Genomic DNA, 123,521 nt, shown 5'->3' with positions numbered 1-123,521 from the left:
AATAAATCCAAAGTAATCAGTAATTTCTCGAATATAGACAACAGAATTCATGCAAGCAATGTTTATACAGGTATTTCTGCGAAAAAATTACTTAAAATAATGTTCCTCGAAAAATAAAGTCGATTTGAATACTTTGAGGAAGTACCCTCTTTCGGAAAATCGTCGATTTTCCGTCCAAACGCAATAAATCCAAGGTAATAAGTCATTTCTCATATATTACCATGAGAATGAGTGCAAAGCCATGCTATACAGTGATTTCTGTAAATAAATTACTCAAAATAATGTTCTTCAAAGAATAAGAGTCGATTTGAATACTTTAGAAAGTACCTTCATTCAGAAAATCGTCGATTTTCGGTCCAAACGTAATAAATCCAAAATAATCTGTAATTTCTCGAATATAACCATCATAATTCGTGCAAGCCATGTTTATACAGTGATTTCTGTGAAAAAATTACTTAAAATAATGTTCTTTTGAAAATAAAGTCGATTTGAATACTTTAAGGAAGTACCATCACTCGAAAAATCGTCGATTTTTGGTCCAGACCCAATGAATCCAAAATAATTAGTAATTTCTCGAATATAACCATCAGAATTCGTGCAAGCCATGTTTATACAGTGATATCCATGAAGAAATTACTTCAAATAATGTTCCTTGAGAAATAAAGTCGATTTGAATACTTTAAGGAAGTACCCTCTTTCGGAAAAATCGTCGAATTTCGGTGCAGACCAATGAATCCAAAGTAATCAGTAATTTCTCGAATATAGCCATCAAAATTTGTGCAAATTATGTTTATACACTGATTTCTGTGAAAAAATGACTTAAAATAATGTTCTTTCGAAAATAAAGTCGATTTAAATCCTTTACGATGGTTCTCTTACCTGGAAAATCGTCGATTTTTTGGTCCAAACGCAATGAATCCAAAATATTCAGTAATTTCTCGAATATTACCATAGGAATTCGTGCAAGCCATGTTTATACAGTGATTTCCGTGAAGAAATTACTTCAAATAATGTTTCTTGAAAAATAAAGTCGATTTGAATAATTTAAGAAAATACCTTCACTCGAAAAATCGTCGATTTTTGGTCCAGACCCAATGAATCCAAAATAATTAGTAATTTCTCGAATATAACCATTAGAATTCGTGCAAGCCATGTTTATAGAGTGTTTTCTTCTAAAAATTACTAAAAATAATGTTCTTATGAAAATAAAGTCGATTTGAATACTTTAAGGTAGTACCATCTTTCTGCAAATCGTCGATTTTCGGTCCCAAACGCAATAAATCCAAAATAATTATTAATTTCTCGAATATAACCATCGAATTCGTGCAAGCCATGTTTATACTAGAATTTCTGTAAAATTACTTCAATAATGTTCCTTGAAAATATAAAGTCGATTTGAATACTTTAGGAAGTACCCTTTTTCAGGAAATCGTCGATTTTCGGTTCAGACCCAATGAATCCAAAATAATCAGTAATTTCTCGAATAAAACCATTAGAATTTGTGCATGCCATGTTTATACAGAGATTTCTGTGAAAAAATGACTTAAAATAATGTTCTATAAAAAATAAAGTCGATTTGAATACTTTACGATAGTACCCTTACCTGGAAAATCGTCGATTTTCGGTCCAAACGCAATGAATCCGAAAAAATCAGTAGGTTCTTGAATATAACCATCAGAATTTGTGCAAGCCATGTTTATATCGTGATGTCTAAGAAGTAATAATGTAAAATAATGTTCTTTAAAAATAAAGTCGATTTGAATACTTTACGATAGTACCCTTACCTGGAAAATCGTCGATTTTTGGTCCAAACGCAATGAATCCAGAATATTCAGTAATTTCTTAGATATTGGCATTAGAATTCGTGCAAGCAATGTTTATACAGTGATTTCCGTGTAAAAATTACTAAAAATCATGTTCTTTAAAAAATAAAGTCGATTTGAATACTTTAAGGAAGTACCTTCCTTCAGAAAATCGTCGATTTTCCGTCCAAACGCAATAAATCCAAGGTAATCAGTAATTTCTCGAATATTACCATAAGAATTAGTGCAAGACATGTTTATAGAGTGATTTCTGGAAATAAATTACATAAAATAATGTTCTTCAAAAAAAAAAGTCGATTTGAATACTTTAAGGAAGTACCCTCTTTCGGAAAATCATCGATTTTCCGTCCAAAACGCTAATCAAATCCAAGGTAATCAGTAATTCATGAATATAACTACCAGAATTCATGCAAGCCATGTTTATACAGGTATTTCTGTGAAAAATTACTTCAAAAATAATGTTTCCTTGAAAAAATAAAGTCGATTTGAATACTTTAAGGAAAGTACCATCTTTCTCGAAAATCGTCGATTTTCGGTCTAAACGCAATAAATCCAAAATATATTAAGTACTGAATACCTCAACCATCGGGAATTCGTGCAAGCTATGTTTATACAAGAATTTCTGTGAAAAATTACTTCAAATAATGTTCTTTCTTCTAAATAAAGTCTTATTAGAATACTTGAAAGAAGTAACCTTCACTTGGAAAATGCGTCGATTTTCGGTCCCAAACTGTAATAAATCCAAAATAATCTGTAATTTTCTCGAATATAACTTCATCATAATTCGTTGCAAGCCATGTTTAATACAGTGCTTTCTTGTGAAAAAAATTAGCTTAAAATAATGTTCTTTTTAAAAGTAAAGGTCGATTTGAATACTTTAAGGAAGCACTCATCACTCCTAAAAAATCTGCTCAGATTTTGGTCCAGACCCAATGAATCTGGGAAGCCATTAGTAATTTCTCGAATATGCAACCATCAGAATTCGGTGCAAGCCATGTTTATACAGTAATTTCTTGGGAAAAGTTACTCAAAATAATGTTCTTAAAAAAAATAAAGTCGATTTTAATACTTTGCAGATGATTCTCTTACCTGGAAAATCGTCGATTTTTGGTCCCAAACGCAATGAATCCAAAATATTCGGTAATTTCTCGAATATCATGCCATTAGAATTCGTGCAATGCTATGCTTTATACAGTGATAATCACATGAAGAGAATTACTTCCAAATAATGTTCCTTGGAAAAATAAAGTTGAGTTGAACACTTTGATGCTTACGGGAAGCACCCTCTTTCGGAAAATCGTCGAATTTCGGTCCAGACCCAATGAATCAAAGGAATCAGGTAATTTCTCGAATATAACCATCCAGAATTTATTGCAAGTTATGTTTATACACTGATTTCTGTGAAAAAATAACTTTCAAAATAATGTTCTTTCAAAAATAAAGTTCGATTTGAATCACTTTACTGATAGTACCCTTACCTGGAAAATCGTCGATTTTCGGTCCAAACGCAATGAACTGAAAAAAAATCAGTAGGTTCTTGAATATAACCATCAGAATTTGTGCAAGCCATCATGTTTATATCGTGATTTCTTAAGAAGTAATAATGTAAAATAATGTTCTTTAAAAATAAAGTCGATTTGAATACTTTACGCGATAGTACTCCTCACCTGGAAAATCGTCGATTTTCAGGTCCAAACGCAATGAATCCAAAATTATCTGTGTAATTTCTCGAACATAACCATTCAGTATCTGTGCAAACCATGTTTATACAGTGATTTCCGGGCAAACAGTGCCAAAATAATGTTCCTCAAAATGAGGTCGATTTGAGTACTGTCAGGAAAGTACCCTGATCCTGGAGGTATCATGTTGTTTTCGGTCCAATCGCCAACAAATCCTAAATTATCTCATAATTCTTTGTATATAACCATTAAATGCATTGGCTTAATGTTTGCCTTACAGTGGAATTTCTGTGGAAAAGTTACTCAAAAATCAATATATTCTTTAAAAGTAAGTCGATTTGAATACCTTAAGGAAGTACTCTCACCCGAAAAATCGTCGATTTTCGGTCTAAACGCAATGAATCCAAAAATAATCAGTAATTTCTCGAAGACAACCATCAGAATACGTGCTGAAAGCCATAAGTTTATATAGTAATTTCTGTGAAAATTACTCAAAAATAATGTTCTTTTAGAGATAATAAAGATCGATACTTGAATACCCTTAAAGGGAAGAGCTTCTCACTGCAGGAAGAGCTGCGTCGATTTTCGGCACAAGCGCTGATGAATCCAGTGTTATCTATAATTCTACTCGAATATAACCATCAGTAATTTGTGCAAGTTATGTTTATACGACCGATTTCTGTGAAAAATAACTTCTTAAAATAATGTTTCTTCGTAGCAATAAAGTCGATTTGAATCGCACACGTTACCATTAGCACCCTTCACTGGAAAGTCGTCGAATTTTTCAGATGGTCCAAACGCAATGAATCCGAAAAAATCAAGTAGGTTCTTGAACATAAGCCAATCAGAATTTGTGCAAGCCATGTTTGTTTCATCGTGATTTCTGTGTAAATTACTTAAAATATTGTTCTTTGAAAAATAAAGCTCGATTTTAATACTCTTTACGATAGTACCGACACCTGGAAAATCGTCTATTTTGGTCTAAAATCGCAATGAATCCAAAATAATCTGCAATTTCTCGAATTTTACCGCATGAGAATCAGTGTCATGCCATGCTTATACAGTGATTTCAATGAATAAATTGACCAAAAATCATGTTCTTGAAAAATAAAGTCGATTTGAATACTTTAATGAAGTACCCTCTATCAGGAAAATCGTCGATTTTCCATCAAGCGCTTACAATAAATCCAAAGCAAATGCGGCCAACTTCTCCGAATATAGATACCAGAATTCGTGCAAGCTAATGTTTATACAGGTATCTCTGCGAAAAAAGTACTTAAAATAATGTTCCTCGAAAGTACAAAGTCGATTTGAATACTTTGAGGGAAGTACCCTCTCTCGAGGAAAATCGTCAGAATTTCGGTTCATAATCTAATGAACTCAAAGTAATCAGTAATTTATAAGAACTACCAATGCGAGGGAATTAGTGTGCAAGCCACGTGTTTATACGGTGATTTCTGTTAAAATCATTAGAATAATGTTCTTTTAAAAAAGGCAAGTGCGATTTGAATACTGCTTTTTACGATGGTGCCCGCCTGAAAAATCGTTGATTTTCGGTCCCAAACGCAACGAAAACCAAGTTAGCATGTCAATTCTTCAGGCTTATACCACCTAATCAGAATTTGTGCAAGCGATGTTTTTATACAGTGATTTCTGTGGAAGAGTCAACTCAAAATAATGTTCCCTTGAAAAATAAAGTCGATTTGAATAACTTTTAAAGGCGTACCCTCACTCAGGAAAATCTGATCGATTTTCATTGTCCAAACTTACAATGAATTCAGAAGTAATCAGTAGGTTCTTGAATATAACCATCAGGAATCTGTACAGTGCAAGCCATGTTTATAGATGTGTTTTCTCAATGGGAAAATTACTAAAATAATGTTTCTGAAGAAAATAAAGTCGATTTGAATACTTGAAGGGAAGTACCTTCAGTTCTGAAAATCGTCAATTTTCACGGTCCAAAAACGCAATAAATCCTAAAGGATTTATCTGTAATTCTTCGAATATAACCATCAGAATTTGAGGCAAAGCTATATTCATATGGTGATTGTCTGTGAAAAACTACTTCAAGTAAAATGTTCTTTAAAAAAAATAAAGACTTGATTTGAGATACTTATTACGATAGCACTCCTCACTCGGAAAATCGTCGATTTTCGGATCCCAAACGCAATAAATCAAAAAATAATCAGTAGTTTCTTGAATATAACCACGCTTCAGAATTTGTGCATTTTTGAGCCATGTTTGCCTATCGTGACATTTCTAAGAAGTAATCATGTAAAAATAATGTTCTTTACTAAAAGAAATAAAGTCGATTTGAATACTTTCACGATAGTACCCTACCTGGAAAATCGTCGATTTTTATTTGGATCCAAACGCAAGTCGAATGCAGAATATTCAGTAAAGTACTTTCTTTCGATATTACCACATTCGAATGATGCAAAACCATGTTACTACAGTGATTTCCATGTAGACATTATACTACAAAATCATGTTCTTTAAAAAATAAAAGATCTGATTTGAATGCTTTAAGGAAGTACCTTCCTTCAGAGAAAATCTGTCGATTTTCCGTCCAGAACGCTACAATAAATCCAAGGTAATCAGTAATTTCTGCCATATTACCATGAGAATTAGTGTGCAAAGCCATGTTTACTACAGTGATTTCTGTGCAAATAAATTACTTAAAAGTAATGTTCTTCAAAAATAATGTCGATTTGAATACTTTGAGGAAAGTACACTCTTTCAGAAAAATCGTCGATTTTCGGTCCAGGCAATAGGATCCAAAATAATCAGTACAATTTTCTCGAGAATGAGTACAAACAACAATTAAAGTGCATTGGAAATCCATGTTTATGCAAGTGATTTATGTGAAAAAATTACTTCTTAAATAATGTTCACCTAAAAATAAAGTCGATCGGAATACTTTACGATGAAGTGCCCTTACCTGGAAAATCGTCGATTTTCGGCCCAGTACAATGAATCCAAAAATAATCTGTAATTTCTCGAAGATAACCATCGGAAATTCATTGCAAAAGCCATGTTTATATAGTGATTTCTGTGAAAAGAATAACTCAAAAATCAATGTTCCTCGAAAAACAAAAAGTCGATTTGAACTTACTGGCAAAGAAGTACTCACTCGAAAATCGTCGATTTTCAATGGAATCCCAAACGCAATGAATCGAAAGTTATCTATAATTCTTCGAATATAACCATCAGAATTTGTACAAGCTATGTTTATGCAGTGATTTCTGTAAAAAGTACTCAAAATAATGTTCTTACTAGAAAATGAAGTCGTTGAATCACTTTACGATAGTAACCACTTGCATGAAAATCAGTCAATTTTTCGTCCGAACTCAATGAATCCAAAATAATCAAAGTAATTTATCAGAATAAAACCATCGAAATTCGTGCATACGACGATGTTTATAACAGTGATTTCTGTGAGAAAGAACTAACTCAAAATAATAATGTTCGCTTAGAAAAATAAGGTCTGATTTAGAATAACTTTTTACCGTAGTACCTTTACCTGAAAAATCGTTGATTTGCGGTCCAAAAGCAATGAAACCAAAGTTATCTGTAATTCTTCGAGGCCGCATACCATCAGAATTCCGTGCAAAAAACCAATGTTTATACAGTGATTTTCTGGTGAAAAAATTACTCAAAATAATCGTTCTTAAAAAATAAAGTCGATTTGAATACTTTTAAGGAAGTACCCTCTTTCGGGAAAATCCGTCGATTTTCGGTCCAGACCCAATGGATTCCAAAATAATCAGTGAATTTCTCAGAATAGTACAACAACAATTAAGTGCAATCCATGTTTTATCACAGTGATTTATGTGAAAAAATTACTTTAAATAAGCTTCTGTTCTCCTAAAAATAAAAAGTCGATTTGAATACTTTGCATGATAGTACCCTTCGAGCCTGGAGAAAATCGTCGATTTTCACGGTCCAAACACAATGAATCGAAATAATCTGTAATTACTCAGAATATAACCATCAGAATTGGGGCAAAAGCTATATTATATAATAGTGATTCCTGTGAGAAAAATTTCTTAAAATAATGTTCTTTCAAAAATAGGAAGTCGATTTGAATACTTTCAGGAAGTACCCTCATTTGGAACATCGTAGATTTTCGGTGCAAGTCCAACCTTGAATCCAAAATAATTCAGTAATTTTCTGAATATAACCATCAGGAATTCAAATAAGCCATGCTTATAAATTGATTTTCAGAATTAGTAAAAATCACTGACGAAACTCATGTTCTTTGAAAAATAAAGTCGATTTGAATACTTTTACATGGGAGGTACCCTCTTTCCGGAAAATCGTCACTTTTCGATCCAAGACCCAATGAATATCAATATAATCAAATGGTAATTTCTCGAATTATTACCATGAGAATTAGTGCAAGCCCATGTTATATGCAGTGATTTCTGTTAAAAAATTACTTAGAAATGATGTTCTTTGAAGAGATAAAGTCGATTTGAATCCTTTACAGATGGTTCTTTTACCTGAAAATCGTCGATTTTGGTCCAAACGCAATGAATCCAAAAATATTCAGTAATTTCTCGAATATTACCGTTAGAATCCGTGCAAGCCATGTTTATACAGTGATTTCCTTGTAAAAATTACTAGAAATCATGTTCTTGAAAAAATAAAGTCGATTTGAATACTTTAAGAAAGTACCCTCTTTCCGGAAAATCGTCGATTTTCAGTCCAAACGCTAATTAATTCAGGGTAATCAGTAATTTCTTGAATATAACTATTAGAATTCATGCAAGCTACGTTTATACTAGAAGTTCTGTGAGAAAATTGAAAATCAGTCGCTTCTCGAAAATAAAGTCGATTTGAATACTTTATGGAAGTACCCTCACTCGAAAAATCGTTGATTTTCGGTCCAGACCAATGAATCCAAAATAATTAGTAATTTCTCGAATATAACCATCAGAATTCATGCAAGCCATGTTTATACAGTATTTCTGTGGAAAAGTTACTCAAAATAATGTTCTTAAAAAATAAAGTCGATTTGAATACTTTAAGGAAGTACCCTCTTTCGAAAAATCGTCGATTTTCGGTCCAAACGCAATGAATCCAAAATAATCAGTAATTTCTCGAATATAGCCATCACAATTGGTGCAAGCCATGTTTATACAGTGATTTCTTTGAAAATTACTCAAAATAATGTTCTTAAAAAATCAGAGTCGATTTGAATAGTTTAAGGAACCACCCTCACTCAGGAAAATCGTCAATTTCGATCCAAACACAATAAATCCAATGTTATCTGTAATTTTCCGAATATGACCATCAGAATTCGTGCAAGCCATGTTTATACAGCGATTCCTGTGAAAAAATTACTTAAAATGATGTTCTTCAAAAAATAAAGTCGATTTGAATACTTTACGATAGTACCCTTACTTGGAAAATCAATGATTTTCGGTCCACACGCTATGAATCCAAAATAATCAGTAATTTCTTGAATGTAACCATCAGAATTTATGCAAGCCATGTTTATACAAAATTTCTGTGAAAAAATTACTTAAAATAAAGTCGATTTGAATACTTTACCGTAGTACCCTTACCTGAAAAATCGTCGATTTTCGGTCCAAACGCAATGAAACCAAAGTTATTTGTAATTCTTCGAATATAACCATCAGAATTTGTGCAAGCCATGTTTATACAGTGATTTCTGTAAAAGAATAACTCAAAATAATGTTCCTTGAAAAATAAAGTCGATTTGAATACTTTAGGAAGTACCCTCACTCGGAAAATCGTCGATTTTCGGTCCAAACGCAATGAATTCCCGAAGTAATCAGTGGGTTCTCGAATATAACCATCAGAATTCGTGCAAGCCATGTTTATACAGTAATTTCTGTGGAAAAGTTACTCAAAATAATGTTCTTAAGAAAATAAAGTCGATTTGAATACTTGAAGGAAGTACCTTCTTTCTGAAAATCGTCGATTTTCGGTCCAAACGCAATAAATCCAAAGTTATCTGTAATTCTTCGAATATAACCATCAGAATTTGGGCAAGCTATATCTATACAGTAATTTTTGTAGAAAAATTACTTAAAATTATGTTCTTTAAAAAATAAAGTCGATTTGAATACTTTACGATAGCACCCTCACTCGGAAAATCGTCGATTTTCGGTCCAAATGCAATAAATCAAAAATAATCAGTAGTTTCTTGAATATAACCATCGAAATTTGTGCAAGCCATGTTTATATCGTGATTTCTATTATAATCGTCATGTAAAATAATGTTCTTTAAAAATAAAGTCGATTTGAATACTTTACGATAGTACCCTTACCTGGAAAATCGTCGATTTTCCGGCCCAATTGCAATGAATCTGTAATTTCTCGAATGATAACCATCAGAATTTAAACCATGTTTATATAGTGATTTCAGAAAGAATAACTCAAAATAATGTTCCTTGAAAAATAAAGTCGATTTGAATACTGTAGAGAAGTACCCTCACTCGGAGAAAATCGTCGATTTTCTGGATCCAAACGCAATGAATCGAAAGTTATCTATAAATTCTTCGAATATAACCATCAGAATTTGTGCAAGCTTTGTTTATACAGTGATTTCTGTGAAAAATTACTCAAAAATAATGTTCTATAAGAAAATAAAGAAGTCGATTTGAATACTTTACGATAGTACCCTTACCATGAAAAATCGTCGATTTTCACGCCCAATTAATTACAATGAATCCAAAATAATCTGTAATTTCTCGAAGATAACCATTAGAATTCGTACAAGCCATGTTTATATAGTGATTTCTGTGAAAGAATAACTCAAAATAATGTTCCATGAAAAATAAGGTCGATTTGAGGAATACGTTGAGGAAGTACCCTCAGTCGGAAAAATCGTCGATTTTTCGGTCCAAACGCAATGAATCCGAAAAATCAGTAGATTTTTGAAAAATATCCATCAGAATTTATGCAAGCCATATGTTATATCGTGATTTCTAAGAAGTAATCATGTAAAATGATGTTCTTTAAAAATAATGTCGATTTGAATACTTTACGATAGTACCCTTACTGAAAATCGTCGATTTTCGGTGCCAAGCGCAATGATTCCAAAATAATCTGTAATTTCTCGAATAACTCCATCAGAATTGGTGCAAGCCATGTTTATTCAGTGATTTCCGAGGCAAAAATTACTTAAAATAATGTTCCTTAAAAATAAAGTCGATTTGAGTACTTTAGGAAGAAGTACCGTGACCTCGGAATATGGTTGATTTGGTCCAATCGCAATAAATCGAAAATTATCTCAATAATTCTTTGTATATAACCAATTAGGACTGTGCAAGCCATTTTTTATACAGTGATTTCTGTGGAAAAGTTACTCAAAATAATGTTCTTTAAAAAATAATGTCGATTTGGATACATTAAGGAAGTACTTCTCACTCGGGAAAATCGTCGATTTTCGATCTATACGCAATAATGAATCCAAAATAATCAGTAATTTCTCGAGGCATAACCATCAGAATTTGTTGCTAAACCATGTTTTATATAGTGATTTCTGTGGAAAAATTACTCAAAATAATGTTCTTTAAAAATAAAAGTCGATTTGAATACCTTTTAAGGAAGAACTCTCACTCGGAAAATCGTCGATTTTCAAGTTAAACGCAATGAATCCAAAGTTATCTATAATTCTTCGAATACTTAACCATCAGAATTTGTGCAAAGCTATGTTTTATACAGTGATTTCTGTGAAAAAATTATTTAAAATAATGTTCTTTTAAAAATAAAGTCAATTTGAATACTTTACCGTAGTACCCTTACCTGAAAAATCGTCGATTTTCAGTTTAAACGCAATAAATACAAAATAATCAGTAATTCTTCAGAATATAACCATCAGAATTTGTTGCAAAGCCATGTTTATACGATGATTCCTGTAAAAATTACTTACAATAATGTTCTTTAAAAAATAAAGTCGATTTGAATACTTTAAGGAACTACCCTCACTCGGAAAATTGTAGTTTTTCGGTCCAAACGCAATGAATCCAAAATAATCAGTAATTTCTCGAATATAACCATCAGAATTCGTGCAAGCCATGTTTATACTGTGATTTCAAAGAAGAAATCATTTAAAATAGTGTTTTGCAAAAAATAAAGTCGATTTGAACACTTTACGATAGCACCCTCACTCGGAAAATCGTCGATTTTCGGTTTAAACGCAATAAATCCAAAATAATCAGTAGGTTCTCGAATATAACCATTAAAATCGGTACAAGCCATGTTTATACAGTGATTTCTGTGAAAAAATGACTTAAAATAATGTTCTCTGAAAAATAAAGTCGATTTGAATACTTTAAGAAAGTACCCTTACTCAGTAAATCGTCGATTTTCGCTCCAAACGCAATGAATCCAAAATAATCAATAGTTTTTCGAATATTACCATCAGAATTCGTGCAAGCCATATTTATACAGTGATTTCTGTGAAAAAATTAATAAAAATAATGTTCTTTAAAAAATAAAGTCGATTTGAATTTTACGATAGTACCCTTACCTGGAAAATCGTCGATTTTTCGGTGCAAACGCAATGAATCCGAAATAATCTGTAATTACTCGAATATAACCATCAGAATTGAGCAAGCTATGATTTATACAGTGATGTTCTGTGAAAAATTTCTTAAAATAATGTTCTTTAAACAATAAAGTCGATTTGAATACTTTAAGGAAGTACCCTCTTTCGGAAAATCGTCAATTTCTCGGTCCAGACCAATGAATCGAAAATAATCAGTAATTTCTCGAATATTACCAAGAGAAGTAGTGCAAGCCATGTTTATACAGTGATTTCTGTTAAAAATTACTTAGAATAATGTTCTTTGAAAAAATAAAGTCGATTTGAATCCTTTACGATGGTTCTTTTACCTGAAAATCGTCGATTTTTGGTCCAAACGCAATGAATCCAAAATATTCAGTAATTTCTCGAAATATTATCATTAGAATCCGTGCAAGCCATGTTTATACAGTGATTTCCTTGTAAAATTACTAAATCATGTTCTTGAAAAAATAAAGTCGATTTGAATACTTTAAAGTACCCTCTTCTCGGAAAATCGTCGATTTCCTTCCGTCCAAGCTTACCAATGCACTAATTCAGTGTCAGTAAGGTTCTTGAACCCTTATAACCATCAGAATCTGTGCTAAAGCCATGTTTATAGTAGATGTTTTCTGTGGAAGAATTACCAAAAATAATGTTCTTAAGAAAATAAATGTCGATTTGAATACTTGAAGGAAGTACCTTCTTATCTGAAAATCGTCAGATTTTCGAGTCCAACGCACAATAAATCAAGTTATCTGCAATTCTTCGAATATAAACCATCAGAATTTGGGCAAGCTATATCTATACGATTTCTGTGAAAAATTACTCAAAATAATGTTCTTTAAAATAAAGACGATTTGAATACTTTCACGATAGCACCCTCACTCGGAAAATCGTCGATTTTCAAGATCGGTCCAAACGCAATAAATCAAAAATAATCGTGGTTTCTATGGAATATAACCATCAAAATTTGTGCAAGCCATGTTTATATCGTGATTTCTAAGAAGTAATCATAGTAAAATAATGTTCTTTAAAAAGTAAAGTCGATTTGAATACTTTACGATAGTACCCTTACCTGGAAAAATCGTCGATTCGGTCCAATTACGCAATGAATCCAAAATAATCAGTAATTTCTCGAAGATAACCATCAGGATTCATTGCAATAGCCATGTTTTATATAGTAGATTTCTGTGAAAGAATAACTCAAAATAATGTTCCTCGAAAAATAAAGTCGATTTGAATACTGTAAGGAACTACCTTCACTCGGAAAATCGTCGATTTTTCGGTCCAAACGCAATGAATCAGAAATTATCTATAATTCTTCGAATATAACCATCAGAATTTGTGCAAGCTATGTTTATACAGTGATTTCTGTGAAAAAGTACTCAAAATAATGTTCTATAAGAAAAAGTCGATTTGAATACTTTACGATAGCACCCTCACCTTGAAAAATCGTCGATTTTTTCGTCCGAACTCAATAAATCCAAAATAATCAGTAATTTATCGAATATAACCATCAGAATTCGTGCACGCCATGTTTTATACAGTGATTTCAGGAAAGAATTACTCAAAATAATGTTCTTCAAAATACAGTCGATTTGAATACTTTAAGGAAGTAGCCTCACTCGAAAATTCATCGATTTTTGGTCCAAACGCAATAAATCCTAAATAATTAGTAATTTATCGAATATAACCATCAGAGTTCGTGCAAGCCATGTTTATACAGTGATTTCTGTGAAAAAATTACTTAAAATATTGATTCTTGAAAAATAAAGTTGATTTGAATACTCTACCGTAGTACCCTTACCTGAACAATCGTCGATTTTCGGTCCAAACGCAATGAATCAAAAATAATCAGTAATGTCTCGAATATAACCATCAGAATTCGTGCAAGCCATGTTTATATCGTGATTTCTGAGAAGAAATTATTTAAAATAATGTTCTCTAAAAAATAAAGTCGATTTGAATACTTTAAGAAAGTACCCTCTTCGGAAAATCGTCGATTTTCGGTCCAGACCCAGCAATGAATCCAAAATTATCTATAATTTCTTCGAATATTACAACAACAATTAGTGCAATCCATGTTTATACAGTGATTTCTGTGAAAAATTACTTAAAATAATGTTCTTCTAAAAATAAAGTCGATTTGAATACTTTACGATAGGCACCTCACTCGGAAAATCGTCAATTTTCGGTCCAAACGCAATGAATCCGAAATAATCTGTAATTACTCGAATATAACCATCAGAATTGTTGGCAAGCCATGTTTATACAGTGATTTCCTGTGAAAAAGATAACTCAAAAATAATGTTCTATAAAAATAAAGTCGATTTGAATACTTTAGGAAGTACTCTCTTCGGAAAATCATGTCAATTTTCGGTCCAACCCAATAAATCCAAAATAATCAAATAATTCTCGAATATTACCATGAGAAATTAGTGCAAGCCATGTTTATACAGTGATTTCTGTTGAAAAATTACTTAAAATAATGTTCTTTGAAAAATAAAGTCGATTTGAATCCTTTACGATGGTTCTCTTTACCGGAAAATCGTCGATTTTCCGGTCCAAACGCAATGAATCCAAAATATTCAGTAATTTCTCGAATATTACCGTTAGAATCCGTGCAAGCTGCATGTTTATACAGTGATTTCATGTAAAAATTACTAGAAATCATGTTCTTTAAAAAATAAAGTCGATTTGAATACTTTAAGAAAGTACCCTCACTCGGAAAATGTCGATTTTCCGTCCAAACGCAATTAATTCAAAGGTAATCAGTAATTCTGTGAATATAACTATTAGAATTCGTGCAAGCCACGTTTATACAAGAAGTTCTATGAAAAATTACCGCGCTTTTCGAAAAATAAAGTCGATTTGAACACTTTATGAAGTACCCTCACTCGAAAAATCGTTGATTTTCGGTCCAGACCGAATGAATCCAAAATAATTAGTAATTTCTCGAATATAACCATCAGAATTCGTGCAAGTCATGTTTATACAGTGATTTCTATGAAAAAAATACTTAAAATAATGTTCTTTAAAAAATAAAGTCGATTTGAATACATTAAGGAAGTATCCTCACTCGGCAAATCGTCGATTTTCGGTCCAAACGCAATGAATCTAAAATAATCTGTAATTTCTCGAATATAACCATCAGAATTTGTTCAAGCCGTGTTTATATAGTGATTTCTGTGAAAAAATCACTCAAAATAATGTTCTATAAAAAATAAAGTCGATTTAAATACTTTAAGGAAGTACCCCTACCTGGAAAATCGTCGATTTTTTGTCCGAACGCAATGAATTTAAAAAAATCAGTAATTTCTCGAATATAACCATCAGAATCTGTGCAAACCATGTTTATACAGTGATTTCTGTGAAAAAATAACTCAAAATAATGTTCCTTGAAAAATAAAGTCGATTTGAATACTGTAAGGAAGTACCCTCACTCGGAAAATCGTCGATTTTCGGTCCAAACGCAATGAATCGAAAGTTATCTATAATTCTTCGAATATAACCATCAGAATTTGTGCAAGCTATGTTTATACAGTGATTTCTGTGCAAAAATTACTTAAAATCATGTTCCTTGAAAAATAAAGTCGATTTGAATACTTTACCGTAGTACCCTTACCTAAAAAATCGTTGATTTTCGGTCCAAACGCAATAAATCCAAAATAATCAGTAATTCTTCGAATATAACCATCAGAATTCGTGCAAGCCATGTTTATACTGTGATTTCTAAGAAGAAATCATTTAAAATAGTGTTTTGCGAAAAATAAAGTCGATTTGACCACTTTACGATAGCACCCTTACTCGGAAAATCGTCGATTTTCGGTTTAAACGCAATAAATCCAAAATAATCAGTAGGTTCTCGAATATGACCATCAGAATTCGTGCAAGCCATGTTTATACAAGAATTCCTGTGAAAAAATTACTCAAAATAATGTTCTTAAAAAAATAAAGTCGATTTGAATACTTTAAGGAAGTACCCTCTTTCGGAAAATCGTCGATTTTCGGTCCAGACCCAATGAATCCAAAATAATCAGTAATTTCTCGAATATAACCATCAGAATTTGTGCAAGCCATGTTTATACAGTAATTTCTGTGGAAAAGTTACTCAAAATAATGTTCTTAAAAAAATAAAGTCGATTTGAATACTTTAAGGAAGTACCCTCTTTCGGAAAATCGTCGATTTTCGGTCCAGACCCAATGAATCCAAAATAATCAGTAATTTCTCGAATATTACAACAACAATTAGTGCAATCCATGTTTAAACAGTGATTTATGTGAAAAAATTACTTTGAATAATGTTCTTCTAAAAATAAAGTCGATTTGAATACTTTACGATAGTAACATTACCTGGAAAATCGTCGATTTTCGGTCCAAACGCAATGAATCCGAAATAATCTGTAATTACTCGAATATAACCATCAGAATTTGGGCAAGCTATATTTATACAGTGATTCCTGTGAAAAAATTTCTTAAAATAATGTTCTTTAAAAAATAAAGTCGATTTGAATACTTTCAGGAAGTACCCTCATTTGGAACATCGTAGATTTTCGGTCCAAACCCAATGAATCCAAAATAATTCGTAATTTTTCGAATATAACCATCAGAATTCGTGCAAGCCATGTTTATACAGTGATTTTCGTGTAAAAATCACTAGAAATCATGTTCTTGAAAAAATAAAGTCGATTCGAATACTTTAAGGAAGTACCCTCTTTCGGAAAATCGTCAATTTTCGGTCCAGACCCAATGAATCCAAAATAATCAGTAATTTCTCGAATATTACCATGAGAATTAGTGAAAGCCATGTTTATACAGAGATTTCTGTTAAAAAATTACTTAGAATAATGTTCTTTGAAAAATAAAGTCGATTTGAATCCTTTACGATCGTTCTTTTACCTGAAAATCGTCGATTTTTGGTCCAAACGCAATGAATCCAAAATATTCAGTAATTTCTCGAATATTACCGTTAAAATCCGTGCAAGCCATGTTTATACAGTGATTTCCTTGTAAAAATTACAAGAAATCATGTTCTTGAAAAAATAAAGTCGATTTGAATACTTTAAGAAAGTACCCTCTTTCGGAAAATCGTCGATTTTCCGTCCAAACGCAATTAATTCAAGGTAATCAGTAATTTCTTGAATATAACTATTAGAATTCGTGCAAGCTACGTTTATACAAGAAGTTCTGTGAAAAAATTACTTAAAAATATGTTTCTCGAAAAATAAAGTCGATTTGAATACTTTAAGGAAGTACCCTCACTCGAAAAATCGTTGATTTTCGGTCCAGACCCAATGAATCCAAAATAATTAGTAATTTCTCGAATATAACCATCAGAATTCGTGCAAGCCATGTTTATACAGTAATTTCTGTGGAAAAGTTACTCAAAATAATGTTCTTAAAAAAATAAAGTCGATTTGAATACTTTAAGGAAGTACCCTCTTTCGGAAAATCGTCGATTTTCGGTCCAGACCCAATGAATCCAAAATAATCAGTAATTTCTCGAATATTACAACAACAATTAGTGCAATCCATGTTTATACAGTGATTTATGTGAAAAAATTACTTTGAATAATGTTCTTCTAAAAATAAAGTCGATTTGAATACTTTACGATAGTACCCTTACCTGGAAAATCGTCGATTTTCGGTCCAAACGCAATGAATCCGAAATAATCTGTAATTACTCGAATATAACCATCAGAATTTGGGCAAGCTATATTTATACAGTGATTCCTGTGAAAAAATTTCTTAAAATAATGTTCTTTAAAAAATAAAGTCGATTTGAATACTTTCAGGAAGTACCCTCATTTGGAACATCGTAGATTTTCGGTCCAAACCCAATGAATCCAAAATAATTCGTAATTTTTCGAATATAACCATCAGAATTCGTGCAAGCCATGTTTATACAGTGATTTTCGTGTAAAAATCACTAGAAATCATGTTCTTGAAAAAATAAAGTCGATTTGAATACTTTAAGGAAGTACCCTCTTTCGGAAAATCGTCAATTTTCGGTCCAGACCCAATGAATCCAAAATAATCAGTAATTTCTCGAATATTACCATGAGAATTAGTGCAAGCCATGTTTATACAGTGATTTCTGTTAAAAAATTACTTAGAATAATGTTCTTTGAAAAATAAAGTCGATTTGAATCCTTTACGATGGTTCTTTTACCTGAAAATCGTCGATTTTTGGTCCAAACGCAATGAATCCAAAATATTCAGTAATTTCTCGAATATTACCGTTAGAATCCGTGCAAGCCATGTTTATACAGTGATTTCCTTGTAAAAATTACTAGAAATCATGTTCTTGAAAAAATAAAGTCGATTTGAATACTTTAAGAAAGTACCCTCTTTCGGAAAATCGTCGATTTTCGTCCAAACGCAATTAATTCAAGGTAATCAGTAATTTCTTGAATATAACTATTAGAATTCGTGCAAGCTACATTTATACAAGAAGTTCTGAGAAAAAATTACTTAAAATAATGTTTCTCGAAAAATAAAGTCGATTTGAATACTTTAAGGAAGTACCATCACTCGAAAAATCGTCGATTTTTGGTCCAGACCCAATGAATCCAAAATAATTAGTAATTTCTCGAATATAACCATCAGAATTCGTGCAAGCCATGTTTATACAGTAATTTCTGTGGAAAAGTTACTCGAAATAATGTTCTTAAAAAAATAAAGTCGATTTGAATACTTTAAGGAAGTACCCTCTTTCGAAAAATCGTCGATTTTCGGTCCAAACGCAATGAATCTAAAATAATCAGTAATTTCTCGAATATAACCATCACAATTGGTGCAAGCCATGTTTATACAGTGATTTCTTTGAAAAAATTACTCAAAATAATGTTCTTAAAAAAATCAAGTCGATTTCAATAGTTTAAGGAACCACCCTCACTCGGAAAATCGTCAATTTTCGATCCAAACACAATAAATCCAATGTTATCTGTAATTTTTCGAATATGACCATCAGAATTCGTGCAAGCCATGTTTATACAGCGATTCCTGTGAAAAAATTACTTAAAATGATGTTCTTCAAAAAATAAAGTCGATTTGAATACTTTACGATAGTACCCTAACTTGGAAAATCGTCGATTTTCGGTCCACACGCTATGAATCCAAAATAATCAGTATTTTCTTGAATGTAACCATCAGAATTTATGCAAGCCATGTTTATACAAGAATTTCTGTGAAAAAATTACTTAAAATAATGTTCCTTGAAAAATAATGTCGATTTGAATACTTTACCGTAGTACCCTTACCTGAAAAATCGTTGATTTTCGGTCCAACCGCAATGAAACCAAAGTTATCTGTAATTCTTTGAATATAACCATCAGAATTTGTGCAAGCCATGTTTATACAGTGATTTCCGTCAAAAAATTACTCAAAATAATGTTCTTAAAAAAATAAAGTCGATTTGAATACTTTAAGGAAGTACCCTCTTTCGAAAAATCGTCGATTTTCGGTCCAAACGCAATGAATCTAAAATAATCAGTAATTTCTCGAATATAACTATCAGAATTGGTGCAAGCCATGTTTATACAGTGATTTCTTTGAAAAAATTACTCAAAATATTGTTCTTAAAAAAATCAAGTCGATTTGAATAGTTTAAGGAACCACCCTCACTCGGAAAATCGTCAATTTCGATCCAAACGCAATAAATCCAATGTTATCTGTAATTTTCCGAATATGACCATCAGAATTCGTGCAAGCCATGTTTATACAGCGATTCCTGTGAAAAAATTACTTAAAATGATGTTCTTCAAAAAATAAAGTCGATTTGAATACTTTACGATAGTACCCTTACTTGGAAAATTGTCGATTTTCGGTCCACACGCTATGAATCCAAAATAATCAGTAATTTCTTGAATGTAACCATCAGAATTTATGCAAGCCATGTTTATACAAGAATTTCTGTGAAAAAATTACTTAAAATAATGTTCCTTGAAAAGTAAAGTCGATTTGAATACTTTACCGTAGTACCCTTACCTGAAAAATCGTTGATTTTCGGTCCAAACTCAATGAAACCAAAGTTATCTGTAATTCTTCGAATATAATCATCAGAATTTGTGCAAGCCATGTTTATACAGTGATTTCTGTCAAAAAATTACTCAAAATAATGTTCTTAAAAAAATAAAGTCGATTTGAATACTTTAAGGAAGTACCCTCTTTCGGAAAATCGTCGATTTTCGGTCCAGACCCAATGAATCCAAAATAATCAGTAATTTCTCGAATATTACCACAAGAATTAGTGCAATCCATGTTTATACAGTGATTTATGTGAAAAAATTACTTAGAATAATGTTCTTCTCAAAATAAAGTCGATTTGAATACTTTACGATAGTACCCTTACCTGGAAAATCGTTGATTTTCGGTCCAAACGCAATGAATCCGAAATAATCTGTAATTACTCGAATATAACCATCAGAATTGTTGCAAGCCATGTTTTTACAGTGATTTCTGTAAAAAAATTACTTAAAATGACTGAAATCATGTGAAATTATATGAAATTACATGTTTATCTCTTAAACAAATCGATTGAAATTATGTGAAATTACATGAAATTATGTGAAATTATGTGAAGTTTCTGTGAAAAAATTCTTTGCAAATTTTTTTCTCACAAAAAGATTTCTGTGAAAAAATTACTAAAAATAATTTTCTCTGAAAAATAAAGTCGATTTAAATACTTGAAGGAAGTACCCTCTTTCTGAAAATCGTCGATTTTCGGTCCAAACGCAATAAATCCAAAGTTATCTGTAATTCTCCGAATATAACCATCAGAATTTGTGCAAGCCATGTTTATACGGTGATTCCTGTAAAAAAATTACTTACAATAATGTTCTTTTAAAAATAAAGTCGATTTGAATACTTTAAGGAACTACCTTCACTCGGAAAATTGTAGATTTTCGGTCCAAACGCAATGAATCCAAAATAATCAGTAATTTCTCGAATATAACCATCAGAATTCGTGCAAGCCATGTTTATACAGTGATGTCTGTAAAAAAATTACTTAAAATAATGTTCTTTTAACAATAAAGTCGATTTAATACTTTAAGGGAATACCCTCACTAGGAAAATCGTCGATTTTCGGTCCAAACGCAATGAATCCAAAATAATCAGTAATTTCTCGAATATAACCATCAGAATTTGGGCAAGCTATATTTATACAGTGATTCCTGTGAAAAAATTCCTTAAAATAATGTTCTTCAAAAAATAAAGTCGATTTGAATACTTTAAGGAAGTACCCTCATTTGGAACATCGTAGATTTTCGGTCCAAACCCAATAATTCCAAAATAATGAGTAATTTCTCGAATATAACCATCAGAATTCGTGCAAGCCATGTTTATACAGTGATTTCTGTTGAAAAATTACTCAAAATAATGTTCTTTAAATAATAAAGTCGATTCGAATACTTTAAGGAAGTACCCTGACTCGGAAAATCGTCGATTTTCGGTCCAAACGCAATGAATCCAAAATAATCAGTAATTTCTCAAATATAACCATCAGAATTCGTTTAAGCCATGTTTATACAGTGATTTCTGTGAACAAATTACTTAAAGTAATGTTCTTTAAAAAATAAAGTCGATTTGAATACCCTGATAGCCATAGTTTCAGACCAACCAAGTTGGTGTCAGATAGTTGCCACCAACTTAGCGACAACTTGCGGTCAACTTCCGAATTTGTAACTGTTGGCGTCAAGGTGGCTACAAGTTTCTGAGAAAAACAAGACCAATCTACTGCCGCAATTTGTCGCCAGATTTTTTGAGAACCTTGTCGTCAACTTTGTGCGAAAGAGTATCGAAAGCAATTTTTGCCGACAACTTGGTGACAACTTGGTGAACAACCGGGTTCATTTCCAAGACTTGCCGCCAATTTGGTGACAAGTTGCGGCAGTAAATCGACGGAAAGTTGCGACCGACTTGGCTATTAGGGGTTAGTTCATCTAAATTAGAGAGCTCTAAATTACCTGCGACTAGTACTGAGATTATATTCTCTTATAAAAATTATTATAAAATATAATAACTTTGCCGATGATAATTTACATCTCTGGGATTCAATCAGTTTCTTGTGTTTTTGTGTTTTCTTTTTCATTACTGTTTATTATGTTTTTATATTTTTTCAGTTTAGGGGGTCAACAGTCTAACAGTCAACTTTCTTCTGACATTTATTCATTTCTATTATTTTTTTTTTTTTTTTTTTTTAATTATTTCATCTTTTAAAAGTGTATGAGGTTATAATTTATAGACTTTGATCAGTCTATAATAAACGTAATTGTTAGCTAAATATCAATTCAAGTATTTCAACTGTGCTAAATTTTTAATATAGAATCAAAATTAGAATAATGAACCGTTTAATGTCAAAGATTTCCAATAACGTTAATCAAATATTATTAAGAAATTATGGAACAGCTGGAAATTTAATTACTGTAACAAAAAACGATGCAACAGGTGCTTAAATCTTAACAGATTAATTAAAAAATGATAAAATTAAATAATTTAAATGACTTTGTTGTAATTAATTACAGGTACAAGTGTTTTATCACTAGGAAGGGCACCCGTTAATGGTCTAAACCTTGAATTACTAACGGAATTAAATGATTCCTTAAAAAACATAGTTAAAAATGGAAGCAAAGGAGTTATTATTACTTCATCATTGCCGAAAATTTTTTCTGGTGGCCTAGATATTATGGAAATGTATAAACCAGATTTGAAAAGAGCTAAACAATTTTGGGAACAACTACAAGACACTTGGATTACTCTTTATGGATTGAGTGTACCAACTGCTGTTGCGATTAATGTGTGTTTAATCGATCTTTTTACTTTATTTAATATTTGTAGTATGATTAAAAAATGATAATACCTGTGAAATTAAATTTAAAGGGAGCAAGCCCAGCTGGAGGCTGTTTGATGGCGATGACCTGTGAATACCGAGTATTTGTTGATGGAAAACATAGTATTGGATTGAACGAAACAAAATTAGGCATCGTAGCACCTAATTGGTTCAAAGATCTTTATATTTCAACAATTGGATACCGTCGTGCAGAGTTGGCTCTATTACAGTAAGAAATTTAAATAAATTATTGTTATTGTCATATCAATTAATAAAATCATTTATTAAAAAATATTAAGTAAAAAAATTTCTTCAGAGGCACACAGTTTACTCCAAAAGAAGCGTTAGAAATTGGATTGGTCGATGAATTAGCTGCTAATAAAGAAGAAGCCATTCAGAAATGTCAAAAGTTTATTGATACATTTGATCGTATCCCTGGTAAAGAATAAAAAATAAATTATACAATAGTTTGTATGGTATAAGTTATAACTTATCATAATTATTTTATTTTTAGCTGTAGGAAGACATGCCACTAAAATTGATTTGAGAGGTGAATTAATTGAATGGCTGAAGAAAAATCGAAATGCCGATATCCTTCGTTTTACGAATTTTATATCTCAGCCTGAAGTTCAGAAAGCTTTGCATCTATATATTGAAGCTTTAAAGAAAAAAAATTAATCTTTATATTAATCGAGTGTTACAGTTTTAAATAATATGATTTAGTTTTGAAAAGTAAAATTTGTAAAATAACGAAAATTAAAAAAGTGAATTTTAGATATATGACTATTTTTATATATTTTATATAGAACTTTTAAAAAAAATTTTTTTTTTGTTTTATAAATAAATAAATAAATAAATATACTTATATTATAAAATAATTTTTACTAAAATTATCCTTCGAGAGCTGCTGCAACATCAAGTGCAAGTGCGTCATTGATACAAAAATGATTATGCATTCGTTCTCGCTGAAACTGCAAAAAATGAGAAATTTCGAGTATCCGCTGACGATGTCGAAGCCGTTCTTGTCTAAAAAAAAAAAATAATAATAATAATTTAATAATCTAACTAATTGAAAATCTATTCGATTAAACTTACTTGCTAAATTCATGTAGTAACTCTTCAAGCCAAAGGTTTATTCTTTCAATGATACTATCTTCGCGATTATCGACAATCTTTGAAGAAAAAAATATATAAATATTATATTTATTTATTTATTTTTAATTTTTGGATATTATAAAATCTTTTTATTACCTGTATATGAATATCATGTGAAGCAATCAAGGTATTGTTTAAAACATCAACGTCGCCACAAATGTCAACAAAATTTACTGGCATCGTCAAATCTCCAACACTACTTAAATAATTATTAATCACAGTATTTATCGCGTTGCGATATCGGAGGAAAACATCACGTATTTGAGAAAAAATTTCCCGTACAAATTCCACAAATGAATCTTTCAAATCAGTCATATTTATTTTAAAAATCTCAAATATATCTTCTATTTGTTCATGCAAAACAACTTCACTGTACATCAGCTTTGCCCACATATTCGTCAAACTTTCGTTTAATTCATCAGCTAATTCTTGAGTTTTCGCTATTTTTATATCTATTTTTATTTCTTGTTCATTCGATTCTTTATCTGATTTCACTAAATCATCAAATTTATTAAAAATTCCGTTTCTTTCTGTTTTTATTGTTTCAATGATCCTTAAAAAAAAAAAAAAAAATAAAAAAGTTTAAATAAGATTTATTAATTCTTTAAACAGAATTCTTGATAAACTTACTGTCTCGCTTCATCGCGAACATTTTCTCGAGCTTTTCGGACGACTAAATAAAATTCATTAATTTCTTTCGCCCTGACAACGTGTTGATCTACTCCAAATTTGTACAATTCCTGACATACGGTTGTAAACTTTTTTTTATATTTTTCATATACTTTAAGGGTATCGTTATTTAGATTTTTCAATATAATTCCATCTATTTAATGAATGATTCTTTTAATATTAATGAATTATAATGATAGTGATAACAACTAATAATATATAAGTAAAAAATAAAACAAACTTTGGTCATCTTGAAAGACAGTATTAAAAAATTCATCCCCGTCTAATTGATCAACAAAACACTGAGAATCATATTGAGTTTTGCTATTTACTTTCTGTTGTTTATCCATTTTTATTTTAATTTTTGATTCCTCTTCTTCAACTTTAATAATTGCTTGTCTAAAATTAATTTTAAAATGATGTATATAATAAAAAAAAAAAAGTATGAATACTAAAGAATATAATTATAGGAAACATACCTGTTTTTTTTTATGGCGTCATTTCTTTCTTCTTTGGTGATTAAGATATACGAAAAATAAATCACTTGAGGCAGTAAAGCAATAAGATAACTATTATAATTTTCTTGTAGAGTGCAAGGATTTCCTGTCATATTAACGGTTCTCAGATTTTTAAATTTTTTTAAATATAAAACCTAAAAGATAAATTTTATTACACAAAATTTTGTTATTAATTTATTTAGATAAAAAAATAATTACTCACGTGATCCCATTTGTCGATTTTATTGTCAGCGATACTAAAAATTTTAAGATTTTTCAAGTTGTCAATATTCTCAATGTCATAAATTTTGTTGCCAGCAATAAGTAGAACTTGTAATTTAACCAAACAGTTTAAATTTTCCATTTTTTTTATTCGGTTAAAAGAAAGATCAAGATCTTCAAGATTCACCAGGGCGTCGAAGTTTTCAATTTTTTCAATAATATTATGGGATAATATGAGTTTTGTCAGATTAGTCATAATCCAAAAATGGTCTATCTTTAGAATTTCTGTACGAGTTAAAAATTAATTAATATTAAAAAAAAAAGTTAACATATGCATTTACAAAAATATACTTTACTAGAAAATTCAATTCGTATTTCGGTTACTTCATCCAATTTTATTCCATCTTCACGAAATAGTCTACCACGTTCACCCTTGGGAGCTTGTTCAATAATTAAATTTACAAGAGTACTATAATTTATTACATCTGGTACATCATAAATTAATGAAAAAGGCTCATCAATGTTTATATTTTTTTTACTTTTTTTATAACTTTCATAATTTAATTTAGACATTATATTAATTTTTATATTTGTTGACGCATATAACGAGTAGGTGTCAAATCTATTTAAATTGGTATCCTAGCAACTAAATAATATATTGATCATGAGATATATAATTAAGACAATTATCATATATCATTTATAGTAATAATTTCAATTATATTTAACAAAATTCTTCTTATAAAAAACTAGGTATAAACAATTTTTTTTTTTTTTGTACTTTCGATGATTCTTTTGGTTTTTAAATTATCAACATCTCCTCCTCAAGTCTAGTTTTCATAAATCGTAAAACGATAATTGTTGGACAATTGGATATGCGGTTTTATAACTCCTGCGCTACTTACACTATAAGTATATACTTATTACTTAGATTATTCACATATATAGGTGTGTATGTACACATACAGTATAGATTGTTATAGATTGTTACTACTACAGCAGTATGACAGTTGATTTCAGTTGATTTGTGGTAGTGATGTTGACGTGACGTGATATATTACATATCGCAATAGAGATCTAATGCTCGGCTCATAATTAATATAAAAGGTAGATTAGACATTGAGTATAGAGCCGACCAATAATTATCATTATACGAACCGACATAAATCTCAAATTAATATAGTTAAATATCTTATCAATAGGTAGACACTAACCCGATTGTCATTTCAGTTGCATCCATTGTTAATAATTGTGATTCCAATCGTCAATATCAGTTGTCAATTTGGAGATCACAGCAGGAAAAAAAATTAGAGCAGACTGGAAAAATGCGCAAGTAAATCCAAGCCTATAGGATAAATTAAAACAGTATTTACATACCAACAACTCAAGGATTTTCAATTGACAATTGACAATTGACATTTACGGCAACGCATTAAAAACGTCGTCGAGTCATCGAGTCGTCGAGTTGTGGATTGTCGTGGATGTAGACACTCTTAAAAACCACATGAGTCATATGATAACAGTTTATTTATTATAATATAATATCGCCAGTATCATAATACTATTAAAGTATTGTCTGCTAAGTGGATTACTCGCCTCAGATATTTATTTCAATAATTTTCAGTATTTGAGTAATAAATAACTAAAAATATGTCGTTTTTTGGAGTAAACGTCAATCCGTTTTCGACTCCTGTGGGTCAAAAAATAGGTAAGTAAAAAATATTACCGGTTACATATATCTATATTGCGAATTTTGTTGTACTGTTGTTTAGTAAAGTGTTATCTCTATATATATATATATATATATATATATATATATATATATATATATATATATATTATACTTATAATTTGATCCATATATACAATACGCAAGGTGTATATGTGATGAGTAAGGTGGGACACGTTAATTTAATTTTTTTTTTTTTTTCTACATTTTAATGTAAATATATGTATTTTTTTATCATTTATTTTGTAAGATAAGCGCAAATTTAATTCTTTGTTTAAAAACTGATTATGTCATGATATAATTGAATATTTATTATTATTTTTCAGAGCAAGCTACGGACGGTAGTTTACCCAGCGAAAACTGGGCTCTTAATATGGAGATATGCGACATTATTAATGAAACAGAAGACGGCCCGCGAGACGCGATTAAAGCTATTAAAAAACGCCTCGGTCAAGCTGCTGGAAAAAATTATACTGTGGTTTTATACACACTTACTGTTAGCTTACGAATTTTTATTTTGTTTTGTTTTTATTATTAATTTATTTAATAATTTAAATAAATATACTTAATAGGTTTTAGAAACATGCGTTAAAAACTGTGGAAAACGTTTTCACACACTAGCTTGTTCACGTGAGTTTATATTGGAGCTTGTAAAGATGATTGGACCAAAAAATGAACCACCAACAGCTGTTCAGGAAAAAGTATTAAGTTTAATTCAGACATGGGCTGATACTTTTCGTCATCAACCTCATACGCAAGGTGTTGTCCAAGTTTACCAGGAATTGAAGGCTAAAGGAATGCAATTTCCAATGACTGATTTAGATGCCATGGCTCCTATTATTACACCAGAACGGGTAATTAAAAAGAAATTTTTTAATAATAATAATAATAATAATTATTATTATTTTTAGAGTGTACCGGAAGTAACGTCCAGTCCCAGCATTACCCAAGGAAACGAGCGTATAAGTGTTGCTGGATGTGATGCAACTGCTCTACAACATCAAGCGCAAATTCAAGCATTGCAGCCTGTTCAATTGTCAGATCAATTGATAGCAAAATTACGAAGTGAGCTTGAGATTGTCCAGGGCAATATGCGTGTCCTTGCTGAAATGCTTCATCACTTTACAAACCCAGAGCAACAGAAGCCTCTGCAGATCGTTGAAACTCGCCCCGACCCTGCGGATTTGGAGCTAATGCAGCAGCTTTATGCGACTTGTAAAGCAATGCAAGAGCGAGTCGTTGATTTAATCGGTCGTCTTGTCGACGATGAAATGACTGCTGAGTTATTGCGTATAAATGACGAGTTAAATAATCTGTTTTTGAGATACTCGCGTTATACAAAAAATAAAACAGTCCCAGCGGCAAGTGCAATTCTCGCCCAGACATTAGGCCCGCCAAGTCAAGTACCGCATAAGCGGCAAGAACAATCACTTATTGATCTTGACGAGGACTCTGTTAATGCATTAGAGGGTGCTATAGGAGAAATAGGTAATTGTGTATATATTTTATTTTTAAATAGTATTTGTTATTACTAAAATATTTATTTGATAAATAGGTATTTCTGATATGGCTGATGGTCGAGACAAGGGAGTGCCTTCTAAAAATAAACGAGAAGATTTATTAGAAAGTGATGAATTTGATATGTTTGCCCAGTCTCGGAATGCTACTTATGAGTCAACAAAAAATGCGTAAGCTATTATTAAATTTTTTATTGTTATTGATAAATTATTAATTGTGAAATTACTTTACCGATTTACCTCTTTTAAAACATACTAATTGATTATAAATTTCACTTAATAATAAATTAGCGGAAGTAAATACGAAGATAATATCGAAGATTTGAGCGGTAATGGAAGTCTAAGTTCAGCAATTTTAAGTCGTGGGTCTAGTTTAACACAACCAACGGCAATCGGAGTTGCTGGAGCTGGAGCTGGAGCTGGTGCTGGTGCTGGTGCTGGAAGAATTGCCGTACGTAATTAATTTTTATAATTTTATTAAATACAAAGACATTGTTGGGATTTGTTTGTTAATTTAAGTCATCATTGTTGTCGCTTTTTCTTTGCAAAAATTTATTTTATTTTTTTTTTAATTATTTATTTGGTTGAATCATAAGTTTTATGTTGATTGTTTTGTTATTATTTTTATGAATGCTTAGTCAAATCGAGAATCTGATTTCAATGAAATGGCAGCGTGGCTTGACGAGAGCGCGGTAAGTTACAGACAGATTTTCGTTAAAAGCTTTTTTGTTGCTTCATTATTTTTTTGTTCTTTTATCTCTGTTTTATTCACTTAACTTTTTACCTAGGCTTTATTTTTTAAAATAATCTATTCTAATTATATCCTACTATTTCCTCAGACTCCAAAAGAACAGGGCGACCAAGAGTCACTAACATCTTCGGAATTTGAAAGATTTTTAGCCGAACGGGCAGCTGCTGCAGAGGCTTTGCCCAATTTACCTACAGTTACCACCGCGCCCAGCACAACGACATCGGGGACTAACATTCAGCGACAGATAAACAAAGATCAAGACAAATCACTATTTGCACTCTGAATTGATTATTGTTGTTGTTATTATTATTATTATTATTATTCTTTAAGTTATTCGTGATAATGATAACCGAGACAAAAATCAATTTACATCATAATCTCTTAACTTAACACATAATTAAGATATCGAATATCGTTGCTTTGCTTTTACGTACTTACTTTAAATGAATCAACTAAATTCATTCAATGATCTAAAAATTATCACACACCAGTCAATTTTTGGTTTTGTTTAACAAACAAGTTAATACTGAAAAAATATTTTTTAAAAAATTGCACTTGTTTTTTTTTTTTTTTTTTTTTTCTCTTTTCTTTCTATTAATTATAATAATAACTAACCCAAAATTTTTTTTACAATTATTTTTATAGAAATTTTATCTGTTAATTAATTTCTATTATGCTTATTTGAGCTGTAAATGTTTTTGGATAAAAATTTTTCATCTTAGTCGCTCGTACTTTACGTCATATGTATAACCAATTAATCGCACTTATATATATTATAAATAAAGTTATTTAAATTCCAAGTGGTTAAAAAAAATGAATTTTCCAGTCGCTTGGGTCACTACTCCTTTAGAAATATAGCTAATTACTATGCTTTTCTGTATATAAAGAAAAAATTATAAATAATTTTTATGGCCCGACCGAAACTTTTATTATAATCATAATCATATATAATAGTTTCGTATTTAATCTATGAAAATAATGAATTTATTAATTAATATATAATATATAATAAATAATAATAATGATTGTAATATGTCACATAGTATAATGTTATCTATGTTTTAAATATTTTAAACATACAAAAAAAAAATATAGACAATTCTAAAGAATATAATTTTTTAATTTTTGTCCTTGTTAATTTTAAATTTTCCGCTTAAAGCATACATCAGCGCCACATCTATATATATATATATACATTTATAAATATCGTAGTTAGGAAACTACATTTACGAGCTCGGGCACTAGACCAATGAAATTATGACTTGAAATTTACAGTGACTGTTGATTGGATAGGTTTTGTTATAAAAAAAGAAAAGAAAACGTATTTGTGTGTATAATGTATATTTAGTACAATGTATAGTTTAACACCAGTCATGAGACTTGAATAGAGTAACATAGTGTGTGTGTGGGAGAGAGTGTACGTAATACATTGCTCGGTAGTCTGTGTATTGCACATGGGGTTTACTGCCACGACCTGTACGGCTACACGTTCAAAGATCAAACGTTCTAGAATCAAGAGAAAGAATATTATCACTCGGATGGTTAACAATATCATTTAATATTAATAATTATTTATAACTAAACATCGAGTGTCTGTTATTACTGAATAATTTATCAAGAAAATGTACACAGTGTCAAAAGGACCTAGTAAAATAGTTGCGAAAACTCGTAGAGGTATTTATAATCTCCTCGTGTCGAGATAGATTCAAGTTCAAAGTTTTATTTTATTTTATTTTTGTTTTTTTTTTTTTTTTTTTTTAAGTTGAGTTAATGATGTTGTTTTAAATTTTATTTAAGGAATTAGCCAAAATCTCGACAGACTAGATAGCTTGAGGGATCTTACCAGAAAATCGGACACTACTGAAAAAGAATGCGATGATGAAATTGACCGGTATTATTTGTTAATCTTATTATTTAATTTTCAGCTTGTTTATTTATAATTATTATATTTTAATTATTGATTATTTTTTAATATAATAAATATTTTTAAAGTCATGCTCCAAAACCTGTTTTCAACGTTAACGGCAAATCAAAAATTTCCTCACAAAGACATAGGATGCAAGAGGTCATTACTCCTCAACACGAGGAACTAATTAAGTTTGTCTATGAGTGTAAGTCTATCAAATAAGATACCTAAATAAATTTTTAATATACAAATTTGTGAAAAATGTAATAAAAATAATTATTTTAGCTTGGAGTCAAATAGGGTGTACAGCCAATGGCCACGAGGACTCACATAACTCTCAACACCAACAGCAGCAACAAGGAGGAGGTGATTATTGTTTTTTTTTTTTTTTTTTTTTTTTTTTTTTATTAAAAAAATTTTTTTTTTAATTTATTATTTATTACTTTAGATTTAATAACGTCTTTGTATTACAACGATGGTGAACCAAATGACGTTCTTCAAGGTAAAGATAATGTTATTAATAAGCACAAATAGCAGTTATGTAATAAAATGCGATTAATATATATATATATTTGTTTTCAGACTTCAAACCATTCGACCTGGAGTCTTGGTGGGGCAAAAGATTGTTCAACAACATCACAAAGTCTCTTTAAATTCTATAAAAATTCAAACTACAGTTTTAATAAAAAGAGAAAGAACGAATGGTTTTAAAAAAATGTGCATATTAACTTTTTAAATCAAGTATGAAAGAAAAATAATTAGTATAAAATATTAAATAATAATAATAATTAAAAGATATTAAATTTTCGTTAGGTTGAAAACGGTGATTAGATTAATGAACATTTTATGTAATGTATAATCGCGAATATATAATAATGCCCAAAGTGTTTAGATATTAATGTCGCGGATATATACATTTATATTTCAGCTGTTGTTAGTATGGTTATTGATGATGATGATGATGTTAATGTTAATGCAACGATTTATTGAAAGATTATGAGAAAAAGATTGTTAATCATTTAATTGATCAATTTAGTGTACATATTATTATTATCATCATTCGAAAAATTGTTTTGCAGAATGAAAGTGGAGAGTATGATCGAGTGAAAGATAATTAATTAATTTTTTCTATTGAAATTAAAATTAAAATAATAATAATAATAATAATCTACTCTCGCACACACCAATAGAATATTTTACTATTTAGTGTATCTTTGTAGACTGATATTTTTTAAGATTGTTATATGTTCATTTGCAGAGGCTCTGTAATTATATCGATTAATTTATTTTTAATTAATCAGACAAAATAAATCATTTGTTAACAGAGATTTATTTATGTCTTGATTTGTAGTCCACATTTAAGTAGTGCAATAGTTTATATATTAGAGCCAGAGGCCTACTGGACAAATTGTTATATGACTATAAATATATCTTTATATACCACCAAACGTTGTACATAATACATACATTTTTTGTTAATTATTAACATTTTGTATCAATAGTTATAGAGTTTATCATTTAATCATAAGAATATATAGTAGATATATGTAAATTTATCCCGCTCTTTACTATATACATATATAATTATAATGAACACATAAGTAGTATTGGCCAGTTTAGGTCGGTGAAAAAATCAGTACTGACCTACAGAAGCTAACTTTTATCAGTTGTTTATTTTTTTATAATCATATATATATATATGTATATGTATAAAACAATATATGTACTTGTATATACAATAAAATATACGAAAAAGTTACGCAATGACCAGTAGAGTAGCCTGTCGAAACTCACAGTCTCGTGCCTTGTAAATATAATAAATATATATATAAATAAATGTATAGGAAAAAATATTTTAACAGATCACAAGACACAGAAATAAGACAGGTTATGTTCGATAAAATGTATTTTATATAATAAATAAAAATGTGTTTATAAATGTATAAAATAAAAAAAAAAAAAAAAAAAAAAAAAAAAAAAAACTAGTAAATAACGCGGGTAATGATAAAGGTACATAATTTAATATTATTTTATATTTAATAAATAGTAATGTGAACTTTAATGAACTTTTATAGCTGGCTGTTGATGACCTGAGGTAAAATGTTTGAGTATTTTTTAATTAAAAAACAAAAAAGGAATAAATTATACAGGACAACAACAAAATCTTATTTGTTGAATGTGTAAAATGAGTTTTATTGTTTAATGACTTTAATTAAGTAATTATGAACGCAGTGATAGCAATGTGTACGTTTTGCGAGATCCACGGTCCAAGAGTGATCTTTACAACTCAGACATACAAGAGTTTTACAGACGAGAAAGAGTCTATGAAAAAGTTGAAATTTTATGGTCCCAAACAAGTAATGCAACGGAGTTTAAATGTTAGTGATGACTCGAAAAATGAGTGTGATGGTTGTCGTAGCCTGGGAAACGTTAAATACTTGAGTAACGAGCACGAAAGCAGAACATCATTTTTGTCAGCTAGGCAACCACTTACTGAAGATATCCAAGTTTTATTAGGACATGCTTGTATTAGGTAATTTTTTATTTTTTACTTGTAAATAATATATAATATTAATATTAATATAAAGGAGCTAAAGGAGTAATTTGAATTATTATATATTTTTAGGAGTTTGAGCTGCGAATTACATCTTGGTAAAGACGGTATCTGTTACTTTGGTGATGAAAATCGAGGGCATGTTTTGAGCCACGCTTTTACATTAAAAGATGCTCAAGTAATTATTTTATAAATTATTAATATTAATATATATTGTTTAAAATATAATTTTTTTTTTTTTTTTTTTTTTTTTTTAGGCTCGTGGAATAAGACGGTCATGTAGTTTCATAGTATTTATGAAAGACAAACAGTTTCTCCTGAACATGTGGCCATTTTTTATCGACAACCTCAAACAAATAATCCGTGAGCTTCAGGACTTTGCTGAGCGTAAGTACAACTCTGATGAAGCTGAAAATCCTCAACGAGCTGCACGATTATCATCAGCCAGCGATGGATCTACCGGAAACGGTAACTCGAACGGAAAAAAAACAACTCCACGAAGTCTCTGCGAGATAACTAACGAGAAGCATATTTTTATAAGAATCCATATGTGGCTAGTCTGGATTTTGAGTGCTGGGGCTCGACATCTTGTCGAAATTTGTCCAATTTCAAACGATTTGGTTGAATCTCCTCTAACTTACAACTACCTAGCCCGAGATTTACAAGGAATAGTTGGTCGAACCACCGAAGGGTCAACTTCAGCGTTTCTGCTCCGTAATCATGATTTTAAACCCAGTCCAGAGTTTACCGAAATATCGAAAAATAAATTCGCAACTTTGATTCTTCGCAATATAAAATCTTACTTGACTAAAGAACAATTCAGGCAGTTGCTGTACTCTAGTTTAACGGGAATTCAAATTCTAGTTCGTGGACCCGAGGATAAAATTATAGAGGCTCTATACGCACTGAGTTCTTTGGTACCACGAGCTTGTCGCCGGATAAAGCTCCAAGGTACCGAGTACAAAGACATAAACGATTGTAATTTTTTAGGTATAGAATCGTCAGTGGCTGTTCCGGTCTCTTGTACTAATATCTGCAGACTGGACATTGTCTCAGATAAACAGCGACACGAATTGTCCTCAGATACAAAGCCATACGTGGTTAAATGGTCTGGAGTGTTGCCAAATAAACTTCCAACACTTTTAAATAAATTAGAAAAATACTTGGACAATGACAAGCTTGATGAGGTCGTTCTTAATAAGCAATTATTGGTTCTGCAACAAGAATGGGCAAATATTGCTAAAATTGTACACACCATGCGTGGTAATGGGCATCGTAATGATCTTACTGGTCTGATTGTAAGCTTGGGTGCTGGATTACAAGATTACTCCCTTTTAGACTCTTGGTCAATGGGTTTGCCTTCAAATCCTGCTTAATTAATATAATTACGTCTATTAACAATAAATATTTATATTATTATTATTATTATATATTTTCCATTATAAATATATGTCGTTGTTTATTCATTTTTAATAACACAATATTTATTAACTTTAATAAAAGTACTTTATCGATTTATTAATATTTTAATTTTGATTATTACATTATTTATTAAGAATTTATATCCGCAAAAAAAAAAATATATATATATATATTTATGCCACTGGTAAATGAAAATAGTTGACTGGATTTAAAAGTATTAAATAAGTAAATTGGTAATTTTTTTTTTAAATAAACAAAAATATTTTCATTTTCTAACCCGTGATTGACAATTTTTCTAGGTACTCCTACTATTTATCATTCCTTTTTGAAAGAGTCTCGTATTACGTCAGATGTAGCTTTTGCGACTGTAATTTAAATTATTTAATAGATTAATGTTTTTTATTTATTTTTTTTTTTAAGACATAAAATTAATTTAAAAAAATAATAATAATAATAATCATCACCAGTATCACGAGTCTTTGATATGAGATTGTCAACATCCGGCTGATACTTGATGAATTTTGGTCTAATAAAACGGTGATAGAGAACAATGGAGCCATTGTATTCAAGTGGAACCATCAACCAAATGTAAAAAATGCACTGAAAATTAATATTTTTATCAATTATCAACATAATAAAATAATAATAATTTGTGTAAGAAAAATTTTACAATAAATATTTGTATTAAGAAAAAAAAAAAATAATAAAATGTACCTTAAAAAGCCAATACACCGGAAACCAGCACACGATGTACTCGGAAAAAAATTCAATAATGGTAAATACAGCAAAGACAACCCAATAAGTCAACCATTTGGTGTCATCCTCTTTACTTCGAGATTCAAGTGCCTTCATAGAACAATAGGCAGGATAAACAAAGCCAATAATGTTACAAACTAGCTGCTGTCCGACTCCAATTACTAGGTACAGAGCTAAAAATCCTACTAAACCTATAAAATTATTAAATAAATAAATCAACAATATCATTTTTGTTTTTTTTTTCTTAATTATTATAAATATTTGTCAGATATTTAATTTTAGTTATGACTAATGGGGTTTGTTATAAAATATATAATTAAAAAATATAACCTTACTGACCCAGAAATATGTAAAGCCGATCAATGCCAGTTTTGGCTTCTGCAATTGAAAATAATTTAGCCCACGGTTTACTTTCATCCTTCAGAGCCTTTTCGATACTCTCTTTTGCTGCAGCAACTCGTGCCATTTTTTTACTTAATTTACGTTTGGTCAATGAAAAAAATACAATGATTGACTAATTTAATATAACAACTATAGTAAATATAATATTAAACGAGTTTTTGCTGGTTGGTGTTGCTGCGCTTTACCTTGAACACGCAGTTCAAATTCCAAAAATAATAAACTAGCGACACTTTGTTTGGAAACAGGAACTCATATGTAATATACCTTTCACGACATTTATTCAAATTACACACATAAGTGTGGTCAATTAATTTTTGTTAATCAATTATATTTATTAATTAAATATTTTTCAATTGATTATTATTTATTAATAATTATACTTTTATATAATAAATCTTTTTAATAAAACTATTTTTTTTTATTTTAAATTTTTGTGAGCAACAAACGATGATTAAAAGTGGAAAATTCTTTTCGCATGTACTTTTGGTCATATAAATTTCGATATATATTGTAAATTTTGTAAATTTCATCGGAGATGAAGACAGAAATCCTGCGAGAAAAATCATGTTCGCAAGCCATATTTTTTATATGGGACGTAATTCTGATCCAAATATATTTTTTATTCTTTATTATTTATTATAATTAAGTACAATAAATATATTTTATTAATTAAGTTATTGCGGTAAGCATTTTTTCCATTTAATTTACCGGAAAACCATGCAAAGATAAGCATCAGAGATTCTGTTGTAGTAATGCATACAATTTTTTTCATATATATATTTACTGAAAATTCCATTTACAAACAATAATCCATTTCTTCAAGAGAATTTCTGAAAAAAAAAAAAAAAAAAAAAAAAAAAATTTAACTTATATTATAGTGTTAATGTTAAATATTGCATGATAAAAATAATAATTTGAACATACATTCCACCGAAATTTAATTTTTCAGTATTGAGGGCAAGTTTTCTAATATGTCTAATAGTAGTAGCCGCTGCAATTTGAACTTCTGGGTCATCTGATCCAACAAGACGAAGTACATGCTGCAATTTAATATTTTAATATAATATATATGATAAAAAAAATGAAAATTCTGTTAATCATTAAAATTACCTTGATAACTCCACAGGTATGCATAGTAACGCAATTAAGTGGTTCCTTACTAAGATGATAAAAAGCAATACAAACACCTTTAAGGACATGTTTATTCTTACTATTAGCATAATTGACAAGAGGAGCTACGGCATTTAACCGACCAAACTCGTAATTATTACGATCCCACTCACAGCAAAATGCAATCGCCAAGGTAAGATTTGATCTTAAATATTCATCTTCCTAAAAAGGCGAATTACTTAATTATTATTATCATTAATAATTAAAATATATGAAAATAAAATTACCGTATGTACAAGTTTTGCCAATTTTTTGACAACTCCATGATCGGTGAGAATACCAAGATTTTCTGGATCAACAGCAATCGCAGCAATTGTCGCGCAAACAGCAGCCAAAACTTGGGTGTCATCGCTGTCCAATATTGAGACAGTTAGTTCAAGACCACCTACAAAAGCTCGAACCATTTCTGGGGAGTCTTTAGCATTTTTAATACAGGGTACAAGTGCCCTACAGGCGTTACGTTTGATAACATTGCTCGGGTGTTTGAGTAGTGACCAAACAAGTCGAACACCATCGAGCGAATGAGATGGATCGTTTATAACATCCATGCATTGTTCATCTTCAGCGCATTCTTTTATTACCAAAGGTAAATTTTCTAAAAGAGGCTCATATGTTCCACTTAATAATCTAATCTGAAAAAATAAAATATTTTATTAATAATAATGAATTGTTTTTTTTTTTTTTTTTTTTTTTTTATTTTTTTTTTTTTTATAGATATATATTAAAAAAAAAAACGTTTATAGATACCAATTTTGGAAGACCATTATTAATTCTCAAGACATGCCTATTAGCTGGGTCTACACAGCACTCCGCTAAAGCACCTACAACATTCGCAAGAACTTGATCATCTTCATTTTCTTCTAAAAGTGGAACTAGTGAGGCTACTAAGCTGTTTTGGTTGAACCTCGATACATTTTCGGGACTCATTGCGCACTTCCAAATAGCCCCAGTTACTGCTGCGAGGAGATTTTTATTTGATCTAATGTTATCGGATTGAATTAAGCGACAAAGAGGATCCAGCCCTCCTGACTGTCGTACCATATCACGAGTTAGTTTATTAGCAGCACATTTGTAAATAGCTAAAGCACAATTTTCTTCGAGTTTCAGACGATCTTTCTCACCACGACTGGCTTCTTCACTGGCCTTCTTTTCATTCTGAGCATCTAACTCGGGAGACGAGGATGATTCGATGGTATGGCTGCTTTTATGTTGATTTACTAACATTTGCTTGTACTTGATACTAGCTGCCTCGCTGTCAGAAAGGTGACGAACTATTTCGGATATTATTCCTATTTGTTCAAACGCCAAGCGAAATACTTTCTATAAATTAATTATTATTATTATCATAAGATAGAGCGTTAGCAATAAAATATATAATTAAATGTAAAAAATAATAATAATAATATATTTACTAAATCAGCACATTGTTGTATTGCTCCCATTATAGGAATAATAAGCTCGATGTGAGTAGACTGAAGAAAACGGCTCATGAAAAAAACTACACCGTGTTTTCTAAGTTGTTCTTTTATTTTTGGACTGCTGCTTAAAGAATTTAAAACTTTAGCACAAGCTATGGCTACTGCGATATGTTGACGCTCGTTATCATTAAGCTGATCTGGGTTTCGTCGCAAAACATTGTCAGGAACGTCCATAGCATCTAACTAGAATGAGTATAAAAGTTAATAATAATAATAATAATAACATATGGAGGAATAAATAGTTATTACTATTAAAGCGATTCCAGAACGGACACGAATTTGTTTTCTGGCTTTGCGCATCATAGCAATACTGGCCATTGTTTCAGCAGTTAAAATTCTAACATCTCTAGCTGGATGTTTAAGCAGGTCAATAAGAGGTGAAACGATTCCTAAATCAATTAGATACCGACGTGTCTCCGAACAGTATCCCATTTGTGATAAAACACCGAGAGATCCTAGTTGGCATTTAACGTCTTTTGTTTCTAGAAGATTTACCAGAACTTCTAAACCACCCATTTCACGTATTGCTCGTTGAGTTGTCTTAATAAAATTATTATTAATTATTAATAATTATTATTATTATTATTATTATTATTATTTATTACGCACCCGATTGGAAAGATTAAAATTTTTCAAAAGACAGAGAGCAACTGTTGTAGCCGTTTGATTTCCAGCTTTTATGTACTTTATGAGTTTCTGCAGTTGCCAAAACTCTGAAGCATGCTCTGGCGTTTCATCTTTTACAAAAGGTGTTTCTTCATCGCTTCCTGATTCTGGTTCATCATCAGAACTGTCCTCTTCAGCGGTTTCGTCGATTAAACAGTGTCGAGGAGTTGAATTCATTTTTTCATCTAAATTTTGGCTTCTTATTGAGGATCTTTTTTCCGATTGGCTAAGTGTCTTTTGTTCAATCTCAAAAGTTGTAAGCTTTTTCTTTGAACGGCTAATTCCTTTTGTTGCCGACATATTTCATGGATGATGACTTTTTTTTTTCTTCAAATTTTAAATTTTTAATATAAATCAAAATCCGTTTGTACGATAAAAATAATTTTTAAGTTATATACTTTGCTGCACAACTTGACAATGCCGGTCTATTTAAGATAGTCTAGTTAATATTAAGAAATTTACGGTTTTAAATAATAAGAAATTAAGGTATTGATTTCACAAACCCTTGACAATTTTGCTGCGGTATTTACATACCTGTCATGATACAAAGTTTGATCGATTCATTATGACCTGCTGCTGTAAGGATAAAATCAAATATGAGAAAAAACAAAAAATAAAGAAATACTTATAATATAAAACTTTTGTGTTTGATAAAATATCAATAATTATTATTATAATTATAATTGATCAAGTTTAAGAAAGGAAAAATAATTAAGGTAAAAGCCCCAATAGATGATCATATACTGATACGTGATCATCTATTGGGGCTTTTACCTTATATACAATAAAACAAAAAGAAAAAATAATATGATTTAAAATTAATAATACGGATATATATATATATATATATATCTATTTAATATATCTAATGATCTCAGCAAATCGACTCTTGATTGTGATTCCGGTGTATCATCAGATCAATTTATTTTACATATGTAAGGTTTACTGATAAAAATAATAAAAAAAAAAAAAAAAAAAAAAAAAAAAAGTTTTAAGAAACAAATATAAAAAACCTTGAATAACATTATAAAATAAAAATAATAAATAAATTAGATAAATATATATACCAATGGTGGACTAACACACCCAGCGCTGTGTATAATTAAGTGAACAAGGTTAGTACCCATCACAAAGTGAGTATATATATAGTGTATTATTATTGTAAATATTGTATTATAGTATATATTTAATAATAATAATCGATGGCCGCTATTTTATCTCGCACAATTCGTTTGGCATGGACTTTGAACTGTAAAATATTAGCCACTGAGTTTGCAAGTGACAATTTAATAAAAGCCATGGAGTCAACGAGCTGTTTCATCGGCAAAGAGGACAATCATAATGGTATTTTGGTGGATTCTACCAAAGAACCCTGCTCAGCTGATGATGTTGTAAATCGTTTGAGAGGTATATAATCATTACTATTTAATTAATCAATAACAATAGAGTTTTATTTATTTTTATTTAATTTTTTTATTATTTTTTAGCTTCTCTTACTGATTGGAGCAAAAACAAGAAAAAAACAGTTTGGTTTCGGGTGGAGAGAAATGATGCCGACTGGATTCCACTTTTAGTTAAAGAAGGATTTTTATTTCACCATGTTAAAGAACAATTTGTAACATTGTATCGCTGTTTAACGTCAGATAAAAATATTCCTCCTTATGCTCACACAAATTTAGGCGTAGGAGGTTTTGTAATAAATGATAAAACTAATGAGGTATTGGTTATTAAGGAAAACTATTCTAATAAAGCAGCTAATAGGGCTACCAGGTGGAAATTACCTGGAGGTTACGTCGAACCAGGTACAATACAATAAAAAGTTATTAATTAAAAAAACAAAACAAAATTAATTGATTGAATGATTGAAATAAATAAAAATATTTTTAGGTGAAAATATACCTGAAGCTGTTGAAAGAGAAGTATTCGAAGAAACTGGAATTAAAGCCAAATTTAAATCTCTTGTGGGATTTAGACACGCACATAATTATGCCTTTGGATGCAGTGATATCTATTTTGTAGCAAGATTGGTTCCTGAAACATTACAAATAAATAAATGTAACCAAGAAATAGCCGAAGCTGTTTGGATGAAAGTAAAATTTATTTTTTTAAGTTTAATTTTAATTTTTATAAATTATAATAATAATAATTAATTTTTTATTTTATTTCATGTCAAGCTGGAAGACTATGCAAACAGCCCAGATGTTTATAGATTAAATCGGTTTATTGCAAAAAAAATGATTGAATTGTTAAACAGTAATACGGAAATCGGATTGGTTAATGGTGAGCGACCGAATTCGACCGAGCCAATTTGGATTTATGTAATAACTAATAAAGACGATAAAAAAGATTTATCACCTGTTAGAAATTAATTGAGATATTTAAGATTTGCAAGGCACAAAATAGTTATTCATTTTAAAATTTACAGTTATTAAATTAACATTAAGATTGTTTAATTATTATAATAATAATAGAACAAAAATTTGTAATATAGTTTAAAAAATTTTTAGACCAATATGTATATTTTAAATAAAATTATTATTCTTGATAAACTTGTGTTACAATCAATTTAATTATTAAAATTATTCAACGACAACAAAATCTTTTTATATTTTGTTTTTGTGTGCGATATTATTAATAAAATTTTCTGTCAGTAGATGGCGGTTGGTTAGTCTCGATGAGCTGTTAAAGTTGTTAAGGGATACTACACTATAAGTATATTAATAATAATATTTGCAAGATTAATTCGTATTTAATATTATTTATAACATAAATTAGTTAGCGTCTCTTTTTTATAATTAGTCAGGTCACAATCGATAATATAATAATAATAATAATAATAATAATAATAATAATGATGATGATAATGCACAATCACGCCACAGAGCTATGGCATGCAGAAAGGCGGGATTATTTGAGTGTGTGCGGGATTGTTTATTGGAGAGAGTGAGAGGGTTTCCCGCTCCGATGACTGGCGCTTTGGTAGGTTTGATTTGACTTCTGGCCGCTGGAGGCGCGACCGAGGTGGCAGGACCGCCACAGAGCAAGAAAGGTGAAAAAAAAAAAAAATAAAATAAAAAAAAAAATAAATAAATAAATAAATAAAAATAAAAAGTGAATTGCATTTTAAGGTACTTAAATGTATATTATAATATGTATACCGGTCTTACATACAATATAATAAGTGTATATATTTACACACAAAGTGCACAACTAAACAAAGAGAAAAGTTATTGTCTTGTAATAGAATTTTATGGTGATAATTAATATAAAACTAAATAAATAAATCAGAGAGAAGACAATAAATGTAAAGTGACAAGGGAAAAAAAAAAAAAAAAAAAAAAAAAAAAAGCCAGTGGTGGGTAAATGCGGGATAAACGTCACATAAAATTAATACGTCGTAAAGAGATTTACGGTGGGTAGTAAATTGGGCGGTGCTACTGATTGCTGCAGCACATTTTATTATAAATAGTAAACATGAGTAAAATGTATTCAACTGCCAATTTGACGGACAAGGAGCTGAAGGAACAAGGAAATCGATTGTTTAGTCTTCACAAGTACGAGGATGCTGCTAATTGTTACTCAAAAGCTATTGTAAGTAGTATTAGTAGTACCTTTAATAACAATATTTCCATAGATTATTTTAGAAAATTTTTATAATAAGTACTTATTTTTTAGATTAAAAATCCAGCACAAGCGCCATACTTTACAAATCGCGCTCTATGTCATTTAAAACTTAAAAGATGGGAATCTTCATGCCAAGATTGTCGCCGTGCTTTAGACATGGATCCATGTTTGGTCAAGGGTCACTTTTTTTTAGGCCTAGCACTTTTAGAACTTGAGGCGTTTGATGAAGCGATAAAACATCTCCAGCGTGGTAAAATTTTAATTAATTAAAGACAGAGTTTATGTTGATTTTATTTTTAATTTAATAATATGACCTACACTGTATATACATATAAGTATTAATTTAAAAATAAATGAATGACATGTTTAAGCTGTCGATTTAGCCAAAGAACAAAAGCTCAACTACGGCGATGACATGACCAGTGTTTTGAGGCAAGCGCGTAAACGACGTTTTCAATTGAAAGAAGAGCAGCGACTTGCTCAGGATATTGAACTACAGACTTATCTTAATCAGCTGATTCTGGAGGATGCCGAGCGACATATGGCAACTCTCGATGAACAAATCAGATCAATTGGTGAAAAAAATTATCGTCAAGACTCGAGTGACGGAGGAAACAATAAAACTACCGACGCCGAGTCATCAGCAACTGCACAAGCCATGTCTATTAAGAGACAGGAAATAGAGAGTAAAAAAGAGACTGCTATTACTCGTCTTAATGATCTTTTTGCTAAAGTTGATGAAAGACGAAGAGTAAGTTATTTTTAATTAATATTATTATTATTATTATTTTTATTACTAATTTTTTTTTTATAGAAACGAGAAGTTCCAGATTATTTATGTGGAAAAATAAGTTTTGAAATACTTCAAGAACCAGTAATTACACCCAGCGGTATCACTTATGAACGTAAAGATATTGAGGAACATTTACAGCGAGTTGGTCATTTTGATCCTGTTACTCGCGTACGTCTTACCCAAGATCAACTAATCCCGAATCTGGCGATGAAAGAAGTTGTCGATGCTTTCTTACAAGATAATGAATGGGCATTAGACTATTAACAATAAAAATCTATATTAATCAATATTTTTAATAAAAATGGTGATAATTTTTTTAGTTACTAGTTTTGTAAGGATAATTAACTCGATCTCATGTAATTCCGTCCTCGATACGTTGGAACATGAATCGAGTATTCATATTCGTATATATGAATGTAAAATAATAATATTAATTAATATCAAACGTAATATTATAATAAACGTCTGTAATCATACGATACATAACAATAAAATAGTTTATTTTACGGCAAAAAAATTTTTACATTTTACAAATATAATTTATTATTAAAATTTTGGATTTTAGCTTATGGAGACTTTTTATTTTTTTTTTTTAACAAAAAATGGAGTAAGAACGATCCGAGTTATTGAAATCGCTACGATCGGAGGTATCATCCATTGATAGTCGGCAATATTTTTCGATTGTGCAATCCAGAGTAAAATAAAACCGACTATCCTCTGAAACATTGCGATTATTTTTAGCCGAAATTTGTTGTCTTGAGGAATAGGCGGAGAAATTTTTACCAGGCCTAGAGAACCCCACCCAGTCAAAACAATCCAACAGATATACATAGTGGTATCTTCGGTTGTCAATCGAGTTTCATAACTAAAAAAATATAAATATAAACATATACTTACATAAATATTTGTAATTTTTTTAATAATAATTTTACCTAAAGTTTTTAGCCCACACAAAAGTGGTTGGTATCGCAGATATGGATGTGAGATACCATATCATGAACAACAACAAATGATTAATAATATTTGTTGTTGGATTAACGTCATTTCGAGGAGTGCTTTTAGTAATTTTCACCTGTTTATCTAAAGGCTTTTTAATTTTTCTTATAAATCTACGTAGTGTGGCCATGAATAATTCTTCCATATAATCTTCGTACATTCTTGTTAGTTTCAAAAAGTATATTACTACTGAAAGAAGCATCGCTACTGCTGCACAACTGCTAGATATTATTATAAAGAGTATTAAACTTGCAATAAAAGGTAAATGGTCGAACCATTGTCGTATTAACCATCCGTACCACGCGGCAGGAAATCTAGCGAGTGCTCTGGCAAGAAATCTGTTTAGGAAATTAATTTTATTAATTAATAAATAAAATATTTTTTTTTTTTTTTTTCAAATTAAAAAAAATATTACCTAGCCGTGACATTATGAACCATTGACCCTGAGAAAATGATCGCGCAACAGGTAGCAATAGACAGGACCATCAACAAACCTATCGCTATAAATATTTCAAAATAAATCTCTGAATAAACTACCAGTCCAATAGTCAATCCCACCGTGATAAATACTTTATTATTGTCATTATCCATCCTAGTAGCGACTATCAACAACAACAATCCTAATGCTGTTGGATATAACCGAAACCACCGATCTCTAACAAAATTAGCGAGCCTGTCAATCAATCCAGCTTTTTCAATTCTAAGTTTATAGGTAAAATTAGGATCAAAAGTGACAATTATTTTTACAATATGATCCGCCAGGTAATCACTGTCCATTTGCATTCTCAGAACTTGGGACTTTCCAATATCCTTTTCAGTTAACGTGTAAAACTCTGTAATACCCAATTTAGTTGAGTTCCAGGACTCTTTAACCTCAATAACAAGATAAACCGCCATATCTTCACCGTCTACAGACTCCAATAAAAAATTAATAGCGTCAGGTACTTTAACATCCAGGTGCCATCTCAAATTTCCAGACTGAGTGTTTATTACCGTTTTGTAGTCACCAGATAATACTGTTTTTAGGGGTAAAGGTAGCCAGGAGACTCCTGACCCATCAATAAATGTTGATGTTCTTGTTTCCAGTGAGTAAAGATCTGTGTGGACAATCACTAAAGTTTTTTTTTCAGCTTCGATGGTGGGAATTCTGACGACAATATGCGTCACTTTAGATGAAATTTCGTGTAAATTCAAGTCGAGGGTTTTTCGTTGTCGAAAATAAACGTCAGGAGACAGTCTTGTCAGATTGGTAAGATTTATTCCTGACTTGCATATTTTTTCAGAGGTTTTATTATTAATTATAAGCACAGTGCAAGCAAAGAGCCAATCTTGAGTATTCAAATTAATAGCGTCGATACTGAGAAAATTGTAAGAAAATTTGTCCACTGGAACTGGAATCATCAAATAAACTATTGATTGGTTTAGCTTACCCTTTAACTGTTTGTCATTACTGTTGTAAGAAAATTGGGGCCTAATCACTTGGATCCACCTTCCTTCCTCAAAGAAATTAACTCGTGGTTGAAAGTTTATTTTGGTAAAATATTTACCGGCAAATCTATTCTGCAAGTGATAGCTCAGAGCTTTTAATTTTATTTCTCGTTGAGAATATATCTTTGGAATACGTTTATTAGTGTCTACAGAGTCAAAGAGCCCTCTAACAATAGCGATTATCAACTGCTTACACCATAGGATTGACAAATGATCCTGAGCTCGCCAGACATTGGGAATCCCGGTAGAGAGGATATTAAGATCGGCCAACGGATCCAATATTTGAGAACAAGTGACTAGAAGATCTCGTGACCCACCGCCAATAGAGACTATACTGACACTGTTTTGGAGACGCTTTGCTTGACTGTTAATGTATTGATAAAAGTTAGCCGAGGTCTGGTCAAACGCAATGTTAGGAGTGTGAGGACTTGCAAGAGTTATCAGGATACTTGCTGGACTAGATGTTTGGTTTGGCTGGAGCAGGACCGATTTACCGATTATTCCACCCATCGAGTGCCCGATTAAAATAACTTGGTCGAGTTTTTCCTCGTAGAGAGACAAGATTTTTTTTATGCAGTGTTGCGTAAATACTGTTTGTTCTTGTAAAATACCTGTTGATATTTTTAATATTTTTCTCAAGTAATATAAATATTTTTAAAATAATTAATTCAAAATAAATTACCTCCATAGAGAGCTGAAAGACTTTTAGCAAATGATATTGTAAAATAATCAAAATGAAATGGTGTTCTACGTTTTAAACTCATCCTCAAACTTACAGAAGCAAGAGACCTCACTGGAATAATAAAAAATAAAAATAATAATTATTAGGTATATAATATAATATAAAATAAAAGTACCTTGTTCATGTGAGCCGGCATTCCCAGGAATAAATAAAACCGGAATCCCTGTAAATTTCATCCTCCGTAATTTTTCAGTAGCATAACCTTCTCCGTAGGCGTACAGCCCGAATTTATTGAATTTATTTTCAATCTCATTGTCTAATTTTATTCTCTGTTAAATAAAATAACTAAAAATTTTAATATTTCAAATAATAAATTTAATTGTTGATGTTTATAAATTAAACTTACCACATACTGAGGATATTCAAACATGTAAGTCATGTCACAATTATTTTGTTTCAGATCAGTAACATAATTGGCAACTCCAAAAAGATATAATCCAAAAGAAATTAAACAGAGTAATAAAAATGAAATATAAATAATTATTTTTGTCATTTTATATATTTATTTTCTCTTAGCTATAACTTTTTATTTTTCTTAACCCAACAAAACTTTCTACTTTTTAATAATTTCCTTCAAATATTTAGTAATTTATTGTTATTTTTACATTAATTATTTTATTTTAAGAATAAATGATTAATCCTGATTTAAATATCATTTTTTAACATTTCACAAGACTACAGTAGTAGTATATTTAAAAATAAAATAAAGATTCGTATTACGAATAATCAGCTGATGACGTTTGCAACATATCATCTGACGGTTAAAGAAGAAATTTATATTTTTTAAATTATATATATATAATAATAATACACATTTATTAATTGTTATTTTTTATTGGTAAAAAAGAATCTTAATAATTAATTCAGTGAATTACATTATGAGTTTTTCATCGATTAAAAAAAAAAACAAAAAAAAACGTATTAAAAATGATGAATTTTATAAAATGTCATAAAATTAAATTCATTCTTTAGCATCTTCTCTAGTGACTGAAAATGGTTCAGTAACATCTTCGACTCCACAGTCGGCAATTATTATGTCTAGTACAGGCTTGTCGTTGTGTCCAGTGGTGGTTTTTTCGACTTTCCTTACTACTGTCTGTAAAATGATGATTATAAAGTTAGTTGTATTAGCTATTTTTGTTATAATTATTATTATCAGTAATAATGATAAAAAATAATTTTCTTACCATTCCTTCGATAACTTTGCCGAATACGACGTGTCTACCGTCCAGCCAAGGAGTTTTTACAGTTGTGATAAAAAATTGTGACCCGTTAGTATCTTTACCAGCGTTGGCCATCGACAACCATCCGGCTCCGTAATGCTTCAGCTTAAAGTTTTCATCTTGGAAACGATCTCCGTAGATACTTTTTCCTGTAAGTTTAGTTAGACAGTTTTTATACGGTGAGAAATAAATTAAAACTATATAACTGAATAATAATATAAAAAAATTTTTAAATAATACTTTTGTATGGATGAATAAATTGAATTATTAAATCTTAAGTACTTAAACTATGGTAAATTGAATAATTGTCATCATCTTTATTGCTTAAAATTCTATAACTGATGACAGCAGTTGAAAGAATCGTACTATAGTGTACCACTGTTAAATACTAAATAATAATAATAATAATAAAAAGTAAAAGTTGTTTACTACCTCCTGTACCATCTCCTTTAGTAAAGTCACCTCCTTGGATCATAAAGTTTTCAATTACACGGTGGAATTTGCTTCCTTTGTATCCTTGGCCTTTTTCTTTTTTTGCCAACTCAACAAAATTTTTCACTGTCTTAGGGACTGTATTACCAAAAAGACCTATTCTAACCCTACCGAGATCCTCATCGCCTCGTTTTAAATCAAAGTACACCTGAAAATTTTTTTTAATTTTTAAATTAAATAATTTATAGTATTGATATGATAATAATTAACAGAGTTACTTACTACTTGGGTAACTTTAGGTCCTTTCGCGGTTTTGTCATCGGCACTGACGTTTCCCAGTAATCCCGATAATCCAAAAACAAATAATAGTAATAAAAGTTTCATTGTGATCCTATCCTAACTAACTGAGCGGTATGGAGCGGTACGAACAGGTACGAACGCCTGATGACGCTTCGAATGCACTAGCGGTAATGGCAATTGTTACAATCCCAATCCCAGACTTATTTTACAGTTACAGAATACAGATTTGTGATCCTCAGTATCTTGAACCACGTTGCACTGTGCTTTGTAAGTAATCTTTCTTTCTCCCGCAAACCGCTCCTGTATCGTGCTGTCTTTTTTTATAACGTGGAGAGACGTGATAGGTCACTAGTTGCTTCTTTGACTTTTATTTTGTTGTCAAGCCCAATCATTTTTAGATTTGTCAGTTGATTTATTTTTATAAACAATTGAAAAATTGTTTTTTTTTTTTTTTTTTTCCACTGATGTTGTTGAAACTGATAATTTTACTGTATATTGTTTATAACAATAACTATGACTATTTTAAAAGATGATATTTGAGTCATTAACTTCTAAATATATTTCTTTTGTTAACTATATAAATATTTATAATTTTGATTTGTTTTATTGTTGATGGATGGAATTATTTAACTTGATAATAAAATTAATTTTATTATTTCACCTTATCTAAATGATTATCTTTTATTTTTTAAAAACTCAATTTATAAACTAATTAATAAGTAAGTAAAATATTATGGACAGTAAATAAATCTGCAATAAATTTTCATGAATAATTGATATGATTTTCATGTATTTTTAATGTAAATCCATAAAAAACACATCGATATACACATGTCACCAGATGTCAGGATATAGAATTGTTAAACTTTAATTTTACACTTCTACAAAACAAGTAAAATAATTTTTAAACAATATCATAACAAATATTTATAATATAATTTTTTGTTTGCTTTAATTCTTTTTCATTCAAAATTATAATTTTACTCATATGACATTATATTATTATAATTAATATGCATACACATGAAATTTGCTACAGTTTAGAAAAAAAGAAAAAAAAAAGAAGAAAAAAAAAACTTAACTTATTATTTATCAAAAAACTTATATTCGATTGGATATTCAATCAAAACATTTATTAAATGTATATCAATAGAGACACTTTTCATTATTTAATATTAAAAAGAAAAAAAGAAATTTACTTTCTATAAATACCTGCAATAAAAGTCATCAATCGGCATTTAAATGTATTTTTTTAAAGAAATTACTAAAATATTGATGAGTTTACAATTTTACTTATATTTATAGTTACGTCAACTAATTATTTCTACAAAGACTGTATTTGTGCGTAAGCTTTTGACAACTTGCAAGTTTTTATAAAAAGTAAAACATTTAAGAACTTGAGATTTAATGATATAAATATATTCTACACAAGTTTTATTGCAATTAATTATTTATGTACTTATTTGGAAAAATTTATAATGCACAAATAAAAGATATACTTATTTTCCTCATTAACCACTGAGTCACTTAAAAAACCATGTATCCGATATAAATATTTGTGCAATAATTTTTTATTCATTATTATTATTTATTTATTTATTTATTTTTTTTTTTTTTTTTTTCTCTAGTGCTTATCAAATTTTACAGTTTGTTTATTTTAAAAAACAATTTAAAGTTAATCACACAAAATTTAAAATACGGTGTCATACATAAATCCATGTATTTAAAAGAAATGAACCTTATTCTAATTATTTGATATACTCATTCTTTTTTTATTCATCGCATTCATGGTATGTTGCCCTGAAAATTCCAATCACAATAAATAATTGATTACATTACATCAGATTTTATTAGATAAGTTTATTTATTCCATCAAATACTAATGCAATATAGATCCCTTGAAAGCATACTTATATTTATACGAATCATTTAATCATTAATTATTATAAATTTATTAATTTAATGCTGTCTTATTAATATAATAATAATAATAATAATAATATTAATAATAAATATTTATAATTGATTATTTATTGTAATTTATTGAATTTCAGTTTTATAATATTGTTTTATGATTGTGAATTTAATTTTACAGATAGATAATAAAATTTTCGAATTACTGCCAAAAATAAATAATGAACAAAATTATAGTAATTAGATTAAAAAAAAAAAATGAATTAATAAATAAATAAAATTACAATTTTGTTTATAATTAATAATGAAACGTAAAGAGAAATAAAAATATAAAAATTGTGATACAAAATTTTATTTAAATCTTGAACATAAAGATATTGAAAGACGAAGTTTTGTTTGTTTAATAGTAGTAATAATAGTAGTCAGATTATTTATTATTCAAAGCAAAGTGTGTTTTCGTGAAAAACTGACTATTTATCTAACAATATTATCATTTATTATCTTCCTCTTTCATTTATACAGAAATAATTAAACAATAATAAGTAAATTTCCAAAGAATTTTTAAAAATTATAAATATTTGATGAAATCATCGGTTACTTTTGTTTTAAATAAATAGTAAATGTTTACCTTTCTTTGCCCAAATTACGACGAGAAAGGCGTCTTTCTTTATTGTGCATTGTCAAAGTATATCGCTTAGTATGCGAAGGATTGGTACGGAGTTCTCGTAGTTCAGTAGACCGAGCTTTTTCAACTTTTTCCATAAACTTGGTTATCAAATCAGGACAGTTAAGGTTTGCTTCTGGCTCCCATGTGTCATCGGCAGCCGTGAAGCCTTTCCAACGGATTAAAAATTCCCGGGATTTATTTTTTTTAAAGTGAACGTCGAGGACTTTTTCTACTTCAAATTCTTTCTCCTCGTCACCGTTTTCATCCTCATTATCTTAAAAATAAATATTATTATAATTAGGATCAAATATCAATGGTATTTTAAAGATAATTATTTTTCAAGTACCATCGTTTTGTGGCTTAGCAGCTTTCGATTTTCTTCCTCGCTTCGTAGGAGTTTTCTCTTCAGAAGCATCTTCTTCAGTACCACCATCTTCGTCATTTTCGGGTTCTTTATTATCTGAAATTAATAAAAAAAAAATAAATTAAATCTCTAATTGACAAACAAAAAATCAATAACAATAATAATAATAACCTGAGTCACGTTGTCTTTTAGTGGCTTTGGTCTTTTTTGTTTTTTTATTAGACTTTGGTGTTTTCTTTGTCGATTTTTTAGCTTTTTCCTCGGTCTGGTCAATTTTATCGCCATTATTTTCCTCCTCAGCCATATAATCTTCTATCAACTGTTCGCAATTGAGGTCTTTTTCGTTTTCCCAGGTATCTGCACTTTCGTCGTAACCTTTCCAGCGTACCAGAAATTGTCTGCGGCCTTTAATTGTACGCCGTGAAATAATTTTTTCGACCTTAAAAATAAATAAATAAAAAAATTAGATCATAATATATTAAATATTAAAAGTGTTAGTATTGATAAATATGAAACAACGGTGTTTGATTAAAAATTAAATATAAATAATAATAATAATAATAATAATTATTAAAAAAAAAAAAAGCAAATTGGCGGGAATGCCGGCATCTGGTTGCCACGCAACAATATTTTTTCGAGTAAAAAACTAATATAAAGCTGTAAAAATATAAAAAATTACCTCATATTCTTGCTCGCTGTTGTCATTTTCCTCAGAAGTAGTAGGTTTACGGTCCTCTTTTTTTCGGCGTTTGTTATCTCCACCCTTGGCGGGATTTCCATTTTCCTGTGCCGAAATTTCAGATAATTTTTCATCGGCGTCGTTATCATTTTTGTTCAAATCAGAATCATCCGCAGAAGTTTTATCTTTTCCGCGTGACGCCTTGCGTTTTGATTTCGAAGCACTTTCATTATTATCGTCTGATTTATTTGGCTGATCAGCGTCTTCAACTTGATGCGCATTGTCGCCATTTTCTTCTGATTCGGCGTCACTAGGACTTTCAGACTTTCTTCGCTTACCCTTCATTAATCTTCTCATTATATGTTAAATATTAAATAAATACAGCCAGATTACTGGCTTACAACTTATTATTAATATTTTAATTATATAATATTGTAAATAACTATTATTTACTAGTTGATTATTTTGGATGTCGCTCGATGTGATGATCAAAATCCACGCACCAACACAATTACACAGACGACATACAAATTATTATTATTATTATTATATTTATACAGATAGCAGGTTATCAATGAGCGCCTCTACCGGCTGTTAACCGCTTCAAACGCTCCAAGCTCCTCCAAGTGTTCAGTTTTGCTATAAGCTATATGCTATATATAATATATAACTGTCTACTACTGTGCAAAAGGTGCTGACTCCATAATATGTACAACAATATATGTATACATACATACATACTCCATTCTCCACATAGTACTATATATATATATATATTAATATGTAGGCTTGGCTTTTGGCTTTTCCAACACTGGTTTTGCCTTGCCAATTTTCCATTTCCAAGTATCGAGTACGTCTTTCACCCACTATCAACGATAAACTTAAACTTATACTTAATAATTAACCAAAAGTATAAATATCCCAATTGTATCCAACATTTATCGAAAATTTCTTACACCTGGAAATTTTTATTTACACTAAAAATAAACATTTGTATGTGTGGACAAAAAGGCGTATCCAAATTTATTGATACTCGTAACATTTAATTTTTTTTTTTAAAGAAAAAATAATTATATGATGTTTGCGTTCTCTAAGTCATTCCAAATGTTAAATAAAAAATGAAGTCTGTTAAAAATTAATAAATACCAATACAGAAAATTAAAAAAAAAAAAAAAAAAAAAAAAAAAAACCATTCTCTATATCTTATATCTACTTTTTTAAAGTTAATGTTGACTATCTGAAAAAAAACTAAAATTACATATATTCTCAAATGATGTTAATAACAAAAATTTGTGGATTTGATTGTACTATATATACTTAGTACTACAGATTGTAGTTGCTTGTTGCTAAGGAGAATAAATTTTGTTTAATCATTTTTTTTATTTTATCTACACGTATAAGTACGCTGAATGATAAATATTTAAATCTTAAATTTTAAAGAATAATAATATAATATTACAATGGCCAAATCTGTTACTGTATATGAGAAGCCAACGCCTCATCTTGGTAATATTAAAATTTAATTATCCATGAATAATATTATGTAATAATGACTCATTTATTCTGAAGCTTGTCACCATATATTTGGTATATTAATTTCATTAGTATACGCATGATGTTGAGTATTTATTGATTTTTTTTAAAAGTTGTACATACAAATTGTTTTTTTTTTTTTTTTTTTTTTTTCTCTTCTTCCAGGTTTTAGTTTATTTAGTTTTGTATTTCTAGATATATGAGATAATGATTTATTTGATAAATTTATCAGATGGGCGTATTTTGTCGGTAGATTAAATGGAAAATATTGTATGTTAATAATAAATTGTTGTAATTATTTTTTAAAAAAATGATATTAGGTCTACCAGATTGGTATGCAAAGCAATGGGAACTTGAAGAATCTGCAAGTAATCGTATAAATAATTCTTTTGAGCTTCGAAATACTGGGCGTACTTTACGAAATGAAACCAAAATTAAAACAGAGTGGGATACTTTGTTAAACAGCACAAGGTTGGATAATAGGTAGAGTAATATTTTTTTTAAATTTATTATCTAATATATTTTTTTTACTTGAATTAAATTGAAAAAATAATAATAATAATAATAATAATAATAAATAAAAAATTATCAGAGTAAAAGAACTTTCAACATGGGAAGAAATTTTAGCAAAATTATTTAAGGAACTCTCGGTAGAAAAAAAACGACTACGAGATGCAAGAGCTGAGGCTGAAAAAGACCTAGAGAATATTGAACATCCACTTAAAGTTGCAGCTGAGTGTATTTCTATGAGAGATTGTCGCAGAGGTAGCGAGTTGACTTACGATGAACCTGATACTGAGGTTAAAAAAGAGCTTACGGTAATAGAAGCATTTAAAAAAAACTTGACAGAAAAAGTCCAATCAGCTTGGGAAAAATTAAATCGGCTTGAACAAATTGAATTTGAAGTTAGTTTGGATCTAACAGACAAATCCGAGGCCATTACAATTGACAAAGACAATACTAATCTTAATCGAAATTCAGCTACTGTCAGTTACAAGCCAAATGCTTTGAGAATTCCTAAAGAGTAAGAATTATTTAAAAACTAAAATCTTTTAATTAATTAATTAATATATAATTATTTTAAGGGCTAAAACATACGACACTTGGTTAAAACATTGTCGTCATATTAAACTATTGGCTGAAAATGAATTAAAAGATACCCATATCTTTCGCGATATAATGGTTGCTATGCAAAAACGTGCAAAAAATGATATAGAGGCTCAGCAAGATGCTACTGATTATGCATTGAGAAAAAGAATTCACCAAACTCAAAAATCACGCAATCAAATGGAATGGCAAAAGAGAAAAGTTGAAAAAGAAATGGAATCGCTGATTAAAGAAATACTTAGACTCGAAGACGCACTTAGAGATAAAGTAGAGATTGTTAAATGCGCTGAAACAAGATTGGAAAATCGGACTTATCGTCCTGGTTATGAATTATGTAGAGATGAACCTGAATTCGGGCTTAAAGAACAAGTACTTGAGCTTCGCCAGACAAAAGAACAATTGATTGAAAAGATAAATACTTTAAAGTAATAAGTTTTATTTAACAATTAATAATTAATAATAATAATAATTGATAACTAATAATAATTGTTTTAAGGGCTACATTTAATGGATTGGAACAACTGCTTATTAAAATAGACAGAAACTTGGATGATAAACAACACTCGTTGATGACTGACATAAAATGCTTGGACATTAGATCGTCACTCAAGACGGGAAATCGTGCACCATTGATTAATGAAACTGATCGAAACATTGCTCTGACTAATTTAGATGATTAAATCCCTTTTTGAGTGATAGTTTTATTTTTTTATAATTAACTTTTACACTTTATTCAAATTTTACATGCAAAATTTTTATTAATATATTTACGCAATGCTTCAATGCTACAATGATTATCCACTCGGTTTATTCTGTTGTGGTTACGCGGGTTTTAAAATATATAAAAATATCACTTATGCGTATTGGAATTATTAAATTAATTTTTTTTTTTTTTTTTTTTTTTTTTTTTTTTTTAATAATAATCGTCATTGTCCATATGCTCTGAATTGGCTTTCAATAAAGTAAACCTGGATATAAAATTATCTGAATCTACAGTATTCAAAGTTTTTACTGCCCTTTGATAAATGTTTGCAATATTTATAACATCACCATGGTTCATCTCAAAGATAATGTAATTAATCCAAACGTCGACGTTGTTTTTACCAAATTGAATTACCGCCATTTCATAAGGATGTCGGGCATTTTGTCTACTAATTACTGGTTGATTAAGTTCGATGTTGGACATTTCGTTGTCAAGTTCTAAGCAAAATGGAGGCTCAATACTTAATTTCTTGTAGATATGACGAGCTTTTTTAATACCTAATAATTAATTATTTAATAAACAGTTGTTATTATTGTTATTATATTTTTATGACCTTGAATGATTTAAATAGTAAAATTTTACAAACCTTTAGTTGCGGCAACCCATTTAATGTAAGCGGGCTTAAATTTTAAGGATATTTCTGGAGCTTCTTTTAATGCAGTTAGATAAAATTCTTCTAATTGTTCTGGGTGTTTTTCATTAATGTAAAGTAATTTTATCTCCCACAAGGGTAATGCTTTGTTCTTTAATATTTTTTTAGCCTGTAAATTAAATATTTTAACTTTAATTACTTGTATTTATTTGATTAAATAATATTAAAAAATAAAATTTAATAAAACCTTATCGAATTCTGAAAGAGCCAAATCTTCTTGGTTGGAATTAAAAAATAAGTAATTTAATTTTTGTTTCCAAAGTTCAACACTCTCTGGATGAGCTTCTGTCGCACTGCTAAGAATTTTATTAAGTTTTTCCGAATTGTTTTTGTTATTTTCAAATACTTTTATCTGAAAAGAGAAAAAAAAAAAAAAAAAAAAATATCAATATAAATAAATCTATTATTGATAATTATATTAATAATAATTAAGTATAACTATTTACCCAAAGCCAATAGTACTTTTCTTCCAAATTATTTTGATGATGACCTTTCGTTAAAGCATTCTTCAAAAGCTTGCTTTTATAATTTGGCAAAGTACAACTGTCTTTACCAATTTCAAGTAAAAAATTTATGTATAAAGACCACATTGGTTTAGTAGGTATAAGTTTAACCGCAGATTCATATATTTCAATAGCAGAGTTAAGATAATCCCTTAAACTATTTTTTTCGGACTTTTTAACATCATCAACATTGTCTTGAGGAAAAGACTCATAACTTAAACCTTTAAATAGTCTTCTTGCCCGCTTGTCCCACGCTTTAGGCTCGTCCGAGAAATTTTCAACCAAATCATCCATTATTATTTTCTGTAAATTTTTCGTCTTGTTGAATTTGGAAGCAATGTCCAATAACTCGATGGTGAAATTAATATCTTTAATATGCTTCCGTGCTTGTTGATATACTAATTCACCATGTTTTAGTTCAACAGGTGTATCTTGTTCATTTGAACAGGCTTCGTATAATTCTAATCTGAAAAGCCAATGATGAATCATTTTAGATTAATAAATTAATAAATTAATCTAAAATTACAGAATATTATAGTTTTTATTTTCGAATAAATTCATTACTACTTACTCTAAAAGATCTTTATATAATATTTGTGCTTTAGGATGAAAGTGTAGCCCTTTTAGTAATTGTTTTCTAGCTCTTTCAATATCTCTAGTTTCTTTCATGTGCCACTGAGCTGAAATATGCCAACATCTTGGTTTATCTTGATGAACTTTAAGCATTCTATCAGCGATTCCAGGTAAATGATATTGAAAATTCTATTTATAATAAATGAAACGATAAGTCAAGTGTAATGATTAAAAATTAAAAATAAATAAAAATTAAAATTTACCTCTATTTTACTAAGTTTCATAAGATCCACCCAAAAACTCAAGTCACTTTGAAACCTCATCCTTGATCTCTTGTATAATTGTTTAATTTTTTTAATAATAGCATAATCTATACCAGCTTGTTTTTCCTTAATTCCCAGTTTCTGAAATAATTAAAAAATAGCAGTGAAAAAAAGAAAAAAAAAAAAAAAAAAGTAACGGCTTAGTTAATTGACTTATTATGTTAATTACATAAACTAAAATTTACCAGTCTCCGTTGTTTTACAAGATTCAGCACTACCATAAGATAAGAAAAATATGATAAAAAATCATCCTTGCTTTTAATAAGCCTTCCTATTTTGTATTCGTGATCTTTTAAATTTTTTATTATTTTTCTGTCGGATAAAACATATATTATATATAATTATTAAAATTTATATTTATCATAAGGATAACCTATAACTTACCGGATTTCACTATCATCAAAAAGTTTAATCCTTTTCATTTGTTCCAATTCAGGAATCATTTCCTCGCATCCTTTTTCTACGAATTCTGCCATTTTTTATTAATTGCTTTATCTTAAATATTTAAATATTTAAATATAACTATTAACTGTAAGCAGTTAAACACGTGTTTGTACTTATTATACGTATGTTGCAAAGTTGTGATTGTATTTAATTGAAAAATTTTTAAATATATAGTATAGGGGAGAAAAAGTTTGCTTCATTACCAACATTAGATAATAATGACCACTGTGTATACAATAGGAGAGCTGTAGTGTTTGATTTTTGTTTATTTGAAAAAAAAAAAAAAAAAAAAAAAAAAAAAAAAAAAAAAAAAAATAGTAATTTTGCTTTGGATGAGAATTAAATTATAAAATTTTTAGTGTTTATTTATAAATAAGTATGTCCATCATATACCAAAAAATTAAAATTAAAAAGCATTCTCAGGGTAGCAGTAATAAATCAATTACAATGAACTACTATTAAATTATAAATAAATAAATAAATAAATAAATAAGTAAATAATAGTTTGAGATACAGTTGATTTATTTTAATTAGTGTTAGTTTGGATGATATTGAATGCAGAAATAAATGAATCACTGTATGTTGCCTCTAAAGTTTTGACAGCTCTGTGATGTATGTCGCTAACTTTATGCGGCTCGCCGTATTTCATTTCAAATTCAATAAAATTAATCCATACTTCGGTGTTAGTTTTTCCAAATTGACTAGTAGCCATTTCGTGTGGACGTCGGGCATTTTGTTTGCATATGTCTGGTTGAATCAGTTCAATTTCAGCCATTTCCTTGTGAAGTTCCAGACAAAATGGTATTTTTACACTGAGCTCATTGTAAATATGCCGAGCTATTTGAATACCTGGACATTATTATATTAATTAATAGAATTATATAAAATATAATAAAATATCATTTAACAAAAATTTAAATACCTTTCGTTAATACCACCCATTTTATGTAAGCTGGTTTCATTTCTCGAGATATTTCCACAGCTTCTTTCATTCCAGCTAAATAAATTTCTTCAACTTTATTCGAATACTTTGCTTGAGTATAAAGTAATTTTATTTTCCACAATGGTAATGCTTTATTACCCAATATTTTTGTAGCCTTTTAATTAAATTAAGTACTAAGCATTAATTTTTTTTAAATAAAAAAGAGATTATAATGATGAATCTATTATAAAAATATATCTAAGCCAACCTTATTAAACTCTGTAATAAATAGATCATTTTTATTTACACTTATTAAATGTCTTAATTTATCCTTCCAAAAATCAACATTCTGAGGTAATGCATCAGTTGCATAACACAATACTTGGTATAATTTATCTTTAAGGTTTTCGTCTTTTTTATCATTTTCTAAAATTTTTATCTGTAAACAAATAATTAACAATATTATAAAATGTTAATTTAAAAAAAAAAAAAAAAAAAAACGTTGTAATAATTTAAAATTAACTTCATTACCCAATACCAATACTGTTTATCTTGCAACTTTTTTGACTGATGGCCTTGCATCAACGCGTTTTTAAGTATCTTGCGCTTGAAATTAGGCAGCGACGATAAATCTTGATTTATTTCCGTCAAACAGTTAATATAAAGAGTCCACATAATTTCAGTTTTTAGTCTCTTAACTGCTGTTTGATAAACTTTATTGCAAAAATTTATTCGACGTCTCATAACATTTAATTCTGTCTCGTCAACTTCCATCGAGTGATCATCTTCTCCATCAGGGTCATATGTAAATCCAGCCAATTCACGTCGAGCCATTGTATCCCAAACTTGTGGTTTATAAGAATAATCTTTCAGCAAGTCTCCTATAATTAAATCCTGTAACTTTTCTGTATTTTTGTGCTTTGTTGTTATTTCAAGTAGCTTTATTATAAACGTAACGTCTTTTATTTGCTTAAAGGCTTGTTGGTAAACAACTTGGGCGCGTTCTAGCACTACTGCCAATTCGTCAGTTGTTTCAGTTTCATTCAATATTAATCTAAATATTTTTATGTTTTATTAGTTTGTAATTTTAAAATTTATTATTATTCAATCTTATCATTAAAACTCACTGGAAAATTTCCGAGTATAAATGCTGAGAAGTTGGATTTAGCCGTAAACCTTTTAGAAGATCTTGTTTAGCTTTTTGTAAATTTTTATTCTCTTCTATTTGCCAACGAGCAACAATTATCCAACACTCTTGTTTATTTTTATGTATTTCTATCATTTTTTCAATTAATCGACTGATGTTATTTGTCAAACGCTAATAAAAATTAAATAATAATTATTTAAAACAAAATAATCTAGTTTACAAATAGCATATAATATCAATAATTACTAATTGTTTTCGAAATTTCATGTAAGCCATCCAAAATCTGAGATCATCTTGAAATTTAATAGTAGCTTTTTGATATAAACTATTTACTTTTTTAATAATCGGTGATTCAGTATCAGACTGTTGAGTTATTCCCAATTTCTAAAAAAATTTTCAATCAAATAGATATAATTCATCAAGTTAATTAAAATTTTTAAAAAACCTCTTTGCGTTGCTTTACTCGCTTGAGTAAATCCATTTCGTATGTAATATATTTTAAATAGTCCTCTTTACATGTTGTATGACTTTGTATTTTAGTTTCATATTCTTCCAACTGTTTTGCTATGTTTCTAAAATAAAATAAAAATATTTCATTAATTATTTACTATGAAAATAATAAAAATATAAATATAACTTTAACAAATTTATAACCTTACTTAATCTCACTTTTATCAAAAAGTTTCATTTTTTTTATATACTCAAGCTCGTCGATATTTTCGCATTGATTTTCAATTAAATCTGCCATTTTTATTAAATTATTCTATATTAATGCCGGTCTTCTTAATTATTAATATACATAAATAATAAATAAAATAAATCTCATCAAAACATTTCAATGTTTATTTATTTTGGAAAGATTAAATTTTAGTTCCCGAATTGACCACGGGCGCCGTTGTTTCCAACGTACAATATTTTAAAACTTTATACGTCTTTAGATTGGTTCATTAGACTACAGACCATTATCTGTGATGTTTGTCGAGAATAAGAGGATTATTATTTATTTTATAGCGAATCATAATTAAATTATCAATCATGATTGTTAAAAATTAGTAAGTAAACAAACTTATATGTGATAATTTAATTTAACATATATTTATACAGTGGAAGAAATATTATAATTCTGAGACATTAATTTAAACTCATATGAAATAAACTGAATAATCTAATATTTAATTGAATAATCGATTGATGAAATAGAAAAAAAAAAAAAAAAAAAAAAAAAAACAAAAAAAAAAACAAAAAGTTTAATTTTATGGTTTATAAATATATTTTTATTTTTTTTTTATTTTTTATTTTATATTATAATATAAAAGTGGATAATTGTCATTTGCGCATGCGCACCATTTTCTCGTGGTCCATGCATAATTTAAAGTTTTGTCATGTCATGTCTCATGCCAGTCTGAGTGAGTGCAAGTAGTCACGCTCAGTTTTTTCTTGCGAAAAAAAAAAAAAAAAAAAAAAAAAAAAAAAATATAGTTTTAATAAATTATAAAAGTACAATAATAATGGCGGTCAATTTAATATTTTTATAAAAAATACGCGCGCAAGGATAAATTTGAAAGGTAGTTGTAAAAAAGTTGGTTAGATGTCGCCAGAGGGAGTGTTATAACGTAATTGAAGATTTTATTGGATCAATGTACCGGATAAATTTTCATGATGGCTGACAGTTTTTCTGGTTTTTAATCAAGTGTAATGAGTACGTGCCACAGATCGAGTTAAAAAATAATAAAATTGAGACAATAACGTGTTGAAGATCCCAATAGGACAATGGATGACAGCCCAGCGACAATCGTGAGTCATGACATTTTGTTTATATTGTTTTTTAAAGTAATTGTTATTCATCATCCTGATAAAGATAGATCATCACAGTAATTTTAATTATTATTAATTGACATAAAATATTTTATATTTTATAATTTATTTATTTATTATTAGATAGTATAATTAAATTAGTTATTTGGTTTTATTTACAAGCAATATTATTTAAATATAAAAAAATTTATAAAATGATATATGTAGTCTAAGGCATTGCCATCGGTTGTTATATATTACGTAATGCGCAAACGTGAGTAGTTCATTGGCCGCTTGATATGACGTCACTTTTGACGTATCTCATCATCTGTTTTCACTATTTTATACACACAAAATTGTGATTGTGACGTAGCAGTGACGATTTATTCAACATAGCTTCACAGTTATTATTAATTATAAACTAAACTAAACCAGATTTAGCTCTCAATGTCCTAGATCACGAGGAAATAAATTTACCAGGTATTGCTAAATAATTCTTAATATTTTAGTAGCACTCGTCGAGTTACTGCCAATCGCAATTGCTCAACAAATATTAATCACTGATAAATGCGTCGGTTAATGTATTAAATCGACTAATCAGGAAGTTGCAATAGTAACGTAAATGCAACGTGAGTAAATCCACTGATCCACCAGTACTAGCTGTATACTATTTAATTGTTTGTTTATTCGTTATTTTTATTATATTCGCATCATACTATTGAATGAAATATAATAATAATAATAATAATAATAATTATATAATATTCAATCGGTAACGCTAGTTGTATTTCTATAAGTAGATGTCGTATAATGTTTAAAAGTTGGATTCTTCATCAACACATTCTGAGTATACAGTTAAATGCTACTTATATATTAGTTGTATTAGTGATGAAACTCGAAAAAAGGAAATACCAAAACTAAATATCAGGACAGTTGACTAAGTTAAAGAGAATTCTCTCATGTTAAATTGTCTGTATAGTAATAAGTATTATAATAATAGGCTTTCTTTAACTTTATTTTAGTAACAACGTTGTCATCTACACTTCCAACTGATGATTTCACAGGCATAATAATCTTAGATGCTATTTATAGTTTGATGACGCCTGTGGAATGTAAGCTTAATCGAGAGTAACATTTCTTCAGACTTGAGTTGTGTGATGTTTCTCATTCCTTTCCTCACTTTATCCTCGATTTAACTCTTCTCGTTTGACGATTAAGTAACCATTGCATACCATCATCATAACTACGTGGGAGTCGAGTTCTTACTAAAATATAAATATCTATACATATAACAAAGTGACTTGGTTTTTTTAAATGACTTTGGCTTACAAAGTGTTAAGAGCGGTTTAAAGTTGATTTTCAAACGTGTTTTTCTCATGTATGTGATAAAATTAAAAAAAAAAACGCTTCGCTTTAATAATTAAATTATCTATCGAAGAGCGAAGCGTTTTTTTTCGAAATTTTATCACATACATGAGAAAAACACGTTTGAAAATCAACTATAAACCGCTCTTAAATAATAGTATTATTTCATCAGCTAGCTTCTGTAAATATTTTTTAGTCAAGTCGAATTTCATTAACCGATATCTTTTTTTTTTTTTTTTTTTTTTTTTTTCTCTAATTTTTTTATATGATAATTAATGTACAATACAATACTCGATTAACTCATTGTCGATGTTTTACTTTCAATGTTTAATTAGTTTTGCTATTTTTTGTTTTATAAATATAATTGAATGATTAAATTAATGGTTTGTTGTATCCAAATATGGGTCAAAGTTAGTTTTCGATTTTAGTATTTTCAATTTATTAACATCATTAAGAATAACCTGATAGGCGTTATATATATTAATTAATATATATATTACATTCAATAATATGATGAACTATATTTCATACAGCTAGTTTGTCAATACAGTATTATTAACTGGTGATTAATGATTTGTTTATCATTGGAAAAAAACTTGTTTTTCTCACGCATTTGTAAGTAATTATAGGTTTGAATATATATATGATGGTGATGATGATGATGATGATAGAACATAATACAAAGTTCAATAAGCAACCAGTTAAATTGTTGTCAATATGATGTGATGAGTCAACTTTTATTTTCTTTATTTATTTATTTATTCATTTTGTTGTCATTTCATTTTTTAGCTCACGTGTGCTTATTAACTTTAATTGCTAAGAGAATTGAATCATCATTTACGATTTACTTATATTAATATATGACTGTGTCATGCTGTAGAATTTAATCTGTTGAGAATTATTATCTAGAATGCATCATAAAAAATTAGATTGATTATTGTTTAGTTCAACGGTAATATTTTTTTTGTTAATGTTAAAAAAATTTTATTATTGAAAGAAAATTTTGAATATCATTTTTCTAGTTTTAAATATATCAGACCGTTAAGCAGAATAATTATTTTATGCTTAACAGCCGAGACCAGTGATTGCAGTTTCAATCGGCTTAGCGAAACGAATGGAAATTTTGAAAAAACGTTTTTAGAGATAATAGATAATTTAATAAACTATTTCACCACAAAGCGTTTTTTTGAAAAATTTCATTCGTTTCGTGAAACCAATCGAAACTGCAATTGCTCTGCTGTTGGGAGTGCGACAGAGATAGTTCCATTGAACTCCGTGAGAGCAAAGCGAGAAAAAGATGGTCTCGCCTGTTAACTAAAATTAATAAGGATATTTCAAAAAATTTAAACAATTTTTATAGAAGCAAATATTTTATCTACTTTTAGGTGTTTACACAATACGAAGAGAATTAAATAAAAAATTTTAAATAACATAGGTATGGATATATGTACGACAAATAATATATGATCTAAAATATTTTTAGATTTATTAAAACACAATAAATAGAATAAAGTTTATAAAGAGAAATAAATAAATTAAGAAAACGGAGGCTGCTCTGAATAATTGATATTAAATGATTTCGAAGAATGAGTAAAAAAAAATATTTTACTGTAAAATGATAAATTTAATGTATTTTTTTAAATTTGTACATAAGTATTCAAGCGTTTTTCTTTTTACGGTACATCGCATTTCTTTATAAAAATATTCAACACAACGCGTACACGCATATTCCAGAGGATATTTGCATATTTGAAATTATTCTGGGAAAAGAAAACTAACTGAAGCGTTACTCTTGTAGGAGGAAATGTGCTACAATTCATTTTCTTATTTTGTCAGTTTCTTTTTATCACCGTCCATTAAGATTAGTTAATCGTGCATTTCACTTGTGCATTTTACTGAGTTGGATGTATAATATAATAAAGAGGAATTATTCAACGAAAAATAACAAGAGCAAGAAAAAAAAAAGAAAAAGAGAAAAAAAAAACAATACATAAAAACACAATGGTAAATTGTTAAATAACCTTACGGTTGAGTAACAAAAACAAGTTTAATTAAATAAAAACTCCTATATAACAGACATATAATATCTTAATATTAACATTGAAGATTTGGCCAATTTGCTTGTTCAATATTTCTATACTTGGCGCATTCGTCAATGACACCGTGACCAAATGGCATTTGAATAATATTTATATCGTAATCGGTGTTTACAAGTATGGCATTTATAGTCGGTATTATTGAATATTTGGTTGATGTATTGGATGCCTTGTAAGCTCCTGTAATCGGATTCATTGATCCACACCTAGTCTTTGCGAGAATACAGGCCGTTGTATTTACCACCAGCTGGGCAAGTTTAATGTCACTTGCCGTAAAATTATCAAACATATCAAGGGACTCTCTAATGCAGGTCTGAATCTAAAAATTATATCTATAATTTATCAGTCGGTCATTGTTGCTACATTACATTATTATATATATTATTTTAAATTATTTTAAAAATAATATTTAGAAAAATTATTTTACCCGAGAGAGTTACCTGAAAAAATCGCCTGGAGAAATAAATTACACCTGAAATGACAATCTAGATTGTTATTAAACAGACAGCCCTACGTACAAAGTGAAACCCAACTGAGATGCGCGTGGCTGATTTGATTTTTGACGGTACACCAGATCTACTTGCCCTAAATTTCTTGTACCTCAAGCTCATCAGAGCCTCCTGTGTAATATTTACAGTATATACAATATTTACAGTGTATTATTTATTTACGCAGAGTGTCAAGTACAATATCCAACCATTTGATTTATTTTAATACAACTCTAATTTCTACTGCATTTATTAGTTAAGTTATTGAAGCGATCAATCATATATATTATTTGCTGTGAAAAATTATTAAATGCGTGCCGAGGTAATCTATAAATGATGAAAACATTATAAAAAAAATTAAAAATAAAAAACTGTAAGCAAATAGGTAATATCTAATTTGATTAATATTTACCAAAGAGTCCTTGTTGACTTGCCGGACACATTCCAAAAATGTACAATAAATAACAGCAGGACTGGAATTCAATTCCGAGTTGGCTACTGCATTCTTCGAGTATCATTAATGTTTTATGGAACATAAGCAAAATTATTATTTTATTGATTAATTTTTATATTATCAGTAGAGCATTTTATTCGGAAAAAAGTAAACAAAAGTTAACTTACTTTCAAGTATTCTTGGCAGTGTCCATAATTGCTGTCGCCAAGATAAAGCTCAGCGCACGAAGACATTGACAGAAGCATTGGATACCCGGATGGTTTATTGGTTGCTCGAAAAAAACACCCATAGCAAGCATCCCGGGTCAGGATATTTTCGTTCTGGGATTCACTGCACAGTTGATTCAAAAGCTGAGATATTCTGACACTATTTGAACAAAATAATAATAATAATTATTAATTATTATTATTATTATTATTATTATAGAAAATGTCTATAGACATATAGATAGGAAAAAAACTTTTAGTAAGTTGATAGGGTAATAAAAAATTAAAAAAAAAAAAAAAAAGATTCTTATTATTAAGTAAGAGTACTTGTTATAACTTCCCCACAATACTTTGGTGAAACTGTCATGAGTTAGAGCTTGAATAAATACTTTTTGATAAAGTTTACAGATGATAATGGTAATAAGTATAAATATTGTTATTTTCATAATTGAATATTGGAATTAAAACTTTATAAAATTAAATATTTAATAAAAGTGTCATGGATTTGAGGTCTGTTGGTGGTTTTATACCTTCCTGGCTGACAAATTCCCATGCGTGGGAAATCAGAGCCGTGACTGTTCACATTGTTGGTTTATAAAAAAGTAGATTGATGCCGTGTTAATAACAAAAGTATTAATCGGTAAACACTCAAGTGGGAGATAATCGAGCAGATCCATGGCATCCGGTAATCTCGTGAAACGGACATGTATTTATTATATTCGTTATGAATATTATCTGCTGGTATCTTTGCTCTGTAGATTATAAACCACTGGTTTTATGTCCTACAACCAAAATAACTCACCAAGCAAAAATAATAAATAAAATAAATAAGAAATAAAAATATAGTATTTGAAAGCGAAAAGCTAATACAATTGTAACGTTATCTGTGGTAAAGAGTAAGCGTGTTCGAGGTGTATTTACGGGCTTTCTGCACCTGATGTTTACGTACAACCAATGGACGGACATTGGACACGCGACCTGGCGTGCTCACCTACACCAGATGCGCTTTTCCTCTGACAATCTCAGTATCGGAACCTACTTTTTTCACATTATCTTCTTCTATTTTTGTATAGTTGTTGTTGTCGAGTGATAAAAGATATAGATATAATTATTCTAATGGCACTTGTGAGCTGTTTAAACCTCAGGAAACTCGAACAATGTCATTCAAATGTTACACTCTACATAATTGCTTCATATATCTATACTAATGAATAAGAAAATATTTGTTAATAAGAACGTTTTAGCATATAATTAAGATAAATTTAATTTTTACTAAAAAAAATTAAGACTAAAAATCATTATTCTTTTTAGATATATTAACTTTTATAGTTATTTTGATAATCTTGCAAATAAATTAAAAAATTATAAATGCTTACAAAACTCATTAGAAAAATAATTGCAAAGCTAAATTTTTCTGGAATAATATAATTAAATAAAAAAATTTTAAGTTAATTCCGTGATGGGATTAACAGATAGTATACTGGAATAAAATATAAAAGTACGAAAGTCTATTTAATAATTGACTTGAAGAGAAATAGATTGACTTATGCCGACGTACATCATATCAGAGGGAAATTAAACGTAGTTTGCTAAGTCTGAATTTGGAATGATAAAAAGTAAAGAATCAATTATTTAATGGGATGATAGTCCTACAAATCTATTTGGGTACGTGTATATAAACTCGGGTGATTCACTCTAATTTTGGTTTGACAGGAAAGCTCTTGGGCTAGCTAGAATTGTACACTATGTTTCTGCCCTCTTCTAACCCTCGTCGCGACGTATGTCTCGCCGCGGTCGGTCCGTCTGGCGCGGAAATAAATGCAACGTGTCCCATGTCCTACTTTACTCTTTTGGCATTTGTTTTTTGACGTGAATAACATCTATGGTCGAGTGTACTACGATTTAACCCCAACTGCTAACAAAAATAATGTTATAGCGGTTGCTTTCCGAGAAAATCCGTAAACTTAAAGAATTCACTGGACTTGGATTAATTGACGTATTAAACGTATTAATCGTTGACAAATTATTTTATTTCGTAGAAGAGGCTATTAGGCAAGTCCGATAAAAATTATTTTATTGACGGTTTATCATTAATTATGTTTTTGTATCGGGGTTTTTACTTTTTAAAATACCTTTTATTTACGCCAACAAAAAAATTTATTATTCATTCATATTTTATATTCTTAAGTTAAAAAAAAAAAAAAAAAGCTTATTTATTCTTAATTTTCGATCCGTTCTGAAGTTTAATTATCACTTGTATTTTATACTTTTATTTTTCTGCCTTAAGAAAAGAAAAAAAAAAACGATATAAGATCGTTCTAAGAATAGAAATAATTTATAGAAAAGTACATTTTTTGCTCAGTACAACACATAATTTAATTTATATAATAATCACATACATTAAGCAGGATAGAACTATTTTGAAACGATAAATTATTGAGATGTATACAAATGAAAAAAAAAAATAATAACAATAAAAAACAAAGTTAAAGCAGCCGGAAATAAATAACGAGCCAAACGTTACGACTTGTAAATCTTAAAATACTAGGTTACATCAGGAAATTGATAATCACTATCTGTATTATGAACTACTTGGTATAAATGTATGACAATAGCTTCATGTTCAATGAATCCAAGTTGTATACTTAGGCCTATGGGGTTTACTGTTTAATGAAGCTATTGTATGATATATATTATAGGCTGCTCTAAAATTTATAATAAAGATATTTTAGAGTAAACTTGTGTGTATACATCAGAAAACTTAGTTGTTACTGATGAGGATATGAAGACGAATAATAATAATAATAATAATAAGAAGAAGAAGAAGAAGATGAAGAAGACTATCAGTATAAATTTTGAGTCTAGTTTATTGTCTAGATTTGGCCAAAAATATAAAGCTCGCTATTACATGAATGGAATAATAGTAGCAGTTATTGGTTGCGAAGAAGAAGCTATTCAGTGGGAATGAAACGAGGGTTAAAAATAGTCACAGACAATATACTCTGTTCAGAACAAGGTAGATAGTTTTGTTCGTTAACTGTTAAATGAAATCGAGGAAATTAAAATAAAAATGAAAAAAGTAAATTTTATTATTCGATCTCACTCAATCGCATACCCGTTCAGAAAACTGGAATGGCCATTCACCTCGTTTGGGTGGTATTGCTGTTCAAAGATCCGAGAATCCGTAGTAATATAACAATTGAAATAGAATAGGGTGAAAGGGTCAGTGTTGCCAATGTCCGGGTAATTACCCATTTTTCGGGTAATTCGATATCGAATGGGTAAGTCGACGGGTAATTAGATTTGGGTGGGTGAAATCGGGTAATCAGCTTAATCAAGATGGAATATTGTAAAAATATTGTACTGCAAGAGTTAGATAATAAATGGAATCGACACGCGTTGTTGGATTTGACTGATTTTAATATTTATTTAAATTTAGACTCCGAAGATTATTGGAGGGAAATCTTAAGATATAAAATTTAATATAAAAAAAGCTAATTAATTTCACTATTAATGTGAACTATTCTTTAAGAATCTAAAAAAAGTTACATACTTTCTATTACAAGTTTTACCATTTTCAAATGTATCCGTTGAGAGAATTTTCAGTGTCATTAAAAATGTATGATAATTAATTTAGCGGATATTTGATAATTTTAAGAATTTTTGTAACAAATAAATTATGATAATAAATAATTATAAAAAAAATTGACATTTAGAAATTTTAAAAAATTAAAAATGCAATTTTTTAAAAATAATTTTTTTGAAGAAATTTGCTTGTTAAAAAAAACTAAAAAATTTTCAAGTGACAGCTAAATTCAATGTCATTGAAAATGTAAAAACTGATCATAGAAATAACTTATTTCAGTAAAAAACTGATACATTGAAGTCTATTTTAATTACTAAAAACTTTTCATCCTAAGATAGTGTGACTATTAACTTTGAACCAAATGAAGAAATGTTAAATACTAATATTTGGGATAAGAAAGACGTTTAAACATTAGTATATTTATGTATGTTACGTTATGACTTTTGTAAAAATTTTAAACATTAAATTTATAATAATGTTGCTACAAACATTATAAAATTTTTACATAAAATAAAGAATTTTATTTAATAATTAATTATTTTATGCATTTTAGATTGTCAATACTGTAAGGGTATAAAATTATAAATAAATTGTACGCCTCATAGCGCGAAGCGCGTGAGGTTGTGCTTTATACTCGACTCGTCAAGGTCAAGCAATTTTGTGATCTTTAAATGTCTCTATCACAACCATATTACACTTATACAATAATGTAAGTTGATGTACACGGAGAAAACACTCAAATTAAACCATCTTTTACTTTCTAAAATCATTTCATGTAACTATTTTGAAAATAAAACGTTTTGAAAAAAATTTTACGTGGACGTCCGGATGTTACCCCATTTTGGATGTAGCAATGATTACTCCCGAACAAATTGATATTTCAAGACCGGACTTTTTTTATTAGTTTACGAATGCGATGAACTGGGTCCGTATTTCATATCAGTAGCCTAGTTTACGTATTTTTTTTTTTAAATTGAATTTTTATTAAAATTTATTACGATATAAAGACCGTACAAAGACAAACGAATTTTTCTTATTTGTCACGTGAAAACTATGGCGCCACTTGATAAAGCTAGATTTTTTTAGACTGCGTGCGCATATAACAAGAAAAAAGGGCGCTGATATGTAAAAAAAAAAAAAATACTTTGTAAGAAATTACTTAATTATAATTTTCTTTTTTTTTTATCAGTGACACAATTTATTTTTTCTTAAAAAATGAATGAGCGTTATGAGGCGTGTACTTTTGGATTTTCCAAACTTTTTTCATATTTGCCGCTCTCAAAATAGAGTTGGTAACAGTGTTGGGTAAAAACGGGTAATCGAACTTTGAGGAAAGGGTAATCGAAATTCGACCCATCGGCAACACTGGAAAGGGCTCAAGTTAATAAGCCTGTCATTCTTTGATTTATTTTTTTATTTTCCAAAAGTTATTATACTTTTGTTATTTATATATTTATCTACATTAAAACTTTGTTAATTAATTGTTCGTTTAATTGCTAAAAAATAATAACATTAATCGTATTAATTGCGTGTAGATTTCAGAAAGTTAAGGAAACCCCCTTAGATAGATCTTTCTACGCAATCATGATGCCAAATTGAATATAATCATGAAATGTTATTATTTATATTTAATAGATTTCAGCATGAAAGCTCTATTAGTTTCTTCTGTTTTGATTCATTAAAACAAAATAGATGGTAGATATTTCATAAAGCATTTATTTTTTTAAATGTTTAAACGTTGAAACCTTTAGTACCGTTTAATTTTAAACTATCAACTCTGACATAAACGGAATAAAATCGATTGTTTAATAAAATTAATCAATTAAAAACTAGTTTTAAATATTTAATTTTTTTAAACTCTTGGACATTTTAACATGCCTAATTAGAGAAAAATAGCCTCTAAATTTAATTCTTCCTTAGCTATCAGTTAAGACTTAAAGATTGTAGGTGTTTAAAAAAATAATGAGTAAATATTAGCGAGAATCGTAAGATATTGATCAGAACCTTTAAAAAAGTAATAAACAGAAAAATTTTTATTGATGAGTAAAAAACTATATAAATAATAAAAATATCAGTAGTAATCGTAGTACTAGTAGAGTAGGACGAGTAGTATGGATAGTAGCGTTGAAGCTTTTTTTTTTCTCGACAAGTATAAGGCAGAGGACTGGCACATGACTCCAGAAGAAAAAAAGTAGGAGTGAGTTTTCCCGCGTTGGAGCATTCGCGGGTCGTATCGGGGAAAGAGACCAGTACAGGAGAAGGTCTAGCGGCAAAGTACGCGTTCCGGAGGGATGAAACAGGGGAAATATAAAGGCTCGATCAATACTTGTGCACTCAGGACATAGCCGCCACAGGATCGTCGTCGAATTGGGTGTGTTAGAGCCCTGACATTAATGTTTATAATTTTTATTTGTTTCTCCTTTTGTAGTTTAATTTAGTTATTGAAGTTTATTTTAAATATCAATTGTAATCGGATTGTTGTAATTATCACCCAATCGAAGCGCACTGTTTACACTGTTTACACTGTTATATACGATATAATCTAACTTTGTCATTTATAGCCAAGTGTTTAAATTTAAACTTATGACATCATCAAGCTCTATAAAAAACTGATACAACTTGATATAATAGAATTTTTTGATTTTTTCTGTGTTTGGTCAGTTTAAATAAATTGTTTGACATGAATATAAATATAAAAAGAGGACTGAACTAGTCTTTAAGCAGTTGGATACTTGCCTTTGAATATTTTGTTTTTGAATTTATTAAAAGAACCATCAGTTATGACTCCGAGCGGGCTTTGGGGTGACGGAAGGGTTTATCACGCTCCTGAATAAATCATCCTCCCTCACGGCCTTCTTATACGCTGCAGAACGTAAACGTGACGTAGTCTAGTGGGGGCGGATGACGTCAGTGGTCGATAAACTCACTTCTCCTTCTCGAGTACTACGCCACCCCCAGGACGGGTGCGAGTAGGGATTCGTCCGTTCAGCATACCTTGATCGGGCGTCCAAAGTTCCAGAGTTGAGAGAGCTTACTCGTATCCAGCCTGTGTCCTATTTTTTAGCTAACCCGCTTAATCTCGTATCCTCGATAAAAGTCTTACTCATTTATATCCTGTATGACGAGCTGTTCCATATGGATTCTACTTTTGAGCTTTAGTCATAGCTTAAACCTTACTAAAACCTCTCCTTTATCGGGCTGGTTATTAGATTTTAACTTTAATCAGACACAGCAGTTACTTTTTATATTAATCTCCTTTTAGATATTGGTATTTTTTTTTTTTTTTTTTTCAATTGATCGTTTTATATTGATATATAAGGAATAGAGTGTATTTAATTTTATTAAATATTAAATTAAACATTTTATTGTCTATGAAATATAGTTTTTATCTTTGTTTTCCCCTATTGTCTACACAACAATCTTCCCCATTGAATTGTCTTTTACGTGGTCTTATTCCTTAGAATTTTTCTTCACGTAGAAACTCAATTTATTCATCAATTATGAACTTTTATAAATGTCCCTACTTTATTTTACGGTTTATTATTATTTTTATTATTGTTACTTGGGTTTTATTAGTTATTACTGTAAACTTTTGTGTATTAAACAATTTTTCATAAATTTTTTTCGATTTAATCCTTGTTTCTGTCATCCAGACTTTTGATGTTCATTTTTAGTTTTAAACGTTGAAGTAAATATTATTATTATTATTATTATTATTATTATACTTTTTGAGAGTTAATATTTAAATTTAATGGATGTCAAGCCTCTAATGTGAATTGCAAACTCAAGTTAGAGTTCAATGAAATATTTAATATTTATATAACTTTTTAAGCAAAAAACATTAAATAGGAAAAGTTTTATAAAATTAATATTACTTTCCCTTTTAATGACGTTCATAAAAACGCATTAAAAAATTAAAACTGATGAATTTGTCTCAAGTTAATAATTTTTTTTCGTGTAACGATCGAAAGAGATATTACGTTTTAGTGGTCTTTATTATTATAAACAAATTACGGCTTATAGTTTTATAGAATATTTAATTAATGATAGTTGGAAAAGAGCAATAAAAAATTATAGTTCTGGTGAAGAAATATCTGATGAAGAAAATATAAAGTAGAGTAAGAGTAAAGGTGTCCTTAGTCTGGTGAGCATAGTCGCCACCCTGTCTGGGTCATCGCGTGCCAACCCTATACTAATATAATATTCTAGGGTAATAAGACGCGCGATGCTTTAAGGTAGTCCTTTTTATTATTTTTTTTTTTACAAGGTTACCGCTAAACAAGCTGTATTTTCTAAATCATAAATATTGATTGGATAATTCAATTTTGTTTGATCCAACCACTATTTTTAGTATTACCATCATAAAAAAAAAAAAAAAAAAAAAAAAAAATTGAAAATGCTCTGAAAAATATAATATTTTGGTGAAATTAATAATTAATAAATGTGGAAAAATGAAACTGTCATTTACCAAACTATTGAACTTGGTATCAACAATCGTATCGACGATATAAAAATGTCAAGAAGGAAGACGATCGACAAAAGGGCAGAGGTTTTGTAATAGAGTTAACCATATAATTGCCGGTCTTGTACTGTATCAGAAACGGGATCGACACGGTCGATTTTAGATAGAAGTTTCTAGGGACGTCTGGCATTAAACGAGAACGGACACGCGCCCTGTGGGCCGCGATCGATCAGTAACTGAGTAAGAGTACAAGGGAGCGATAGCGACGCATCGACACGCCCGTAAAGGGATCCATGCGCGTCATACTGGGACATTCGACATTTCCGGAGTAAGATATACCGATACATATATAAGTGGAGAGAACTAATACAACTATTATACCTGAGAGTCCATACTTGTAGAATTCTTAAAATTTATTATTATTATTATTATCATTACACCAAAAGTTCACAGGTTACTGGGGCATACTTCCAGAAACAGCAAAGTTCATAGTTCACCACGGTAGTCACGGTAATTGCTGGTACCTTTTTTAAATAAATAGACAGTATACTTGAGAAGGCTTTTAAGCAATCAAAGATAAAACTAAGTGTATTAATGTTGTTAGTAAATTAAGAACGCAGACTTTAAACGAAACATTGTTAATTTTTGATGTAAGAAACTACTATAATATATAGATTATTATTATTATTATTATTATTATTATTATTATTATTACTGTTACAGTAGTAGTATAGAGGAAAAGTCAAAAAAGAGGAAAAATAAAATGAGACGGGAATAAAGGAAGGACGTCGTAAAAGTAACATTCACGAGTCTCGGATTGTCGTAAAGCTGCTTACTGTTTTCGCACAGCGAGCAACTTGCAAGAGGATGGTAAGCAACCAACCGAGTCCACACTCACTCTCTGTTGTCGCATAAAATGCTCGAGTACCGTCACTATATACGACTTTAACGTCCGATGGATTTCCTGGATAGTCTTTACTACTTCTACCGAGCAAAAAATTATATAAAACCATCTTAATCTTAAACCCCTTTTTGCGATATTTAGAGCCGAGGATTAACCGAATAGAATCCCCGTAACTTTATTTCCTTCGCGGATATACTTTTTCATGTTTATGAACAATGTCCGTAAATGAGGAGGACTGAAAAATAATGTAATTATCATAGTTTAAATTAAAATCGGAAAAAATCCCCGTCATATACCCGTTATATTTATAGATGATTGATTATAAGCTGGATATTCTGCAGGTCCCGATCTTTTGTTTAATTAATCGATAAACGCTCATCCAAGTATAGTTGACAAGATAATTTCCGTGAAGGACATGATCAGTTTTACGGAAACGTCACTCTGCGACTTGATTCGATATTGCGTAGGATTCGAAATATATCCAATCGACATTTCCGATTTGACAGAAAAAATTATTCATTATAACGGAGGAATATAGGACTCAAGTATTTATAAAATGAGAGGGATTATTTTTTTATCGTAGGTAGTCTTTTCTTGTACAATGATACCTCCAATAATTTCATTTAGACATATTTTTTTAAATATCTTTAGGATTCTTTAAATATTTTAAACTTTTAAAATTCACAAAATTAGGAAAAAGTATCTTTAAAAAATAAACCCTTTAAATAATTAACTAGGAAGCTCATTATCCGTAAAACATAAATATACTAGCAAGCAACCAGTTTAGTTTTTCTGATGGCTGTTGTAGTTTTTGCATAAAATATAAGTCAAGTCCGGAAAAAGTAATTACAACTTCCCAGCGCAATTAGCAACAATAGAATCGTTAAAAAAAATAAAGAAAAAAAATGATAGAAAAGAAAAGAAAAGAAAAGAAAAAAAAAAGAAAGGAAGCCGTCTGATGTGCTACAAACTAAAATAAACGGATTTAAATAGTATAAAGTCTGGGGTACATTCATGTGTATCGTTTGATTTTCATCAGACCGAGCCTATCCCACTAACATGTGAGGGAGAGTAAAAGGGTGGATCCTGATGGATCAATAGTCCCTGTCTGGCCTCACCCTACAGCTCTAAACCTCAGTGCCCTCATTCGCCACCACCACGACTTGAAACTCCCGCGTTCTCATATCTGGTGCTGCGAATTTATATATATATATATATATATAGATATGTCCGTACTTTACACTTACACCTTTACGGTGACAAACTCCTCGAGGGGTATTTGCTACAGTTCATAACAGAAACTCTGCACAGTAGACTCCACCAGCCCCGTCAATGTGGTTGACCTATTTTTTTTTTTTTTTTTTTTTTTTTTCCATCGTTTCACGTGTTTTGTCTCTCTTTATCTTGAATTTGTTTTTCGTTTTCCTTCTCACAGTTTGTTTATAATAACATGACTCGTGCTTCATTTTCTTCATTTAATCTGAGAAATCATAATTTATTGTATAAGCTCTGAAATAATTTAGTTTTTTTTAAGTCAAACTAAAATTTTATGATATGTTTAAAATTCATCCATTTGATAGTACTACTGCATGAAATAAAATTATAGTCCTGTCAAAATTAAAGAAAAATCTGTTTAATTTACAAACTCCAAATGCGTTTAATCGCTTAACCGTTTAATTATCAATCACATTCAATATTTTTTGTTTATTAATAGAAAAAGCCAATGATAAAAGAATATTTTATAAAATAATAGTTTTACCATGAAAAACTTTTATTTTTAAATTAATTAATAATTCTAAAGCGTGTTTAAATAGCTTTTAACTTTCTATTCATGGAAAAATTAAAATTAATATAACATTATTACTGTTTATTAATATAATGAAAAAAAAAAAGTAATAATAATAATAATAATAATAATATTTGATAAAACTTTTCACTCAATAAAACAGCATGTTGGATTCGCAGTTTATGGGCAGTTTTTATCTGAGCGATAAAGCAAACAATTAATCAGCAATAAAAAATTGGCAAAAAAGATAGTGTTAAAATATTTTGGCATTGAAATTTTCTGCATTTTTTAAAATTTCCAATACGTTAAGCTAATACTCAATTTAAAACAGTAAGTAAAGAAAAAGTTTGGTAATAAATGACTATGTCATGTCGGTGCCAAACAATGTTTATTACCACACCACGTATTCTCAGAGTTTTTCTAGGTTTAATATTTTTTTTTATTTTTTCTTTTTATCTCATGCAGAGCAGAGTATTTTTGTTCTTCACCGCTAAATACCTTGTCTCATTCCATTTAACGTGGCTCATAAAATTTTTTTAAGTGACAGTTAATTCTTGTCCGTAATCCTTCTTTTATGGAAATCAAGTGTAATTTGTATGTTCTATTAAATCATACATATAATTTAAGTTTCATATACGAGAAAATTACAGAAGCGGTTTCCGTTGCATCAACACCCTTTTTGAGTAGTTTTTGTACCATGAATAGTGGTTGGAAATGTATAGTTTTAAAGTCTACTTTTAGCTAATTTTTTATTTTTACATAAAGTTTCCTTGAGTATAAAACGAATGTAGTTGGTTATCTGATATCTTTTTAGGATTTTTTTGCAGTCATGTTTGAGTCAATAAAAATTTTTTTATTGCATAAAAGTTAGTATTAAAAATCTCCTACGAAGGGCGTATTATAGCTGAATCATATAATACCGAATAAACTTTGAAAATGAGAAATAAAACATTTCAGAAAATATTGTACAACAAATTATTGCTGAGAATTTTTGTCGCGAGAAATTTTTGCATGAGAAAAAATAGACGGTCACCCTAATTGGGCTCCGTGTCTTTATTAATCCGTAATAATTTCTCATGCAAAAAATTCTCAATCGAAAATTTCTTAACGTAAAAATTCTCACAGAACAAATAAATATACTTTAAAAATTTCCCATAGATTTTATTATAACAAATGACCAACACATATAAGCATGTTACGTTAAATTTTTCTACAAGGGATAATTTTACCGCTCACACCCTTCAACATTTCAAATATTTAAATAAATTTTTGTATAAGAAAATATTTCTTCAAAAAATGGTTAAGTTTGAGACATTAAGGTGCCAAATAAAAATCATTTTTTGACTATAAAACAAAAATTATTAAGAAAGCAAGTATTTGTAATATTCAAATAGTGTAAATAGCATAAAAACTTCCGTAAACTGAAATAATAAAAGTGAATATATATATATATATATATATATATAAAGTATAGTGAAATGAAAACTGGTATAGGAGAAACTTTCAGAAACTTGACCATCTTTTCTCATTTTCTGTCGCCATAAAAATTGATTTTCAGATAAAACTAAACGTTTATTTTGAAAGTTTAAATAACCTAATCATCAGTCTCTTTAAATTAATACACAAAGTATTCTCGTTTACAATTAAATGAAATGCAACTCTAACTCCATAAACAAATTTAAAATATAAATATCTCTATTTTATGGATAGATATAATTTAATCTGAGCCATTGAATTTTATTTTTTTTTTTCTTATCAGATTTCTTGTGTACTTTATTAAGTTAAATTTAAAGTGAGAGCCAAATGGTTAAATTATATTTACGAGAGTATATAACTACCTTTTTTTTTATTATCATTGGTTTGTTAATTTGTACGTCAAGGTTGGGTCCGGTGATCTTTTCACTCAGAGGAAAAGAATGAGAGAAAACCTTCCAGTACACTCTAGTTTAGGTATCGTGGAAAGAAAAGGCAGAAGCGCCTCTTGACTTTTCGGAATTAAAGGTTGATGGACATAAAAGAAGGAGAATTTTTTGTACTACCGACACTCTCAGTACTAAAATGCTTCTTACCCACTAAAAGTTCATCTAGAATTACTCCAGATGAAACTAAGTAGAAAAATAGAAATTTCATTACTTGTTTGGCTCAGTTTTAATTCTAAATTTTCATTTTCAATTATATTCCTTTTTTATTAAAACATTGCACGCAAAAGGCAAAAGGCAAAAAAAAAAAAAAAACGATTTATCAATTTATTCATTTATTTTCGAAAAACTTTTTAATTTGTTGATTAATTTCTGAAAAATATTTGTAAAAACTTGAATTTTCTTCTTGTAAAGAAGATTAAGTGGTTTATATTTTGAAATGACAAGAGTATTTGGTTATTTATTTGTTGTTTTTAATAATAAAACTCATCGCAATATCCAATACGTCTTCTGATTGACACTCATTGAAAAGTAGGTGATAATATGACAGGTTAAGAAAAATTCCTCGCTTTCCTTGACACCTTGGTAATTTTTCAACAGTCCCTTCAATCTGTTCAGGCTTAAAATTTAATCATTATAAATTTAGTTTTAAATTCAACGATAAATAAAAATAAATACCCAAAACCAATGAATAATCTACAGGCATTTTTCTTTATTAAATTCGTTGACGGAAGTTTAATATGATCAATAGATTGAATTTTCCGTATCAACGTATAATTTTTTTTTAACTCCCACAAAAGATCTATTAAATTTGATTGAGTATTAGTAGTACGACAATTTAGCAAATCTTTCAAGCAATTAATTAATATAATAAAACTTTAGTATATATATATATACATGTTCTATAGGAGAAAAGCACATTTAATTAAGCACAGAGCTTAAAATTATAAAATAAATATTTATAGGTTCATTTATTTAGCTTAGTGAAGTAACTTTTGAGTGCGTGTTACGGTATATGGTTTGGCTCGGTCCACTCAGAAGGCTCAACTCTAAACTCTTGTAGAACCCCTTCCATTTACTGTTGCTTTATCACCCTTGCACAGCCCCTTGACTACTCATTTTATGATACTCGATGTAAAGTTGCATTTGCACATTTATGTGTTATACGAGTTTTAATAAATCGCCCGCATTTACAGGGAAACTTTCCGCGCTAGGCGAGGGCGCTGGCAGGCACGTTCAAATCTATATTACCGGCGCCTTTTCTACCAACCACGCCCTGGATATAATGTATAACAAGCAACCACGTTTTTTTTTTTTCCCCTCTTCAACCTACCGAGTTTTAGTTATAATCATTGTCATAATCATAATCATAATTATATGGGGATGATCGTGACGCGTGTTGTTAATTAGTTGTCGACGCTTTTACAGCTTCAGGTGATTACACTTATTTATTTATTATAACTAAACTGTCCTTAAGAGTTAAAATCCAAGACTCAATACTTACTTTCGTCTCCTTTGATCTGAAGTAGCAGTCCAAAGGTGAGAATATTACCATAACCAGGGCGAGGGGTGATTATACCGCTAAACCCACGAGAGTTTAATGCCAATTCTGTAATAATGGTTATGCTTTTGAATTCAAATCCAATTACGTCAGAATTTGGAGATGAGGAATCCGTCAAAGCGATTAATTTCTGGATTTTATACAGAGATTATTAAAAAAAAATAGAGCCCGGTTTTTCACCTGATCCTGCTACGTGAGATTATTTAACTTGACTTTGGATGGAGAGCAATGCTTAGGCCATGGCCTAACATCAAATGAATCTCAACATATTGCTGGTAGACGGTAAGAGGATAGAGAGGATAGAGAGGATAGAGAGGATGAAGAGAATGAAGAGGATGATAGAGAAGAGGAAAGAGAAAAGAGAGAAAGTGATTATTAAATAAGTCATAGCAAAGCAGACATTCTGTTAGGAATAAAATAAATTCCCTTTGAGCGAACTGCTTGTGCTCCAAGTAAAGAGAAAAAGCAGATAGTCTGGATCAAAACTATAGCTTGCTCGATTCCGAGTGCTATTATGTCCAAACATCTCATATAGTCTATGGTATGCTTCGGTTACCCCGTGGGGTAGAAAGTGTGTGAGGGCGAGAAGGTCCGCGGGGGACGAAAAGTTCCGCTTGCGCCAGGCTTCCAAGGGCGTTCACCCAAGAGGGCTCCAGCTAGCTTCAGACACAACAGACGCGCACCCCTCTTTCTATTTTTTGTTGAACCAAGAATACCCCTCTGAGAATCCACGTTCCCAGTTCAGTCCATTCAGTGGTGATCAATCCAGTAATTCTCCTCTAATAGACACCAATTGTCTAATCCTTCTTTATCTTGTAGGTTGATCTGTCTTCATAGTGACAATACAAGGTCAATTATTTTTAACACGTGAGGATGTAACTTGAAAAATTTGAAAAATTCTAAATTTCTAACAAAATAATAATTTAAAAAATTGTTTGTTTGGCCTGATAACTTTTTGGAGAATGCGAAAATAATTTAATTAGTTATAATAATAATAATAATAATAATCATTAGAAATCTACTCTAGACATGCGAAGATGTAACTTTTAATAAGCATAATTTTATCGATCCTTTTCCTTTACCTTGCAATTTTCACTACGGACATTTTTTTTTTTTATCATGAAAAAATATGTATCTTTTGAGAAATTAATTAATAAATCCTCACGGATCTGTAAGATAATAACTTAAGAGACTCCCGTAGCAATATGGTAACTAGATTAGGTACTTGCGTCTTGACGATGTTTTGTTGATATTTTCTCGGTGGTTGCGATAATCTAACTAAACTATAATCTAGTACATATGTTACTCCTTTGTTTTTATGTCTATACCTGTTTATAAAAAGGAATCGAGGATGGGTTATTGTATATTGTTCTTTGAAAGCAATTTAACCCAAGCACAGCAAACTTGAGACACTAATTTGATCAGTTCTCGGTGTCATAGGTTCACTGAGATGAGACATTGTTCAAAATCTAATGATGCCAGCTAGTCCTGAATAACCCGAAAGACCAACAAAACTCAAAACACCAAGATAAAGATCCTCACGACAAATAGATAAATATTTTTTCTAGGTGAAATTTCTTCAACGTTTACATCAGAAATAATATTATATCATATAAATTTAAAAAATTGGATGAACTCGATATCTATCCTGTTGCTATCAGAGTTCAGACAACATCCACATTCTATTTAACAGGTTAGTCATAAATTAGGTATAAATTGTTATTCTTAGGGTCTCCTGGTATTTTAACCCCTTCATCCCGGAGGGAAACGTACTAATCGAGTTTAGTTCTTAGTTTTCACTCATTGTCGTGTACCTCTGTTAGACCCTCGATCTTAACAACCCATTCGGGTTCTCGAAAAACATAATTTACGTGGAACCACGAACGTAAACACACTCCGGACAATTGTTTATCTATAATGGGACATGTTGAGATGATTTTTATTGGAATAAAAAAAATTTGTGTTGTTTTATTAAAGAATTAAAAGCTGTTGCATCAAAGCAGTTATTTATCAATAAATTATTTAGAGTGATCATTGATGATATGCCGGTTATTATAATTGGGCAGATGTAGATGAATGGAATTTAGACAATCTATACATGAGTGTATGAGTACTAGAAATAATAAATAAATAAACAAAAATGTAAGTAGCTGGACAAAGAATATAGAATAAAAATTTAAGAGATAGCATCGGCCTAATAAATATCGTAAATTCATAAAAAAGCGAAGAGAGATCGAGTGTACATATGAAGGTTCGTAAGCACCTAATGTGATGTATATTCTTGGAATCTGTCGGCGGTCGACGGCGAAACTCGGACACAAAGAATATAATCTGTGGACTAGTGGATTCACCGCGTGTACAACATTCTACGGCGCCTGGCACAAGAATAAAAACCCAAAAGAATGAAAAATAACTAAAAAAAAAAAAAAGGAAGGCATAGTCAGGAAATAGAATAAAAAACTCGAGGATCGAAAAAGATTAAATAGAGGAGGAGAAGGATCACGTGTGCGGGTATTGTGGACAAAGGAAGAACGGTGAGCTCCCGAGAGTTATTTATTGGATCCCGCGACGACTAACATCCAAAATTTTTAGTCCGCTAATTAAAAATAATTTGGTGATCGAAAAGTCGAATAGAACGATAAGCTAATACCAAATTGTATTCATCCGATTTTTGGTGGTATGTTGTCGTTTAGTAGTACAAAATATTCTAATAGTAAAATTATATTTTATCTAGTCTGTATCATTATATCATTATGTTTTATACCGATAAGATTAAACTGGTAAACTGGACCAATAAGGTCCAAGTATCAAGGTCCATTCTTTCGATTAATATCGAGAATTTCGATACTAAATTAACTTGATTTTAGTCATGAATTTTATATTACAGGATAACAGCAATAAGTTAAAGCATATTTAAAAGATGGATGATTCACTTTATGACGAATGGCGTCTCGAGTGTCGGTTTATTAATAGGACCGGCGAAGGCTGAGAATAAAGCTCCGTGATGGAGCATCTATTCCTAGATGTAGAGAAGTGTAGCCTAGTTCTTTATTCTTACCGACGATCTTGCAGTCTCGTACAACCAACAAGTATTTATAAACTCGTAATAGATTCATGAGTAAGCATTATAAATACAAATAGAACGACATGAAAAACGGCATGATTCTCCTCTTGTTGCATCTATAGACAGACGCTCCTGGTTTCTCTTCTATCGCCTCAAATAGATATATAAACAGTAAAAGGTAACGAATAATAACTTGGATAATCACAACTTGGAATCGGTTAACTGAATGAGATACAAAGTTGATACAACTACATTAGAGAGCGTATGAGGAAATTAATCGCCAGATACCAGACTGACGACTCATTCGCTTTTGTATTTTCGGAGGAAAACGTCCATGAACTCTCTCACCTATTTTATTCAATTAATTAAGCCGATATTTGTTAATTTAGTTGTTTTTTTTTTTTTTTTTTTTTTTTTTTTTTTTCTTCCCACTAACCCATAAATATTGACATCGATTTCTTGGAGTATTAAGCTAGTAACCTCTAGTGTATAAATGACGATAAGTTTAACTAGTAGTAGACTGCTAACTGGATATGTAAAAAGTGTGATGGCGGTGTAGATGTATGCTTTATCCTTGTTGCTCTGTGTCTAGGTAAATTCTCGTTATTTGGTCTCTTTCGGTGGCTCACAGAGCAGCTCTTTCTGTTATGTTGACGTTGATTATTTTGGGCGATCGTCCATGAACTGTGGACTCGAGATACTTTGGCTTGCGAGGGGCAATAGCACAGAATAATAATAATAATATTAAAAAAAGCAAAGAAGATACCAGAGGAGACAAAGGTGGTTCATTGGTAACTTCGAGAAAGAGAGCGCTGTTGAGTTTAACAACCCAGACAGACATTCGCGGATCTATTATGGCTCGGTGACTGTATGCTTGTCGTAAGCCGACTACAGCCAGTATCTACTGGTATTGAGGTACCGAAAGAACCCGAGAGCTCCCGAGAGCCAAGTCTCCAATAAAACTCTCGTATATAAAGCACGTGCGGGTAAAAGACAACAAGACAAGACGAGAGATGAGAGACGCGTAAAGAGAGCGAGCCTTTACGCCAAAAAATCTTCCCATGGCAATCGGCGGCAATGGCTCCTTGCTCCTTGGAGCATTCGTTAAGACAAAGACCGAGAGAGGATCAGGTTGGGCTGGGTCGTGCGTTGTGCCTTGGGGTCGTCGTCCTGCCCCGAGGGGAACGAGGAAGGAAGGAAGGAAGGAAAGAAATGAAGAAAGAAAGAAAGAAAGAAAGAAAAAAAGAAAAAAAGGGGTCCCGATGAGAGGATAAAAGATAATTCCAGTATTTTTTTTTTCCATTACCAGCCCCTGACGGTCTTATTGAGGAATCTTTTAACTCAGGAAAGTGTCAGTATATGCAAAAACATTTCTAATACTAATGCTAACACACCAATCAAACCTCTTAGATTAAACTATCGTCTAATTAATATCATTCTTATAATTATTATAATTTGGAATGCCAAACAAAGTGTACTCTATGACTCTGAGTCTTTGACTGTTTTAAACCCACCAGAGCGTCCCAGGTCATTAAATGCCACCAGATAACTTCCTTTCTGTTGACGCGCCAGACTTTGGCATCGCTGTTAAAATTTAATGTTATGCTCAATGAATAAATAGTAAAACAGCCGTATTGTACCGACAGAAAATCGGTCAATCCATGATCGTCAGAAACAACAAAAACAATAATAACAGCAGCAATACCAATAAGAGAGAATAAGACAAACGGGTTGATGGGTTGTTTGGCGAAAGCAAAGTCTGTAGACTTGCATCTAAATTGACCAGTGTCCTTCGGCATCTTTTATGAGATTGGTTCTAAGAAATTTTAGGGTTCGTGTGTAAACCAAATCCCTTTTATCAGTATTTTCGGTTCTGTTGGTATACCTTCAAGGCTGCCCAAACATTGCACGTCTAGCCATTAATGGGTTCAACAATTTAGATTGAAATAATAATACTTTTATAACATATAATACGTATAATATAAGTTTAATAATTTGGGTGAAAGAGGCTGCTCACGCCAAGGTTTAAGTCGAAAAATAAAAGCCAACACACTTTTGAGTGGAGTAGAAACGTGCGAATGTGCAGTTTGGAGCATAGTTTAGTCGTTGCGGTAGGTTTTAGTCAAGGCGCCAGTACCATTCCAGTTTCAAGGACATGTTGAGGGGATTCACATTTAGTTTGTATTGGCTGAGCGTTGATGGCTCTGCTCTAGAGAGAAAAATAAAAATAAAAAGAAAAAGAAAAAATAAAATGAAATGCATTCGACGAAATGGTGAATTGACCTATGAAACCACTGTATATGTATATGTATACTGTATAATTTGTATAATGTAATAATGTAAACATTATCTGGGTTGAAACGGAGACGAGGCCGAGGACGAGGACAACTTTGAAATTAAAAAGAAGGAGAGTGTTAACATTTAATCTTTCACACGATATTTTTAATAACTGCTGCGCAGACGATGAATGTCCCATGACTTGAATCGTTCCAGGTTGGTCAAGACCTACCGCAACATAAACAGCAAAACTATACAGTGTTGACTTGTGGTTGAGCCTCATAATATCAGCTCAACCAGCTCACAGACCCGTGTGACATTTTATGTCGTGTGTTAAGCTAAAGCCAAACTCTGGCTCCTTTGTTTTGTCGATTCGACGCCATGAGAACCACGTGTTTGGCCTCTCACGTTTCCCGCCAATGAAACACGCCCGACGCTACAAATACAGTCTACCGTCTACAATCTGGAGCTCTGTTTATGCATGTCTTTTAATGTACTGGTTCTTGGTTCTTGATTGTTGGTTGATTCCCTCCTTCTTCTTCTTCTTCTTCTTTTTCTTCTCCCCTGCCACTACTCTCCACCTTTCTCCATGTTTACCACACCAGTGTATTGTTAAACGTTCTAGACAGTGTTTTTATATAATTTGTCCAAGGCTATCGACAATGAAAAGGAGCGACATTAACATGCATAACACATCTATATGATCCAAGTCTGTATCAGTGTGTGTGTGTGTGTGTGTGTGTGTGTGTGTGTGTGTGTGTTTGTAAACTCTAGTGGGAGCAATGAAAATTGACGTTTTAAGTTTTAAGTTGGCTTTGATGTGGCTTTCTGCTCTCAGTTCTCAGCTCCCGAGACTCAAGTCTCTGGCATGGTGCTTCTCCGATGTCACTGACGGGAACCAACACAAGCTGAGAGAGTAGAAGGCAGACGGCCTACAGACAGTCAAGCGTGGGGACGGAGAATGGGTTCAAATACCTTGTTGTTGAGCGCGGGAGCCTATCTGCGATTCATGGAGGCGTGGAATTTCCGTCGGAGAGGTAAGCCTGCACCAAGGCACCTGGACAAGTAAACGCTTCGTTGCTCACCTTCGTATGCTCTACATATACATTTCCATTTATATTTCCATCATTTTATTTATTTTCTAGGGAGTGAAATGTTATTATTTCATTATTGATTGATAATCCAATCATCATTATAAATTATTCTATGGAATACTATAAAGTTATTATTATATTCTACCGACTTGACAACTTCAAGTTAAAACGACAGACTACCATTACCACCATTTCCTTTGTATAATTTCTGATAATTTTAATCGGGATTAGATTCTCAACTATTCTCTCTCCGTTCTTGTTCTGCTCAGGAACTTGATAAAAACTTAAAAAAAAAAAGGCATTGCACGAGCTCGATAATGAAATGTCGAACTAAGTGCCTGATCATAGGCGGAACCTCTTTTGCCCGATTTAATCATCCCGTTTAACCTTCTTCAGCACATCATCGTTAGCTCCGGCCTCTTATGTTCTTCATCGATAAGCTATAATAAGTTGAAATTAACCTGGAACTAACACTAAATACTACCTTCGAGAGTCTTTAAATATATTTTTTGTTAGATCGAATCCAATTTCTTAATCTTTTACAAAAAATTCTTTGATCTAAATTTACGTTGATGGTTGCTGGTTTAGATTTAAAATTTTATAGTTTAAAAAGTTATATGCAATTATAAAGTCAATAGAATGAAATTTATTAATTATTTATCTTTTGTGACTAGTCACTTAGAATTTTAATAATCAGTTTTTGATATTTTGATATTAAAAAAAATAAGTTAATTAATAAATTTTTAAAAAATATTAACTCCGTATAATTCCTTAAAACAAAAACTTAGCAGTTGAGTACCACTCGACCGTTGGTTCCCGCCTTGTTGCCTTGTCGCCAACTTGAGGATCGTTTCCCGCCATAATGCGCGCGCAGTTGCGTGCGTTGTTCTTATTTTCTTTGGCCTTCCCTCCTTTGGCTCGAATAGGGCATCAAACTTGGAGTTCACACACTTATACACTCGACAATCAACAACTGTAGGGTCCTTAGACTCATGAAATAAAGCACATGTGTAAATGTATGTGTGAGTAGTGGTATATGTATGTATGTTAAACTCGCGTGTAGACTTTTTCATAGCGTTTATTAACCGGCCGTTTTCCCGTCTCCGGTTATAATGTCCCCTTTAGAGGCATTCACACGACGTTTTCATAACCTTTATGACTCCGACAACACCCGCATGAAAATAAATAAAGTCATCAGTGCCCACTGAATTTATAAAACTTTAATAATTCCCACGGAAAATCAGTCTGCCCGCACAAGTCATAGACAAAGGGTCATGGGGTTCCTGGTGTAGGCTTAAAGCTTTGCTCATCTCCCACACATCTTAATATATAAAAATATAAAGAGCAGTAAATAAGGCTTTATAATCTTTATAATGAGCTCACAATGTTGCCCACGTTAAGAGACATTTATTCCTCCTTTTCCTTACCTGTTTTTTTACAACTCTATCTTTTTTTTTTTTTTTTTTTTTTTATTATTATTATTATTATTATTATTATTATTATTCTATAAGTCCTGCGGTTGTACGAGGTTCCAGCTTTAAAAACTTACTTCCATCCGCTGCGGTTTCGTCACGTTTACTCAGAAAACTTTTTTAAAAATTTTACTTTGGTAACAACCCGTGTAAGTCATCTGTCGTCTCAGATTTTTACTTTCCCAACTTCAAGGACTAAAAATTTTATCATATATTTTATAATGAATGTACCACGAAAACATTTTTATCTTTGATCTATTTGTCATTTTTATTTTTATTTTTTTTCATATTTTGGAAAAATAACATCACTGGAACGACATCTATTGGCATTTTAATTAATAAAAATAATTGAATGAACTTGATTTAAAATGATCACTGCTGTAAAACAGATCAAATTGAGTATCAAACTCAGGTACCTTTTATGTTTTTTTTTTTTTTCCTGTTTTTTAGTAGCAAGTCAATGCATAAATAAAATTGGATAATGAAAGCCATTACATAGATAACACTAACACGGAAAAAAGATGGTAGTTTTTTTTATTTTTTCTTCTTCCTAATGGTTAAGTTTATTTATGTACTAGAAAATATGGTTTAGTATCGGGCTGTGTCAATTGTGAATCGGATGCCAACGAACTTACCCGACCTGAGTCATATTCCAAGAAGAGGAAACATGAGTAGCCACACATATGAGCCCATGTATGTATAAACGATGACAAAGTAATGTAATTGAGTAAGTTGTTCAAGGTAGACAGGAAAATATTTAGTTAGTTGTAGTTGGTCCCTATCGAATGGAAAGAGCATGGGGCATCGAGTCGATAAAAAATTTATACATTATAAATTAGTATGTAAAAGTATGTATAAGAGAAAGGTGAAGCTTAGATAGAGCTGAATAAGAAAAAAAGGGAAAAACCGCTTAAACATTGTTTATGTATGCAAAATATTTCTTTGAGAAATAATTTAAAATATTGAATTTACGAGCAGTCAACTACTTCTCTTGTGCTCCACCCAGTCAATCGCTTCACCCTATTTATATACCTTCGACTCAAACCCTCGACGAAGACAAGAGTGAAATTTACGATGTGTTCTCGCAATAAATTTTCAAAAGGCACGAAATTAGATTGGCAGACATGCACGCTTGCTCAAACGAAAAAGGATTCTCTCTGTCAACGAACCGTGGAATATGCTAAAACTGTCGCATAACCGAATCACTGAAAAATTCGCTAAGATTACATGACTGGAACACAATTGGGCTCTTGATTCTACATTTAAGATTTATTCCAATTTAAATATCCAAAGGTTAAATAATCGGGGTCTTAATTTTTTATTCAATGATTCTTGAGTGGGTCCAACGTTTTTATGTACGATATCATCAGAGGAACTTGAAAAAAAAAAAAAAATAGTTTTGGATACATAGCGTTAAGAATTTCAAACAACTCGAATTTTTTATTTTTAATAAATATACTTATTAGATTAGATGATGATTAAAAATTAAAATGCATTATTTTGTTTACAGGTTGTTCATCGCAGTACATCGGCAGCATCTCCAATAAAGGTAAGAATAACCATTTATTATAAATTATAACCTATAACCAATCAATAGTTTCTTTTATACCTATGAATATCCAAGTATACTATACACGACAGCGTAATTTTCTCAGAGGGTGTCCAACGATACAGCAAAAGTGGGACACCCCTTAAGTTAGCTTGGCTCACACCCTTCAGTTAGCTGATGCACAATCTATACAGTGCAAAATGTAGGGTCTAGCCTATCTATCAGAGAGCAATAGCAATAGAAAAAGTAAGAGCAAAAGCAAGAGCAAGAGCAAGAGCAAGAGCAAGAAATCCTTTTATCAGCAAAAGAAAAAGGAAAGATGTACTCTAACTCTGACGATACAGTGCTTAAATATTACAACTATGTACGTGTGTCTATGTATGTATGTGAGAACTCTCTTTGCAAAGGAAGAGCATCAGCTTTGTGTTATATTATGTTGTGCTCTAGATTGAATGCACCTGGTCGGTTTAACCGCCTTTTTTCCTTCATCACTGTTCTTTTAGTCTCGGTCCTTGGGTCTTCAGTCTTCAGTCTTCAGTCTTCAGTTTTCAGTCTTCAATCTTCAGTCTTGGTGTTTTCTTTAGTTGTAGTTGTATATTGTATATCGTATATATTGTATAAGTAATCGAGGTAGGTCATATAGTTATCCTGCGGAACAACATCCTGTAAATCTGTTGGCAACATTGTTCAATGTAAAATATGACGCCGTGAGCTATTTTCAATTATAGTAGACCGTTGACTGCAGACACGCCACTTTTTAAGCCTGTCACCAAAGTGTTTAACTAATTCATGTCATTTAGCAGACACTTATTAAACGCGGGAATCCAAATAGAACTTGAGATGTATACTCGCTCGGGAATTTATCTTTCTTGATATCTGTTATCAGAATGGAATTTAAAAATATATCAAGGATCGCGGGGTAAAAACTTACCAAAGTTTAACTTTCAAAAGTTTCATTCCTTTAATTTAATTTAATTTAATTTAATTTATTGGTGGTGCAAGAAAGTTATTAAATAGCAAAGGTACACTGATAGAAAAATTTATTAATTTTTAATAAATTTATTATTAATTTAGTGCTTGGTATAAGCTAAATTTTTTAAACTTTTAATAAATAAATGATATTAAAACTATTAAAAAAAATATACCTTAAATCATTTTATTTTGGTAAAGTATATTTTATTGTCTTCCACTGGGTGAATAAATAAATAATTAATTTTATAATTTTAACCGATATTTAATAAAAGTAAAGCGTATATAATAGGTACTGTATACCGTCTACTGATTTGTCACAAACTTTTATGTCACGTACCAGAATATAATGGAGAAAAATCAATGCAAGTATTACTCGGAATTGACGGTATTTGGTGCGTTATATTTTTTGATAAAGCCGAGAGCGAGGGTCCAAGTATATTGAGAGTTATCGAATATCGAATATCGAAGTGATCCTTAGGTTTTTATACTCACAACGGGAATAAAGCATCCGTCATAGTATAGAGTATAGAGTATAAAATATAGAGTAATAGAGTACAGAGTATGGGAATTCGTTAAAACACGTCAGAAAATACAATGTCCAGGGGTAAAGAATTTGATCGAGCGCGGTACATTATTTTTCTTTTACTATTTATTCCGTATTTTTAATATATAATAAATATATTAATTTTAAATATTAACCGCTAGGGTTATATTTCTTTATTTGCCGGTATTGTTATCTATTATAGAATCAAAGTAACCATTAAACTTAATTCCCCGTTTCAGTCTCGGTGAATAGGAATAACTCTGTTTAGTTAGAGATGTATTTATATGTATCTTATACGAGAATAAAAGAGGTGAGGATGTGGTCCATGCGTTACTAAACAAGGGAAACACCTCATGTTCATGCTCGAGTAATTTAAGCTGCGGTGACAACTCTAGAGTAAAATAAGTAAAGTAAGACGCAGAAGGAAGGACCGCGTTATCCGACGCCGGCTCTCCAATCAGTTAACTTCCTGTTTAATGTCTAAAAAGTACAATCTTACGTTACCACACTTATTCCCTGTTTTTCCGTTTATTAACTCAATTTCAAATTTTCTTTCTACTCTTATGTTTTAGTTTATTATAAAATTATAAAGGAGGATAATCAAAATTTATATTAGGATTAGTTAAAATTAAAGATGTAGTACTGTACTGTATATACCGCGAGGGAACAAAGGGGGTTAGATTCTCAGTAGTATTTATTTTAAATTTTTTTTTAATAATAAACCGGTCGAGTATAAATGCTTGATAAAATTTTTATTTATAATATAAAAAGACCGTAATATTGAATAAAAAATATAAAAAAAAAAAAAAAAAATAGCAATGTTATAATTTGAATAAAATTATGTTAAGTGTACTGTGATAATCATTAAGTGACACAGTAATATTATTATATTATTTAATTAAAATGACTTTGGTAGTACGATATAGTTGTTTTATGGAATCGTACGTGACCAATGTATTCATAACTTATAATATGAGAACGTGTAATCAGATAATATTGAGAACACTTGACTTAATAATAATACAAGAATGTTAAGCTAGCTTTGAATAAATATTAATTAATTCAATTCAAAGCATGATCATTGTATTCTATGTCTCTTACTGGGATTTTTATTAAATATAAAGGTAAATTTATACTAATCATAAGATACTATCGAATATTTAATAAATATATGTATGTAACTTAGCTTCACAACTTCTATTAATAATAACACTAATAATTGTAACTTGGAGTTCTCGCTCGGAGGAAATTAATAATTTTTAATGGTACCGCGAGAATTTACATTGGGTGTCGTTTAATAATAGTATTATCACTGTGGTTATATATTCAGATCAGGTGAATATCTAAATAACATATACTTTATTTCTGAGGGTCTCATTATCTAAATGTATAACTGTGAATTAATAAATTTATTTTATTTTAATAATAATTTACTGTTAAATTCATTTTAATTAAATGCGTACCGTATATTTAAAATAATTATGTCTTATATTATACATTTAAAAATACAACATTATTTTTATTTTTTTTATTTTTATTAATTATTAATTTACTCCATCTTATCTGGTATGCGATAGGAAACAGCTATGAAAAACAACTATGGCTAATTAAAACTGACGCCCTTCTCAATTTCCTCATAAAATTTCTCAGAATTATAATGATAGATACCAAAAGTAAAATAATAAAAAACAACTCGAAACTCGAAGCTTATCACCACATTATCCAAAAATAAGTAAAGCTGGCTGGGCTTCCTGTTCCCATGCCTGTCTGCCCTTAATAACTTTATAGACAGATTCTGGATTATTAAAGTTGTTATATCTTCCCATTGAGTTAATTACATCAATAAGATAATGAAAATAAAAAGTTAATACTTTTAAAAGTAATATAAGCTTATATTCACAGTGCGTCACTTGAATATTTGAATAGTTATTGCGATTATAATAATAAGTACCAATTTTGTCAGTATGTTGTTTTTAACAAATCATTAGCCTGTTTTATTAGTTTCGCTTGGTTACTATTGACGTCAAACTGCGGATTGTCGACGTCAACACTGTCAATATAGAAGACTTTGATGATCAGAATGCTTCCTGCTATTCTATTACAATTAATGAGCTTTTGTTTTAAAGAGTTATTAACTAAAGCTTACAGAGCTTACAGTGTGTATCTTTGTCTTAAACCAAAAATAATATCTGGGCTTTATTATCATAGTTTCATCCAAAATCATTTGAAATTTGCACTTAATAATACTTTCTCACACCACCACAAGCATCAATTGTCTCCAAATTTATTAAATTTTTTTAATATAATCATAAATACGATTTGCTTCAACTTTATTATGATCAAATTAAATGATTACACTAAAAACTTATTTTATTTCTTTAAAAGACAATAACAATGACGTCCCTGTCATTACATTGAGCCTCAGGTGAAGCTATTCAAAGAATAAAATCAACTCAAGTGATTAATTAGCTTGTTTTTCGATTGATATGCTTTAATTAGACTTCATGACATCAAAACACTACTAGGAATAGTAGAATAACAAAAATACTTCAAAGACAAAAAGAAAAAAAAAAAATATAGAAATGAAAACATAGAAAATTTATATTACGGATACATATACTTATATTTTTTAACATAAGTTTGTTCTATTTTAACAAAATTCATCAATAATTTATTAAAAATCCATTGAAAAAAAATTTTTTTGTTTTAATACTTATATTCATGTGTCATAAACATATATATCTATACATAAATATTTTTTTTTTTTCCGTGGGAAAAATAGATGTGAGTTGAACTTTTCAAGGAAATTTATAAAAGCATAAAAAAAAAAAAAAAAAAAAAAAAAGAACAAACAACGCAAATTTTATTGACCTTGGCCTACAAAACCAATTTCTATAAATTGGTTAATTTAAAAATGAACGTAGTCTATAATTTTCTCGTAAACAAGATAATGGTTAAAAATAGAAATTAGTCCCTGCTGACGGAATGAATAGAAGTAAACAACTGAATATATTACTGTCATATCATAAGCTATCGATGACAGAAATGAAAAAAAAAAAAAAAAGAAATAAATAAAAAGTTGACTAGTTATAGTTTAAAGTGAAAATAAAGTGGCTGAAATCATCGTACCGTCGTCATCATTATCTATCACTACTGTAGTTGCTGTTATCACGTCTGATCTATAAATATTTATTGGTCTTATAGATTATACCCAAGGTTGACACTTGACTTGTCAATCAAAATTTACACCGTTAGGAAAAATAATAATAATAATAACAACACACCATGATAGTAGAAATGGAATTGTAGTATAAAAAGTAACACATATGTAGGTTGACTCGACTATCAAATAATCGTTTGATAATACAAAAGTTTACGTAATAATGTCACTAGATAAAAATATAAATACAAATTTTATCACCGACGCCAAGTTAATAATAAATTATTTAGTTAATAACAACAACCGGAGACGGTCTGCAGCCAGACTGACAGACGTGTATGTAATTACAATTATCAATTAAGCCAGAGTTAATTATTATTAGAAGGCAAAGAGTGAGCAGGAATGAAGACGTTTAACTAGGAAATGGGTCAAGGCGACAAAATTACTCGTATCTGTCTTCGTCTCTTGCTCAGTGCTTTTTTTATCCTCTGTCTTTTTCCTATTGCTGTCAGTCAGGTGTACTTGTTGTGCGACAACAAATTGTATAACGAGTTACAGCCTTACGACGCATCGCAATAGTCATTATCGGTGACGTGGACGTTGAACGGTCGCCAGGTCGCCAGGTCGCATCTCTGCAAGAAATAAACTAACGTGAGTTCAGAGCCGACAAAATCAACATCATCATATCACACCCATACAATGTACCATCTAAATTTGATAGAATTTTTCTTTTCAACCAAGTTTGAATACTTACTTTTTTTCAATGCAATAAATTTAATTAAATTTTTCAATGTTATGATTGTGATCCTTGAATAATTATTAATTCAGCTGAGGCAAAAGCAATCATGTCGTGATTTGGGCAAGACGAGCTTTAATTGAGATATTATTACCAGATGTTCTTGGGAAAATTACTCAAGGAGGTAAACAGCACAAAGATTGTATTGTATATGCACGACTAGGGGCTTATTCCTACTTTTGTTCTATTCGTACTGTTATGTTACGTTCCGTTATGTTGTGTTATATTATGTGTAAGATGATGTCACCCCAACAGTAATTACCAAAGTTTCTAATGCTATGTAGATAGGACATAATAATATGCAAGTACATTTATGTATGCATTGTTATTAAATATAAAATTTGATCGTAATTACATAAATTACATAATTATTTTATTTTGCGATGATCTGATAAAATTGGTTGTTTATTATCACTATTTAATTTTTATTATTATTATTTATTAATAATAGTTAATTAATATAGTTATTATTTAAGTTGAAGTTTTTCTACAACGATATTAAGTATTGTGTTAGAAAAGTCTTAGTTGTGTCGCATCACCATAAATTATACCAGATTATAATTTACTTGGTGATGCCAAACAACTGATAAAGTCTCGTCTGCTGCAAGAGCATTTTTGGGAAATTTTATTTTATTGTAATTGTATTGAAAGTAATAAAATTCACATTTGCAGCTGACGAGACCCTAATAAAATCTATTCTAATAGGATTAAAAATATGTAAAATTAGTCGATAAGAAGCTTAAGGGTTTTTCCCAAATATTTCCACAAAATATTCTTAATAACATACCTTTTTCTAAAGAGCAATTAAGGGATTAAAAACTATTGTCGCCTGGCCAGCGACCGGACCCAAGACCTCACTAATTGCTCTCTCTACCTATACCTCAAAAAAACTACAAAAAAAAAATTTTTTGAAATGTGGTTTTTTTTCAATAACTTTTAAACGGCTCTATTGATCGATTTCAAAAACTAATCAGCTCTTAACATAAAAAAACCACGTTGATTTCCGCCAGCCCGATAGAAATCGGTTGATTCGTTCGTGAGTTATCATTGTCGAAAGAAAACCGAAAAAAGTGTTTTTTCGGAATCACTCCGAAATTCCTAGTTTGATCTATTCATACTTAAAAATTCTTTATGAGGCTTAAAAAACTGCGTCGAATGCTGCCAACCGCGTGAAAATCGGTTCATTCATTCAAAAGTTATTGTGGTTTGAAAATTCAAAAAATTGTGTTTTATTAAACTGCTATTAGAGTTTTGAGCTCGAAGAGCTGAAAATGACAAAAAAATCATATTTTTGAGCTCGAAGAGCTCAAAAACGTAATGTGTAATTTTGAGCGCTTAACTACAAAATAAGCGGGAAGTTGCAGGGATGGCCTTTAGGGTCAACCGTTGTCCTAATTTTTTTTCTTCCTGTTGCCTCGATTAAATAGAGAAAATTTTATTTTATAATGTTTTTCTGTTCTTAGCTTCTTTGGATTTATTAAACAACACCATTTTCCCGTCCACCAGGCGGTCGTGACCGAGAGAGTTTAAAGAGTTTCCTGTGGGCAACCAGCCAATAATGGAAATCCATCGTGGCTTCTTGTAATCCATACTCTGATATTGTATCCGGAAAAGACCTCTGCCTTTTTATTCTTCTCCTTTGGGGCAAATGTTTATACTTTCGTCATTAAGTCACAATAAACCTCCAGAGTCTCGTTTTATTCCATTACTTCAATAATTTTTAATTTTTTCTAAACTTTCGAAAAATTTTTTTTAGGTCATGACTCGGACACTTGAGCTCTATTTTATTAAAATGCTTTAAGCCAGATTATAATTTTCGATGAAATAATTATCTTTGATGAAAAATTTCAAGGGATTAATATTTTTAATCACTAAAATGTTAGTTAGTTATAGAAACTAAAAAAAAAATTTCCTTCAGAATTTTCCATTACTTATAATAATAAAATGTGTGTTAATAAAAATTTATAAAATTTCGCAACATTACGAAATGTTCGAAATAACCTCTATAAGCATCGACAGTTCTCGAATCCTGTCAAATGGAAGTAAATAACTAAAATAATGAGCAGTTCTATACATTATTATTATTCATGGTTGATGTCTTACGTCAATTAAACTTTGTTTACAGCTAAGTCATTTTTTGCCCAAGTATTCTCCGCGTAATAACTTGTAGGCTTAGATGAGTACAAGTTATAACATACTATGTATACACAACATATAACATATATAATGTATCCACGCGTTGAAATGCCATTAAAAGATCTTATCGAGACATAATACAACATAGACCCATTAGATATTATAAAAAGTCGGAGGAGAATTGAGGGCACCAGAAATAATGGTGCGTAAAATAATAATATATTATAACATCGCCCTTTTCACTGAAAATTAAATTTCAGCCGACTCACGTCCTGGATATACACTACACAATCTATTATATTTTCTATAGTAGGTCTAGGCGTAATCGGTGCTTCCACGCATGTGCACCACTTTGTAAACATAACATAAATATGTAAACAAACATTGCATAATATGACAGACACTTTTATTTTACCTAGCTACGTAACAAATGTAGCCTCGAAAAATAGACCAGGTAGATTACTGATTATACGAGCTACTACCACGCACTATGTTACATATATTTACGGAAAAACTTTTATATCTATTTATTCGTATTATGTTGATGGGTATATAATCAGGAGTATTTACAATGCTAACCTGTGCAAAAAATTTTTTTTATTATTAATCCTCTAAACAAAAATACATCAAAGTCTTGAAGTTAGTCATAGGTCGAAATTCGCAAAAACCGGGCTACAATTCATTATTGGTTAAAATTAAGGCGCACGCGTAGCACGCTATTCTAATTTATAGTCTAACATTAAATTATAATCTTTATTATTATTATTATCAACATCATCCTATAAAATCATTATAATTTTTCAATGAAAATGTAAAAACTTGACCGAATTTTATAAAATTTTTTTTCCAAGAGTACCGTAATTCTACGAGCGTATAACTTGACTTGCTTTTGCTACTACTACTAATAGCATTATTATTATTATTTTTACTATTACTACGACTCCCTGAAAAACGGTAATCCCCAAATCTAACTTGACCCTCTTTTTGCTTAATACAGGCGGGATTTGTAAATCTCATGCTTCAGAATACAAAATCGATATTTTCCGTAATCAATTACTTCAGCACTGAAAAATTTTCTTTTATAAATATTAAAACTGTGAAATATTATTAACAACTACCGGTGAAATTTTTAAATTCAATATGAATGTAAGTTTTTGACATGATAACACAAATTAGGCACGGGTTTGGGTGAAAATATGGCGTGACTAATTTATTTTATTGGGGATATTAAATTAATGATTTTAGGATAGATAAGATACATTGATGCATTTGGAGTAAATCAAAGAATTTTAAGGGAATTAGGCCGAAAACTGAAGAAAAAATGGATATATTATGGAAAATAGAATAAAATAAATCAAAATTCAGATTAAATTCAAGCACTGATAAAAGAATTGATTAATTTATTTTAATGTTACAACTTGTCACGTGGAAGAACTTCCAATAAATTTTATCTACTGGCAATAAAATTTCTAAAATATCAAAAAATTCCTTTTTATCAGTGTAAAAATAATGGAAAGGAAAATAAAGACTAGTACTGGTACTAGTAAAAAAAAAAAAAAAAAAAAAAAAAATTAACATTATTAATTTAGACGAGTAAATAAATAAATGTAACATATCCGGTGGAGTATTGAGGATCTTCTTCATCTCGGACTGATATTTATGAATAGAAAAGTGAGGTTAAACTGTCTATGTCAGAGCAGAGTACTACCAGCGGACGGAGTAATTTCTCGCGGTGATGCAGTGAACCGGAAGTCCGCTGTTATGTAATGCAAATGTCAATTTCCGGGGGGGGGGGAGGGGGGCATTGTACATGTCCGGTAGATATCGGCGGCGTTACTACCAGTATTTGCTTTCTTTATTTTGCTCTTTTCTGATTATCACAATAATTATAAATTTATATTTATTTATTTATCGGTGGAATGGAAAAGTATAGCCAAGTAGTTTAAGTAGCATGTTCTCCATTGTTTAGAGATAGAATATGTACTGTAAGGGGAAGGATTAAACATATATACATTGAGAAAGCCCATGGAAGGATAAAAATTGCTGGTAGGCGTCTTCCAACATATACCTTCCCATTGATACCCACACGGTCATTCATGAATCCAGAGACCGTGAGAGGAAATGACTACGCGGTGCGTTTCACTTACGATATACATATAAATATATATGTGAGAAATGGTGTGTAGGTGCAACCACTCAACTTTGCTCACCATATATGTACACACGAGACACTCAGTGTCTACCTACGCTTACGACCGCATTTTTTATCCGCTCATACATATATTTCTTTCGCACGGTACTTCCGGTGCATCCGTCACTCACGTCTCGAGGAGCTAATTATCTACCTATCTGACTCATTCATTTACTATTGTGTTGGATTGTACAACTTATTTTAATTCACCTTTTTATTTATCTCAATCTCCATTAATGCAATCACATCTTTCTCATTCTCCGTTTTTTCTTTTTACGGTTTATTTATATGTTACAATTAGTGTATTAGACAGTCTTAGGCAAGAAAAATTTTTTTTTATACTTTTATTAGCTATTATTTATTTATTTTATAATATAAATTTCAAAGTTTTTGAGAGAACAAAATCAGGATAATTATTTGTTGTTTTTTGTGCCTGAACCGAGAAACGTTTCTCAATTATTTTATTCCCAGAGCTTGACGTTATTTAGCGTCGGATTCGGTTTCAGGGTATTTTTAACTCAAACCTAACACCAGAATAAATCCGCTGGAATTTGTCGGATAAATTAGGAGCAGTTAAATCTAACGGACGCTACTGGTGTGTCCTCAATTCGTTTGTGTCTTTACACTCATTTATTTTACTGCTCTCATGCTCATAAAACCGCTATTATTGTATCTTGTATATAATATTGTATTGTAGATTTTGTTTTTATGACTGCAATCTATTCATGAGATTATTAAGATGCTTGTAGTCATTAGAGACCTCAACGAATTTAATTTGCTGAAGAATCTCTAAACAGTTTTTTTTTTTTTTTTTTTTTTTTAAGTTATACTTCTTTTGGCGCGTTAGGGAAAAATTATGAGAGTAAATTTTTAAGATGCGCGCGCACACACTGTCACGAAAAACCGACACCCTGAAGTTAGCTAGTCAACATTTTAGTTTTTCAAAAAAAGTTACCAATAAAGTAAAAGTAAGGACATCTACGTATGTTCGCGTGAGAACCGGCAACTGTATTCACGATATTTATTCAAATGTTTCTGAACCTAAACACGTGTTTTGTATTATTCCGAATAAAATATATACATAAATATATATTTCAACTTCCCGCTAAGAAAATTGAAAAGCTTTCAATAATGGGAAGTTATTGATTTCGGTCCGATTTTCAAAAGCCTAGTTTTCATCGGATGTCCACGTTTTGAGGTCCCAGGAAGCCATTCTGACTTGAATTCTACGACACGTCATTTGAAAAGATTTATCAAAACTTAAATCTGAGTAGATTTGAGAGTTAATCCATCGAGCCATTCCGAAAAAATTAAAAATTAAAACATAAAAATTATTTATATTATTATTTATTTATTTACAGCCTTTTTCTTATCCATAAGTGTCTTTTGGCAGGGAGTTAGGTTATAACCGAAGCATACAAATATATATATATATAATTTCCATTTTATAATTCTATATAGTCATATCTTAGTTCCAGAATGGATATAACATTAAGCATGAAAAAATATATGTTTTGTAAATATTTTTTATTATGGACGTCGAAAATCACTCTGATGTCTTGGTTCTGGTTGTTTTGTGTGTTTTTGAAAATAAACTTATCTCTGGCTGCTGTATGTATAGGGCATTCTAGTATGATGTGTCTGAGATCTTCTTTCATACCAGTATTACAGCTTGAGCAGAGTTTGTTGGGGTTGAAGATAAAGATTTTTGATTTATGTTTTATTTTCAGGTATAGATTATTTGCTAGTCTCATATTGATAAGCATTCTCGTCCACTCTTGAAAATCTCAAATATTAACCAAAAAAGACATTTTAAGGTGCTCCAAATGCAGACTTAGCGGAAAGTTCTAACAGGGTTTGCCTGCGCGGTCAACCGATTTCCACATTTTTTTAATTTATGTAGGAATAATTTTTTTATGATATTTAAATAAACTGTATTTAACTATATAATGGGTTATAATAAAACTTTCAATGTATTGAATACCTTTTTTTCTATTATTAGTTGTCGTTTTTTCTACAAACGTAGGATAACGCAAAAGATAAAATTTTTAGAAAGATTTTTATCTTGTTACGCCAAAGAAGTATAACTTGTTACGTGCGTACATAAGTACACACACACTTTTTTATTTTTTTATATTGTATACATGTACTGCTGGGATTTTTTTTTTAAACTATTTTGGTCTGTGGTGGGTTGTAAATTAAATTCATTTTTATGGCCAAATTTTACACCTGGGATAATTTTATTTAAGGGGTTTTAACAGGTTCAAGTATTTTTAAAGTTATTATGGTGATTTATTTTCCAAATTTACATTAAAAAAAGTCTCGAAAAAAATATTTTTTCAAAATATTTTAAATTTCTCATAATAAAAAAAAGAACATGATTGAAGAAAAAGTAAAAAATGAGACAGGAATTAACATTCCGTCCTGAAGAGAAATTTGGACAAATTAATTCCGTCGGTATTAAAAAGATTAAACGAAATCTCTCTAATGCATTTAATTTATATGTTGCCCGCACTGTAAGATCTTTTTTAAAATTAATTAATCAATTAATGAATTTTTTTTTTCGGTGTTTCAATATAAATTAATAAATGCAACTGAAAAGAAATGTTTAATTATAAAAACGTGATTTGAACAGATTTACGAGAAATGATATGCTGGAAGTTTAAATAATGTACTCATAACTAATTTGTGAGTTAAATAGTTAACATAAAACTTTAATTTAGCTGTCACAAAATATCAAGCAAACATATCTTTTCCCAGGATCATCATATGTTACATAAACGCACGATGACAGCGGCTCATATATAAATATAAGCATGAATGAGAATATGACTCATCATCATCACACATAGCTTAACCGTAAAAGTTATATTTTATATCCGTTGTGTTATTCAATACATCTGCATCTATGATTTTAAAAGCAATATTTTTATTTATCAGTCTGTTGTTGGTTATTATATTTTTAACCCTCTATTATTTTAAACCCTCATTATGTACAGTAACACCCTAAAGAACCCCCATTTTAATATTGATTTCTTTATCATTTCATTTTATTTTATTTTGACTTGATTTTCTGTTAAAAACACATCAGAGAGAAAAAGAAACGATAAACTTGATGGTAACCTTTTTTGTATATTAGAATTAAATTTGATAACAAAAAAATCTTCTACATGATTTCTTCCGTAAGATTACTCTAAATAAACGTCAAAAAAAATGAAAAAATGACTATATATAATAGGTTTACAAGTGCAATAAAGACTTGTTGATTTTTATTGTCTGAAATTCTTGAATCGCGGGCTGTGTTTAGAAAGTCCCAAAAGAAAGATGCATTAGAAAGTGTTTTGCTATTGCCAGCATAGCAGTCGACTCGACATCAGTCTGTCTGTCGGCATCTGTCGGCAATTATTCACAAGTTGTTAATTTACGAGGGTGTTGGTTTTTTTTTTTTTAAAGACTTTGAAAAATTTTTCTTTTTAGGTCTTTTTAGATTCTAACTAAAGTTCCAATCATCAATGATAACCATCATTGGAAAATGATGGTACAAAATTCAAAGATCAAGCTGAGTTTAAGAATTAAATATCCATGAATAGGAGTCGAGTTTTCAAGTTGGCTTTCTATTCTTGACGCGCCTACGCTTCTAATTGTTAAGTATTACAAGTAAACAGCGATAATAACAGTGTGTCGGGTAACCCTAATTGCGTTTGTTGTTTTGTCGGCGACCATAATGGCACCCACCGTCGCTTAATTCGGTGCCAGCTGGCCAGAATAATGGATAATTACTGTAGACCGTACCCAAGAGTACTGACTGAGTGTACTCTACAGAAAAGCTATGTCATTTTCCTAAATCCTTCATTATTTTTTATTATTTTCTTTTTTTAAAAATTGATAGTTCAGTAGTTATCATTATTTTTAAGTGACTAGAATGATGATGATAATAGTAACAACAACAACAACAACAACAACAAATATACAAGTTGGTTGTGAGGGTGTAAAATAAAGAAAAAATGTCAAGAAAATAATAAAAGAGAAGAGAAGAAAAAAATGTAAAGAGAAGAGACTTGAAACGCGAATAACATCTGCCGGGCGCAACAATCTCCAACACCTGCTGTCTGGTAGTCGCGTGCTCTTACTGAAGCTACACCCCAAAGCCAGAGCCAGAGCCAGACTTTGACTGGGGTCTGCTCCTTAATCCTTGCTCCACAAGAATCAAGAATAAACTTTAGCCCGACCACCTAAAGATCCAAAGACTATTTGGCTTTTTTGGGTTAGCTTTATTTCTACTTATCGCCTTGATCATTATTTAAATATTGGTTTAGGTCTCAAGCCATTTAGGTCTATTCCACACAGTATGCTAGCTGCTGCGTGGTTAGACCAAAACTTCCAAAACTATAATTTTAAGTTCCTTGGTTTAGGCTCTAGGAAAAAAATAATTGACTGCGTTGATAAATTCTGGCTTTGTTACTTTTTATTTGTTATTATTATTATTTTTTTTTAATTTTCTAACTATTCATTATGAGTTTGGTGAATATTTTTTTGTCAATTTAAGAATGTATGCATCGTTGTTTCTCGTAACGCTTATAACCGCAGTATCTATAAAAACGAACCGAGAGATTTATCACATGAAAGCGCATTTGGAATTTGTGGCAATTATGTAAATAACCCGGGTGTGTATGAGCTGGAGGCTAGACTGTCGTGAGACTGGAGTATAGTTACGTCAAGGAGATTGTTGAATTCTACCAACATTGGAGAAAGTTAAATTGTATCGATTACTCTCACTTAATTAGTCCAAAGCTCGATTTTTATCCAGTTCTAGATATAAATTTTCAAATAATCGATATAAAAAAATTTTTTTTTTTTTTTGTACTAAAAATGATCTGATAATTAAAAAAAATAATTAAATAATTAATTATGAAGCGTCGAAAGGATTATTAAAAGTCCCAGAAAATCGTCTTTATCTTTTGGTTAGTGAAAATAACTAACCAACAATGTTGTCTCAAAACGGGCAGTGTTTTGATGAATGCCCAGAATATGAAATGCACAAAAATAAAGGGAGATCGTTAGAGGGAACAAACATCTGTCGGCAGGTGGCTGCTCCGGATAGTCTTGGTCTTATTCTGGGATTGGTAACCAGAGTACAGCCGGAATAAGGTATATACAGCAACATAAACCAACGTCGAAGAGAAGGAGAACCGTTCAACCAAAACTATCTATCTCTTGAGTTTTCTCCGAACTGGGCTGATGATCATCAACATAACCTGGAAAACATAAACAGAAAGAATAAAGGAATAAAGCATTCACCCATCAGACTTTGTTTCAATTACGAAAAAATCGAGATTTGCGATGTAATGCTCGAGAGGTTACAACATGCCAGGTGAACGTTTCAGTGGTTAAAATAAAATAAAACTTTAATCGGCAGATGCTCGATTCAGTATCCTTATTTTAAGCGAGCAGGTATAGTCTGCTCCAGAGAAATCCAATGCAGGGGTTCGGTGCACTGACTTGCTGACGCTGTTGATGCCGTGCGTTGCACTTTGAGCACCTTGCCGGTTTTAGTTTTCTTTTTTTTTTCTTTTTTTTTCTTTTTTTTTATTCTTGTTGGTCAGTTGTACCTCCAAGTTGTCTTCCTTTTAATTCCTTCCCATCCTCGATAAACATTTTCATCAACGGACCTCTTGTCCAAGGACAAGCTTCAGCTTCTCAGCTCTGAACCTGGCTCTCTCTTTTCCTTTTTACATACTTTGGTCTCGCTTAACTTTTACCAGGCAAAGTTTAAAGCAATCTTTAAAGCGAGCTGAGAAGATCAACCCATGCACTTTAACCAGACGGGGATATAACTGTGTGCGGTCGTACGACCAGTAGATACCACCTGCCTCGGGCACACTTAATTGCGTGCCAATGCACCGGTGTCTTAATTCACCTTCTGCTCACACCACCGATAAGATGAGAATTAAAAATCATAAGTCTCATCAACAGGACCCTTTTTTTGCGAATCAGCAGTCATTATTCAGCCAAAAACTTTCAAAAGAGTGGCCCAAACAACGGGCACAGCTAATTTTAAAATGCGCTTTGTTTAATAACAATTTGTTCTGTATAATATTGTTCATCCGACTAAAAATTATCTGATATCGTTTATGTCATATGATATTTCAGAAAAATATCCATTCAAAAATGTAAATACTCAAAAACTCAACAGCAAAGTAACAAAAATATAATTAAAAAAAAAAAATTAAACATAATAGAAAGCCAAGTACACAGTTATAGAACACTAAAAAAAATTTTTTTATATAAATCACTTGATACCTCAGTTATTGAAAAAAAAAAAAAAAAAAAAAAAAACAAAAAAACCCTTTACCTTTTTCTTATACTCTAGTTACGTAAAACTCTTAGAGAAGCTTTCTTGTATCGTATGATCATTTGAACTGTGAAAAGTTGTTTTTAAAAATGTAATGCTTGAAAGATTCTTTTTGAAGTTTGGTTGCTGGGTTCTTAGTCCAAGATAATACCTAGCAGGAGCAGTATTGAGAGTAAGGATAGCTGAATATCAGCGTATAAAGAAATTATTGAGTGTAAGAATAAGGATAATGTAAAAAAAAAAAAAAAAAAAAAAAAAAAAAGAAATGGTATAAGTATATGGGGAGAATTAAATAGGATTGTAAGACGGGAGACGGGACCTTTTTTCGCGGGTGCAGCTGCGGCTAGTGGTGCTCACCTGCCGACCACGTGCCATTAAATTCGGTGTAGTACCTCCTCTTCTCTCCTCTCTTCTTTACTCAACTCTCTGTCTGCAGCCCCATATTCCTCAACCTCTAGCAGTATCTTGAGAGACTGGAGTGTTACCGAGGGTATTATATTGTAAACGTAAGTATAAGTTGTCAGAAAAAATATAAAAATATTAAGAAAAAAAAAATATAATGCATGGCGTTCAATGTCTTCGCTGTGCAACTGTTGTAGAATAAATATTGCCGAAAAAAAAAAAAAAAAATGCTCCGTCAATCCCAGTGGTCAATTTGATGACAGCTGTTTTTTAACCAATTTATGTTTTCTGTTTATGCACGAAAATATGAGTAGAGAGCAAAAGTGAGCTGCAGCTGACAATGGGTATATGAGTAAGATGATTTATTAAAATATTGAGGGCACATATTTCTATACTTATATATATATATATATATGTGCTAAGAGGACACGAGGGAGATAAAAAAAAAGATAAAAATTCAGTGCATGACACAAGATGAGTCTATATACATCCCCTAAATTCGTTTGCGCATATGCGGAAGCATGTACAAGGGGCTGCATGATTATTCTTGGGGCTAAAGTTGAGACAGCTGTGGAAAACCAAAAGATATCGATCTTTTTACTAATGGACAGCGCCGAGCCTCCGAGTTTGAGCAGACAATTTATTGTGATCCTATTTCTCCTGGTTATTACAATTAATTTGTATGATAATAATTGGATTAATCATCGGGAAGAGCTGAAGCTCAAGATCTCTTGGGATACATTTTATGTTGACTCCGGAATAAGGTTGTTGAAAACCCCGCTAGATGGCAAGGATGATGATTCTTCTCCTATCTAGAAATGTACGGCTCTTAAATTTTTTATGTTTCAAAAATTTATCATCGTGTATATAAAAACAACAATAACAACAACAACAACAACAACAAGAAAAGGATAAAGCTTGTTCAGTAACCGAAGAGAAAAGTACACCTGTACTCGCGCATCAATCATGTTAATAGAATGTTTTACCGAGTGCAACGAACGTATCAGCATTCAATGAAGTTGCCCGGAAGTCGTGCGTATGTAAAAGAACTTACGCAATTACATGCGAACTTGGGCATTAACTCAAATTATAAATTATAAACAATTCTCGTCGATGTTTATAAAATTTTCCTAGATTATTAATTAATAAAACTATCAATTGTTTTATTTTTTTTTTTTTTTTTTTTTTATTATTTGTGCAATGAAATATTTAGGTTATAAAATGTAACCGCGAAAAACAATTATAATTGTGGAATAAAGTTTTAGTGTAGATATAAAAGCAATTACGAGGCGCCAGTCGGTGTAATTACGTTTGGTTCATTTTTTCTTTCCGTTCTCCCTCTTTCTTGATTATTCATTGCAATAATGCCGAAGTAGCCTTGCATAAGTTACTGTTTCCGTGATCCGAAGGCCTTTTCTTTAATTATTTGTTTGTATTATTATTAGTATATTTTTTTTTCTTACTATTTTTTGCGCGTGGCTGTAAATTTGTTTTGAGTTAGTTTTGTAACTCCCGTGACTCATAGATTGTTACGATAAACCGGATAATATATTATCTAAAGAATTTCTCGGCAATGTATGTACATTTAGCAATGTATGGTTAATGTAAGTGCAATTTAGTGCACAGTTCACATTGCTCGCTCGACTCTAGTGAGTTATACGTGACGGTGCGTATACAACGTATACGCAATGGACAGGAGCGAAAGATTGATGTCACGGGCCCGACCGAGTTTTATGTGCTCTTGGCCTCATTCTCACTGCTTTGCTCGGATCGAGAATTAGAGCCACTGGTCATATCACTAAATAACAACATACCCAACTATTTCATTTTTTAATTTTTACTTTAATTATGAATTTAAAATGTAAATATTGATATTTCATCATCTTCTGGCTCAAATATTAAAGATATTAAAAATTATAGGAAAATCATTTTTTATAGTTAGAAAAGTTATAAATTAAACCGATTATTTTATAAAATCCACGTGACGTCTTATTGTACGTGACGCGAAATTAAAAATATTTAATCCTCCGCGTTTCGGCAGTACTTCCGGTTGAATTATTTATTTCAACGAATATTACCACCGGGAAATATATAATAGCCCGAGAATCTTCCAACACACACACACACACACACACACACAATCACATAATTTCTTGACAATTATAAAAGTAATTTAACTCGGTTACTTAAACGATAGTTGTAAATCAAAATCACTTTCAATATACCTACTTACATCCACAATTTATCGTATTGTTTTCTACTTCATAAATTCTATAATTCAAAAATTTCCATTTATTCATTGTATCAACACTCTCAAAAATAAACATCTAATTGTTCTCACACAAATCATTTTCTTTAAAATGATCCAGGGAAAGAACTTTTCGGAAAATTCAATTCAAATTCGTACAATAATTTCTGTTAGAAGTACAAATTATTATAATGGAAATTATGCAGTATCGGTTTCTGTCGATCCGAAAAATAAAAAAAAAACCAAATTTTTGGAAACGCTCGAATATCTTTTTAGTGACTACACTTTAGAAGAATAAGTCTTTGTCTTTTTAATAGTGCTCGGTGTTTAGGAAATAAACTAACAATATAATACAATAACAATAAAATAGAGTGATAAGATTTAGAAAAAGAACCTATAATAAAAACGAGGAAATAAAGACCACCCAAGGTCGAAGGTTTCTCGTTAAGTGAAGAAACGTATTAGAAACTCGTATTCGCTGTGAGTGAAGCCATGGTAGGGGAAATGAAATCGACTGAAGCGTTCGCAGTGGTTACTTTCGGAGTTACGGGAGGCTATTATTCCTAAAATTATAAGCAAGTACACGTGGAAGTATTTATTTTGTTTTAATTTTAATAAATTAAAAAAAAATGAGACACCAGAGTTGTTGTGTCTTAAAAAATACCAGCAGAAATATTTACTGCATTCTTTTTTTTTTTTATCATTATACGTACTTGTTGTTGATTCGTTTAACTAAAAAACAAAACTGCAATTATTACACTGATAAAAGGATTTATTAACTATTAATAATTTAATTTATTTGAAGACAATTATTTAATTTATTAAACTTTAATAAATATTTTTTAACATTCAATAAATATTTATTTGGTAGGAAAGTACATTTATTAATAGTTAATAACTATTTATTAATAGTTAACGAATATTTATTAACAGTTAATAAATATTTTGTTGAGTGAATTTGTTTTGCTTGTAATATCATATGATATGAAGATTTCTTATAAACAAAAATCATTTTTATAAATTATTTGTATTAATTATATTACATTATAATAACGTTTATTGTAAAATACCGAATTCTATCATAGCTCATAATTATCTTTTGTATTTATAAATATTAAAAAGGTTAATTTATTTAGTGAATTGAATTATTATCATGTATTCCAGCTATAGAATTATAAAAAGTGTCAAAAGAAAATGCTATTTTTGCTTTTGATTTTAAATAAATATTTGCAAACAGTTAAAAAATATTCATTAACAAACAAATCCTTCTATCGGTGTATAAAATTGTCACCTATTTTTTATAACTTTTTTTTTTACAATTATTTATAAAATTTATTTATTTTTATGTTTCTTGCTATTGACATACGTATAAAAACATACTCTGACCGCCTCCCGTAGTTCATATTTTGACTGGCGCTGCAGTCACACTCATAGCGAATAGTGTTGGTAAGGTTATATATATATATATATATATAAATGAAAGAAACTGTTATGTTTTGTTTTGTTTTTTTTTTTTTTTTTTTTTTCTTTATTTTATTATTATTTTTCGAAAGCGTTTTATTCATTGAAAAATAAGTTTCAATTCAACTCTTAATTGCCCAACAACCATGACATTTTCTCTTGTTTTTCAATAGAAGGGCGGGTCCAGTGAGTTATTCAATTTTTAAGGATTTATGGCCCTCCTTGAGTTAGGGATAATTTTTCCCAAATCTTCTGATTTATTGGTCTTTGAGTGAGAGATGAATGGAAATTTTGACGAAAACATCCCGACGGGTTTTTGAAAAGGAAAAATGTAAATAAAAATATTAAATAGAAAATGTAAATAACAGAAATTTGTACTAGGGTTTTATTTTTATTTACCTTGCATGTTATTTTCTGTTGAGTAATTTCAAGTGAAATTTATTAGTATATTATAGACGACAAGCACGTGAAAGGTTTCAAAACGATAAACTATCATTATTTTTGTTCTCATTATTTAATCTTTATTGATTAAGCATTTACTGCTTTAGTTAGTGGTTAAATTTTCTACATATTTGAATCAAAAAAATTTATGACTAATTGAGAAATAATAATAATAATAATAATAATGATAATAATAATAATAATAATAATAATAATAATAATAATAATAATAATAATAAAATATTAATGAACAGTTAGAAATTTAATAAGCGTAAAAATCGTAGAGTGACACAATGGCGTGATTTGATGATACACTTTATCTTAGTTTAATAGATAAAAGAGTATCGCTGATAGATCATGTAAACGTGAGTTTACATTTCACAACTTTGCCGTATTGAATTAATCTTGTGTCTAGACGTAATTTCAAGAAACCTACGTCACTTCTGTAGTTTTATGCCTTGCATAATATATACTCAAGTTTATCATTATTTCATTACTATCATTATAATTACTATTTATTACTTATTTAAAATCTTAAAAATATAGTTAGTTTTATATTTATACAAGACATATTATGCACTGACAAAAATTTTAACTTGACTCAAGAGCAAAAATCTTGAACCAAGAACACCAATTGGAAGAAAATGAATTTCTTGAGCCAAGAGGAAAAATTCTTGAGTCAAGATAGATTCTCTTGAATTAAGAAAATATATCTTGACTTAAGAATTTTTCCTCGGCTCAAGAAATTCATTTTCTTCCAATTGGTGTTCTTGGTTCAAGATTTTTTCTCTTGAGTCAAGTTAAAATTTTTATCAGTGTGTATACAATTACATTTACTGAAAGTAAATTATCAAGAGTATTAATCAGGACTTAAAACCTCCGAATAATAAAATTCAAAAGTCATTTTAGCGTTTAAATTTGGGTAGGCCCGTAATACGGGTCATGAATGGTTTTTAGATTTTATTTAGGATTGACAAGACTGCTCGACCAGCGCTTAAATTTCTCTTTTGAAACGCCCTCTTGTACAATCGGCTGTCAAGCCTTATCCTTCCCCGAAAAAGGACCTCCAAATCATCAGTCATTTTGTCGTAAATATCACGATCGCTGGGTTTAAGCCGGAGCTTGGGGAGTATCCAAATTAAAAATTAAAAAAATAAAAAAAAAAAACAATATTTTGTGTTTTTTACTCTTATAAAAGTATATATATAATATACATAATGTATTTTAATATCACTATTTGAAATTTAGTATGAGAAAAATTCTAGTGATACTCACCGACAAATGTTTTCTCGGAAAAATTAACCATGGTTTTCCATAATTCCCCAATAAATAATAATGTGTCCTCTTTGGTGTGTCGAGTGTTGACTTTTTTCATTCTAAATTCATATGGGTCCAGTATTTTTTTCTATTCCTTATTCTTTGGTCTGGTCAGAGTAGAGACACGGGGGTGCTTCTCGCCAACCTTAGACTTACCACTCTGGTAAGCGAAGATCACTCTGATGGTAACCTCAAAGCTTTTATTTTTAAATACGTCATAACTCATAACTGAAGAATAACCATCAAAGTTTGCTTTACGTGATATATTATGTATTGTAATAAAAATTTTGTATTATATATATACATATATCACATATATAACATATATATATATATATATATATATATATATATATATATATATAATATATGTATATATGAGCGTTTGCGTATTGGTAGACATAATATATATCAAGTATGAAGTAGGCAAAATGAGAAGAAGGAAGAAGATAAAAGAGAATTGGAGGCAAAGTAATGTAAGCGTCAGAAGAGCTATTGGGTTTTAAAAGAGAAGCCGACAAACGGAGCAGGTAGTTGGCGCCCCTGAAAGTTTCTCACGAGCAAATGACGATTTGCATGAATGGACGTTTAAGCTAGGCGGCGGGGGAGTTCAGGCGGGAGAGGTTCTGATTCTCGTTCTGGTTCTGGTTTCATTTCGTTTCATTTAGTTCTTTAACGGCGGGAACTTTAGTGGGATTAACAAGCGATCTCGCGCCTAAGGGTCTTGTATCTTCTTTTCTCTTCTCGGAATGAAAACAAAGAGAGATATTCCAAAACCGTTGAACGGTCTCTGATCTCAAGCTGGTAGATACTACTTCGCAGTAGATACAGATACAGGCTTTCGAGTTTCATTTCTAAAGAGATGGCCTGTTAAATAGTAAACAGCCTCTTAAATCATTACTTCCTTATTGTGTCACGTGTACTTTTACTTTTTTTTTTTTTTTTCTTAATCTATTATCGAAAATTTAAGCTAAGCAAGTTTATTCATTGTGAAAGTAGAAAAATAATACGGCGGCATTTATGATGCTGAATTGATGGAAAAAAAAAAAAAAAAAAAAATTTTTTTAAATCAAACGGAGGTCACACTTTTGATAGCGGCAAGAGCCAAAAGTCCCTGGTTAAATACGCAGACGGTCAGAGTTCGATACTCGACGACGGAAGTTTTTTTTTCTTTTTTATCTTTTTAAAAATTGAATAAGTATTGAGAGGTAGAAATATTTCGGATAAAAATCGCACATATGTACAGAAATTATAAATTTAAATAGCCGTGGTATTAATTATTTAAAAAATAAAACATTTGAAATTGTATATCTTAATAAAATATTTGATAAATTTTAAATAGACAAAACCTTTGGTGATAAGATCAATAAAAAAACTAGATATGCTTGAGGGTATGTTTGTGTGTACATACATCTATTGTTGTAAGTTTCTTTAGGCAGATGGGATAAACTAAAATAATAAAAGATAATTCTTTTTACATAGACCAGCTTGTAGTTGACTGCTGATAGCATCACAATAGAAATAAACTTTTACAAATATTTCTTGTTTAAAGTTTTTTTTTTTTTTTTATTTTTTTTTTTTTATGTCTTTAATTCACGGATAGACATTAAAATATTTTAGATTCTAGTATAGGTTATTATTATCTTGCACGCGTCGATTTTTTTTAGGTATTTTATAAATTTATTGTAATAGTATCTAGCGGAATTTTGTGGAAAAATTAATAATTAATAAAAATTTTAGTAAGCTGTTGTATTACTTTTAATAAATTCGTTGAATTACGTATTCTTGTCTAGCGCTAAGCAAAACACTCGAGAGTCTTTAAGTATCATCAAAGGTATTATAAAATTCTTGTTTGTTTCGTAATTCTGATGTTTAATTCGAATTCAAAGAACTAAGCTCGATTTAGTCTTCAGGCTTTATTTTTACTAATGAATTACAGCTCTTTGATAACAATATTTAATAATTGCAAACCTGAAAATTATAAAAAAAAAAAAAAAAAAAAAAAAAATTAATAAATTTCTTAGAGGAAAGTAAGATAATAGAGGAAAAAATTTTATTTAAAAAAAGCAATATTATTATTGAAAATAATAAACATTTTTTGTAATAAAATGAAAATTTTGTTGAATTTTGGGCGCTCGACCGCCATTTAAAATCACGCTGCCATTTTGTTAGAGCCCACGAAACTACCTAAAACTTATATTTTATACATTTTTAAGACTATAAAACTTGAAAAAATTAAAAAAATCAGAAATTATAGCAAAAATAAATGGATATTATTAAAAAAAGAGATTATCAATTATACTGTTGCTTAATAATTGAAGAAGATCAAGATTACGGAAAAAGAAAGGTAGTGATTGACGCTTTGGTGGTACCAAGATGGCGGTATCGTTTCGAGAATGTAAAAGTTGAGCAAGTGAAAGAGCCAGTAGATATATAGAGACAGCAAGCTAAGATTCCTGAGACGGCCACCAACTTCTCGGCATCTTTTGTTTGGTCTATGTTCACAGACGGATAAGAAACGTCAGAGTGCTGCAAGGTAAAAGAAGAAAGAGAGATTAGATAATGTTGTGTCTATGTGTGAGTTAAAGCCAGACAAGGAGAAAAGGACCGAAGGAGAAGATGGCTGGGGAAAAAAAGGAGAAGGGAATTCCTGACGGTCGGTTGGTGGTCCCGGAGCTGAGGAATGTGCCCTGTAGACCGTGTGGAGCGAAAGGAGATCGTCAGTGTCTGAGAGTGGAATGGAAGCCGCGGGGGTCTTGTGAATGAATCTACCTGTAGCCCACTCTCATACTCTCATACTCTAATACTCTTATACTCTTAAACTCATACTCGGAAACGTGAGTATGAGTGTCGGCTCTTTTACTCTCCATCACTTGTGCTAGTACTATCTCTTCTCCAAGCTTTACGATAAAAGTACCGTAAATTTCAGCTTTTCATTCTTCAATGTCTCACCTATTCAATGGGAATTAAATATATATATATATATTATTATTAGTATTTATTAAACTACTAAAACTCATTGTCAATTGCTCTATTTATGTCAAAGATGAAATCATTAAATATTACTATTAATTCTACAATATTAATAAAAAATTATTTGTTATCATGAAATTTTATTTTTAAATAATAATAATAATAATAATCTGGTAACCATCAATGATAGAATAATTTTTAACGAAAGAAGAAAGCTTGCCCTAATTTCCCCTACAATTGGCGTGATCAATCGTAAAAGCTACCAAGATAATAAAAAATAAAAAATAATTAATAAAGATAAAACATTAATAAGTCACTCTCTCAGAAATGGATGTCAAGGATAATGAATTTAGATTTTGCGTTACGGTAAAACTTATCTAGTATCTAATTAATAAAGTGTGTGCACGTTTTCTCTCTCTCTCTCCTCAAGAATTTCTTAAAGACAGTTAGATTAATACGAATACTAGTCCGTAAATCGTATATCGGTTGTCAGTTTACCTGGACTTTGGAACCGCTTCCACCAATTAATGCTAGTTTACTGACGTCAATTGCCGTTTGGCACGGGGAATTACGTCACGTGTCGCTGATATCAAATTCATGTTTCGTTGCATTAGCATACTTAAAAATTTTTCCTACTTTCTTTACACGTCAATATCATCGGCGATGTTAATATTAATAATATTTTTTATATTGAGCTGATTAAATTGAACTATGTTGATTACTTAATCTTGTGTGTGTATGTTTAAGTGAAACTCGGCATAAAATTTACAGTTATGTACGTTTGATTTATTTGGCTATTAATGCAAACTGGTATTAGCATTAATCGTCAATAAACAATGGAGTTTTAGATAAATAATTTTTTTTAAAAGACTTCTATTTATCCGATAGTCGATACACTCCGATGAAGTAGCTTTCACCCTTGAGAATGCATGTCGACAACTTTTACGTTACACATTCAAAGTTATTGCAGGAGAGAGTCATAGAGTATTGTCTAGACTTTATACGGTTAACAAATATACATATAACATTAACTAATGATAATTTTTCAGTGTATACTCAATTTAACTCTCTGATACCGCTTAATAATAATAATAATAATAATAAATCTAAATAAAGTTTTAAGTTTCTCGGGATATTCACGCTAATTTTCTACTTCAGGAACAAATTATTCTTTCGAGTTAACTTTTATTATTATTTAAAAAATTAATACTTATGTATTACTTTAAAATTTTTTAATTACATAATCTATCAGTTTGATTATAACAATTAATTATGTGACTATAATATACTATCAATATTTGTTTATCATTAATACGTTTTTATGTGGATAATAAAATAACGTTTACATGTGGGATTAAGTAATTATAATTAAATATTTTGTAAATAATATATATTGGCGTAGTTTTTAATATTTTTTTTAAGAAACAGAGAAAGATAAAATAATTATAAAAGCACTTGAATGGATTTCAATTCCAATAAAGTGATACCGCGAATTTTCTGAGATAAATCAGTGAAATGATCATTGCGAACACTCTGTTGTATTGTTAAGGTTTTATAACATGCCAATTGTAATTGATAACAAACATAATGTGGATGAAACAATAATTTTGTTCACGTGGATGATACGTGAACGAGATAATCCGTCGAGGAATCCCCAGTTTATTTAATCAACAGTAACATCTATCATCACGTTAACAATAATAATAAAGATAAAATTTAACATTTGTATGGATAGTACGTGGACAGCACATGTTTTTTGTTATTATTAATATTATTACACAGTGCATACTTTCAAAATAATTACCTTTAATTTTACTTTATGTGATAATTGGGGATTGATTTTTACTTATTATAAAACAATCTATTAAAAATTTATTCTTTTTATCGGGATTTCAAAATTTTTAATTCATTTTTTTCAAATATTTGTAATAAAATTTTTTATTTTCATTTTTAAGCATTTTAAAGGTCAATTTTATTACATAGTTGTTTTTAATTGAACCTATACATATTTTTTCTTTTACTAATATTTTATTTAATATATTAAAGTTTCATTATAATTTCAATATAATAACAGAAGCGTGTTTTCCGGCTTCCAAATTCCCATAAAAAAAAAATCCTATATTCCGGAATAATAAATTAAACTATTTATAATACAATCCGCCCAATTCAATACAATATACCTATAAAAATTAAAAAAAAATTTTTTACTACTGAATAGGCGGAGCTTCTTTGTAGTCACCTTATAAAATTTTCTCTCTTGTGAGAATTCTCGTGAGAAAATTCAGGCAGACACTCAAGAATTTGGTGGAAAATTTTTATGCTCCAATGCTTTTGAGCTTCTCCATTATCTTTATCCACATTAAAATGAGAAATTATTCATGCTAGCGTAACAATTTTTTTTTTTTTTTATATGATTAAATTATTCAAAAAAATTTCAAACTAAATTTTATTATTTTTGTATTTCTCAAAAATATTTAAATAAAAAATGAACTGCTGTAAAAATAACAGAAGAAAGAAAGAAAGAAAAGTTATTTATAGCATTTGTCTGTCACATTTGGATAAGTAAATTATAATCTTGCGTTCGAAGGATGGGGTTGCACTGATATAAATACAGAAATACAAAAATATAAAAATAAATAAAAATATGTATGGAGAGTTGGAAATGAATTACAAGTTGGACAGGTTATTGCAAACAGCAGAAACAACAGGCTTGTTCCATTGGTTTTCCTATTCTATTTGGTGCGTGATAAGCCAGTACCGTCGTGGCTCGTATCTCTTTGCTCGCGATTTAAGCTTCAGAAAGTAAACTGTTCTATGTCATTCCACGTGCCCACATATTTGCATACCGCGGCGGATATGGAGTATGGAGTGGGTGCTGATGTATAAATATCGCCATAGTATGTGTACCAAGAATGAAAATGCTAATAAAAGAATTATAAATAGACAGATATATATAATGAATTATTATGGATTATTGTGTAGAGTTTATATGGTATACTGAGGAAAAAAAAACAACGATATAAGCATGTATCAATTTACCTATACTGTCATAATTTAATATCCCTACTATGATTATTATTATTATTAATATTATTTTTTTTTTATGAAATAGAATAAAATTTAAGATATATAATATTATTACAATCGTATTTTATATTTTGTAGATATATGTAAAGCACAGAGTATAATAGACCAGAATAGAAAGAATGGAAAGAAGTAAAGAAATAAATAAAGAAAGATGTTATATATATTTTATTTTATACTGTGACGATGTTTGGGTTCAGACACACAGGTTATTAACCTTTAAAGAGTTGATTTTAGTGTGAGCTACTCAACACTAATATATAGTATATACAGCAGAGCTACTTCAAATAAATATTGAGCGAAATAATATTTTAGACAGTTCTACTTGTAAAGTAGATAACTTTTATGACAACGTTCTATTATATGTCATATCCTCATATCACTTGTTTTCTAAACTTTTAAATCGCTATGTATGTTGAATATACTAATGGATATGTTCCGAAACTTTTTTCACCAATCTCTAAACTCCCGAAATACATTTTTATTATTAAAAATAAACACAGCTATCAATAATTGTAATTAATCGTTTAAATTAAATAAACATCCATTAGTAATGAGGATAAAAATTTAATTTTTGCAAAAAATGCTGCTATAGATAATAATTTATTCTTATCTAAAGTTTGTTTACTTTCCTGGTATTTAAAATAATAATAAGTAATACTACTTGTAGTATTTCGTAATTTATAAGCGTTTAAAACAAAAACAAAACACTTAATTACTTGTATAAATTTAATCGGCGATATATCAATGTGTATTGATTTCTTTTTAAAAACATTTAGGTTGTGATTATTTTTTATCAATGAAAAATATATTACTTCACGATCTTAATAATAATAATAATAATTTGATAATTGATTTAAGAGAATAAAATTTTCTCTCGGTTGTTTGAAAGTCCTTAGAGGTTGAGTCCATAACTAAAAAGCATCGATAAAGACTTGTATAAATTTTTACAGGTTGTTTTTTAGGCCTCATAGTATTATTAAAGCAAAAGCTTGACTGGTTAAGAGTACTACTCGGATGATAATTAATAATAATTATCAAGAAAGCCAGAGTTGAGAATATTTGTTATCGGATCTCATACAATGTTAGCCGAGACTTGGCTCTCTCTTTCTCTCAAACTGCATCTATCAGAGCTAACGTTAACTATTTATGTATATTTCACTACTAACGAGGACCAGTTAAAGCAGGAAGTATTCGATTACCAACTCGTTTTAAAGTTATATTCTTCAGGCAACATAATACTACATTACACATATACCCACAGATATACACAAGATGGTTAATATATATTTTATTATATTATATTATATTATATATCTCTTTAGCTTCACTAATCCTCTGTGAAAACAGTTTAATAAAAGATTATTATTTTAATAAATTTGTTGTATTGATTTACAGTAGTTGGATTAATTTTGTCTTCCAGTTTCAACTTTTAATAATAATACTTATCATCATCATCATCATCATTCGCGTTATTATTAAATTATATCATGTTGTATTTTTTGCAGACCTTAATTCAGTAATTAAATATATAATCCGTAGAATTTTAGCGTGATGATATATTATAACCCGCTCGACGTGCAATTGTCCATGCAATCTCTATTTCCATGTCACAATTGTTATGTCATTCGAGGAATAATTGGTCGAAGCGTGTAAGCCGTCAAAATTTTTACCACAAATAGAAAAAATTCGAGATTATCTCTGTAACAATTCAAGTGGATAACGTGATCAATGTCGAAACGAATTAATTCTATTAATTTTTATAAATATTTTTATCAAACAGACGGAGAAAAAAAGTTAAAATTTATTTTAATATTAATGGACAATAAAAATAAGGGTACAGTGTAAAAAAAAAAAAGAAAAAAAACGAAATAAACCTTGAATACTCTTGGTGTAGTTTGCGGGGTCATTTAATCGGAGTCAATGATACAGAGAAAATGCGGTGGGTGCGGATAGTCGAGAGCCACAAGTTAAGAGCCATACCAAGTCGTCGAGGAACACGAGGGACACGAGGGACACGAGGGACACGACCGATAAGACGCCAAGGTGTAATAGAAGTAATAGAAGGTGCCGATACCATGTTTATTCTATCTTATATATATATAGATATATATAGTATAATGTATACTGTAGTTTGGCGCGCCGGATATGACGAGGCGGAATGGACGACCTGAAGATACTGATAAGGATGCCGACGAACTATATATACAGTAAACTTACACGCCGGTTAACCCACGTGTCTCCTTTGGTTAAGGCGCCATCCGGCTCCCTGTATCCCGTATCATTACTCTTAAGTCCTTAATAGTCGATAAATCGATTTAGACATTCAATTTTACCTCTTATTTAATTAACATACAATTAAATATCTTTGTTTTCAATCATATTATTAACTAATTATTGATAAATTTAAATTTTATAACTATAATAATGATAATTCGGGAAAAAAATGACAGATGTCTAAATATAAACTCACTAACAGCATACGACATCAGCCAAAAAAACAATAGGAGTGATCATTTAAAGTACATGCAGTTGTTCTATTAATATGTTGTATCTGTCTTACAGAATAATGGATGGGTCGGTAAACATTTGTTGGTATTACTAATTTATAGTTACACCCCTATTTTTATTATATATTAATTTTTATTTTATTAACACTACACTGTAAAAAAAAACCGGTGTGAGTCCATGCGGTGTACGGTGTTAAATTCAACACCGAAATCGGTGTAGCCGTAACACCGGTCGCGGTGTAAATATTTTTTTTCGGTGTTTAATCGGTGTTATAAATTTTCCGGTGTTGATAATATTTTAAGTAACACAATTTTTATAACTAAACTTTTTATGTTTAATAATTAAAGATAAATAATTTTTAAAAAAAAGTTAATATTTAATTTAGAAAGTTTAAAATAATAAAATATCAAAAAGATAAAAGTTTTTGATTAAAATAAATACACTGTAAAAAATTTCAATGTAAAAATGGACCCAGAGCACTTTACATGGCCGTGTGGTGTGAAATTCTCTCGGTGTAAATTTTCGATCCGTATTACTTTAACACCATTATTAAAGGACAATTTTAGGACATTATATATATATATAGATAATCGGAAACTCTAAAATAGTGGATTTTAGTAATTATTTCATAACTTTTAAGTATTTTTTTTTAAGATTTTCGGAATACTTCTAAGATAATTTTAGAATCAATGCAATTTAGTTGAAATTTTGTGGAACCTTTTTTGAATAATCCTAAAACATTTTTTCAACTATTTGAGAACAAATTTTGAATACATTTGAGACATTTTTCAAATATTTTTGAGACAATTTTGGAACATTTTTTGGACAGTTTTAGAGTGTTTTTACAACAAATTTGAAACATTTTTAGAACAATTTTACGACAATTTTGAACGTTTTTTAAATGATTTTCATATAGATAATTTATTTTTGCACAGCTGTAGATTTTTCATGTTTAAAACATCCATTATATTATGAGAAACATCATAATGGTTACGATAAAAATAATAATTATTATATTGTTCCTAAACATTTAATATTGTAAATACTATTTTGTAATTTTATATGTTGAAAATTCTTAAATAAATGTTACTTGTCTCATTTTGATAAATATTAAATATTAATTGTGTTTTATGGATCATGTAATATTCATACTCCGATACGGTGTAAATTTATTCTACTGTTACACCGGTATTACACCGGTTACACTGATATTACACCGGTTTAACACCGGATTTTTAACACCGCAAAAGAGCACCGCTACACCGGTGTTAATACACATAGTCCATTTTAACACCGCTTTTGTTACAGTGTATGACTTGACAATAACTTCATTAAGTCGTCCAATGTCGGTTGTAATTAAATTCAGTCATTATAACTTATGGATAAATAGTAGATGATAATTTTTGTGATAATATAAATATTTGATGTCGTATAAGGGCTTTAATTTAATAAAAACATTTTGATTAATTATACCAGTGTATTTAAATATAAAAGTTTTTAATTTTAATTTTCGTTGAGTTGACTTTGATGTCGCAGTTGGCGCGTAATAAAAATAAATATAAACACAAGACATATAATAATAGATTAAAATTTAACCGATACAAAATACAAATAAAGAGTTGATCAAACTTTAATGAAAACAATAATGATTAAATTCCGTCTGAAGTCGGTCATCAATATCTGAAATCATCGCGATTGAACTTTGCACAATTGTGTTTGTTTTTTTTTTTTTTAATTCCAGGAATTTCCAAACGGAATAGTCAACCGTTTTTTACAAGCCAATTATTGAATTGACTAACTGACATTTAAATTTACTTTTGACAAATAAACCTCAATAATATTATTTTAATGTAAAGCCCAAAATTCCCACAAATTAGTTATTTCTTAACATCTTT

General features: G+C 29.9%; 16 protein-coding genes and 1 long non-coding RNA gene across 25 annotated transcripts; 8 read left to right on the top strand and 9 right to left on the bottom strand.

Moving 5' to 3' along the window:
* The first annotated feature begins 22,113 nt into the window (after window positions 1-22,113).
* Window positions 22,114-23,557, top strand: LOC123264720 (enoyl-CoA delta isomerase 1, mitochondrial-like). Its single transcript, XM_044728152.1, has 5 exons — window positions 22,114-22,496; window positions 22,574-22,845; window positions 22,929-23,107; window positions 23,195-23,316; window positions 23,393-23,557. The coding sequence occupies exons 1-5, from the start codon at window positions 22,391-22,393 to the stop codon at window positions 23,554-23,556; spliced, it is 843 nt and encodes a 280-aa protein (XP_044584087.1). The 5' UTR covers window positions 22,114-22,390; the 3' UTR covers window position 23,557.
* Window positions 23,558-23,732: 175 nt separating this feature from the next.
* On the bottom strand, window positions 23,733-25,939 carry LOC123266351 (dynein regulatory complex subunit 3-like). The gene is made up of 9 exons (XM_044730584.1): window positions 25,936-25,939; window positions 25,778-25,861; window positions 25,423-25,706; window positions 25,182-25,354; window positions 24,944-25,101; window positions 24,664-24,856; window positions 24,130-24,586; window positions 23,974-24,050; window positions 23,733-23,904 (listed from the first exon to the last, which is right to left on the bottom strand). Exons 1-9 carry the CDS (start codon window positions 25,937-25,939, stop codon window positions 23,769-23,771), a joined length of 1,566 nt encoding a protein of 521 aa, XP_044586519.1. The 3' UTR covers window positions 23,733-23,768.
* A 478-nt stretch (window positions 25,940-26,417) lies between these two features.
* On the top strand, window positions 26,418-29,889 carry LOC123264719 (TOM1-like protein 2). 2 transcript variants are annotated; one of them, XM_044728149.1, is made up of 9 exons: window positions 26,418-26,528; window positions 26,652-27,129; window positions 27,477-27,646; window positions 27,723-28,004; window positions 28,062-28,638; window positions 28,706-28,838; window positions 28,959-29,118; window positions 29,306-29,359; window positions 29,507-29,889. In XM_044728149.1, the coding sequence occupies exons 2-9, from the start codon at window positions 27,072-27,074 to the stop codon at window positions 29,699-29,701; spliced, it is 1,629 nt and encodes a 542-aa protein (XP_044584084.1). In that variant the 5' UTR covers window positions 26,418-26,528; window positions 26,652-27,071; the 3' UTR covers window positions 29,702-29,889. The 2 variants fall into 2 exon arrangements, with proteins under 2 accessions (XP_044584084.1, XP_044584086.1); XM_044728151.1 differs by lacking the exon at window positions 29,306-29,359.
* An 884-nt stretch (window positions 29,890-30,773) lies between these two features.
* On the top strand, window positions 30,774-33,160 carry LOC123265986 (MAPK regulated corepressor interacting protein 2-like). Its single transcript, XM_044730001.1, has 7 exons — window positions 30,774-31,092; window positions 31,216-31,309; window positions 31,411-31,529; window positions 31,610-31,690; window positions 31,773-31,826; window positions 31,907-32,079; window positions 32,120-33,160. The coding sequence occupies exons 1-6, from the start codon at window positions 31,041-31,043 to the stop codon at window positions 31,975-31,977; spliced, it is 471 nt and encodes a 156-aa protein (XP_044585936.1). The 5' UTR covers window positions 30,774-31,040; the 3' UTR covers window positions 31,978-32,079; window positions 32,120-33,160.
* An 82-nt stretch (window positions 33,161-33,242) lies between these two features.
* Window positions 33,243-35,297, top strand: LOC123265981 (folliculin). The gene is made up of 4 exons (XM_044729996.1): window positions 33,243-33,334; window positions 33,400-33,857; window positions 33,951-34,056; window positions 34,136-35,297. Exons 2-4 carry the CDS (start codon window positions 33,547-33,549, stop codon window positions 35,252-35,254), a joined length of 1,536 nt encoding a protein of 511 aa, XP_044585931.1. The 5' UTR covers window positions 33,243-33,334; window positions 33,400-33,546; the 3' UTR covers window positions 35,255-35,297.
* Window positions 35,298-35,548: 251 nt separating this feature from the next.
* LOC123265985 (receptor expression-enhancing protein 5-like) lies at window positions 35,549-36,619 on the bottom strand. Its single transcript, XM_044730000.1, has 4 exons — window positions 36,396-36,619; window positions 36,015-36,247; window positions 35,765-35,900; window positions 35,549-35,665 (listed from the first exon to the last, which is right to left on the bottom strand). The coding sequence occupies exons 1-4, from the start codon at window positions 36,520-36,522 to the stop codon at window positions 35,616-35,618; spliced, it is 546 nt and encodes a 181-aa protein (XP_044585935.1). The 5' UTR covers window positions 36,523-36,619; the 3' UTR covers window positions 35,549-35,615.
* A 609-nt stretch (window positions 36,620-37,228) lies between these two features.
* Window positions 37,229-40,892, bottom strand: LOC123265980 (armadillo repeat-containing protein gudu). 3 transcript variants are annotated; one of them, XM_044729993.1, is made up of 11 exons: window positions 40,840-40,881; window positions 40,276-40,348; window positions 40,147-40,211; window positions 39,716-40,114; window positions 39,356-39,646; window positions 39,041-39,289; window positions 38,376-38,948; window positions 37,856-38,260; window positions 37,569-37,790; window positions 37,383-37,498; window positions 37,229-37,288 (listed from the first exon to the last, which is right to left on the bottom strand). In XM_044729993.1, the coding sequence occupies exons 4-11, from the start codon at window positions 40,070-40,072 to the stop codon at window positions 37,255-37,257; spliced, it is 2,247 nt and encodes a 748-aa protein (XP_044585928.1). In that variant the 5' UTR covers window positions 40,073-40,114; window positions 40,147-40,211; window positions 40,276-40,348; window positions 40,840-40,881; the 3' UTR covers window positions 37,229-37,254. The 3 variants fall into 3 exon arrangements, with proteins under 3 accessions (XP_044585928.1, XP_044585927.1, XP_044585929.1); XM_044729992.1 differs by having other exon boundaries at window positions 39,716-40,197; window positions 40,307-40,348; window positions 40,840-40,892; XM_044729994.1 differs by having other exon boundaries at window positions 39,716-40,197.
* Window positions 40,893-40,937: 45 nt separating this feature from the next.
* LOC123265983 (nucleoside diphosphate-linked moiety X motif 6) lies at window positions 40,938-42,183 on the top strand. Its single transcript, XM_044729998.1, has 4 exons — window positions 40,938-41,179; window positions 41,260-41,574; window positions 41,660-41,862; window positions 41,947-42,183. Exons 1-4 carry the CDS (start codon window positions 40,975-40,977, stop codon window positions 42,139-42,141), a joined length of 918 nt encoding a protein of 305 aa, XP_044585933.1. The 5' UTR covers window positions 40,938-40,974; the 3' UTR covers window positions 42,142-42,183.
* A 637-nt stretch (window positions 42,184-42,820) lies between these two features.
* On the top strand, window positions 42,821-44,697 carry LOC123265982 (E3 ubiquitin-protein ligase CHIP). Its single transcript, XM_044729997.1, has 4 exons — window positions 42,821-43,363; window positions 43,448-43,646; window positions 43,768-44,147; window positions 44,211-44,697. Exons 1-4 carry the CDS (start codon window positions 43,247-43,249, stop codon window positions 44,451-44,453), a joined length of 939 nt encoding a protein of 312 aa, XP_044585932.1. The 5' UTR covers window positions 42,821-43,246; the 3' UTR covers window positions 44,454-44,697.
* A 26-nt stretch (window positions 44,698-44,723) lies between these two features.
* Window positions 44,724-47,938, bottom strand: LOC123265978 (GPI inositol-deacylase). The gene is made up of 6 exons (XM_044729991.1): window positions 47,762-47,938; window positions 47,531-47,684; window positions 47,356-47,466; window positions 45,601-47,284; window positions 45,122-45,523; window positions 44,724-45,054 (listed from the first exon to the last, which is right to left on the bottom strand). Exons 1-6 carry the CDS (start codon window positions 47,906-47,908, stop codon window positions 44,769-44,771), a joined length of 2,784 nt encoding a protein of 927 aa, XP_044585926.1. The 5' UTR covers window positions 47,909-47,938; the 3' UTR covers window positions 44,724-44,768.
* Window positions 47,939-48,342: 404 nt separating this feature from the next.
* On the bottom strand, window positions 48,343-49,615 carry LOC123265984 (peptidyl-prolyl cis-trans isomerase B). Its single transcript, XM_044729999.1, has 4 exons — window positions 49,353-49,615; window positions 49,071-49,278; window positions 48,603-48,787; window positions 48,343-48,511 (listed from the first exon to the last, which is right to left on the bottom strand). Exons 1-4 carry the CDS (start codon window positions 49,452-49,454, stop codon window positions 48,377-48,379), a joined length of 630 nt encoding a protein of 209 aa, XP_044585934.1. The 5' UTR covers window positions 49,455-49,615; the 3' UTR covers window positions 48,343-48,376.
* Window positions 49,616-50,130: 515 nt separating this feature from the next.
* Window positions 50,131-53,517, bottom strand: LOC123266262 (heterochromatin protein 1-like). The gene is made up of 5 exons (XM_044730406.1): window positions 52,995-53,517; window positions 52,487-52,754; window positions 52,298-52,411; window positions 51,913-52,225; window positions 50,131-51,170 (listed from the first exon to the last, which is right to left on the bottom strand). Exons 1-5 carry the CDS (start codon window positions 53,349-53,351, stop codon window positions 51,143-51,145), a joined length of 1,080 nt encoding a protein of 359 aa, XP_044586341.1. The 5' UTR covers window positions 53,352-53,517; the 3' UTR covers window positions 50,131-51,142.
* A 751-nt stretch (window positions 53,518-54,268) lies between these two features.
* Window positions 54,269-56,487, top strand: LOC123266259 (tektin-B1). The gene is made up of 5 exons (XM_044730401.1): window positions 54,269-54,500; window positions 54,848-55,010; window positions 55,120-55,551; window positions 55,613-56,059; window positions 56,131-56,487. The coding sequence occupies exons 1-5, from the start codon at window positions 54,455-54,457 to the stop codon at window positions 56,312-56,314; spliced, it is 1,272 nt and encodes a 423-aa protein (XP_044586336.1). The 5' UTR covers window positions 54,269-54,454; the 3' UTR covers window positions 56,315-56,487.
* LOC123266257 (U3 small nucleolar RNA-associated protein 6 homolog) lies at window positions 56,367-59,026 on the bottom strand. Its single transcript, XM_044730399.1, has 8 exons — window positions 58,833-59,026; window positions 58,634-58,760; window positions 58,389-58,529; window positions 58,124-58,314; window positions 57,496-58,018; window positions 57,237-57,401; window positions 56,984-57,158; window positions 56,367-56,894 (listed from the first exon to the last, which is right to left on the bottom strand). The coding sequence occupies exons 1-8, from the start codon at window positions 58,922-58,924 to the stop codon at window positions 56,548-56,550; spliced, it is 1,761 nt and encodes a 586-aa protein (XP_044586334.1). The 5' UTR covers window positions 58,925-59,026; the 3' UTR covers window positions 56,367-56,547.
* Window positions 59,027-59,396: 370 nt separating this feature from the next.
* LOC123266258 (U3 small nucleolar RNA-associated protein 6 homolog) lies at window positions 59,397-61,768 on the bottom strand. Its single transcript, XM_044730400.1, has 8 exons — window positions 61,621-61,768; window positions 61,407-61,533; window positions 61,208-61,345; window positions 60,942-61,132; window positions 60,346-60,868; window positions 60,083-60,253; window positions 59,815-59,989; window positions 59,397-59,741 (listed from the first exon to the last, which is right to left on the bottom strand). Exons 1-8 carry the CDS (start codon window positions 61,707-61,709, stop codon window positions 59,419-59,421), a joined length of 1,737 nt encoding a protein of 578 aa, XP_044586335.1. The 5' UTR covers window positions 61,710-61,768; the 3' UTR covers window positions 59,397-59,418.
* A 675-nt stretch (window positions 61,769-62,443) lies between these two features.
* On the top strand, window positions 62,444-107,819 carry LOC123266261. 3 transcript variants are annotated; one of them, XR_006509743.1, is made up of 3 exons: window positions 62,444-62,755; window positions 91,000-91,038; window positions 105,922-107,819. It is a non-coding gene; the product is annotated as an uncharacterized LOC123266261 (long non-coding RNA). The 3 variants fall into 3 exon arrangements; XR_006509742.1 differs by lacking the exon at window positions 105,922-107,819 and adding an exon at window positions 97,974-98,324; XR_006509741.1 differs by lacking the exon at window positions 105,922-107,819 and adding an exon at window positions 96,543-96,844.
* On the bottom strand, window positions 65,711-68,117 carry LOC123266260. 4 transcript variants are annotated; one of them, XR_006509740.1, is made up of 5 exons: window positions 67,895-68,117; window positions 67,326-67,524; window positions 67,117-67,209; window positions 66,644-66,836; window positions 66,394-66,535 (listed from the first exon to the last, which is right to left on the bottom strand). XR_006509740.1 is itself a non-coding variant. In XM_044730404.1 (5 exons), exons 1-4 carry the CDS (start codon window positions 67,915-67,917, stop codon window positions 66,702-66,704), a joined length of 450 nt encoding a protein of 149 aa, XP_044586339.1. In that variant the 5' UTR covers window positions 67,918-68,117; the 3' UTR covers window positions 66,454-66,535; window positions 66,657-66,701. The 4 variants fall into 4 exon arrangements, 3 of the variants coding, with proteins under 3 accessions (XP_044586338.1, XP_044586339.1, XP_044586340.1); XM_044730404.1 differs by having other exon boundaries at window positions 66,454-66,535; window positions 66,657-66,836; XM_044730403.1 differs by lacking the exon at window positions 66,644-66,836 and having other exon boundaries at window positions 65,711-66,535.
* Window positions 107,820-123,521: the final 15,702 nt, after the last annotated feature.

Source organism: Cotesia glomerata, linkage group LG5, assembly GCF_020080835.1.
Source record: "Cotesia glomerata isolate CgM1 linkage group LG5, MPM_Cglom_v2.3, whole genome shotgun sequence".
Lineage (NCBI taxonomy): Eukaryota > Metazoa > Arthropoda > Insecta > Hymenoptera > Braconidae > Cotesia > Cotesia glomerata.
Note: the sequence above shows the minus strand (reverse complement) of the source record. Positions and strands in the feature narration are given on the sequence as shown.

Excerpts from the sequence above, each read along its gene's own strand:
- LOC123264720 (XM_044728152.1), top strand. The coding sequence starts at position 22,391 with ATGAACCGTTTAATGTCAAAGATTTCCAATAACGTTAATCAAATATTA. Across the intron at positions 22,497-22,573 it reads AACAAAAAACGATGCAACAG|GTACAAGTGTTTTATCACTA; the intron begins GTGCTTAAATCT and ends AATTAATTACAG. Across the intron at positions 23,108-23,194 it reads GCAGAGTTGGCTCTATTACA|AGGCACACAGTTTACTCCAA; the intron begins GTAAGAAATTTA and ends AAATTTCTTCAG.
- LOC123265986 (XM_044730001.1), top strand. The coding sequence starts at position 31,041 with ATGTACACAGTGTCAAAAGGACCTAGTAAAATAGTTGCGAAAACTCGT. Across the intron at positions 31,310-31,410 it reads TGCGATGATGAAATTGACCG|TCATGCTCCAAAACCTGTTT; the intron begins GTATTATTTGTT and ends ATATTTTTAAAG. Across the intron at positions 31,691-31,772 it reads ACAGCAGCAACAAGGAGGAG|ATTTAATAACGTCTTTGTAT; the intron begins GTGATTATTGTT and ends TTATTACTTTAG.
- LOC123266260 (XM_044730403.1), bottom strand. The coding sequence starts at position 67,917 with ATGGGAATTTGTCAGCCAGGAAG. Across the intron at positions 67,525-67,894 it reads GGAATTTGTCAGCCAGGAAG|TGTCAGAATATCTCAGCTTT; the intron begins GTATAAAACCAC and ends TTGTTCAAATAG. Across the intron at positions 66,536-67,116 it reads AAGTCAACAAGGACTCTTTG|ATTCAGACCTGCATTAGAGA; the intron begins GTAAATATTAAT and ends TATAATTTTTAG.
- LOC123265978 (XM_044729991.1), bottom strand. The coding sequence starts at position 47,908 with ATGACAAAAATAATTATTTATATTTCATTTTTATTACTCTGTTTAATT. Across the intron at positions 47,467-47,530 it reads TGCCGGCTCACATGAACAAG|TGAGGTCTCTTGCTTCTGTA; the intron begins GTACTTTTATTT and ends TTATTATTCCAG. Across the intron at positions 47,285-47,355 it reads TCTTTCAGCTCTCTATGGAG|GTATTTTACAAGAACAAACA; the intron begins GTAATTTATTTT and ends AAATATCAACAG.
- LOC123265984 (XM_044729999.1), bottom strand. The coding sequence starts at position 49,454 with ATGAAACTTTTATTACTATTATTTGTTTTTGGATTATCGGGATTACTG. Across the intron at positions 49,279-49,352 it reads GACCTAAAGTTACCCAAGTA|GTGTACTTTGATTTAAAACG; the intron begins GTAAGTAACTCT and ends AAAAATTTTCAG. Across the intron at positions 48,512-48,602 it reads GCAAAGTTATCGAAGGAATG|ACAGTAGTAAGGAAAGTCGA; the intron begins GTAAGAAAATTA and ends ATCATTTTACAG.
- LOC123266259 (XM_044730401.1), top strand. The coding sequence starts at position 54,455 with ATGGCCAAATCTGTTACTGTATATGAGAAGCCAACGCCTCATCTTG. Across the intron at positions 55,011-55,119 it reads AGCACAAGGTTGGATAATAG|AGTAAAAGAACTTTCAACAT; the intron begins GTAGAGTAATAT and ends AAAAATTATCAG. Across the intron at positions 56,060-56,130 it reads GAAAAGATAAATACTTTAAA|GGCTACATTTAATGGATTGG; the intron begins GTAATAAGTTTT and ends AATTGTTTTAAG.
- LOC123264719 (XM_044728149.1), top strand. The coding sequence starts at position 27,072 with ATGTCGTTTTTTGGAGTAAACGTCAATCCGTTTTCGACTCCTGTGGGT. Across the intron at positions 28,005-28,061 it reads CTATTATTACACCAGAACGG|AGTGTACCGGAAGTAACGTC; the intron begins GTAATTAAAAAG and ends TATTATTTTTAG. Across the intron at positions 28,639-28,705 it reads GGGTGCTATAGGAGAAATAG|GTATTTCTGATATGGCTGAT; the intron begins GTAATTGTGTAT and ends TTTGATAAATAG.
- LOC123265981 (XM_044729996.1), top strand. The coding sequence starts at position 33,547 with ATGAACGCAGTGATAGCAATGTGTACGTTTTGCGAGATCCACGGTCCA. Across the intron at positions 33,858-33,950 it reads TTAGGACATGCTTGTATTAG|GAGTTTGAGCTGCGAATTAC; the intron begins GTAATTTTTTAT and ends ATATATTTTTAG. Across the intron at positions 34,057-34,135 it reads TTACATTAAAAGATGCTCAA|GCTCGTGGAATAAGACGGTC; the intron begins GTAATTATTTTA and ends TTTTTTTTTTAG.
- LOC123266257 (XM_044730399.1), bottom strand. The coding sequence starts at position 58,924 with ATGGCAGAATTCGTAGAAAAAGGATGCGAGGAAATGATTCCTGAATTG. Across the intron at positions 58,019-58,123 it reads TTATATAAAGATCTTTTAGA|ATTAGAATTATACGAAGCCT; the intron begins GTAAGTAGTAAT and ends TTGGCTTTTCAG. Across the intron at positions 57,159-57,236 it reads CTCTTTCAGAATTCGATAAG|GCTAAAAAAATATTAAAGAA; the intron begins GTTTTATTAAAT and ends TTTAATTTACAG.
- LOC123266258 (XM_044730400.1), bottom strand. The coding sequence starts at position 61,709 with ATGGCAGATTTAATTGAAAATCAATGCGAAAATATCGACGAGCTTGAG. Across the intron at positions 60,869-60,941 it reads TTATACTCGGAAATTTTCCA|ATTAATATTGAATGAAACTG; the intron begins GTGAGTTTTAAT and ends AAAAATATTTAG. Across the intron at positions 60,254-60,345 it reads ATAAACAGTATTGGTATTGG|ATAAAAATTTTAGAAAATGA; the intron begins GTAATGAAGTTA and ends ATTTGTTTACAG.
- LOC123265980 (XM_044729992.1), bottom strand. The coding sequence starts at position 40,072 with ATGTCGGCAACAAAAGGAATTAGCCGTTCAAAGAAAAAGCTTACAACT. Across the intron at positions 39,290-39,355 it reads GTTCTGGAATCGCTTTAATA|TTAGATGCTATGGACGTTCC; the intron begins GTAATAACTATT and ends TACTCATTCTAG. Across the intron at positions 38,949-39,040 it reads TACAACAATGTGCTGATTTA|AAAGTATTTCGCTTGGCGTT; the intron begins GTAAATATATTA and ends ATTAATTTATAG.
- LOC123265985 (XM_044730000.1), bottom strand. The coding sequence starts at position 36,522 with ATGGCACGAGTTGCTGCAGCAAAAGAGAGTATCGAAAAGGCTCTGAAG. Across the intron at positions 35,901-36,014 it reads CGGTGTATTGGCTTTTTAAG|TGCATTTTTTACATTTGGTT; the intron begins GTACATTTTATT and ends ATTAATTTTCAG. Across the intron at positions 35,666-35,764 it reads ATCAAAGACTCGTGATACTG|TCGCAAAAGCTACATCTGAC; the intron begins GTGATGATTATT and ends TTTAAATTACAG.
- LOC123265982 (XM_044729997.1), top strand. The coding sequence starts at position 43,247 with ATGAGTAAAATGTATTCAACTGCCAATTTGACGGACAAGGAGCTGAAG. Across the intron at positions 43,364-43,447 it reads ATTGTTACTCAAAAGCTATT|ATTAAAAATCCAGCACAAGC; the intron begins GTAAGTAGTATT and ends CTTATTTTTTAG. Across the intron at positions 44,148-44,210 it reads AAGTTGATGAAAGACGAAGA|AAACGAGAAGTTCCAGATTA; the intron begins GTAAGTTATTTT and ends TTTTTTTTATAG.
- LOC123265983 (XM_044729998.1), top strand. The coding sequence starts at position 40,975 with ATGGCCGCTATTTTATCTCGCACAATTCGTTTGGCATGGACTTTGAAC. Across the intron at positions 41,575-41,659 it reads TGGAGGTTACGTCGAACCAG|GTGAAAATATACCTGAAGCT; the intron begins GTACAATACAAT and ends AAATATTTTTAG. Across the intron at positions 41,863-41,946 it reads CCGAAGCTGTTTGGATGAAA|CTGGAAGACTATGCAAACAG; the intron begins GTAAAATTTATT and ends TTTCATGTCAAG.
- LOC123266351 (XM_044730584.1), bottom strand. Across the intron at positions 25,707-25,777 it reads AATACGAATTGAATTTTCTA|AAATTCTAAAGATAGACCAT; the intron begins GTAAAGTATATT and ends TAACTCGTACAG. Across the intron at positions 25,355-25,422 it reads AAATCGACAAATGGGATCAC|GTTTTATATTTAAAAAAATT; the intron begins GTGAGTAATTAT and ends TTTATCTTTTAG.
- LOC123266262 (XM_044730406.1), bottom strand. The coding sequence starts at position 53,351 with ATGAGAAGATTAATGAAGGGTAAGCGAAGAAAGTCTGAAAGTCCTAGT. Across the intron at positions 52,755-52,994 it reads ACAGCGAGCAAGAATATGAG|GTCGAAAAAATTATTTCACG; the intron begins GTAATTTTTTAT and ends TTTATTTTTAAG. Across the intron at positions 51,171-51,912 it reads CGTAATTTGGGCAAAGAAAG|GGCAACATACCATGAATGCG; the intron begins GTAAACATTTAC and ends TGGAATTTTCAG.